This window comes from Mesoplodon mirus (assembly GCF_964341445.2).
Source record: "Mesoplodon mirus genome assembly, chromosome: 6".
Taxonomy (NCBI): Eukaryota; Metazoa; Chordata; class Mammalia; order Artiodactyla; family Ziphiidae; genus Mesoplodon; species Mesoplodon mirus.
This window is the reverse complement of record NC_138982.1, coordinates 128075466-128202652: the sequence shown is the minus strand read 5'-3', so window position 1 is coordinate 128202652 and position 127187 is coordinate 128075466. Positions and strand designations below refer to the sequence as shown.

Sequence of the window (127187 nt, the reverse complement as noted above, 5' to 3'; positions counted from 1 at the left end):
TTCATATGTTAAATGGTTTTATTATCCCAGTAACTCAGGTCCCTCTTCTTCCCTTGCAGTGTAATGATCACATTGTCTATTACGGGGCTATATGGATAGATCAGGAGGAGCTGGGAGCCGGGGAGGGGAGGGTTCTACAAAGGAATTTCCTTTAAAGTATTAAGCTGTATGGTGTTGTTTGCCCAGCTGATGGAAGATCCAGCAGATGTGATGTGCCAGAGAAGTGGCAGAGCAAGCACATCAAAATTTCAGAGAGTAGATGGTTCTGTTTTTAATTATTCTTTTTTAAAAACAGGAAAAACAGCTGTGCCTTTTTCTATCTGACAATCTCTCTGACTTGTGTCAGTAAATACCTGTCTTTAGTAAAGCTTTAGAGATTTTCTTTAAAAATGTGAAGTCAAAAATTCAGCCTTTCTTACGAGGTTAGCTCACTTCAAAAGAGAAATAGATTTTTACTATGGCATGCCATACTAGCTGAAGTCTCAGCCTGGTGAGGAATACCTTTTTCGAAAGATCCACAAATATTCCCTAATGGTATAGGTGTGATTAGTAAGAGGTGAAGAGATGGAATTGGGGAGGGTAAAGGAGTAGGAAGAAACTGCCCAATTTTCTTCAAATGAAGCTAAGCAATGACGGGTCAGTTGGACTACTTTTAAATAGTTGTAGACGTTGAAACAGAATGCGATGTTTCATTAGGGCACCATGAAAGGTAACCAAGGAAGCCTCATTGATCTGTTCCTTTGTCTAACCTCCCCTCCCCTGAAGTGGCTCTACTCCACGCTCCTGTGGCAGGCAAGCAGCCTGGGGTCAACAGCGACCCTGCCAGTCTAGGTGGAGATGGGGCTGACCCTTTCCGTTCCTGTTTCCCTCCCCCATTCAGAGTTCAGTTGAATTTTACCTTTTATAATCTCACACCTATTATCTTCATAAACTTTTTTTTGTTTGTCTCGCAACTACTTGGAGTTTGCTTGAACATCCCAATCTCTTCATTATGTAAACAGAAGGACTCTGTGGCTTTCTGCAAGAATACTGTGTTAAGCATCCTGCTCATGCCCTGCATCTTAGGGCTATGCATTTAGCTAAATTTTGACCAGAGAAATGCTCTTGTTTTTTCCAACTGAATGCTGTAGTGGTGCTTTGAGTCATGGATGTTAACCATTGCCCCATCTTCCTCATAGCCCCTTCAACTTTCTGGTAAGGCTTCCCCAAATTTGCACACTCCAGCCTTTATCTCTTACTTCAGCCTACAAGAAAGTGGTCCTGCACTTATTATTTGGGACCACCTTATATGTTATTACAAATGACCTCAACCTTCTAGGATTTTAGCTGTTTAAAATGGCATTTTTCTCCCTTGCCTGGTGGTGTGGGCTGAACCGGGTTCCCCTAAAACTCATATGTTGAAGCCCTAACTCTCAAAACCTCCCAATGTGACTGTATTTGGGGATTGGGACCCTTAAAGGGAATTAAGTTAAAATGAGGTTATTAGGGTGGGCTTGAATCTAGTCTGACTGGTGTCCTTGTAAGAAGACTGGTGTTCTTTTTCTTTTTTTTTTTTGCGGTACGCGGGCCTCTCACTGTTGTGGCCTCTCCCGTTGCGGAGCACAGGCTCCGGATGCGCAGGCCCAGTGGCCATGGCTCACGGGCCCAGCTGCTCCACGGCATGTGGAATCTTCCCGGACCGGGGCACGAACCCGTGTTCCCTGCATCGGCAGGCAGACTCTCAACCAGTGCGCCACCAGGGAAGCCCATGGACTGGTGTTCTTATAAGGGCATATTTGAGTTGAGGAAAGGTACAGGAACTGGAAATGGACATGTGCCTGCCTGTTACGTGTCTAGTACTCCCTTTAATAATAATAGCAATAACCAAAGAGGGCTTCCGTTCTAGGCAATTTTTACTTAAATCCATTTAGTGTAGAATTTTGTTTCTGATTGTTGCTACCCTTGGTGTGGCAGGCCTATAAATGCTTACTCTGGTTAGATTCTTAATGTATGAGTTCTTGGAAGGCTCTGTGGGCTAGAAAGTTTCCTCATTATGCAAATTACCTTAAATGGGAGGTCCGACCCATCCCTTCCAAACTCACCTCAGCTCCCACCTTAGTGGTACAGTTCACAGACTTGTTTCAGATGTTTGCTCTCAGACACTGGCAAGAAGGCTCAAGGCCAGCTCCTTTCAAAGATGCCTACTTGACCACAGGAAACTCACACATCCTTGCCCTGAGACACAATGGGAAGATAGGTGCTTCACCATTTCCCCTGCTCTCTACCTTGATATCTTTTTCCAACTCTCCTTTCACTCTGCTCAGATAGCTCTTTGCTTCTTGGCATGTGCCTTCAATTGTTGCAGGTGATTCTCTTTAAAATTCTCTTTACTTGCCTTGGGGGTGAGTTGGGAAATAGAACCCACAACTTTGACAAACTCACACGACTTGGACAACTCATTCTCTGTCTCTTTCCGTTGCTCCCCACCCCCAATCCATCCCTACACACTTCAGTTTATGGATTTTGTGTGGTGGGGTAAAGGAGAGAGGACCAGGGTAATAATTTCAGGGTAGCACAACTGTCTCTTCATGAACATCAAAGCAGGTATTTATACCCAAATTAGTTATGGGTTTCTTTAGAAAATGAGGTACTTGTCAGCCTTCAGGCAACGGGAAAAATCCCAGTTGACATTCTGTTACATGAATATGTCTTTACGTATAAAACTTCTTCTAATTCTTTTTGCTCTATGTTATCCTAAAATTTAGAAAACTAAGTTTCTTGACCTACAGCAACTTCAGTATAATTCATGGTAGTTAAATATTTGGAAGGAAAGGAGGCTTGAGAATGAAAAGTTAAATGGCAGGGGGCAACTTTAGGAATCTAACTACAGGTCATAAAAAAATCTCAATTTTTACACCATCTTTAAGAAGCACTTCTGTGTAGCACATTCAGTGTTGAAAACATCATAAAATGGAGCTTTAAAACCATCTGCCCTCAGTCTTAAAGAAGTTAAACAAGTCCTTTGTTGACATACTATTCATTTGTTTTGAGAACATTTTCTTAGTATAAAGACATACTCTAGTATGTCTTACTTGAAAGTAGAAAAATATTTTAAGATCTTTTTAAGAACTGTGTGGAAATGGATGCCTAATATCTAATAGGAGTAGACTAAAAGTCATGTCTGTCCAGCCTTAATTCATGGAACATTAATTTGTGTGACTGTATAACAAATGAACTGGATTATAATAACACTGCAAAATACACTGTTAATATTCTAAATCTATGGAGAAATTTTATCAATAAATACTCTTTAAATTGCCCTTTCACAAGTACTCTTTTGATCTTAAAAAATTCATTTAGCACTTACTGGATACTGACTACACATTAGATACAGTTAAATACTTTGGGGCTTATAAATATGTATGTAAAACGTGGCTCTTTTCTCAAAGGGCTTCTATTAATAGATTGGTGGTGATGCCAGAGATGTACATACATAACTGTATTAAGAAATATAAAACCAAGAAGTGCCATAAGAAAACCAAGTGCTATGGAAATTCAGAGAAGAAAGAAACTTCTTCCAGAAGGGAGAACGAGGGAAGGCTGCGTAGAGAAGTGGAATTTGAAAGATGTCCTGCTAGAATCTACATATCTTGTGATTAGGAGAATCAGCTTTCCAGGTAAAGGAGGAGAAAAAAGGGTCGTTGAGATACAGTGACCTTAGTTCAGTTTTATGGGTGCATGAGGCAACTAAAGAGGAACAGGGGAACATGTGGCTGAACAGGTAGGTGTGACAATATGACAACGTGTGTACGTGGGGGGAGGCCCTGAATTTCAGGCTAAAATGTTTAGACCTCGGTGAGAGACTATGTAAAGGAAAAGAGTGAAAGGTTTTCAGCAAGGGGATGGGAGAAAAGGGAGAAGGGAGTTGACCAAGAGAGTAATCTGGCAGTAACTGTTAGACTGATGGGGTGTGTGAGGGGGAGACTAGAGGGCAAAGGAGCCTTCAGGACAGGAGAGATTAAAAGTGCTACTAAGTGTATATATGTCCATGCCACGCTCTCACTTTGTCCCAGCTTACCCTTCCCCTCCCCATATCCTCAAGTCTATTCTCTAGTAGGTCTGTGTCTTTATTCCCGTCTTACCCCTAGGTTCTTCATGACTTTTTTTTTTCTTAGATTCCATATATATGTGTTAGCATATGGTATTTGTTTTTCTCTTTCTGACTTACTTCACTCTGTATGACAGACTCTAGGTCCATCCACCTCACTACAAATAACTCAATTTCGTTTCTTTTTATGGCTGAGTAATATTCCATTGTATATACGTGCCACATCTTCTTTATCCATTCATCTGTTGATGGACACTTAGGTTGCTTCCATGTCCTGGCTATTGTAAATAGAGCTGCAATGAACATTTTGGTACATGACTCTTTTTGAATTATGGTTTTCTCAGGGTATATGCCCAGTAGTGGGGTTACCACACGTAAAATAGCTAGTGGGAAGCAGCCGCATAGCACAGGGAGATCAGCTAGGTGGTTTGTGACCACCTAGAGGGGTGGGATAGGGAGGGTGGGAGGGAGGGAGACGCAAGAAGGAAGAGATATGGGAACATATGTATATGTATAACTGATTCACTTTGTTATAAGCAGAAAGTAACACACCATTGTAAAGCAATTATACTCCAATAAAGATGTTAAAAAAAGTAAAAACTAAAAAGTAAAACTAACACAAACATTTGTTATTATAAAAAAAAAAAATAAATGCTACTAAGAGAGGGGGTACTTGAGGGAGGAAGGTACCAGAAGACAAAAGGTGTGAGATAGTAGCCGAAGATAAAAAGTAGTGACAATCGTGCCAATGAATGATGGAGTCTGTGAATAAATGGGAGGTTGAAAACGGAGATAGGGAGGGTGGTAGTGGTAGAGAATATAATTTAAATGGTGGTTAAATTTAAATCGTGGTTAGTTTCAATCTTGAAAAAAATAAGATTAAAGATTTGGGTGTCTGGGGCGAGGGGATGAAATGATCCACCATGGCATTTACCTGGGGTAGGGGCAAAGGGAAGGCAGAAAGCATCACAGGCTGTGAGACTAGGCAGGGTGAAGGGAAGCTGTCCTAGGAGAGAAGAATTTGAGAATTTTAAAGGAAGGAATGTTGGAGGCAGAGAAAACACATCTTGTGTAAAACAGCGGGTAGACCTGGGTCACATAGACATGCCTCTTGTCAGCTTTGTAAACTTGGCAGTCAGACTCAGTTCATCTCAGTTTCCTCATCTGTAAAATGACGACATTGCCCTCTATACAATCGTTGAGGTGAATTTGAGATTTTATACAGCCTCAACTCCATCCCCCCCCCACTTCCACGACATATATAAAGTGTTCAATAAATAGTTGTGACATTTTACTTTCAGAGCACTTTTTCAGCATTGGAAAGGTTGGCAGGCACCCAGACTGAGGTGAGATTCTCATCTTAGGCAGCTAAAGCGTTAGCCTTCTAGCTACAGACTGTAAGAGGGACTAGTTTCCTGGGTTTCTTTGAATAACAATAGGTGAGTGACTCTTCCCCTGCACCATTAAATGGGGCTAAAAAATTGAACACGTTCAGCTATTTTTATTAATGTAGACTTTAATCAGACAAAACCACCTGTGAGATGAAGTTTTTTGCAAGGCTGTATTGAAAAACAGTTGTTCCAGATTTAGTTAGGTTAAACCCCCAAGTAAAAATAAATTAAATCTAGTTACAATGATAATAATTAAAACAAAACTTGCTATTAAAGATACTAACGCCCTAACCTTTATAAAACAATTTTACTTCACGAAAACAAAATCAAAATGCTCTAAGAATTATAATGATAGTTTTGTTTTTTTTCTTTTCATGCTTCATCACCAAGAGCTGGGAAACTATGCATGTGGGCCAGATCCTATCTGTGCCTGCTGTTTTAAGAACACAAACATGACCATTTTAAAAGTATTGTCTGTGGCTGCTTTCATCTACAATACAATGACATGAAAAATGGCAGAGTTGAGTACAGTACAGGCAGTTATGGCAGGGACCATATGGCCTACATGTCTTAAAATATCTACTACCTGGCCCTTTACGGAAACTGTTGGAAGGGGTCTGGTGAGAATCACTGAATGTCACAGACAAGTGGGGGCAGTGTGACAACAGGCATCTTCCCAGTGACCTGGTGTCCAGGCACATATTCGGCACTTGGTGAGTACTTAATCCAATTGTCTGTCCCGTGAATCCTGGCGATTTGCTCTGCCTATTGGGCAAAAAGAGTGGACTCCTTTAAAAGCAGTTTAACCATGTTCAAAGTTGTCAAAAGGTAGTGAGGGACCTTTTCGTCTAGATTTGCCTGGAACTGGAAATGCCCTAGCCATACTGTCTTTTCAATATGAAACGAATAATCAAAATAAGTTCTGGATGGGGCTTCCCTGGTGGCGCAGTGGTTGAGAGTCCGCCTGCCGATGCAGGGGACACGGGTTCGTGCCCCGGTCCGGGAAGATCCCACATGCCAAGGAGCGGCTGAGCCCGTGAGCCATGGCCGCCGAGCCTGCGCGTCCGGAGCCTGTGCTCTGCAACGGGAGAGGCCACAGCAGTGAGAGGCCCGCGTACCGCCAAAAAAAAAAAAAAAAAAAAAAAAAAAAAAATTCTGGATGATTATGCTTTTAACACAGTCTAATTACTCTCCCTATTACATGGATCATTGGAATTTTCACTTTGTAACACTAGCTGGAGGTCTTTGTCATCTATCAGTTTAGAAACCAGATGATCGGACCCATTTTTCATTTCATTTCTCCTGTGTTTTCTATGTATCAAGCGTAGCACCAGGTGCCAGGAGCCACACTGAGCTGTTTCATCTCATTTTACTTGTCAGGCAACCTCTCCTCCCCTCCATATCCCTGACTTTGCCCTAAGCAGGGTTGGAAAACCACTGGCCGTAACAGCAAGGGACTCGGCCCAATGCAAAATTTCACTGCACGAATTTTAGAGACAGAGAGATGTGATAGTCTCCATCACGCAGGGACAAGTATCTGTAGGGTTATGTGTGTTGGTTCCAATAGCGAGTTCTGATGTCAAAGTCACTGATCCTCTTCAAAGGGGTCTTAGGGGAAGGAAATAGCAACAAGCAGCTCTGGGGGTGAAATAAGACACTTGGGTTTGTGTTTAACTCTCAGACCGATGTTTAATGAAGAAATCAACGACACACACCAGGTGAGTGAGCTCTGGTCATTAGGCATTTTTCTTCATGTTGCTTTTGGTTCTCAGACATGAAAGTAAACAAAAAGTGCAAATCCTTGGGTATAAGACCCCTCCTGCCACTTCCCTGCTGTGAATATATTAGTGATAAATGAGCAACAGAATAAGGATTGTATTGGGGGAAAGGGAGGATTCTGGTAGAAATGAGACCAGAGGTTCCTTTTGCATCTGTCAGAGTATTTTCTGAACCCTCTAAATCAGACTCTTGCACAGAGGGTGCATACAGCTTATATTTTCATGCTCTGTGGATTAATTTCACAACCAGTATGATATATTTTTAGTAACTTACTCTAGAAGTTACGATATTTAACATTTCACAAGCCCCAGAATATTACAAAGTATTTTGACTCCTTTAACTTTGTCCAGACACAAGAAGCCAGACTGTATTTTAGCTGCTGACAAAACTATTTGTGTAAAATAAAAATTTCAAGTGATGTAGCAGTCATAAAGATTATAATGAAACACCAATTTCACCTCCTCATGTACCTCTTTGCAAATGTAAGACAAAGCAGAGTTTTATAATCTTTTAATAGTGCAACAACTGTGGTTTTGGTGCATCGCAAAGGTGGAATTCTTTTAAATTATAAAGGATTTTGTGTGCTTGAAATCCTAGGAAAAGAAAGAAAAACCAAGTTTAAATATGATGTATTACTTAACATTTAAAGAAATATAGAAATCTTATGAATACAAAGATACATCCACTATGAGAATCTTGCAGGTACAAACCAGCGTATATTTAATTAAATCTATTTTATGGGGAATTAAATAATTAAATACCAGGAGACAAATCCTTGAAACTTTGCCTAAAGAGTAAACAGGTAGGAGTGGGAATTAGAACAGGAGAAGTCCTGTTTGCTGGGGGGATGATACTGGCATCTAGCAGGTAGAAGTCAGGTGGTCCTAAGCATCCTACAACGTACAGGAGAACAAAGAATTATGTGAAATTATAAAAAATTCGTTATATAAGCCTTAGAAGAAATTGTCATTTCTTATATAAATTGTTATATAAGAATTAGAAGAACATGTCAGTAGTGCCAATGTTGAGAAACCCTGCTCTAGGGCAGAATTCAAATTGGACACTCTTGCTCTTGGCTGATGAGGGCAATGGAGCAGAAGACAGAAAAAGAGCGAAGGTTTTGTTCTTCCGACTCAGCCACAAAGTGTCTCTTCCTGTTTGGTCAGGTGAGATTATTTTACTCCGCACTCAAGGAATATTTTCTACAAATTATAGGAGCAAATATAAAGTTAACATGTTGCTTGTCTGCTAATTAATGAACAATATGCTTTGGTATTGTAAACCACAAAATAAAGTGATTTCCATGATAGATTCTGCAGTAGACAATTTTTAAAAATTTCGGCAGAAAAAGTCTATGGAACAGTATGTAGGTCTTAAAGGTCAGGGTCCATCAGAGTCACTTAAGTGTTTAAAATACACGCCTCACCCCAAGCTCTACTGAAAGGAAATCTAAGCAAATCCCTGCCACAGAGTACTAAGGAATTCAGGAAAGTAGCGCTCCATTTCTCAAGAAAGGGCTTGGACTTCTAAAAGCATCGGGAACCTCTCTTCCCTCACTGTATTGCTGAAAAATAGTCCAGAAGGCTGAATAACCATCCAAAGAGCTACAAAATCTGAGCAATGATGGTATTTACTGCTTCAATGTAGTTCTTACAAATGCAAAAGTACACAAGGGTCCAAGCATCTAAATTATGTTCCCTTAACCATCTGAATTAGATAATTCTTGCATCTTTTCAAGGATTTCTGAAATGTTCCTTTCTGCAAAAGCAGAGGATATTCCATATCCTCAAAATTTCCAAGTGCTTTGAATAACCACAGGAGAGTCTTGGAACCACAGATCTCTGGAAGTGATTGCTTGGTCAAGCTGACAAAGAATCAAGGTACCTGGGTCCCAGCTTGGCCATTGTAATACCGTGACAATGTGTGTCCTAATTTCTTCATCTATAAAATGGAGCCGATAATGCCAGATCTAAGGAGGCCGACTAATAATAGAAAACACCATGAGAGAAAATAATGGGATGGTAAAGCCCCACTGCTCTACAAAAGCTGCCTTCCCAGACAGGGGATAGGAGCTAACATTTATTTAGCTCCTTCTAAAGACCAGCGGTAGACACTAGTACAAGGTATATTAAAAGTGAAATATGCTTTAAAAATACTCACGTTTTCACTCATTGCAATGGCTTTAGATGCAGAACTACTCTTCCTGTTTGTGGAACATAAAAGACAGCATTTACTATATTATTGCTTCCAATTCTAAAACATATATCTTCTTTTAGTTAATGTTACTTCCACACATTTTCTCAACAGGAAGATGAACATTTATCTTAGTAAAAAAGGTACAAAAGCCCCCAGAAATCCTAACTGAATTTCTTATATTTATAGACAGTATTCATAGAGAAAACCATGCAACAAAATATCAATATGTGTGAAGCCCTGTGTGTCTACTTGTAGCCTAGGGCTAGATACTAACGACTTTTGCGGAATATGCAAACCAGAGACTTACTAACTTTTAACTCAACTCGTTGACATTTACTATTTTGAAAGTTTAGTCATTATAATCTCAAATTTCATTTTTTCCATGGAAAGGAAGTTTTATGTGGTGACTATGGTTCCAGTTACCTGTTATGGGCTGAACTGTGTCCCCACCAAACAGTCACAGGTTCAAGTCCCAATCTCCCAGTACCTCAGAATGTGACCGTGTTTAGAGACAGGGTCCTTAAAGAGGTAATTAAGTTAAAATGAAGTAATTAGGGTGGGTCCTAATCCAATATGACTGATATCCTTATAAGAACAGGAAATTCAACATAAAGAGGGATGTTTAATCATAAGATCCTGTGAAGACAGGGAGAACACCACCTTTAAGTCAAAGAAAGAGGCCTGGACTTCTAGCCTCCAGAACTATGAGAAAATAAATTTCTGTTGTTTAAGCCACCAGTTGATGGCACTTTTAAGGCAGCCCTAGCAGACTAATACAACATCCAATTCATTGTCCAACAAATTTTGAGGAGCATGGATTTGACAAATGGAAGATGTGTCTAGGAATAAAGATATCACCTCCCTGGGTTAATAGAGAGACAGTAATAGGGACTGAATGAAAGAATAATAACCTCCCTCACCCTAGCATTGCCAGCCTTTCTCCATATATAAGATGATGTCTCTCCTCTGTTCATAACCCTCCCTCCAATCACTTTCCATCTTACTCAATAAAAGTGGGAATCCTCACAATTGCCTGGAGCGCGATGGGGGATTGGCCATACCACCATCAGGCTACTCCGCTTTTCAGAACTCACTCCTGACCTGGCTACTGCTAGCCCTGTTAACTTGGACCTCATCCTGGACTTGCACTGGGATATTATGAAGACCATCTTCTTGGTCTTCAAAAGACTTAGGAGATGACAAAGTCTCCGAAGCATGGCATTTGAGAGTAGAGGGGAATGCCCATAGAGTCGAGGTTGGGTCTGCCATTTCCATCCATACAAGAAGGACAGGCACAGTTCAACTGCAAATACACTGGAGACTCTGGTGATCTTATCCAGATCTCATGTACCAATGACTCCTAAATTTCTAACTCTAGTTAAGATGTTTCCCCAAACTCCATCCAGATTCATATATTCAGTTACTCACTAAGTATCTCTACTTGGCAGTATAATAGGCATCTCAAATATTGAAATTTCAAAGCACTCCAGACAGACCTCTCTACCTACCTCCACCACCACTCTCAAACATGCTCCTCCTGAAACCTTTCGCACTTCAGTAAATAGTAACTTCATCTTTCCTAGAGCCTTGGAGCCGCCTTTGATTTCTCTCTTCTTCTCACAGCCCACATCCAACCAACCAGCAAACTTCAAAATATATCCAGAATCCTATCACTTCTCATCATTTCTGACACCATCACTTTGGGACCAAACGCCATCTTCTCGATTAGATTAGTTAGTAGTTTCCCAACTGTTCTCCCTGCTTCCCCCACCCTCTGTCACCTTACAGTTCATTCTCAACAGAGCAGTCAGTGTGAGCTTCTAAGAATTAAATAAGATGCTACCCCTCTGTTCAAGGTCCTCCAATGATGTCCCATCTTACTCATAACCAAAGCCAAACTCCTCACAACTGCCTGGAACAGACTCCATATAATCTGGCCCCCACTACACTACTTGTGTTCACTCATCTCCTCCCTGCATTGTTCTCACTCTGTTCCAACCAGCACTGGTCCCCTTGTTGTTCCTCAGATACTCCAGGCACCCCTAGCTTCCAGATCTTTCCCTTTGTTCTCTCCCCTCTGCTTATCTGCATATCTCACTCCCTCAGCTCCTTCAGGCCTTTCTCAGACGTCCCCTCATCAGTGAGGCCCTCTCTAACCACCTATTTACAAGGGCAATCTCCACTCCTCCCCTGCGCATTCTCTGTTCTCTTACCTGCTTTATCTTTCTCCATAATACTTATCACAATCTGACATACTGTTGCGCTCATGTAATTGTTTACTTTCTGCCTTACTCTACGAGAATGCAAGCTCCATGGGGCAGAGGGGTTTTTTGGTCTATTTTATTCACTGCTCTGTTATCAGTCCCTAGGACAGGGTTGGACAGATATTTGGTATTCAATTAAATGTAAAAATGACTGTTAGGGAAAAATTTATTTGAACATTTTAAATTTAGCAAAACACAGAAAAAAAGTTTTTCAAGTAGTACTATGGAAATGCATACAAAGTCAAATTAGTGACTATATTTCTTCACTAGGTAACTAAACATCGTTGACAAGTTGGCATGAGGCATGAGGTGGGATGTGTTCCTTGCTGAATTTGAGTCACCGCCCATAGAATTAAACACACACAAACAACCCAACTTCCCACTTTTGACTTTAAACGGATGATGAACAAAAAAGTAGTTGATATGGGGGAAGGCATGCATTAAGAAAGTATACTTACTGGAAGGAGGTTTCTTCTGCAAAAGAACAAGTATATATTGTTAATGCAAGAATTAATAGGGTATGATACAGATTCATATAAAAATGAGTTTGAGCTTAATTCCTTTTTCTCAGTTTTGATTCTCACTTGCTGACATTGTATACCTTCTAAATCAAACATTGGCAAACTTTTTCTGTAAAGGTCCACATGGCAAATATTTTAGGCTTTGTGGGCAAAGAGGTAAAATCGAGGATATTAAGTAAGTACTTACATAACAAAAGAGAAAACAAATTTTCAAAAAATTTTTATCAATGAATTAAAAATATAATAATAATAAAGTCTTGTAATACAGGTCTACTAATTAGAAGAATGGAATTCTTTGGAAGGATAACATTTCTCTTATTTGGGGGTTCAATGTTAGGGTTCCCTATTATCAAATAGACTGCAATGTTTATATGTAAAAACCATTCGTAGCTCGTGGGTCATAGAAAATCAAGTGGCAGACCAGATTTGGTCCATGGGTCATAGTTTGCCAACCCCTGTCTGAAATGCAAGTTCAAGAAAGTGGTTCTCTTAGATAGATTTTCTGCTAGATGAAAACGGGAGTAACATTCTTAGCTAATGAACTAATAATATTCACGTAAAATCTTTAATTAATTCAGCATTTTAAGAAAAACCGTTTACCAAGTCTTTAATAAAAACACTCAGACAGGTATTCTTCGCAGGTAGAGAGAAAAGACAAGAATTTGGAATGAGCAACCTTATCTGTCTGTACTTCCACTGTTGACCAGCAGGGGGACTCAGCCGGATTACATTACACTGGACTGGATAGGAGCACCACACAACAGCTACTATTAATTCACAGAGCAGTTATTCTTAATTATAGGGAATATCCTTGAAACCACATTCATGGAAACATTTTACAATACCTATTTATAAGTATTATTAGAAACCCCCTTTAAATTTAAGTTTTATTTTGGTATAAGATATTTTTTAAACCTAAATTTCAAAATTAATGCTCACTATAAAACAGCAGGTCTAAAATTTGTTCATGCTATAAATTTATTATCCTTAAAAATTCTACTTTATACACTATTTTTAGTGGACTTGATGGAGCTGTGCAACTTTGAAGGTCTCAGATAATTTTAAAGACTGGGAGTAAAGAAACGCATTAAGAGAATAAAACATTTAAAAATCTCATCCATTTACATCAAACCTATTGTATCACCAAACGGGAGTTCCAACAGACCTAAACTTGAAGAATTAAAAACCTCAGAAGCAACTATAATACAATAAGTTTCTAGTTTTTAATTGAACAATTGTCTTCTAAATACAGTTGTGCTAAATTTGACATTCAACATTCCACTATTCTATACTGATAAAACATTTCATAGATTTATTCCAATGAAATTTCTTATCATAAAACTAGAAATTAATTTTCATATTGAGATATACAATCCCTTACTTAAAATAAAAGGATCTTAAATACATGTACATGCACTATAAATATCCATCCACATGGCACATCTCTCGGTATCGCTGCACAGTGCCCCTCCCCGGTGCCTCTCACATATTCTGTGATGATTCCTGGAATGTTGCGATGAGACACCTTTGCCTTTCCTCCCTATATTCGCCGGGGTGCTTCATGAATCACCTTCATGTCATCTTGGACATTTTCTAATTAACAAAAAATATTCTCCAGAGTCTGTTAGAACATCTTAGGAGAAACAGGGTCTCAGAAGCAAACTCTATATCCATAGGAAGTTGTCTGGCAAAGAGTGAAATTCACTTACTTGAAAAGTAGCCTTTCCTCTGAGCGTAGCACACGCCAAGGCCACAGACAGAAATCACTAAGGCCACAACTACTACAGCTGCTATGATGCCACTTATGTTGAGATCATCTGGAATGCAAAATAAACCATGCGTGAATTCATGGCAGAAAGATGGACCGATGTAGTCGTTAAATTGCAAAAGCTCAAAAAACTCCCCTCGGACTTCCCTGGTGGCGCAGTGGTTAAGAATCTGCCTACCAATGCAGGGGACACAGGTTCGAGCCCTGGTCCGGGAAGATCCCACATGCCACGGAGCAACTAAGCCCGTGCGCCACTACTACTGAGCCCACGTGCCACAACTACTGAAGCCCGTGCTCCTAGAGCCCGTGCTCCACAACAAGAGAAGCCACCGCAATAACAAGCCTGCACACTGCGTTGAAGAGTAGCTTCTGCTCGCTGCAACTACAGAAAGCCCACGCGCAGCAACGAAGACCCACACAGCCAAAAATAAATAAATAAATAAAAACAAAACAAAACAAAAGCCCCCCTTTGTAGCTATACCATAAACACAGATAGTTTCATGCTGTTTAAGCCTGTTCCACTAACTCACTTTCACGGATATGGTTCAAAATTGATTGAAAATATTAACAGAGCTAAGTCTTGCAAGAATCTTAAATTTTAAAAAGTTCTATGATCCAGAAATAAAATGTATGGTATTCTCTTGCATGCATTTTGGAGATGCAATAATCCATATGATTAAATATCAGATTGGAAGTGAGCTTTGAAATTCAGTGAGTTCAAGTATTCTACTACAACACTCCCCTCAAATTTTCCTTAAAATTCCTCTATATAGTCATCTGTGTCAATTTCACAAATACGGAAAATTCATTCAGCCCCAAAGAAAGCCCATGCCACTGTTGTTCTATAAAACTAAGTATCAGAAACATCTTCTTTCTTGAATTTATATGGGCTTGTGCGTGGGTGTGTGTACACATGCACACATACACACCCACATACATATATGCCATTAAACTGTTATCCCATTAAGTTAAACATGAATTAAACTTCTCAAGGCTTTCTCCTGTTACTACTAAGTCATCTTTCCTCTAACCCAATATAACTGCATTTTTTGGACCTAACTTTGAAAAATCACTACCATGTTACCAACTTGTGAGGTTTTTCCAGTTACTGATTCTGTTGCCCAAGAATTAGATTATTGATCTTCTGAGGTTAATATTTCTGCAACTGGGAACTGCACCAAAAATACATTCAAGGGCTTCCCTGGTGGCGTAGTGGTTGGGAGTCCTCCTGCCGATGCAGGGGACATGGGTTCGTGCCCCGGTCCGGGAAGATCCCACATGCCAAGGAGTGGCTGGGTCCGTGAGCCATGGCCGCTGGGCCTGCACGTCCGGAGCCTGTGCTCCACAACGGGAGAGGCCGCAGCGGTGGGAGGCCCGCGTACCGCAAAAAAAAAAAAAAAAAAAGTACATTCAAGTCATTAATAAAATGATAAACATGACTTCGGGGAAGAACTATTCAACAGGTTATTAACATATATCTTCATATAACAAAATTTACTAGCATGATTTACAATCCATCTACACATTCAATTTGGGTCACATCTTTCCATCTTGTCCAAGAGGATTTCATGAGCCATACTCTTCTGTCATTTAGACACTTCTTATGTATTGATTAATATGCAAATTCCTACACTTTTTAAAGGAACAAAGGGTTCTTTTTTTTAAAGCAAGTATTAATTAACATATGGTTAAATAACTTGGAGAAAATACTAGGTACCAGTTTCTCACTAGTAATTTTAGATATTTTAAAGCAGTGCACATTTTGGGAATGATTTTTTAAGAAATATTATTTGAATGAGTCTGCTTATCATAAAACTTCCTGGTCTTAAATTTTTTTCTTAATGCCAAGTGTTATTAATTTTTCCAGATGCCTCTGAGATATTAACTGATTTTTTTTTAAAAAAGGAAACTGGGTCAATCTTTTGAAAGGCTGAGTAATTTGACTAGGGTAGGAAACCTTAATTATTGCTTGATATAAACTCAGTTCATATTTGCTTGGGTATTGGGAGGTGGAGATTCATCTATTTGTTCACTTGGACAAAAAATAGCAGAGAGAAAAAAAGAACTACACAATAATCATAATCTAAGGCAAAATTAAATTAATAACTAAATAAAACTCCTGAGAACCAAACTGCCTACAATTTTCTTTGTAATAGTCAATGATTTGACACCTACAAAGGGTTTAACCTAAGGGCTATAATCACCTTTAGATTGAAATTTTCATTGACAAAAAACTGTCCTGTAGTTTGTCAATGAATCTGACATCCATGAAGGATTCAAGCTAAAGGCAAATTCTAAACAAAAAAACTGTCTTATCCTGTAAGTACTAAGTCATGGTATAAATGTTATTTTATTTTCTTCAAAAAAATAGAAGATAGAAGACTTGTAAGTTAGAGGTAAGTTGTGTTCATCCCATTTGTCATTACTGTGAGATTCTGAGTAAGTAATATGCCCGCCTTATTATGCCTCACTAAAGAGAAAATGTAATAACACGTATGAAAATACTGTGTGTTCTTTCTTAAAAAAGCCACAATAAAAGGAGGGTATCATTATTCTAAAATAAAAGGAAAGGAACCAAATGCTAAAATGCTAAGTGTGAGCAGAATTTTCTGGAGTTGTACAATGAAGCAGCCTGGGAATAATCAGCAAACTCATGATTTACTTTCTTTCTGTACTTCAGAAAGGATTTATTTAGAACAGTAAACAGATCTGGTTTTGGTTACAAGTTGTTGGTGATAATTCACAAAGAACACTGGAAATGAGACTTCATGAATTATGTATTTCCAAAGATCTGAATTCCAAACCAAGGATGTAAAACATTGAGGATCAATGGATGAGCTTTAAACAAAGCAATTCTAACTTTTAAGTCAACTTATACCAGAAAGAATAGATATGTGGAAATCATGTTCAAATTAAAGTGATACTACTAGCAAAACACAGAACTCTAAAGTTTGGTATGTATTTATTCACTTCATGCTAGGAAAAATTTAACTAGTATGTCAAAATCATGACTTCACCTATATTATTTCTTAAGATAAAACTAAATTAGGCACTGAAATTAAACATGATCATTTAAAGAAAAAATAAAATGTGATAGTGAATTTTCTAATAACTCCAAAGCAGCATTGAGAGGGATATTTTCTGATAATTTAAGCAAATGCTTATGTTTGACTTTAAATGTCAACACTTGAGTGAGTTGGGTAGATAATATGTATCCCCGAATTTTAAAAAAAAAACCTGAAATTCAAACTTACTTGTGGAAATTAGAGTATACTATTGAATATCTTATACTTTAGGATATCGTGAAGTCTAATAAGATTATATTTTCTTTAAAATATCATGCCAAGAGTTAACTGTACACAGACAATATAAATTACTGCCCACGTATCTGCATAGCTCAAGACGCGTTGAAAAAATGAATTTCTGACCCCACAAAGCTGAGGACAAGCTCCTGAAACCTAGGGTGCAGCCCCCTCCGGAGTGACTTTTAACCCCTCAGGTGCCATCTCCAGCTCATTCCTCTCTATTACACAACCATTTTCAAAACATGGCTTTCATACGAGAACGAATTTAACCAAATTGTTAAAAGTAAAATGAAAAACAATGTTTGCTCTGAAACTCATGTAATCTGAAAAGATAATTGAGCCTGAATTTTACTCGACTCTAAGACGCTTATTTTGTGTAATATAATATATGGCAGCTATGTTTTATAGCAAATTAGATCCATAACTATATTCAATATGCCTTGGGAGTTCCCTGGTGGCCTAGGACTTGGCGCTTTCACTGCCAGACCCGGGTTCAGCTCCTGGTTGGGGAACTGAGATCCTGCAAGCCGTGAAGCATGGCCAAAAAAAAAAAAAAAAGTCTTTTTGGACAGCCTACTCTGCAATAAGTATAAATAAGTATAAACATAGTATTTCAGGGGTTTGAAACAAATTACCAACAATTAAAATAGTCAGTACCTATACAGTGCTCAAAATACACCAGTACCATTCTAACACTTTTGAATATTAATTATTTTAATCTTCCTAACAACTCTATGAGGAAAGTGTATTATAACTTCAATTTTGGGGAGACTGAGGCACGGAGGTTAATTAACTTGCCCAAGAGCCTGTAGTTAATAAGTGGCAGAGCTGGAATTCGAACCCCCATTCTGAATTCTTGACTCCGAGCAACTTATAGGACTCTTAGCTTTTGTTTGAAAGAGGATTGCTCAGATGAGCATATTTTAAAATTAATTATTTGAAAAATTCAAAAATCTGTAAAATACAATGATAAATATTCCTGTGTTGCTTGGAAGCTAGATTAAAACAGCATCTTTGGTTTTTGTAACATTATGTCAAACTGATTTTAAACATTCCCTTACATTTATCCTTCAAATCACTCAGCTCTTACTTACTCCTTGCTTCTTCCACCCCCAAATATTTGCACTTACTAATTGCAAACCATTTGTTCCTCCCAATATTTCGTGCTTACCTACTTGCATTCGTTTCCCAGGACACCTGCGATGTCCAACAGAATTACGGGCTTCGCAGAAATATTCTCCACTGTCCAGTTTTGAAACAGTATTAAATTGCTATTTGTAGAAGAAAAAAATACATATTTATTTAAGCAATAAATCTATCAGTAGACTCCCAAAAGAACTGTGTTCCTTAAATTTATCATTAAGTTGATCTTTCCTTTTCAGTGACTTAGGACTTTATAAATTTTTTTTAAATTTTATTTTATTTTTGGCTGGAGTGGGTCTTTGTTACTGCACGCAGGCTTTCTCCAGTTGAGGCAAGCGGGAGCTACTCTTCTCTGCAGTGCGCAGGCTTCTCATTAAGGTGGCTTCTCTTGCTGCGGAGCATGGGCTCTAGTTGAGTGGGCTTAGTTGTGGCTTGCGGGCTCTAGAGTGCAGGCTCAGTAGTTGTGGCGCACGGGCTTCGTTGCTCTGCGGCACGTGGGATCTGCCCGGACCAGGGATCAAACCCGTGACCCCTGCACTGGCAGGCAGATTCCCAACCACTGTGCCACAGGGAAGTCCCTAGGACTTTATATCTTTACAGTGAATTCAGAAATCTGCCATGCCTTCAAGGAGTAATTAGCTAGGCCTCTGTTTAATTTGACAAAGACTTAAATATATACAGAAAGTGTCTTTTTTAGTGTGTCATACTGAAAAAGTAGTACAGTTAGGAAGAGAGTGGGCATTTTAAAAAGTTTACAGCACATGGTAGTATTAAGTATTGTAGGTAGTTCTAAGTCCTAGGAAACACCATTTATAAATAAAGGCCTCCTTGGCCTTAAAGGCAGTTTTCTAAGTCACAAGTGAGTTCACTGCAGCAGCAAACAATGAACAATTCCTCTAAAGAGTCAGAGTTACTACCAGGAAGTAGCATAGGGCCTAGGAAAGTCTTACTGTCATTTTTAGGATTACAAATTCTATCGGTTGTAGAATTTGTGAAAATTATGAAAAGATAAAGTCCAACCAACGCTTGTTCTGTCTACTCTGTGCCAAAGCAACTGAAAGGCAAGACGTTGATGTAACAGGCTTCACAGTAGTTTAGCACCTTGGAGAATTTCAGGAAGGAAGGAAGGAAAGAGGGAAGGAAGGGAGGAAGGAAAGAAGGAAGGGAGGCAGGCGGGCAGACAGGAGGAAAGAAACAATGGGTAGATAGATGGATAGAAGGAGAGAAGTTGGTTAGGTAGTTAGTAAGAGGGGGGGAATTCAGTGTGTTCTGGAAACTTTCAAGGATCCTGCCAGGACCTAAGGAGGGTGAGAGGGGCGCTCAGACTCATTCTTTCAGTATCCTCCTGTCACACCCTCAGTACCACAGTGGTCACTGCTGACCGCATCCAAGAGAGGCCATGAACCTCTAAAGAGCACCTCCTTATTGTCTTGTATCCTCATGTAATACAAGTGCCTAAAAACAGCCAGGGTTTTGATCTATTTAAGGCCTTTTCCTCTCTTTTCCCTACCCACTTACCCATATACCTCTTCTTTCTGTATCCTTCAACATGGTGGGATAGAAAGCTTTCCCTTGTGTATTCTCACTTTATGGACTCGTCAGTCCCAAGAGCCAGACTCCTTTAAAGATATTCACCATGAACTCAAAGCCAAGGTTATGTATAAACAATAAGTTAGACTAAAACCGAAAATGATCTTCCAGGATATTCTAACTGGTGATTAAAAGGAAGCCGTTGTCTTCCATACACTGGAGTCTTTGTTTTGCTCATTTTTCAGAAAATAACCCAGCCTGGTTCTGCCCTGGTGCACCCCTTTGACATCACAGATATTTCAAAGGTGGAGCTGAGGAAAGTGAATCTATATCTTTTCAGACTTGGCTTGGGGCTTTTCATTACCTGCTCTGAGAAAAAACAAATTTGAAAAGTAAATATAGCCAAGTGTGACAGCAGGTTTTCTGCCCAATTTCTCAGTGTAAAATGACTCAGACCTGCTGACTGAGCCTGCTGACACTGAAAGGGCCAGAGTGTCCCTTCCTTAGGGAGTAGCCACATCAATCCACCGATAGGTTTATCTTTCAGTCACTTTATCAATATGCTTTATTACTTACCAGAGAATCTAGTTTTTAAATGTTATCATGCACTTGTAGACTGAGGGATGAAAGGAAATATTATACCTCCTCTAAAAATTTATTAAAATTTTTATTACCATACTTTTAAGATTCTTTTGATAATGGTTGTGAGAGTGATTCTGCCTTGCTGGAAATGCAGCATTTTTAAACTGACATACTACTTTGAATTAAAAAAAAAAAGCTTCAAATGTAATGGTCTTTTTTTACTCCCACCTCTACCCTAAAAAGTCAGAGACAAAAACAGGAAAAATACTTTTATTTGTAAGTGTCATTAACTTTAAAGATCTTATTTACAGATTTCCAACAGGATTCCTTAGAAAGGCTTTTCAATCGATCAGACAATGTGGACTAAATCTAAAGTAATAGATACTCAAGTCACAAAGTCAGTTGTTGACGAGCTAGTCATGGAAGAGTTTAATGACACAGACATCCTATCATAGGTTGGCAAGAGTCACTATTCTCACATGGCTGGTACTGAGGTCAGGGCATCCCCAAGAGAGTTTTCTATTTTTTAAAAAATTTTTATTAAAATATAGTTGACTTACAATGTTGTGTTAGTTTCTGGTGTTCAGTTATACATACATGTATATCTATATTCTTTTTCAGAATCTTTTCCCTTATGGTTGATTACAAGATATTGAATATAGTTCCCTGCACTATACAGTAGGACCTTCTTGTTTACCTTTTTAAAAAAAAATTTATTTGTTAATTTTTGGCTGCGTTGAGTCTTCATTGCTGCGCGCAGGCTTTCTCTTGTTTCGGCGAGTGGGGGCTACTCTTCGTTGCAGTGTGTGGGCTTCTCATTGTGGTGGCTTCCCTTGCTGCGGAGCACTGGCTCTAGGCGCGCGGGCTTCAGTAGTTGTGGCACGCGGGCTTCAGTAGTTGTGGCTTGCGGGCTCTAGAGTACAGGCTCAGTAGTTGCAGTGTATGGGCTTAGTTCCTCTGCAGCATGTGGGATCTTCCTGGACCAGGGCTCGAACCCGTGTCTCCTGCACTGGCAAGTGGATTCTTACCCACTGTGCCACCAGGGAAGCCCTGTGTCACATTTTAGAATCCACAGATAAATGATGTCATATGATATTTGTCTTTCTCTGTCTGACTTACTTCACTTATTATGATGATCTCTCGGTCCATACATGTTGCTGCAAATGGCATTATTTCATTCTTTTATATATAAATATAAAAGAATGAAATATATGCGATATATATGTGTGTGTATATATATGTATGTATGTGTGTATATATATATATATATATATATATATACAGCACATCTTTTTTATCCTTTCATCTGTCAATGGATATTTTGGTTGCTTCTATGTTTTGGTATTGTAAATAGTGCTGCTATGAACACTGAGGTGCATGTATCTTTTCAAATTAGTTTTCTCTGGATATATGCCCAGGAGTGGGACTGCAGGATCATATGGTAATTCTATTTTTAGTTTTATAAGGAACCTCCATACTGTTTTCCATAGTGGCTGCATCAGTTTACACTCCCACCAACAGTATAGGAGGGTCCCCTTCCCAAGGGAGTTTTCATGCATTTCCCTGATATTATAAATATGAGACTGCACCTGGTACCTTTCCAGGCCTGATCCATCATCATGACTCCATCTTGGCCTGCGTCAGGCCCCTGGTGCAGACCTTTTTGTGTCCAACTCCCTAGTTCTCTGCTTTGTCTTCTCCTCTCCTGTGGCAGCCTTTTCCATCACTTCTCTGTATGAGTGCCGCCATCTTTCCTGCTATCCTTTCCTCTCTCTACTTAACAAGCAATGGTATCAGCCCTCTACTCTCCATTATTTTAGTTCTAATATTTTTTTTTCCAAATGCAATACAGTTATGAGGCCAATGCTTGAAATGACCTTACCAGAGTTCCAGATTTTGTATTCATTGTGTATGAGCTGTTGGCACTTGGGGAGCCAAGTTTTGGATTCTCTAGCAAACGGATGCCATCCTTAAACCACGTGTATTCAGGAGCCGGGTTGCCTTCTTTGTCTTGACATCGCAACTCCACCACAGTTCCACGCAGTGCAGAGCTGGGTACTTCACATGATGGAACTGCCGGAGCCACTGGAGGATGGAAGTCAAATGGCATTGGTTATTTACAAGCTAAATGAGGATTTTAACAGCCAGCTAAAGATGGATTTATTGGACACCTGTGACAGAGACTGGCTACTTGTTCAAGAAACTTCCTTTCTTCACAGGCACACAGCTAGACCACATTTGCCAGCCCCCTTGTAGCCAGATGGGATCACATGCATGAGTTCTGACCAATGGAATCTGGGGAAAAGTCATATATGCTATTCCCATGCCTGATCCATAAAAGCTTCCTGTATGATTCTCCATCCATTCCCTCCCCCTCCCCCTCCCACTACCAAGGAGGTGTCAATACCCATGGTGAACTCAGAAAGCTATGTATCAAAGATGTCATGCTTACATTAGCTTGGGTCCCTACTGATTTCATTAAGTAGGGCAATATAGTTCCACCACTGCTATCTCTGTCTCCAATTATTTAAACTTTACTTACATAAGAAAGGAACTTCTATTATGTAAGCCACTCACTGAGAGTTCAGGGCTTACCTGTTACACTTGCAAACACTACATTAGCTACTACAACAGCTATTCTTTTCTAGATAAACAATCTCTACTTTTCCCCTCATCAATGATTTTAATGTATTATTATCAACTACATTCAAACAAAGTCAAACCTGAGTATATTTTCAGGATCAGTACTCAAACTAAAATCCCATTCAGGCCAAGATAGAGAATATCTGAATTAAGGTTATTCTGGTCCCAGGGATTTGTAAAGTAAACCAGACTTTACTTAAATCCAGGAAAACCCAGAACTGTCTGTGTAGGCAGAGTTCTAACACGGTCCCCCAAGTTCCCCGGCCCTGGTGTATGTACACGTTCTCTCAGTTATTCAATCAAACACGAATGTAGGTACTACTCTGAAGGGATTTTAGAGATGTAATTAAGGTCCCAAGTCTCTTGTCTTTAAGGTAGGGGAGATTACTTAGATGGGTCTGCCCTAATGACATGACCTCTTTTTTAAAAAAAATATTCTATTTATTTATTTAGGCTGCACCAGGTCTTGTGGCATGCAGGATCTTCGTTGCAGCCTGAAGACTTCTTAGTTGTGGGCATGCCTGTGGGATCTAGTTTGCCGACCAGGGATCAAACCCATGCTCCCTGCATTGGAAGCGTGGAGCCTTACCCACTGGACCACCAGGGAAGTCCCCACATGACCTCTTTGGAAGTAGTTTTCTCCGGCTGGTCACAGAAGGGAAATTCAGAGATTCAAAACACAAGAAGGATTCAACATGCTTTTGTTGGGTTGTAGATAGAGAGGCCCCATGGCAAGGAATGTAGTGGCTCTGGGAACTGAGCGTGGCCTCCAGCTTATAGCCAACATGGAAAGGGGACCTCAGTTCTACAACTGTAAGGAACTGAAATCTGCCAACAAGAATAAATGAGCTTGACGGCAGATTTACTTCCAGAGCCTCCAGTCAAGAACTGAGCCCAGCTGACTCCTCGATCTCAGCCTTGTGATATTCTGGGCAGAGAACCCAGCCACATTGTGCTGAGCTTCTGATCTACAGAACCGTGAGCTAATAAATGGGTGGTTGTTTTAAGCTGCTAAGTTTGTGGTCATTTGGTATGTAGCAGAAGACTAATACACCAGCTGAATCTCCTGCAAGGTTTTCTGAATGAAATTTCTTCTATAACAGTAAGTACGTCATTAGAATTTTAGAAAGAGCCTGGACTATTTAGAAAAAGGAAGAGGAGTTGTTTTGTTCTCTTTGCTTAGTAGTTTATAGTAACATCTATGGAGAAGAACTGATCATTTCCTCCACTAGTTGTCATCATGGGCAGTTACTATCTATCAGTGAGTCTTAGAGTAACTAAATATATTGGCTTTGAAGTTAACCCCATCTGGATCCAAATCCTGGCCCAGATACTTACTAGCTCTGCAGGCTTAGGAAAATCACTTAGCATCTATCTCCTCATCTGTAAAAATCAAGTTGTCAGTGAAGATTAAGTAAAATTACACATGTGAAAGAGCCTAATGCATACTAGCTGCATAATAAATGCTAATTTCCTTTCTTTACCAAAACAACTTCTATACTTCCCCAGCCTACATTTTAAAAAAAAATTATTTTATTGAAGTATAGCTGATTTATAATGTTGTGTTAGTTTCTGCTGTACAGCAAAGTGATTCAGTTATACATATATATACATTGGTTTTCATATTCTTTTCCATTATGGTTTATCACAGGATATTGAATATAGCTCCCTGTGCTATACAGTAGGACTTTGTTGTTTATTCATTCTCTCTATATAATAGCTTGCATCTGCTAATCCCAATACTTTTTTTGTTTTATTGCTTTTCTATCATCTCATTTGAGGCTATTTTATATGGTAAGAGAATTACTACCTATGCTGAAAGTGATTGAAAAATAAACTCTTGATAAAGCAGAAACTAACACATCATTGTAAAGCAATTATACTCCAATAAAGATGTTAAAAAATAAATAAACTCTTGGGGAAAGAGTTTATTTACTTCTATGTAGAGTGGAGGACCATTAAGGTTTACCTCAATCTTAATTGAAAAGAGATTTTGTCATAATAAGTTAGTAACAGTAAAATTTCAGCAGCCAACGAGGTGAAAAGGAGTAATAGCTAAGATTTTGCAGGAACAGTGGTGCTGGTGGTCCACCTTTATAACTTTACTCGCTGGGGCCCTGAGTTGCCTCATTGCTCCAGGGCTGGATGATGGGGATGAGGGTGGGAACAGTGATCACACAGATACAAGTACATCACCTAATACTTCTAGAGTGAGTGTATCCTCTTCCAGGTTTTGACCTTGTTCAGATGGGGCACTAACTTCACAACGATATTTCCCGGCATCATTTCTCGTAACATTTTTGATCCGTATGCTGAAATCTATCATCTCAGCTCGATCTTTAAAATCTCCTTTTAGAAAAAGAGGACAATGATGTTAATAATGATATAATAACTTTCTATATACTACCTTTCTCTAGTCACTTCATTCAGTAACCACTGCATTTATTTTCCTATTAATAAATTCAATTTAAAAATTTAAAAATTGTATATGAGTGCTGCTCTTTCAAATTTCTATTTCTTTTTTAGAACGTCATACTGTTCACAAAAGAACACTCAGTTCTGTATTCCCATATTTTATTTTAAAGAATTCAACCCTCATTCCTGCCTCATCCCGTTTCTAGTATGCTAGAATAAATAGATTCACATCTTCAAAAGATACTGGAGAGACTAGTTTAACTAACTGGAACAGTAACTTTATGTGTGGTGGCTTGCATGATGCTGCCACAAAAAAGAAGGTGAGGGGGTCTTTAAAAACATTATTTGGATTAGTTTTTGATAGTAATTTGTGCGGAATTAAAATGATGTTTTGTATCACGTTAGATTAGCATTACAGAAAATTCAAGTAAAGACAGCTGTGCTACTAGGCCTCTGCTGCCCGTAATCCTATCTTAACAGGTAAGAACCAGAGGGATATTTTAAATTTTCTATGAACTTTAAATATTTGCTCACTTGTTTAATTCTTTAAAATTAAAGTAAAACGTATTTTAAAATAATAACCTGTTTATTATCCTTAAGTTATATTTCCAACTTTTAAAATAATTATAATGGAAAATTTCAAGCACACACAAAATTAGAGAGTATAGTAAAATGAACCTCAACAAACCATCACCCAACTGTAATTTTAATCAATGCTACGCCTGTCTTACTACATCTGTACCTTTAACCACTGGATTATTTTTAACTAAATCCCAGACACTGAATTTTATCTATCATTACCAATACTTTAAATTAAAAGCTCACTATATATTCAACAAGAAGGATAGGGAATATGAAGAAATGTATAACAATAAAAAATGTAAAAAAGAAAGCACTGGATAAGGGTAGCTGTATTTACCATCCCCTAAGTCTTAACTCCCTAAACTTCTCAGTGATGGCCTTGCTTTCTCAATGGTGATATGGAAATAGGGTAAAGTTACTACAATTGAGCAGTGACCCTCCATCCCAACCCCACACCATCTTTTCTTCCTTTCCCTCAAGAGTTTAATCTACTAGGCCAGCAAGAACAATTGCATCTTACATCCTCTAGAAGTGAGGTGAGAAATGAGGGGTCCAGGGCCTCCATGAAGTTCATGCATGGAGGTGAACTTCTTCTGTTCCCTGTCCTCTGTTTTTGTGGTTGTTGTGTTTTGGGTCTCAGCCTCTATTGGTTTCATCTCACACTTACAGAAACACATTCTCAGTCATCAGCCATGTCCTGCCCTCATTGGTTAATTAAAGGACCTGGGGTATTTGGTGCTCTCTTGCTCTCACCTTATCGAATCCCAGCATCTTACCTTGAAGAGCCTGTTGATAGTAGACAAAGGAGACACTGCGCCCCAGTTTCTTCCACTCCAATCTGGAGGAAATGGTCTTCTTTGGGTATTTACAGGCTAAAATAACCTCTAGGAACAAAACCAAAAATACTTTAAAAAAATTGTCCCTCTGAAATAATATTTTACTTAATTAATAAATTTTCAACATCCTTAAATTATTCTTTTATTCATTCATTCATTCATTTTTTCATAAATTTCCTCAACAGGTACCATGTTGGCTTAAATTAAAGATGAATTGAAAGCATTATGATTATTTCGGAAAATAATTTTGTGACACTATGCTACTTTCCCTAGTTCTTGAGCCTCAGTTATCATCTGTAAAATAAGATAGTATCTCATAGAATTGTTGAGTCTTCATATACAATAATATATGCAAAGCACACATGCCTGGACATAGTAAGTATTTAAAAATGGCAGCTATGATTAATTATTTATCTTTTTCTTCCCCATCTCAGTCTTCAAGGAGTTTACAGTTTGGTAGAAGAGACAAATAAGACAGTGTAATTTCAGTCCAAGGTGATGAGTGCCAGGATGGAGGTAAATAGTGGATACTTCACACCTACTGCCTAAGAAAGGCACTTAGCCCAGCCCAGGCCATGCTATGGAACCCCAAATGGTCCCTCAACACACTACATTCTCACTCAGATCCCTATTTTGATAACCTTCTCTGAAAATACATTAATACACACCCAATATGGTCTCCTAATAAATCATTGACTCCTACCCCTCACCTCAATCCAGAAAAATTATTCAGAGATTTCATCTTGGCATCAGGTTTAACCGCCTCAGTGTAGCTCACTAAGGTTACTTTACCACGGGCAATTTACTGCACTTATGTCATTAAAGAATTCCTGGAACTATCCAAGGAGCCCCCTCTTTTAACTGTCCAAACAAGATGGTGGACGGAATAAAAACCCAGGGCTTGCCTGCCAACTGCTTCAAGTTGCCAAATGGAAACCTCTAGTTCTAACTATTTTTAAAGTATGTTTCAGCCAGCTCTCCAGAGTGTCAACTTCATATTTTTTTAAGTTTTTATTTTATATTGGAATATAGTTGATTTACAATGTTGTGTTAGTTTCAGGTGTACTGCAAAGTGATTCAGTTATACATATACATATATCCATTCTTTTTCAGATTCTTTTCCCATATAGGTTATTTCAGAGTACTGAGCAGAGTTCCCTCAACTTCATATTTCTGAAACTTTTTTTCCTCCACAATGCATACAGTTTGACCTAAAAAACACAGTATCTTTGACTAGAAGAGAAACTATGTTAAAATCCTTCTCATACCTCTGATTTTGATGTTAAGCAGACTTAATGCCGTTAAAAAAAATAATTCAGGATATTACATGACATGGTAGATTAGAAAGCAATACTTATAATATTTATCCCAGGTTTTATTAAAAGTATACACATAGATATGGATAAAAAGCCTGTATGAATATGTATGAAAATATTAACCCAGTGATGATTTCTGTGTGACAGAATTATGACTTTTCTGTTAAAATGTAGTTTCTAATTTTTTTTAGTTCCACACACATTGCTAGAAATATAGAAATAGAATAACAGGTAATGGAAGATAGAAAGTAGGATAGAGAAAAGAAAGACAAGAAAAAAAAATCCAAAAGTTGTTTTTAAGGATGCCTAGTTTTAAAAGCAGGTTTTATGTTACAAACAGACATCATTTTACAGACATGTTTACAACTATGCTACACAGACAAACGTGTGCCAAGGGACTTGTCTGAGGAAACATGGCTCTGTTCTGTTGATTAAGGAGAATGGGTGGTGGCCTTCCGGAGTCTTGAGCTTTAGATAGGTTTCCTTCCCGTATTTTGTTGAGTTTCCAGCAATTAAACACACACCCACACTCATTTTTAGCTCACACTCCTAGGTCTTAGGAATAAATTTACACTCAAATAATCATATTGTTTCACATATTTAACTGGACACACACACACACACACACACACACACTCCTTTTGGTGAATTCTTCTTGATTTCTATGCTCATTACTCTATGGAAAACCGCTGCAGAAATTATGTTAAAAATGTAACCAATGGTTTTCTTAAGTGAAGTGACTCCACTCCAGCCTCAATCTCATTGACCATATAAAATGTAGAGAAATGGTCTATGCAATTTGTCCAAAATATATTAAGTATTTACTGTGTGTCCGGGATTGTTCTTGAGCTATAGCAGTGAGCAAAACAAAGATCCCTCCCCTTTGGGATCTTACAATTTGCAGGGGGTCAGACACACAAGAAACATCACGAAGTGACTTATATAGTACGTTAAGAGGTCATGAGTGCTATGAAAATAAGAGTAGATCAGAGTACAGGAAGTTTGGGAATCTGGGGAATGGGGGTGCAGTTTTTAAAAATAGAGTAGTCAGAGTTCACCTCATTTAGAAGGTGATAATTAACCAAAGACTTAAAAGAGGGAATTTGAATTTTTGAATTTCCTGGAATCCGAATTTCGCCTTGTGGTTCTTTGGGAGTGTTCCAAGCAGGGGAACACCTTGACCTCCAAAACTGTGAGAAACAGTAAATCTACTGAATCATGGGGCCAACATCTGAGGATAAAGAACTAAGTGAACTGGGAAGCTAACTACCATGGACTCTCCTCTCTCTTTTCAGCCCAAATTCAACATTTATGGCCAGCATAATTTTCTGTGTCTAGCCCTCGGTGTTATTATACCATAATATAGTAGTTTAAGGCACAGGCTTTGAAGTTAGACCTCTGCCATAAACCAGATGTGTGATATTGAGCAAATTATTTAACTTTTTAAAAAAAGATGTGATTGTGTTCACATCTGTAAAATTACAAGAACAACATTACTCATCTTGCAAAGTTGTGGTAAAGATTAAATGAGATAATATATTTACATACTTGGGTGCACATGGTACTCTGCATATAGTCCATGTTCCATAAATGATTATTATTACTTTTACCCATGAGGCACTTCTCTTACTTGTAGTTGTAAGCTTGCCTTGGCATGGTAGAAATTCATACTCAATACCATCATAAATCTACCCTCAAATTACTCAGATTTGAGCTAAAGTGTTTCCTGTGTTTGAGACAGCAAAGAAAATAATACAGACATAAATCATACTTTCTCAAAGCAAGGCATATTAGAACAGAAAAATGCACCAAGTTTTTCTATTAAGATGATTATTACATTGCCAAAAATATCTGTTCCAGTTTGGATTGAGAAAAGATAATTCTTTGTTTGGAAAAAGCATTTGTTCAACATGTAGCAAAATAATCACTTTAAGGAATCACACAGCTAGAATCACTGTGAACTTTAATTTTTCTAAGATTCTGTATTGTTGACTCTTGTTTGATTTCATTCTCTGTGCTCAAGTTAAAAACCATCAAAATCTTACATAATGCAAGAAGAGAATGGATACTACCAAAGTAGTTCAGGAGAATTACCATAAATTATTACTTCTGTGGAGAAAAGCATGCTATTAAATTCTGAGTTATTGCTCTCAGGGTTGTGCTCTCTGCATAAGACTGCTCATGTAACTTACAAACCTGGCAGAGCAGCCCTCGCTTTACTCTCATTCTGCTTTTGGCATCACTATGGGAAGTGATACAGAAAAGCAGTACTGAAAAGAAGGAATTAATTAATTCATGATTTATTGACATCATAGAGGCAAGAGACAAAAAAACTGAATGAATTGGGGGGAACACACATATACATATACACAAAGCATAAAATATTTTAGTACAACTCAACAACAAAAAAACAAACCACCCAATCAAAAAATAAGCAGAAGACCTAAATAGACACTTCTCCAAAGAAGACATACAGATGGCCAATAGGCACATGAAAGATGCTCAATATTGTTAATCATTAGAGAAATGCAAATCAGAACTACAATGAGGTATCGCCTCATACCAGTCAGAATGGCCATCATTAAAAAGTCTACAAATAACAAGTGCTGGAGAGGGTGTGGAGAAAAGGGAACCCTCTTGCACTGTTGGTGGGAATGTAAGCTCGTGCAGCCATTACAGAAAACAGTATGGAGGTCCCTCAGAAAACTAAAAATAGAATTACCATATGATCCAGCAATCCCATTCCTGGGCATATATCCGGACAAAACTATAATTCAAAAAGATACATGCACCCCTATGTTCATAGCAGCACTATTCACAATAGCCAAGACATGGAAACAACCTAAATGTCCATCGACAGATGAATGGATAAAGAAGAGGTGGTACATATATACAGTGGAATACTAACTACTCAGCCATTAAAAAAAAAAAAAAAAGCCATTTACAGGGGGCTTCCCTGGTAGCGCACTGGTTAAGAATCTGTCCACCAACGCAGGAGACACAGGTTCAAGCCCTGGTCTGGGAAGATGCCACATGCTGCGGAGCAACTAAGCCTATGTGCCACAACTACTGAGTCTGCACTCTGAAGCCCGTGAGCCACAACTACCGAACCCAAGTGCCAAAACTACTGAAGCCCGCGTGCTCTGAAACAAGAGAAGCCACTGCAATGAGAAGCCTGCGCACTGCAACGAAGAGTAGTCCCCGCTCGCTGCAACCAGAGAAAAGCCTGTGCACAGCAACAAAGACCCGACACAGCCAAAAATAAAATAAATAAATTACAAAAAAGAAAAAGCCATTTGCAGCAACATGGATGCCGCTAGAGATTATAATACTAAGTGAAGTAAGTCAGAAAGAGAAGACAAATACCCTATATCACTTATATGTGGAATCTAAAATATGACACAAATGAACCTATCTAAAAAACAGAAACAGACCCACAGACATAGAGAACAGACTTGTGGTTGCCAAGGGGGAGGGAAGGTGGGGGAGGATAGACTGGGAGATTAGCGTTAGTAGATACAAATTATTACATATAGAATGGATGGACAACAAGGTCCTACTGTATAGCACAAGGAACTATATTCAGTGTCCTGGGATAAACTGTAATGGAAAAGAATATAAAAAAGAATGTATAACGTATACATGCATAACCAACCGAGTCACTTTGCTGTGCAGCAGAAATTAACACAACATTGTAAATCAACTATACTTCAATTTAAAAAAGTAAAAACAAAAAAAATATTTTAGACTTTAAGTAAAATTAAGTTACTGCATAAAATATCCTAAAAGTGAAATGTTGAAGAAGATAGATAGAAATTTATTTTTGCTTTATGGAAAGCCAAGTTGGAACGATTGGAGCACATATAAAATAGAATCAAAATGTAATTTTTAATTAAAAGGAGAAGAGGCGAGATTAAAAAAATAGAAAATACTTACTTGGGAGTAAATAAGACTAACATTTGATTGCAATAAACATAGAAGGATTTATTTTAAAAATAAAACATACATTTTAAAGTGATATAAAAATGGTACAGGGTTTTAGTTTAGAGTGTTGGAAATGCTTTGAAACTAGATAGAGGTGGTGGTCACACAACATTGTGGATCTAATAAATGACACTTAATTGTTCACTTTAACATCGTGAATTTTATGTTATGTGAATTTCGCCTTAATACATTTTTTTAAAGTAAGACTAAAGAATATACTTTTGGCATCCTAATTCAGATATCATGGCGTAGGGCCTGGGGAGGCAAGGATGAATATCCACGGTATCCAGTTGGACCCAACAGTAAGATCCTCCAGAAAAGTAAAAAGTGAGAGAAATTAACTTTGTTTCCTTTGTCTCACATGGATATCCTGCTCCATCTTTTCCTCTCACTGTGCTCACTCATTGGCTTTTCCAGTCTCCTTTTTGGCATCTCACTCAGCCGTGTTTGTCTTCCCTATAAGTACTCCATAGTCCCAAATTACTACCAATCATTAATTTCTTTTTCCCACCTCTCCCCATTTAAAACTACGTCATGGGCTTCCCTGGTGGCGCAGTGGCTGAGAGTCTGCCTGCCGATGCTGGGGACAGGGGTTCATGCCCCGGTCCGGGAAGATCCCACATGCCGAGGAGCGGCTGGGCCGCCTGCGCGTCCGGAGCCTGTGCTCCGCAATGGGAGAGGCCACAATAGTGAGAGGCCCGCGTACCGCAAAAAAAAAACTACGTCACGATAAAGAGTGTTTTATTAGCTTAATCATGTAAAATATTAGGACTTCAAAGAACCTGAATAACCTAAACAATTATTTAAGTGAATGACTGATTCACTGATTCTTATTATAGCATATTATTATTTAACAAGCACATATAACTTACTCTATGCCAGGCATGACTGTAAGCACTGGTTAAATACTAGATCATTTAATTCTTCTCATGTCAGGCCCCTTTTTAAAATCTTTTTCTCTTTACTCCAAACCTATCTCTCTCCAACTGCAGGAAACTAAGACATGCCTAAAGAAAAGGGATCAGACATTTGAAATCAGTTTCTTAAATGTTTATGGTCTAAAGAAGCATCACATTTAAGAAACAGTAATTTTTCAGGTTGCCCAGTATTATTAATGTGTTCTAGGTAAAAAACCTTCAGAGAAGTAGTAGATAGTCAACATTTGAAGTAAATTTATAAAGGCTCAGAATTCTTTTTGGTTATTAGATCCTTAAAAATTTTTTTAAATTGTGATAAGATATACATAACTTAAAATTTACCTTCTTAATGATTTTTACTGTACAGTTCAGTAGTGTTAAATATATTCACCTTGTTGTGCAAGCAACCTCCAGAACTTTTTCATCTTGCAAAACTGAAACTTTACACCTGTTAAATACCAACTCCTCCCTTATAAATATTTTAAGAGGCTAAAATAAATAGCAAAATGATACCCCAACAATAGGCTATATTAACGTTCTCTTAAATACATAGAGTGGGGTTTGCAGTGTTAATTCCCATTTATCAAATTTAGCTGACTGGAAACTTTGCAAGATCGCCTTCTCCCAGTTTTACAAATTAGATTTGCTTTGTTGCAGATACTTTATGTAATGAGACATTCTTTGTACATCAGGTCTCTCGTAAAATGTCCAAAATTTCTACTGAGGAGATGGAGAAAGAGTTCTCAAGGGGGTAACAGCAGGGAGCAGGATTTCAGCAGGGGAGTTAACGTGAAGTGAGACAGAGGTTCCTGACAAACAGAAAGGCACTAACGGGTGTCATCTCTGTGAGTTATTTCAACAATACAGACCGTGAATATCAGTAAGGTACGCTACCTTGATACTCTATTGCTGTAACTACTTGATGATCTTTCGAGGCAGAGAATCCATAGGCCTTATGATCTGAAAGATTAAAACAGATAGGATAATTAAAATAGTGCAAAAGGCCATTTTCAAATGTTTGAATGGGACGCCATATTAAAGAAAACTAGCCTGAAGTTTGGTGACAGTTTCACACAGTTCATAACACATAAGCTTTAAAGTATCAAAATAGGAAAAGCTAAGGCAAACTATATGTTTTTCCCATTTTCTCTATTGTGGTTTTGCTCTTTAAGCATTTCCCAAAGCAGAACTCATGCATCTATTTGCGCCCCTCCCCCTGCTGCCCCCCCCCCAGACAACACACTCTCACAAGCTCAACTGTTAAACAAGTTGAGCCTAATGTGTGATCTAGTACTGTCACAGGTATTGCCCCCTGCAAATAAAAGCTAATTATTTTTAGTGCTTTATGTAAGGACATAAATTGCTTTATGAACTTATCCCTGACTATACCTATATCATATAGAAATGAGTCATTCAACGTATTTACTATGAAATGTACATAGTACGTACATAGTATGTACATGATATATACATAATACATATGTACATAGTATATACATAATATATAATAATTATAAACTTTGTATAATAAAGATCTGATAAAAAATGCAAACAGAACACCTTTGTTATCCCCCTAAACAGTTCCATGATTTTCTAATCCTGGAAAAATCACTGATCTATAAGACTGAAATCCCTAATGGGATCTGATATGATGATGATGATGTTGTTGATGATGATTGATGGTGGCGATATTATCAGTTTCCCCATCTGATGAAATCCACATTTTTTTCAGGTGGGGAAACTGAGGCACTGAGGGGGTAAGAAACTTGACCAAGGTTATATTAGTAGTAAGTGGTGGATCTGGGATTTTAACTTACCTGAATTATACCCAAAGCCCACACTGTTTGCTGCTGTTCTATACTGGGCCTCACATCACATTCCTCCCAAGCTGAACTATGAGGAAGGACTGCAGATTAACAAAGACGTCTGGTGGAAAAGTCCACTGGTCTAATGAAGATGGCATAGGTTGAGAAACTGGTGGTAATAAGCAAGGCAAGGACTGGCTCAGAAGAATAACAGGAAGGTGGAAGCTAAGAGGCTATGACTGGAGAAGTAGGACACTAAGGTAATCTCAGAGGAAAGCTCTAGATAAAGCTTTCTCAATGTTGACACTATTGACGTTTGAGACTAGATCATTCTTTGTTTTGGGAGGCTGTCCTGTGCATTGCAGGATGCTTTGCAGTATTACTTGCTTCTACCCACCAGATGCCAGTAGCATCCCTACCCACCTACCCCAAGTCATGACAACCAAAAATGTTCCTAGATATTGCCAAATGTCCCCTGAGTGTAGGATGGGAAGTCCTACCTGGTTGAGAACCACAACCACTGCTCTAGACTTACAACTAGACTGTTTTGACAACCTAGGAATAGACTTATTCTATGGAGGGCAAGAAACCATGAGTTCAAGGATTTTGAAAGTTCCTATAAGATCAGAATTTCTTAACTATGAAATAATTTATTACACTTTTGTGAGGGAGAGAAAAATCCTTCATATGACATGGCATCTTGTCTTTCAATCATTTATCTATAAGTACATTGACATGTAAATGAATCTTCCACTGTGCCAGATTTTATCACTCCTGAAGAATACATGCTATTCTGGATAATTTTTTTTCCCTTTTTCTCTTCTCTTGGAAGCCTGGACAGCAAATCAAATTGTGAAATTAAAAATCTCAAAAAAATATAAACCTCAAATGTCTAGCTCAACTGTTAACATTGTTTAACTATTCAGGTTCTACATATCTCTAAATTGCAAACATCTTCACTAAGGAAACTGGCAAGTCTATGTGAAGAATGTAGGCCTGAACTGATCCTTTTTACTGCCCTTGTAAATATATTTGTATAAAGCAATAACCCACTTGGCTCAGTCTTAGAGAGGTATTGGAGCCACCAAAGAGTCATTTCAAAATAACTTTTTTGCTTGCATATTTCAAAAACCATGAAGGAGTCCAAGAAATCTTTTAAAATACTCTATTCTCCCTTTTCCATGTACTTTTGTCACATACTAGAAGATGTCCCATAGTCCTCTGAACCGCCCCCCCAGCCCCTCATGCCTTTCTTTTCCAGCTTCTCCTCTCCTGCCTCAATTTTATTTTGTAGAGTCCAAAAGGAGGGTTTGGATTTTCAGAGAGCAGAGGAAGGGAAGAGACTAAGCTGGCCAAGCCAGAATCCTCTTAAGTGAGGTGGAGAAAAGTTAGGGTCTCATGGGTCCTTGTGCATTACACCTATGTTTAAATGACATGATCGCTGAACGTTTTTCCTGTGATTCTGATTCTAAACCACTATTCTGTGAAACTTTCGAAGTACACTTTGAAAGAGTCTCTTTTCTCCTTTAGAAATGTGTAAATTAGTGTGCTCAGAGAAGTTCCAGTTATGACTGGCATTTCTCGTGACTTTTGAACTATTTTAGTATACTTTTTAGACAAAACAATGAAGATTCATATTCCCCAGAAACCAGATGAGGGGACAATGTTGGCAAAATAGGAAAAGATAATCTTTGTTCCCCTCACATCATATCTTTGAACTTTTCAAACACCACACTGCCTACTGAGAATGTTTATTTTCTTTAGGAGACTTGGGCCTTCTTTCATTTGAGTCAAACATTATTCCAATCTGAGACTGGAAGATTTAGGACCAGATTGAATCATCTTTCCCTTTTCCTTTTTTTTTTTTTTTTTTTTTTTGGTATGCGGGCCTCTCACTGTTGTGGCCTCTCCCGTTGTGGAGCACAGGCTCCGGATGCGCAGGCTCAGCGGCCATGGCTCACGGGCCCAGCCGCTCCGCGGCATGTGGGACCTTCCCGGACCGGGGCACGAACCCGTGTCCCCTGCATCGGCAGGCAGACTCTCAACCACTGCGCCACCAGGGAAGCCCTCCCTTTTCCTTTTTAAAAATTAATTAATTAATTAATTAATATTTGGCTGCGTTGGGTCTTTGTTGCTGCGTGCGGGCTTTCTCTAGTTGTGGCAAGTGGGGTCTACTCTTCGTTGCGGTGCACAGGCTTCTCATTGTGGTGTCTTCTCTTGTTGCAGTTGCAGAGCACGGGCTCTAGGCGTGCAGGCTTCAGTAGTTGTGGTACACAGGCTCAGTAGTTGTGGCGCACGGGCTTAGTTGCTCCGTGGCATGTGGGATCTTCCTGGACCAGGGATCAAACCCATGTCCCCTGCATTGGCAGGCAGACTCTTAACCACTGTGCCATCAGGGAAGTTCCTCTTCCCTTTTCTCAGTTCCAGTTTTCTACTTGCTAAAACTTCCTTTGAGAATTATTTCTTCAATTTTCAAAAATCACTTCTAAAGTTCTATGGAAAATAACAGCTGTTAACTTCAGGAATTTTATTAATTCCCTCATAACTTTTGTATGTATATATTTGAATAGAAAAAAATGTGTCTCAGACAAGGAAAAAGAAAGCATTGGTTGAATTGCAAAAGCTATGAAGGCAAAAAAATTATAACGGGGTTTAGTACTATTACATTAATGAATAGATGGCATTTCTTGGTAGGCTGAATATTTCCTTCAGTGATTTTAACCATCTTCTCCTAGCTTCCTCTAATTCCATTTACTTCAAGGTTTGCCTTTAATTAAGTAAAAATATTTTTTAAAGTGTAGTCACTTATGTTGAACTTATTTAAACAGAAAGCTCTAAATCTTAAAAAAAAAATTATAAGATTTCTACTGTTTTCCAGCCTAAGTCTTCGAATTCAGTTTTATTTTTCTAACTTGAACCCAATAACTCTATTTATGAAAACCAAATGTTTTGTATCAATATTTCACTAGCAGATGTTAGGAATAGGATCTGTTGGCGGTATTCTTTTTTAAAAAAATACATTTATTTATTAATTTATTTAATTAATTTATTTTTGGCTGTGTTGAGTCTTTGTTGCTGCACACAGGCTTTCTCTAGTTGCGGCGAGCAGGGGCTACTCTTCGTTGCTATGTGCAGGCTTCTCACTGCGGTGGCTTCTCTTGTTGCGGAGCATGGGCCCTAGGTGCGTGGGCTTCAGTAGTTGTGGCACGTGGGCTCAGTAGTTGTGGCGCACGGGTTCAGTTGCTCCGTGGCATGTGGGATCTTCCCAGACCAGGGCTCGACCTGTGTCCCCTGCATTGTCAGGCTGCTGGCTGGTTTCTTGAACTGATATTTTTCCTTCACTTTTCTTGAGTAAGTTAAGTAGAAAAATAAACAAAAACTTGTCATGTAGGGCCGCTGGTTAAGGTCAAAAATTGTTTTAAACCTAGCTACAAAACGTCTTTCATAGCTATGGATGTGTTCCAAAATCACTGGCAGTTCATAAAATGAGATTAAGAGATGATTATTTCCATAACTTCTAAATCTCCAAGTCAAGTAATTCCTAGTCAAATAAAACCTTTGTGATTCTTTTCTTCTCCCACTGTAAGAATGAAAGTCCTTATATGTCTATCACCCATCTAAAATAATTTGGTTTGACTAAGACTAAATATGTATTCACAGTATCACAACTTAAAAATTTACTATAAAAGTATTATTTAAGTGAATACTTTTCATTAAAAACATGATTAGGAAAAACTGAGATGTTACAGAAGTTTTCTGTTTGTTTTAAAAATACATTATAGAGGACTTCCCTGGTGGTGCAGTGGTTAAGAATCTGCCTGCCAATGCAGGGGACACAGCTTCGAGCCCTGGTCCGGGAAGATCCCACATGCCGTGGAGCAACTAAGCCCGTGAGCCACAACTACTGAAGCCTGAGTGCCTAGAGCCTGTGCTCCACAAGAGAAGCCACCACAGTGAGAAGCCCGCGCACCACAACAAAGAGTAGCCCCTGCTCGCCACAACTAGAGAAAGCCCACGTCCAGCAACAAAGACCCAATGCAGCCAAAAATAAATAAGGACTAATAACTAACTAATAAGGACCTACTGTATACCACAGGGAACTCTACTCAATACTCTGTAATGACCTATATGGGAAAAGAATCTAAAAAAGAGTGTATATATGTATATGTATAACTGATTCACTTTGCCGTACTCCTGAAACTAACACAATATTGTAAATCAACTATACCCTAATAAAAAAGTTTTAAGTACATTAGAGAGAACACCGTGCATAAAAGCAAGTCATAAAAACTGTGGGTATAAATTATTTCATAAGTTTTCAAAAATAAAAATTAATAGCCATACATTTTCTTTTCTAAAATTTATTTATATTATTATTTTTTTGGCTGTATTGGATCTTCATTGCTGCATGTGGGCTTTCTCTAGTTGAGGTGAGCGGGGGCTACTCTTCATTGCGGTGCGCGGGCTTCTCATTGCGGTCGCTTCTCTTGTTGTGGAACATGGGCTCTAGGTGTGCGGGCTTCAGTAGTTGGGGCACACAGTCTCAGCAATTGTGCCACTTGGGCTCAGTAGTTGTGGCTCACGGGCTCTAGAGCACAGGCTCAGTAGTTGTGGTGCAAGGACTTAGTTGCTCCACAGCATGTGGGATCTTCCTGGACCAGGGCTTGAACCCATGTCCCCTGCATTGGCAGGTGGATTCTTAACCACTGCGCCACCAGGGAAGCCCTTAGCCATGTGGTTTAATCACTTACATACAATTATTAGAGTAACAAATATTAAAAAAATCCATAGGGCTAGCAGTAACAATAATACCATCCAGTATTTATTACAGATAAATATTTATATGGATAGAAAGCAAACTAATGAGGTAGGAATTAGGATATATTAGATAATATCTCTCTCACTATCTGTCATTCAACCATAATAGGTCATAGAAGGGGAGGGAGAGGGCTTCCCTGGTGGCGCAGTGGTTGAGAGTCCGCCTGCCAATGCAGGAGACACGGGTTCGTGCCCCGGTCCGCGAATATCCCACATGCTGTGGAGCGGCTGGGCCTGTGAGCCATGGCCGCTGAGCCTGTGCGTCCGGAGCCTGTGCTCCACAACGGGAGAGGCCACAACAGTGAGAGGCCCGTGTACCACAAAAAAAATAAAAATTAAAAAAAAAATAAGGGGAGGGAGAGGAGAGGGTGGAGGTGGGAGAGGAAGGAAGTAAGGGAAAGGGAGAAAGAGACAGACACACAGACAGACACATTCTTCTAGTCTCGGGCCATTCTGGCCCGTCTTCTTAATGAGACACTGGCATCCTATGTTCAGAGAAAGGGGAGCCACACCAAAGCGCAAGGAGGAATGAAAGATGTGTTTGACTTTGGAGCTACTCATGGCTGATGTCCTGGTGAGTTAGTGATGACCTGAAGAATTTAAGGGTGATTTTGACAATGAATAAATTTTCCCCTTAAGAACCTAGCATCTAACAAAGATGTGACTCCACTCTGTTAATATCCTTATTTGACAGATGTGACAATTGAGAGAGGTTAAGTACCTTGCTCAAGGTCACAACACTAGAAAGCAGGGAAGCCAAGATGTGCATCTACCTACAGATAAGTTTAGTCTGGCTCCACAGACCTCCTCCCACCCCACCCCCTCATCCCCCATTCTCAAATCTGTGCAAAGCACTGGGAGAAATCAGTATCAAACAACGCTACTCTCAGGCACTCTGCAGACAACTTCATATCCACTATCAATCTTTAGGGTTGTAAAAATATTATTCAGGGAGTTTATAACAAATTGCCATTTTAACAGAGAAAGTGTTAACGGACAGATGTTTATGGTGAATGAATTAATTTGAACAAACTTTGTATATTTGTTATATATTGCACAAAAATTTTATGCTCCCTCCCTTTTTCTGATTTTTTTAATCATTTGAATACAAGAAGGACTAATGATGCTTTGGAACTAAGTATAAGTTGTTTTCATAAAACTATATGCGTTAGGAAATTTAGGGAAACTTTCACAGTTTTCCGTTACCCAAACCACTGGACGATTAAATTTTTCATGTGATGTTTGCAATGAAGTAAATAAATTAACTTCTTACAGTAAAATAAATTCTCAAAAATTTCAAAGAAATGTTCTTCAAGCACATCTTCAAATGTTTAATGGTGGCCAACAGCATCAGAAAGCCATCAGTAGCTGAATTTCTCACCAGATGCTCATACTAGGACATGAAAGAAGCCCTTTGAGCATTCTGAGATCTTTCTTTGACACTCCCCAAGTGACAACCTCAGCCAACCACAATTTGTTCATCAGTGGTATTGACTATAGATTTTAGATAAACAACAGTCAACTCAAATCCAGCAGACTCTCAGACAAGATGAGGAAATGCTATCTTCCAACACTGATCCTAATAGGAAGCACATACTCAATGTAAGGCATGGATATTAACCATTCTATGTCCTAATTCGTTCTCCCTAAGATTAAGGTGCCAGAAAACAATGGCCTTAACACTCTGTTAGTGTAAAATACGAAATCATTACTAAAGATGTCAAATATCAAAATAGACAATGGCCAAGATACTAAAATGGGAGGTAAACCTGAGTGTCTCTCTTCACTAATTGATTTGTACTCTGGGTTGTGTCTCAGGAACATCCTTAAGATATAGATGGTACATCAGTCTTTGAGAACTTGATGATACTTTAAGATTATTCATTGCCCTTTAACATAAAATTATAGTTGCTAATTCTTAAACTTCAATATAGATTTTTAAGATTTAAAGTCCAGAACCACCACCGACATTCGATAGTTACATTTCTCAGCAGCAATAAACATACTAATATAATTGTCAAATAAACAAGTTTTGAGAAGACGTATTGTTAGTCACTTCTCCAGAATTTTGATCAGCTCTGAGCAAAGAGCTAAAACCAAGCCTCTGAATCTGGATTCTGAAGTCTGGTTCTGAATCTCTATGATATGCAAATCTGCACAGAAAGTCCTAACAACTGACAACACAGATTATTCAGTGGCTTTTTGGGCCAGGAGACAATGAAATGGTTATTCTACAGTCATTTGATATCTATAAATCCACTTAGGCAACATATGTGAGAAGACAGCTCTTTACCATCTGTTAAGCTCTCTCTATCCCCTACTCTATATAGATGTTTGTTTTAAACTTTCTTTACACTTCAGGAGTTTTATTTCTCCACCTTACTGACTGAATTTCAGGAATCAATAGCAACCGTTTAATGCAGCAAAAGTTATGTTTTGAAAGAGTGAACATGCAGCTATGAATACAAATTGTGTTTTACAGAGACTAGCATAAAAAGTATCAAAAAGATCTCTAATATCACCAGTCTGTTAAGTTTATAATCTGCAAATGAAGTTATCTTTGCATTTCTCAAATAAAGATAGTGCACAGCTAATGTTTTCAATCTTTTTCTGAATTAGAAGATTTATAGAATACAATGAATAGACACATAACAGGAGACAGACTGACTGAGTTTAATAAGGCTTAAGCTTCGGGGTCCTCCCTTGCCTGGACACCTCCTAAGGGCCTGGGGGTGAAGTGAAGAGGGCCTAGTAATTTGTGCACATTTTGTAAAATTTTCAAGGACAAGTTTTTTTGTATAATTTTTCTTAGTGAGAACTCTAATAATCCATCCCAGCACACACTTATGGGCTGCTCCTTATTAATGAGTTTATTTAGCTTTCTAAATTTGACCACCCACAGTAAAGTGGTCTCCAGGGTCCACTGTCTGATAGTTCAACCTTTAAAATAGTAAGATTTTTTTTAAAAAATTTTAAATTAATTTATCTCATTTTTGGCTGTGTTGGGTCTTTGTTGCTGTGCGTGGGCTTTTCTCTAGTTGAGGTGAGTAGGGTTACTCTTCGTTGCGGTGTACGGGTTTCTCATTTCAGTGGCTTCTCTTGTTGCAGAGCATGGGCTCTAGGTGAGTGGACTTCAGTAGTTGTGGCACGCGGGGTCAGTAGTTGTGTCTCGTGGGCTCTAGAGCACAGGCTCAGTAGTTGTGGCACACAGGCTTAGTTGCTCCGCAGCATGTGGGAGCTTCCTGGACCAGGGCTCAAACCCGTGTCCCCTGCATTGGCAGGCAGATTCTTAGCCACTGCGCCACCAGGGAAGCCCCTAAAATACTAAGATTTTATATGACCAAGTAAATTGTATTCTCTTTCTCAAATTTCAATTCTTAAAATATGAGAGTTGAATAAATTTTAGTTTTTAACTCTCCTGCTGGATGATGATTCATAAAAGCTTTAGCCCTTACATTTCATACATGTGGTATTAATTAAATTCTATTACCATAAATGCTTCCAGAAGAGATCTGAAAACTAAGGGAAAGCTTCCCAGTTTATTGTTGCTTCATGTTTCCCTTGATTAATCTTCAGGAAGCCAAAGGAACAAGAACCATTTATTTTGAAGTGCAGAACATGGAAACAATGGCTTGGCGTTGCTTAACTGTCATATTTTACTACTGTCAGGCAAGATTGCTCAGGGTTAGTTACCCTGATTTCTAGGGTGCTCAAATCCAAGAACTATAATTTCCCCTTCCTTTTATTAAAGACAGTCCTCTGACTCATTCTTTTATTTCAAAACTGGTCCTACACATCCAACTGTGAGCTAACACCAGAATGCATTATTTAGGGCCAGTCAACTAAGCCAATTGAAAGAAATGATTTAATGAACATCTGTGTTATGGACTGAATGTTTGTGTCTCCCCAAAATTAATATGTTGAAATCCTAACCCCCAATGTGATGGTATTAGGAGGTAGGGTTCTGGGGAGGTGATTAGGTCTTGAGGATGCCGTGCCCTCATGAATGGGATTAGTGTCCTTATAAAAGGGACCCCAGAGAGCACTCTCTTTCTCTCCACCATGTGAGGATATGAGGAGTTGGCAGTCTGTATTATTAATAAAATCCAAAAAGTCTAAACAAACCAAATGTCCATCAACTGATGAATGGATAAATAAAATGAGATCTAGCCATACAATGGCATATTATTTGGCAATGAAAAGGAATGAAGTTCAGATAACATGATATAACATGGATAAACTTTGAAAATATTATAAGTGAAAGAAGCCAGTCACAAAGGCCATATATTATGACTCCACTTTTATGAAATTTCCAGCATAGGCAAATCCACAGAGACAGAAAACAGTACATAGCTGCCAAGGGCTGGGGAGAGTGACTGTTACAGGTATGGGGTTTCTTTTGGGTGTAATGAAAATCTTTTGGAATTGGATAGTGGTGACAGTTGCACAAATCTGTGAATATGTTAAAATAAAACACTGAATTATCTACTTTAAAAGGGTGAATTGTATGGTATGTGAATTATATCTCAATAAAGCTGTTTAAAAAACAAAACAAACAGGGGCTTCTCTGGTGGGGCAGTGGTTGAGAGTCCGCCTGCCGATGCAGGGGACACGGGTTCGTGTCCCGGTCCGGGAAGATCCCACATGCCGCGGAGCAGCTGGGCCCGTGAGCCATGGCCACTGAGCTTGCGCGTCCGGAGCCTGTGCTCCGCAACGGGAGAGGCCACAACAGTGAGAGGCCCGTGTACTGCAAAACAAAAAACAAACAAAACAAAACAAAACAAAACAAAAAAAGTATCAGTCTGCAAAAAGGAAGCAGGCTCTCACAGACACCGCATCTTCAAACACATTGATCTTGGACTTTTAGCCTCCAGAACCATGAGAAATAAATGTCTGTTGCTACCCAGTCTGTGGTATTTTTGTGATAGCAGCTCAGCATAACTAAGACAATCTGCATGCATTCAAATCAGTGGGGCCTACAGAGCTACATCCTGGAATGGTCATAAAATGAGTATTAGAGATCCAATTTTTGATCTTTATTAAGATCAAGTATTAAAAAGGTGGACAAAGGTATTTGTGTCCAAATATGACATGCAAAAGTCTAATTGCTGGAACTTCCCTGGTGGTGCAGTGGTTAAAGAATCTGCCTGCCAATTCAGGGGACACAGGTTCGAGCCCTGGTCTGGGAAGATCCTACATGCCGCGGAGCAACTAAGCCTGTGCGCCATAACTACTGAGCCTGTGCTCTAGAGCCCACGAGCCACAACTACTGAGCCCGAGAGCCACAGTTACTGAGCCCGCATGCCACAACTACTGAAGCCCACATACCTGGAGCCCGTGCTCTGCAACAAGAGAAGCCACCGCAATGAGAAGCCCGTACACCGCAATGAAGAGTAACCCCGCTCTCCTCAACTAGAGAAAGCCCACGTGCAGCAATAAAGACCCAGCACAGCCAAAAAAAAAAAAAAGAGTCTAATTGCCATAACACAATTCAAGCGAAATGGCTTTGACATCCTGTACAGCATGAGGGAGACTGAATTTGTGGCAGAATCAGCGAGATATTTTGAATTATGTAGAGTCAGTCTCAGCATTTCAAGTTCCTGATGAGGAGATATTAGAACTGACTTCTCACGCATGGGGATAAAGAGTTAAATAGTATTGCGCCACCACCACCACCACCTTCCACAGGTTGGCTTTTTGGCCGAATATCATCCAAAGGCAAACAAAAAGCAACATTAAAGTCCAGAAAGGTGCAGAAAGGGTAGTCTGATAGAAATGTGACCTAAGTCTTTATTCCAGATGAAAACAGAATCATTCTTTGTCTTCAAGAAGTCAGAACTGACAGAGAGGAAATGAGATCTATCTAGGTTTGAAACCCTTTGCTATGAATGATTAGTCACTTCGCCTTGGGCAAGCTACAGCCTCAATCTTCTAACCCTTAGTTTCCACTTAGGTAAAATGAAGCCACCAATGCCTTCCTTATAGGTTGTAAAGATTAAATTAAAGTATGTAATTGCTTAGCCTCGATCCTGGCAAGGATCCAATCTCTACAAACATTTGTTTCTCCTCTCCCTCTCCTCACTCCACATTGTTTTTTATCCAATGTGTTGATGCAAATTTAGTGTTTCATAAATGACTCCATAGTAATCATGTATTAGGATGGACTATAAAAATAGAGAATTAATTTTTAGAGTTATTACTTTTTTCCCTTTTAATTAATTAATTAATTAATTAGGCTGTGCAGCTTGCCTTGTGGGATCTCAGTTCCCCCACCAGGGACTGAACCCAGGCCATGGCAGTGGAAGCGTCAAATCCTAACCACTAGACTACCAAGAAACATCTATTTTTCTTCCTTTTTAAAATGACTAGCTTGACTTCTTCATTACAGTGGCTGCCTAGAGAAGGGAAGGCCTAGGTTTAAATTCTTGCTTTGACATATTCGGGACAGTTATAGCCTCTTTGGATTGTGTTTTGTCATTTGTAAAACATGATTTATGATGACACCTTCCCTAACTACCTTAATCTCACAGAATTCATCATACCCTTCTCCTTTATATGCTTTTTGCACTTAACGTCCAGGACAACACACTTGTCTGGGTTTCCTTCTCATGGATCTTATCCTGGGACATCTCCTCTTCTCTGTCTATACTTCCTTCCTTAATGATGTGAACCAAACTCAGGGCATTAAACACTCCCAGATGTTAACAACTCCCAAATACATAGCTTCAGTCTAGGTATCTCTGCTGAACTCTGGACTCAGATCCAAACGCCTATTCAACCTTGAAGGTTTAAGAGACATTTCAAACACTACATCCAAACCTCATCTTTATTTCTGAACCTGCTCCACTTTCCCCACCTCAGATGATTATTCTGGTTTCTCTGGCCAAAAATCTTGCAGTTATCTTTAATGATTCCACTTCCCAAAGCCCATGCCATATCCAGTTCATCAGCAAACCCTATTAGCTCTACCTTCAAAAGGCATCCAGAAACTGTCCATTCTCACTAATTCCATTGCTACCACCTGATCTGAGCACCACTGTCTCTTGCCTGGATCACTGCAATAAATTCCTGACTGGCCTTCTACTCTATCCTGCTCCTGCAGAATTTAATCTCAACACATACACTAAGGTGATCCTTTGAAATGCTAAATCAGATCGTGGCACCTTGGATTAGTTCTTTATTTCACCAGAGTAAGGGTAAAAGTCCTTCATTGGCCGAGATGGCTCTATACAATTTGGCCTCATTGCCTTTCAGACCTTCTTGCCTTAACTCTTCCCTCTGAGCTCTGCTCCAGGGACAATGGCCTTCTTCTTCTTCCTCAAAACAGGCCAGGCTCTGTCTATTTCCTCTTCCTGAAAGCCTCTTCGTTCAGAGGTCTACAAAGTCCTTCACTTCTTCAAGTTTATTCTCAAAAGATACCTCCTTGATGAAGTCTACTCTGATGACCCTGTTTAATATCACAATCTCACCTGAACCTGACCTTTTCCCTTTCAAACTCCTGCTTCCCTTAATCCTGCTTTGATTTCTCTTTTTTCCATTGAACCTGTCATTCTAACATAGTATATAAAATACTTACGTATTGAGGGCAGGGCCCTTTATTTCTTTATCAATAGCCCAAGGGCTAAGAATAATGCTTGGTGTGTAGTAGATACTCAATAAATATTTTCCAAATGAATGGAAATGAATTTAATTATGGAGAAAATGAAAATGGAATATAAAGAGCTATGCTTAATTTTTTAAATTAAGGGATGAGATGCACAAGATTAAACAATGAAAAATTTTGAAGCAGCCAATTTGAAACTAAAAATACTTAGTGCATCACTGTGGAGAATCAATTTTCATATTATGCTGCAACAAAAAATTAAACATATTTGATGCTAAAAATGATGAGTCAACTCCTAAAATATCTTTCTGAGTAGTTACCTTAAATGTGATTTTAAATGCCATAAATCACCATTCTTGTTTTAAAAACATCTTTGTCACCTAAAAGTAAAAATTAATTTAATAAAAAATTCTAATTTTAATAACCACAAAGGTGAGAAGTTTTATCTTTTAAAACAAAATTACTTGCTTTTTTAAAAGTTTTGATGTATGATTTAAAATAGCATTGTGATGGTTAATTTTGTGTTGACTTGGCTGCGCCACATTGTCCAGATATGCGGTCAAACATTTTTTCTGGATGTTTCCATGAGGCTGTTTTTGGATGAGATTAACATTTAAATTGGTAGACTTTGAGTGAAGCAGATTGCCCTCTATAGTGTGGGTGGGCCTCATCTAATCAGTAGATGTTCTGAATAGAACAAAAGACTGAGCTCCCTCAAGCAAGAAGGCATTATGCCAGCAGATACCCTTGGAACTTGAACTGCAGCGTTGGCTCTTCCTTGGTCTCCAGCCTGCTGGCCCACTCTGCAGATTTTGGACTTGCCTGTCTTTTTACTCGCATGAGACAATTCCTTAAAATAAATCTATATATCTATATATTTATATCTATGTACATGCACATATCCTATTGGTTCTGTTTCTTTGGAGAATTCTGACTAATACAAGCATCATAATGAATTACAGTAATAAATTAATTTTGGAGTGTCTAATTTAATACAAGTGTTCTTTGTATCTTAGGAGTTCCTTCTGGAGGTTCAGCAATACACTGTAATTTTAAGAAATGTTCCATAATCATTTATGTTCTGAGAAAGCTCATCTAGAATAAACTTACAAAGTCAATCACTCCTCTTTAAACTTTAACAAACACCCTTCTCAGAGCCATGTCTATATCTTGAAGAATATGTTTAATTTAATCTTCCTTATTATTTTCACATAAGTCTTCACTTGGAGGGGAGGTGTGGGCATTAAAATTCTCCACTAAAATTCTTTCCAATCTTCAAGGTCCCTCTTAAGTCTCACCACCTCTAGGAAGTTCTCCTGTGAAAGCTCTGAATGACATTTTGACTACCCATGGAACTTTCCTTTCCAATCTACTTTGATAAAATTAAATAGCATTTTATGATTTGGCTCATTTGGTAGCTTTTGTGACACCATTTCCCTCCTGGTTCTGTTTGCTGATGCTCCTTTTCTGTCTCCCATCCCTCAGATTGACCATTGACTTTTAGCATTTCATAGAAAATGAAGGTTCCATGGTCATAAAGATTTGACAAACATTGGGTTAGCAAGTTAAATCAAAGTTATCTATTGTAGAGCTTTACAGAGCTCTTAATATGCTAAGGATTATTGTGACTTTCCAAGGGGGGGTATGATTTATAGTAGAATAAGAGAGAAAAAGTCCAAGAGAAAAGCATGTAGAAGATTGAGAAGAGGCAATCAGAGAAATAAGAAAAACCAGGAAAGAATGATGTCATGGAAATCAAAGATGGGCAGACTTGCAAGAAGGGAGTATCAACAACGTCTGAAGTCCCAGAGGTCAAGTAAGGTTTTGATGAAAGTAAGCTGTGAATGTAAGAACTAGTAAGTTACTGGTGATACAATGATAGCAATTTCAATAGTGTGGGAAGGGCAGTTTGATGCAGGTTGAATGGTCAGTAAAAAATGGAGAAAACAAATATAGAGCATCAATTCAAGATGTTTGACTATAGAATCATGGTGGATCTTTTTCTCTCTCAAAATTGCAGAGACTTGAACATGTCTATAGCCTGTGATAAAAGAGTTAATAATGAAGATAAGTTGAAGATATATGAGATAGGGAATAACTGCTGAAGAAAAGGACCCAATGAGACTAGAAGAATAGCATCATGAGCACAAGTAAGGAATTAGCTTTCGACAGGAGACACTCCACTTCCTTTGATTCAGGAGGGAAATAGCCAAGAATGAATACAGATGTGGACAAGTTCACAATTCATCTGCCTCCCTCCTACACGAGTTAGATTCTGAAAACACAATCTGATCATATTTAGCTTCCTTCAGAGGCTTCCCCTTTGCCTTCAGGATGAATTCCAAATTCCTTCAAATGGCCTTTCAGAACTAGCTCCTGTCTTTCAATCTCCCCCTCAATCACTGCCCCCCTCCATACCCTATGCTCAAGTCACCCACCATGGGGCTCCCACTCACGTGGGCTCTTTTCACTCCAAAAGCCTTTGCAGTCTCAAAGGCTCTCTGCCTCAAATCCCCACTCCCCAGCACTCTCCTGAGAAATGCTGAACTTCTCTGTATAATTCAACACCCTGCTGAAATATCAGGAAAGGTAAAGGCTTCACCAGCCCCTTCTGTCCTTCTATACATACTCATCCATTCTCCTATCCGGCACAGCACTTTTTATGAGCCCTTATTTGTTTATTTTTACAAACTGTCTCTTACATATCTGATTCTTCCATTGGGTAGTGTTGGCACATGGTGATATTAGGAACTGTACCTATATTGTGCTTAACACACAAAAGGAGATAATTAAATGTCTGTTGTAAAGAAGACTGAACATGTTTTGTCTTCAAATTAGATGTATTGTAAATTCTTTTGCAGTATTTTATATGTAGTATAAACTACCTAAAGTAAAACATATTTTAAATATACTATAAACTATATATATATACACATATATTTTTACATTTTATTTACTTATTTATTTATTTTTGGCTGCTTTTGGTCTTCATTGCTGAGTGCGGGCTTTCTCTAGTTGCGGCGAGCAGGGGCTACTCTTCGTTGTGGTGCACAGGCTTCTCCTTCTGGTGGCTTCTCTTGTTGAAGAGCATGGGCTCTAGGTGCATGGGCTTCAGTAGTTGTGGTACGTAGGCTTCAGTAGTTGTGGCTTCCAGGCTGTAGAGCGCAGGCTCAGTAGTTGTGGTGCACAGGCTTAGTTGCTCTGCAGCATGTGGGCTTTTCCCAGACCAGGGCTCGAACCCGTGTCCCTTGCATTGGCAGGCTGATTCTTAACCACTGTGCCACCAGGGAAGTCCCTAAACTATATATATTTTTAATCTAGCACAATACCTGACATACTAGACCAATGAATGAAACTAGCTGAATTAAAATAAAGTATTAAGCTTTAGTTATATTTTAACATTTCTTTGATTGTATTAAAGGTTTATAGCCTCTTTGTACAAAAATCTAAAATATTGACACTGCATAACTCTAAACTAGCAATACCTTCAGTACATATAAAAGGGAAAAACTACTTTAGCATATTTTAGTGAAATGTGCATATATGCACACATGGTTTTCCTGCAGTGCATTCTATAGTGTCATTATTTTTAAAATTTTTCTCCCATTTCACTTTCTTTTCTCATGTCAGCTAAAAATGGACCTTGGAAAGGGAAAAGTTGGTTCCCTAAAAATAGAATATACAATAAATTTCCTACCTTCAACTGCCACAAACTGAAGAATTTAGTGCAATATGAAATACATGTAATTTACGTTTATTTATTTTAACTCATTTGTTCTCAGCACTATCAGAATCTCTTTTCATAATAAATTTTTGATGCCTCTTTTATTATCCTGAAACAAAAGTTATAGATAATTAACATTATATATTTATATTATATATACAGAATTTGGAAAACTAAATATAAATATATTTGTAATAAATATAAATATATATTATATATTTATAATATATAATAAATATATTTATATATTATATAAATATAATATTTATATAAACTAAATATACATATAATATTCCTTTAATATTAAGGAGAAGGAAAACAATTTATAGTAACATAATATGTATTTCAATTTATAAATGCTTGTACATGAGTACACTAGAAGACACAGTGAAGAAGTCAGATATTAATCTACACTTATTGACAATAGCCAAGATATGGAAACTACTATCGATGGGCAAATGCATAAAGAAGCTGAATAAATATTATTCAGCCATTAAAAAAGAGTGAAATTTTGCCATTTGCAGCAACATGAATGGACCTTATGCTATGTGAAATAAGTCAGAAAGAGAAAGACAAATACCATATGACCTATCTTATCTGTAGAATATTTTAAAAAATAAAACTTCTTAAAAAGCTCATAAAACAGACTTCCCTTGTGTTCCAGTGGTTAAGACTCCATACTTCCACTGCAGGGGGTGCAGGTTTGATCCCTGGTCGGAGAACTAAGATCCCGCATGCCATGGTGTGCGGCCAAAAAAAAAAAAAAAGCTCATAAAAATAATAATAACATTAAATTGGATTTACGAGAAGTAAGAAAACCAGAAGCCATTCCAAATTGTACTGAAAAATAAAGAACCGGGTTACTGTGGACATTAGAATAGAAAATTGTATATTTAGATATATATTAAGGCTGTGCAACAACAAAAAAACTGTGTTCATAGGTAAAAAGTTTGCACTTATATGAACATGCAATGGAATCTGAGAAAGTCATGGAGGATGAAAGGTGAGGGACACAGGGAAATTATTTTGCAGCATGGCTTGGCACACAGATGTTTATCAGCCTGGTCCCTGCCCCGCAAACCACCCATCACTGTGACAATTAAATAGGTCCTACAGAACTCCATGACACCCCCTGGGGCAGGAACACCCCTCCTGGGGGTAGTTCCCAGTTGAATTCCTTGAACACACTCTGAGCTAACGGAAATTTGGAAGCTTTGTTTAATAAACTGAAAGTGTTCTCCACTTATACAGCTGATGTAACATAACCATAAAGTTAATTTTTCAAGAGTGAAACTTATGATCAGTATCATGATACACTGGTGGTACCAACAAAACTGCAAATGGGGTACCGGAGAGGATACAGGATATATTCAAGACCTATTTTATACACTTTGGAGGCTTTTCAATTCAGTTATTTTCTATCTTACCTCTTTCAACTTTGAATTACTCACTGCTCCAAATTGAATCCCAATATAATTCTTCCTACTCACAATATGCTGTATTTCAAAGGACAACATTTTCAGCTAAGAAAACCTTAACTAATTTTGATGAATTTAACTGGGATAATTGATGTCTCTTAAGTCTTCTTATCTCTCAATAACAGTATGCCTAAAACTATTTTATTCTTTTTCAGGCATGTACTATCACCCTTTTAAATGATCTTTAAGATCTCTGATCCACATCTTCAATAAAAATCTTTGAAAAGGTAAGCATATTGTGAAATCATAACCCAGTTTTCTCCACCTTCAAAGGTATAACACAGGGCTTCCCTGGTGGCACAGTGGTTAAGAATCTGCCTGCCAATGCAGGGGACATGGGTTCGAGCCCTGGTCCGGGAAGATCCCACGTGCCGCGGAGCAACTAAGTCTGTGCGCCACAACTACTGAGCCTGCGCTCTAGATCCCGTGAGCCACACCTACTGAAGCCTGCGTGCTGCAACTACTGAAGCCTGCCTGCCTAGAGCCCGTGCTCTGCAACAAGAGAAGCCACCGCAATGAGAAGCCCATGCACCACAACGAAGAGTAGCCCCCTGCTCCCCGCAACTAGATAAAGCCCGTGCGCAGCAACAAAGACCCAACACAACCAAAAATAAATAAAAATAAAAATAAATTTATTAAAAAAATAAGATATAATACAGAGACATATTAATTTAGCTATAAGTGTCTGAAGCCTAATTAGAAATCCTGGACTCAACATTCTGAAAGATCTTATAATATTAACTTTTAGAAAAAAGGCTAGAAATTAGGGGGACTTTTTCCATTTCCCTTTTAAATGATCTGTGATGCTCTTAGGTTGACTAAATTCGATAATAAATCCCTGATGATATTGAATATGCTCAGTTTTGGATATTTTTCCCATTTACTTAAATAAGATTTTCAGATCATGAAATATTTATTGCAGGCTTATGGGTTACCCTTCAGGTTAATATTGCTCTGAATTCAATTTGAGTTGTGAACATGGAAGGCATTTATATATGTTGAGACAACCACAGTGCAAATATACGAAATATCAAAAAGTATTTAATAACTCATTAAGATATTTAAACCATGAACCACATTCCAAATAGAATATTCAAATTATTTTCTTATTAAGATAGAAACAATTAGTCATTTTTGCCCTGCGCCTGCAGGGCATTGTGTGCTGATTCTAAATCTGTACATAACAAGACGGAGGGAAGCTCTCTCTCTCCCTGCCTCATGCATCATGTTGCTGAAGTGAACACCAGGAAAGAGCATCTTCATTTCCCCCCGAATCTCCTCAGCCTTCTACTTTTCCTGATACTTTGTCACCCACAAAGGGAAAAAAAAATGAGATTTGGAGTCAGCAGTTCTAACTTCAAGTCCTGCCTCTAAGTACTGTATCCCTAAAGACATTCTAAGCCTCTGTTTCTCATTTATGAAACCATGATAAAAATAGTTCTAGGTACCACAAAGGGATGTTAACATGAGAATTAAATACCATAATTCCGGTGAAAGTATTTTTTTTTAATCCTAGAGTTCTATTCAAATGATAATTTTGTTATTTCTTTACTTTTTAATCTCTCAGGTTGCCCGTTACTTCACTCTGATCTTTCCCCTTCTTCATCCTTCTTAGACTCCAGATAACAACTGACTTGGCAAAATTCCTCCCCTCATCCATGACACTGTTCTGTTGCTTGCCTATTATTTCCCTGGGCACTTTTTCTTCATTGTCTCTGCTCCTTTACATTCCTTTTTTTGTTTTTTTTTTAACATCTTTATTGGAGTATAATTGCTTTAAAATGGTGTGTTAGTTTCTGCTTTATAACAAAGTGAATCAGTTATACATATACATATGTTCTCATATCTCTTCCCTCTTGCGTCTCCCTCCTTCCCACCCTCCCTATCCCACCTCTCTAGGTGGTCAAGCACGAGCTGATCTCCCTGTGCTCTGTGGCTGCTTCCCACAAGCTATCTATTTTACATTTGGTAGTGTATATATGTCCATGCCTCTCTCTCGCTTTGTCACAGCTTACCCTTCCCCCTCCCCATATCCTCAAGTCCATTCTCTAGTAGGTCTGTGTCTTTATTCCCATCTTGCCCCTAGGTTCTTCATGACCTTTTTTTTCTTAGATTCCATATATATGTGTTAGCATACAGTATTTGTTTTTCTCTTTCTGACTGACTTCACTCTGTATGACAGACTCTAGGTCCATCCACCTCACTACAAATAACTCAATTTTGTTTCTTTTTATGGCTGAGTAATATTCCATTGTATATATGTGCCACATCTTCTTTATCCATTCATCCGATGATGGACACTTAGGTTGCTTCCATGTCCTGACTATTGTAAATAGTGCTGCAATGAACGTTGTGGTACATGACTCTTTTTGAATTATGGTTTTCTCAGGGTATATGCCCAGTAGTGGGATTGCTGGGTCGTATGGTAGTTCTATTTGTAGTCACTTCTCACCCTCTTTCCAATAGACTATACAGACATTTTTAGTTGGCTATTTTGTTGCCTCCTGAACTATAGACAATAATCACTCCTTTTCCATTTAAATACTATGATTTCTCTGGTTCTTCATCTTTACAATACTTGTAAGTATTGTTCTGATTTCTTTGATGTCCCCTATATTTAATCAAGCACTAAGACTTACCAATTTCTATTTTATATGTCTTCTGGATTTAACTCTTTTTATACAATTTTTTTGACAGCTACCACTTTAATCTTGGACTCTATTACATAATACCTGGGCTAAAGTTACCTTTTTCCTCCTGTTTATCCTACATGTAGGGGTCAAAATTATTGTTTACTTCAAATACCAATTTTCTGGCATATTGTTTCACTCATCAAAACTTCCAGCAACTTCCTGTTGCCTACTGCATCAAATAGAAACTAAACTTAATGTACATGAAGATATGAGCTCCATGAATACCAAGCCACTTTTGGAGCCCATGTCTTGCTTCTTTTCAAAACAAACTCTGTGTTTTAACCAATAAGAACTCTGAAAAAGGCAGTTTAGAATTAAAACATGTTCACAACTCCACATAATTTTATCATCACAGGCTAAGTGTGGTACATTTCCCCCATTAAAAAATATAAAACTTTAATTTATAAAGAACATTATCATCATTAAATCAAACCTCCTCCCTCATTTTACAAATAAGGAAAATAAGACCGGAATAAAATTAAGCCGTTTTCTAAAGCCATATCATTACTAAGAGCAGAACTGACACAATCTTAGTTCCTTGGATCCCAAGCTCCATTTTATTTACATCATACTTTTGCTTCTTTGTGAACAAATGTGACATTTATGGTTTAAAATATAAGGAGGTTCTTTGAACCATCCAGTAGAGACATTTCACATGCATATTTAACCTATAAATTCGATAATGTATCACTGTCAAATATACATTAGAAATATAATTCATGAAATTAATTTAAAAAGTGAAGGTGATTCTGCCCATCATCCCAGTCAGTTTGAACATGCCCCAGAGTCACCCTGTCAGGGAAAATGTAATGGATATTCCTTCAGGTAAAAGATGGGAATCCACTGTCCTCTGGGAAAAAACATTACTATTCTACACACTCATTGGTGAGGTAACTTAGCTTTATAAAAAAAGTACCTCTGTGTCCCACTTCCAAACTTACTTTTCCTTTTTCTTCCTAATAATTAGAAAAATACATTTCTTCAGCTATTCTAGCCCATGTAATACAAAAGGCTAGTTTTGACTGGTCTCATCATTCCTCAGCAGATTTGGGTGTCTCACCGCTAAACATATAAATAGTTGAACGTGTAAAATGGTACAGGCTAGAGAGATACGACTTGTTTGTTCAAATAATTAGGACTCTAAATATAAATTCTATTAGAGGGTTGTGATGCAACCTTGTTTTCACTCTAGAACCAGGAAATAATAGAATGGAAGGTGAAGTGAAACTCTTTCCTCTATTAACATCTACATTCTCTTGCTCATGAATTCATGGCGCATTGGGGGAAAGTGTTGAAAATAGCTTCTGACATAAATGACTACATTGCTAGTGTGCATAAGCTGCTGACACAGGCTCTGGGTTGTTTCCAAACACCTCTATTTCTTCCATTCTCTAGAGAATCTTTAGAGCTTTGGAGTCTTCAGGGTTCAAGGAACTATGGGAAATTAAATCATATAAAGAACTCATTTTGGGGACTTCCTTGGTGGCGCAGTGGTTAAGAATCCTCCTGCCAATGCAGGGGACACGGGTTCGATCCCTGGTCCTGGAAGATCCCACATGCCACGGAGCAACTAACCCTGTACACCACAACTACTGAGCCCACGTGCCAGAACTAGAGAAAGCCTGCTCGCAGCAACAAAGACCCAATGCAGCCATAAATAAATAAATAAATAAAAGAACTCATTTGGAACTTGACATTAAGTTATTAGTGACATGAGTTTGAACATTAAATATTTTAGAAAGTATGAGCAATTTTGTAAGAGTTGATAATGTCAAATGCTGGATATGCCCTTACCCTATAAGAAGGCTGCAAGTGTTCTCTTTTGTTGTTTAGAAGAGCCAGATGCTTGATAAAAAGGCCTGATTGAGTCAGCCTCCATTAAATAAATGCAGGAGAAAAAAATTTAAATATTTAGGAATTTAATCAACTCACTTTTTTACATTCATCTTTTCTTGCCATCTGTCTATGAATATGACATGCACTCATCTAATGGGTCCTTTCACATTTTAGGGAATAAAATATTAAAGTTCCTTTCAAAATAAATGAACCGAAAGATCCACACTACATCATGAAGAAAAACGGCTGTTATGCAGTGGATTTACTAACAGATTTTGCAGTGTAACCCAGGATCGTGGAGTTCCAGTTAGTGGCAGGGTGTTCATTTGTTTGTCTGAAGGCATTTTATTAGTGTGAAAGAGACAAACTAGATTTAAAAGGGGGCTATTTAAACAGAATGTGGGTTTCTTATATTGACTACCCTGGCTAAGGTGTGGAGTTTAAGAAAACAGATAATTCAGATATCTTATGCAGACTCACTTTGGTCTTTTTATTTTCTCTTTAAACCAGTAGACTCTAAGGTAGAATGTATAAGAAAACCCAGAGGGCTGAATAAAAATATTAGAATTTCTATATATCTGTCACATTCTTCTCTTTATTTGTATTTACGGGTTTAAGTAGTTTTTTACTATGAAAAATTTCCAAATAGACATAAAAAAAAGTGGAGAGAACAGAACAATAACCCCCATATTTCATTATTTGGATTCAACAGTTATAAAGACTTTGCCACATTTACTTCATCTACCCCTTTTTGTTGTTGAGGAATTTTCAAGCAAATCATATATATTAAAATTTTTTTCTTTATTAAATATTTAAGTAGGTATCAACTCAAATTGAAGACATATGTCTACAACTCCATTAGAACAACTAACAAAATTTAAAATAATTCCTTGGTATAATCTAATATCCAGCCCTAGTCCAATTTCCTTGATGTTTTATTTGAATCAGGATCCAAACCATGTCTCGACATTACATTTGCTTTGTAGGCTTTTTGTCTTGGTTTGTTCTAATCTAGAGCTAACCTGCTCTTTCCTCCCTTTTATTTTTTCCTTTCATGCTATTGACTTGTTGCAGAAACCTGGTCAGTTATTCTGTAGAAAAGCCCAGTTTCTGAGTTTGTGTGTGGCCTTGTGGGGTCATTTAATTTATGTATCTACTCTCCTTCAAGAAGAAGTTAGCTTGTCTAGAGGGTTGATTCAAGGAAAGGTCACTTTTTTTGAGGAATGGTCAAGAATACTACATAGGTAATGTTATATGCTTCCTATTGTATCACTGAATGTTTGGTTGTCCCACTTGTAATGATGTTAAGACTAAATAGTTGCTTCAGGTGATAAACAGACTGATCCCTCCATTGTAAAGTTTCCCATCAACACTTTTTCTGTTTCTTACCCATTAATAATCATATCCTAAGCCAATTACAAGTTGCAGGATAATGATAATTAGATTTTATTTTTTTCTATTATCTTTGCACATTTATCAGCTTGAATTCTATAAAGAAGAACTTTTCCTTGTCAATTAAGGATGTGGTTACATATGCAAACATAAAGGAAAGCAGGACAAAGCCTTATTATTGACTGCCAAATATCAGAGTAAGAAGAAACTGACTTAGTTCAGATGGTGACCAAAGGGTGGTAACTGTGTCTTTTTTTTTTTTAATTGACTTTCTCTCTCTTTTTGGTATCTGCATAATTAACACATTAAAAAATATATTCAACATCTTTAAATCAATTACATTCAATATTAAAAAATTGTTTTTGATTCTCAAATTGCCTCTAATTTGGCCAAAGGGAGCCCTTTTATGTTGATTCCTGTGTCTTTTAGACACAACCTCAGTAGCTCTGAGAGCTCTAACTTGCTTTCTGGTACAACAAAATGTCCCACACTCATATATGCCCAACTCTAAACACGGAATCAGATGTTCCTCCAAAGATCCTAAGTCACTGCTAGTGTGTAATGGTATCTAGATCACAGTCTGTTTGTGATCATTTTATGGGGTTGTAGAATAGATTATATTATTATTCCCAACTACTCATTCCATTCCCACTTATTATTGCATGATTTCCAGGGCATCCTGGCAGGCAGAATACACTCCCCTACCCCAGTTCCAGGTCTGGCCATGTGATGTGCTTTGACCAGTGGACATCCATCATGTTAAGTGAATGCTTTCAGAGCTGTTGCATGATTTAGCTTTGCCTCCTGCCTTTGCCCTTGGCCACAAGGACTATCTCTCCCAAATAGGGGCAGCTCTTTCAGCCTGGGGCCTGGAATGAGACATGTAGAGCAGAGATTTTGCAGCTGACCTGGAGCCACCAAAACTGAAAAGCAGCAAAAATGATGCATATAGTTGCAAACAACTGAGATTTGGGGAGTGTTTGTTACTTCATAAAAGCTGACTGATACAGGTTGTGATTTCACCTAGGGCTTTTTAGTGGACAGACACAGAAAATGTGTTGTTCTTTTTTTTTTTGTATTTTTCTTTTTCTTTCATTTTTTAAAATTTAAGTATAGTTGATTTATAATGTTAGTTAGTTTCAGGTATACAGCAAGGTGATTCAGTTACTGTATATATATATACATGTATATGTTTATGTATATATATATTCTTTTTCAGATTCTTGCTTCTGAAAAAAGCATCATGAGTTCATAGTGATTTTTCAAATCAAATATAACATTATAGGGCTTTAACTTACCTTTTTAAAAAACATTATACATGTATCTCTTTTTTCCTACAATGAAAATCTTTATCTTTCTATATCAATATAATTACTGATTTGAATTGTCCTGTAATACAAAGTAGTTTCAAAAGAACAAAACCACTATTTTAAATTACTTTAGTTTACAAAGTATTTGTAGCTTTATTCATCCCTAAAGTATATTGTACTATTCAGGGGAATATTATTTTCTAAGCTCAGACTGGAGCTTCTTTCCTCTATGTGGTTATATCACTGATTTGATATACAGTAGGTTCATCTCTTTCCATCTGTTTTCAATTTTCACAGATGGATGCTTTAATGAATTTTATCTTTTAAATACAACCTTTAAGTTTTCAAGATCAAATCTATGTAATAAGTTATTAAGAGAAATCTGTTCTATTCCTGTCTCTTCTACCCATTGTGAATAGTTTTCTTGTAACTTCCCAGCATTCCTTTCTTAGGAAAAATGTAGCATGTGAAGCTATACAGTTCTGTACCTTGCTTTTTTCACTTACTATATCCATACATGGAGACTGCCCTCATTCCTTTTCATGACTACATTGCACACCATTTTATTTATTCAGCCAACCCCTTACTGATGGGTATTTGATTGTTTTCAGTCTTTTTTTAATAAATAATTTTGAAATAAATAATATTATGCATGAATCATGTCCTGTTTTATATGGCTCTGGAACAGGCTCCCAGTAGTGGGGTGGATGAGTCAGAGGGTAGATATGTAATTCTTCTACACATTGCTGAATTCCACTCCAGAGCAGACACCTCATTACACTGCCCATCAAGAGTGTGTGAAAGAGCCTATTTCCATACAACCTCAGTAAAGGAACATGCAAATGAGTTATATGTTTTTGCTAATCTGGTAGGCAAGAGATGCCGACTTTGTGAAGGTTTAATAATTTACATTTCAAGTTATGTTGAGCAGAGCTTCATACTTATCAGTTGTTTTTTTTTGTTTTGTTTTTTTTTTTGGCTGCGCAGCTGTGGGATCTTAGTTCCCTGACCAGGGATTGAACCCGGGAGCCTTGGCAGTGAAAGCAAGGAGTCCTATCACTAGATGGCCAGTGAATTCCCAAGAGCTTCATACTTGAAGAATCATTTGAATTTTTCTTCTGGGAACTCTCTGGGGTTTGCTTGTGTGTGTGTGTGCGTGTGTGTTGGCATGCCCATGTGCCATTTTTCTATTTTGTTCTTTATATTTTTATTCTCTTTCCATTTTTATGGGCTCTTTGTTATATCAGTGATAATACTCTTTGGTTGAGGATTAAACTGCAAATATATTTTCCCAATTAGACATTTATCTTTTGATTTGTGTACAGTGTTTTATTTTTTTCATGCAGATGCTCTTTGGATATATAGTCCAATTCATAGAAGAACATACCATGCTTTGTTCTGTTTTGTTTTGTTTGTTTTGTTTTGTTTGTGGGCAATGGTCTTACTTATTTGCTTACTTACTTACATTTTGATCTCTGATTCATTTGGACTTTATCCCTATGTACACTATCAGGTTCAGATCCAATTTACCTTAAATCACTGCACAACTGTTGTAACAATATTTAATAAGAATTCTCAATGGTTTGAGACGCTACCATTTTATATATAGATAAATAAACAGATAGATAAATACAGACATATAGAAAGGTAGGTTTAGATAGATAGATCTCTATTTTTATCCCTATCTATCCTAAATTTATAAATGAACTTGAACCAATTTCTGGACTTTATATTCTGTTCCATCGGTCTGTCAGTCTCTTCATGTACCAGTCCCACAGTGTTTTAATTACAGAGGCTTTATCAAATTCTGTAATATAGGGCTACCACCACTTCATTTCTGCCCAAAGATATTAGTGTTTGCATCTAGTATAATATTTATTTTATGTATATTTTATAATTAATGTAATATATTGATACAAAAATACATGTATATAATTTATAACCAAAAACTTATGTTGGAGCATATGCTCTTTAAAAAAAAAAAAAGTAGAATATGGAAGCAGAAAAAAGTTTGAGGACCAGTGCTCCAGACAGTGATTTTTTTTAATATTCCAGCATCCTCAGACAGACTTTTGGGGGGAGTAGCACAACAGAGCTGAGATTCTTAAGATGTATCTAATCTTGGCATTTGCCTAATGCTGAACTATGTGATGGTACCCTTGGACTGAGATGATGAGTCACCGGGATTCTGAGGAAATTTTTTCAGTGCTAATGAAGAGATCCCACAAGAAAATGTTACTGGACAAGAATGCCTAGGAAAACCATCTTTGGTTTGGAAATAAAGATCACTTTATCAGGCCCTGTCCCCTCATCTTTCTTAATACACTTTTGACTATTGTGGGACATGAATTGCTATAATATCAACTGAGTGGCAAAGGGATTGAAACTTGAGGGGAAAATCTGGAGTCCCTTGTTCCAGAGAGTACTTTTAAAACTCTGTGGGAATTCCCTAGCAGTCCAGTGGTTAGGACTCTACGGTCTCATTGCAAAGGGCCTGAGTTCAATCCCTGGTCGGGGAACTAAAAAATTCCACAAGCTGCAAGGTGCAGAAAACAAAACCAACCAACCAAATAAACAAACAAAAAAACCTTGGTAACATCCTATGTTGTGTTTTATCTCAGGCAATTTGTGAGGAGGTATTGTTTAATTCATCTGAGTTTATAATCAATGTTTGTCAATTCAAGAGAAGCTTATGTGTTTTTATGATGCAAGGAGGCATCCAGCCATCGGCACCTGTTTAAGGCAGATCTGTCTTTATACTTCCTAGTAACTCAAACGAAGTCTCAGTTAACAAGCAAGGAGGGAGTTCGAGGAGGAGTAAAATCATACATTCATTAAAAACCATGAATTTTACATGTCTCCTGGGATTTTTATTACTAAAAAGTTATGTAATTTTATGAAGCTAAGAGGCAAATAAACAAACATTTAAACTCTGAGTTACTTACTTTTATTTAACTAATTATTGAAGACCCACTATGTGCCAAGCACCACGCTAGGTGCTGGGGACACAAAGATGTGTCGTCTCTGCCCTCAGCGAACTCATAATCCAGATGCATGTGTAAAATGATAACTGTACAGCCCAATTAAGTGCCGTAAGAGAACCAGGAACATGCCAAGAGCACCAGGATTATAATAAGCAGTAGACTTTAGCTTTGAAAAATGGATGACTTGGAAAGACTTAAAAGAAGAGGTAAGGGATTTTGGACTTAGACCTTCAGAGAGGATTTGAGTTTGGCAACACGGAGAACATTTGAACAAGGACAGCAACAGTAGAAGAGATGGAAGCTGGGAGGAGAAACATTGTGTCTAGATAAAATGGCATAGAGGTTCACTCCCTTACACACACACACACACACACACAGAGGGCACAAACACAAAAGAACCTGAATTCTTCTGGTACCAAAAGCATTATATGGGGTCATAGTACCATGATACCATAGCTCCAATCAGTTTATGTAAAACTTTTTATATTTTATGGCAGAGCTCACTGTGTTTAGATTATTGGATTAAATAATAATAACCAGTAATTAAATTATTGGATTGAATAGATCAGTGTTTATTTACATTTGAGTCATTGTTTATTTCATTATATCCATTCTACTTCTGATTAGAATCCATCTATTTTAAAGTGACTCTAGAGCATTTTTTTAAAACATAAACACAATTCTCTCTTTTCAAATTTAGCACTTTCCCAGTAGCTCAACGTGTTCCAATTTTATTCATGGTCATTATTTCTTTCCTCTCCTTTAAAAATAGCAGCAGCTTGCACTTGTCTGTAAATCCTAGCTGGTGCTGCTGTCTCTGTCCTCTCTGGCCCTTACTCTCTTCTCCTTTGGATTTTTTCACTGGGTCTAGGTTGGAATTTTTCTCTTTCTAGTTTTGATCACTGGTTTGGGAGTTTATTTCCCTCTGTTTTGTTATAGCACTTGGTTTCACTACTTATATTTAGTGGTTTTAACTAGAAGATAGTCCCTACTGCATCTTGGCATAGGGTTTTAAAAAGGCATCTTCAGGATGTTATCATGAGTCCTGTTTGGCGACCCAGCTTTGGGTTGTGGCTTTAGTTACTGGTAAAAATAGATACTTTGTAGGAAAGCACAGAATATTATACACAATATGATTTGATCTGTTGGAAGGTGCAGAACATTAAGCACAGTAATTTTGATTTTTATTTTTAAAGAAACTATACAGGTACGTTCATATATGCTGGAACTACATTCCCCACCCCCCACAATTTTTCTGGAATCACATGCAAGAAACTTAAGAGCGGGCTACTTCATTGATGAGGAAGTGGAGAAAAGGGAACCCTTATACACTATTGGTAGGAATGTAAATTGGTGCAACCACTGTGAAAAACAGCATGGGGGTTCCTCAAAAACTTAAAATCAGAGCTACCATATGACGCAGCAATTTCAGGGCATATATCTGAAGAAAACAAAAACACTAATTCAAAAATATACATGCACCCCAATGTTCATAGCAGCATTATTTACAGTAGCCAAGATATCGAAGCAACCTGTGTCTATCAACAGATGAATGGATAAAGAAGATGTCTCATACACACACACACACACACACAAACACAAACACAATGCAATATTACTCAGCCATAAGAAGAGAATGAAAATTTGTTATTTGCAACAACATGGGTGGACTTGGAGGGTATTATGCTTAGTGAAATAAATCAGAGAAAGACAAATACTGTATAATATCATTTATATGTGGAATCTAAAAAATAAAACAAACTAGTGAATATAACAAAAAAGAAACAGACTCAGAGGTATAGAGAACAAACTAGTGGCTATGAGTGGAGGGAGTGAGGGAAAGGGACAACATAGGGGTAGGAGATTAAGAGGTACAACCTACTATGCATAAGGTAAACAAGCTACAAGTATTGTACAGCTCAGGGAATATAACCAATATTGTATAATAATTATAAACGGAGTATAACCTTTAAAAATTGTGAATGTTGTATATCTGAAACTTATATAATATTGTACATTAACTATACCTCAACTAAACAATCAGATTAAAAGGGTGGGAGTGGAATAAAAACCAGGAGGACTGTAAAGGAGACAGTTTTCACTTGATAACTTTTCTGTGATGTTTGAATTCACCATATACATAAATTATGCTAGTTGAACATGTAAGTAGATGCATTTAACAGTGATCTATTTTTGTCTTTGATCATGTCCATCGTAAAGTATTGAGCAAGTTTTCATAGTGTGAGAAAAGCTAAAACTGAAAACAGCAGGTGACTGTTTTGACAAGATGTGAGCCAGCAAACCGGAAACACCTTGCATAAAGAAGAGAGACTAGCTAGGCTTCTTCACTCTGTACAAATATAAAGACAAATTTGTCCCAAAATGTCCCTGTGAGGCACTTTGAAAACTAAAACAAAATAGAAAATCCAACGAAACAAATAAAATCTTGAGTCCAATGACATGAGAGAGAGAGAAAACAAGACTCTTTAGTTAAGGACTAAAACTCATGTCAGTTATACTCACGTGGATGCTTGCTCAGGGCTTTTGGAGCCCAGACAGTGGAAAGCTAAGAGAGTAGCTCTTTTTCTTTTTTAAATCATTCAAGAGCACTTTATTTACTCACATAGAGTCCCCTCTTGTACGTTTCCCCACTTCCAGTTCCTAGAAGGAAATATTTGACATTTTTCTCCACAAAGTTTCTTTCCCAGTGGGCTGTTAGCAATGTCAACAACAGCAGTAGGAGATCCTCTGAAGATCTGGAGAACGCAGTTGAACAGGCATGAATGACCCATTTACTTAGAGTAAAATGAAGTGTTTACCTCTATTTTCAGCAGTTTTAGAGAATTTCTGGGAGGAAAATTATGGTTTAAGCAGTACTCGGCGAATTCTGTCCCTTAGAACATTATACAGTTCTGTGGTTGTACTTCGGGAACCGTTCAAAATTGTTTCCGAAAAATATATTTTTTAAATTATTATTTTTTTATTGAAGTATAGTTGACTTACAATGTTGTGTTAGTTTCAGGTATACAACAAAGTATATATATATATATATATATATATATATATTCTTTTTCAGATTCTTTTCCATTATAGGTTATTATAAGATATTGAATATAGTTCCCTGTGCTACATGGTAGGTCCTTGTTGTTTATCTATTTTATATATAGTAGTGTGAATCTATTAATCCCAAACTCCTAATTTATCCCTCCCCGCCTTTCCTTTTTAGTAACCATAAGTTTGTTTTCTATGTCTGTAAGTCTATTTCTGTTTTGGAAATAAGTTCATTTTAGAGTCCACATATAAGTGATATTATATGTTATATATATTTCTCTGTCTGACTTACTGCATTATTTCATTCTTTTTATGGCTGAGTAATGTTCCACTGTATATATTTACCACATCTTCTTTATCCATTCATCTATCAATGGACATTTAGGTTGCTTCCATGTCTTGGCTATTGTAAACAGAGCTGCAATGAACACTGGGGTCCCTGTATCTTTTCAAATTAGAGTTTTTGTCTTTTCCGGATCTGTGCCCAGGAATGGGATTGCTGGATCATATGGTAAGTCTATGTTTCGTTTTTTAAGGAACCTCCATACTGTTTCCATAGTGACTGCACCAATTTACATTCCCATCAACAGTGTAGGAGGGCTCCCTTTAAGAGAGCAGCTCTTGACCTACTTCACAGGACTAGGTCCAGGACAGCATTTTGCTTCTCTCCTCATAAAACACAAGAACAATTCAAACTGCAGAACACTGCTGACCCGCTCATTGGTTTGAAGATCCTGAGTAGGGTTCTGTGGGCCTGTCAGCAGGCATTCATTTGTGCACACACATCCTCTCTCTCTCTCTCTCTCTCTCTCTCATGCACACACTCATACCCTTAGTAACATAGAAGGCCACTCTTCTTCCCATCACAACTAATCACTAATCAAATCACCCTCCAAAGGGTGGCAACTTGGTGAAACTCTAAAAACAGTTAAAACAATACTGATGGAAGACAAACTCAGGTACTGGAAAAGAGAACAACACTAAAAGAAGAGAAATAGTAACCCAAAGAGCTACTGTTTCATGTTTATATGCTGGGAGCTGAACAGAAGTTGGAAACACCTGCAGTATACATGATTTTTTAAAGAATTCCTTAAAAATCAAAGAACAACTTTTCTTAAATACCTGATTAATTAACTACATTTCAAATAATAAAACAATTTTCTGTGGGTATATGTATATGTTTAATGATATATGTTTGTGTATGTATATATTTCAGTAAACTATATAAAAGACATACTTAGGAAGTAATTGCCTGGACCACTCCAATCGCTGGTCTCCCCACTTCCAACTTCCCACCTACCCATTCTGCCCATTCTCTATCCTACAGTGTTCTCTCTCTCTCTCTTTTTTTTTTTTTTTTTTGTGGTACGCAGGCCTCTCACTGTTGTGGCCTCTCCCGTTGCGGAGCACAGGCTCCGGACGCGCAGGCTCAGTGGCCATGGCTCACGGGCCCAGCCGCTCCACGGCATGTGGGATCTTCCCGGACCGGGGCACGAACCCGTGTCCCCCGCATCGGCAGGCGGACTCTCAACCACTGTGCCACCAGGGAAGCCCCTGTGTTCTCTTTTTGAAATGCAAATCTGACTGATATTCAGTGTTTAAAAGTCTTCAATGGCTTCTCCTTACTTTAGGATAAAATCAAAATCCTAATTGTGTCTCACAAAGCCCTCCACCGCCTGGCTGCTGCCTCTCACCCTCCCCTGCTCTCCATACTCTGGCCTTAAAGAACTTATTTTATTCCTTCACCCTCTTCCTGAACGCTCTCCCCCAAGGACATCTGTGCATGCTGTTGGCACCATCAGAAATGGTCTCCCTCATCTTCTTTACCTGGTTACGAGTATAATCTTTTCATAGATAGATAGATAGAGATGTATGTGTGTGTATTCTGTGGTAAAACTTTAAAAAACACATTCTAAAAAAATTCTTTTTTTAACATTTTAAAGTTTTTAATCTAACATTTTAGTTATTTTATTTTATTTTACTTTTTGGCCATGCTGCGTGGCTTGTGGGATCTTAATTCCAGACCAGGGATTGAACCAGTGCCCACTGCAATGGAAGCGTGGAGTCCTAACCATTTGACCGCCAGGGAATTCCCTAAAATAAGCTCTTAAAATAATAAAAGTAAGTAAAACAGGCTGTTTAAACTAGTACAGTACTTATGAAACAGCCTATTCTTCGTCTATGACTCTCAAAAATGTCAGAAATCCATTATAAGTGATAATATGAATGTTTAACTTCATTGCCCCCAAATTTTAACAACAATAACACAACAGTTTTTTAAGTGCTTTATACATGTGAACACATTTCTTTCTCCCTAAACCTCTATGAGGTAAGTACTGTTATTGGGATTATCACCATTACAGATGGGTCAACTAACCCACACAAAAGTCAAATAACTTGTACAAGGTCACAGAGCTAGTAAGTGAGCAGAGTTCAGCATCAGAGTACGTGCTCTTTACCACTACACTATGCCATCAGAGATACAGCTCAAAAAATGCAAATCTATAACACTATGAAGTATAATTTAAAGGGAAGAGTTATGGTTGCTCCATAGGCTCTAGAATGTTCTTGGCCACAACACTGATTACACACATCCTAATTTTGGTTGCTGTGGTAGGCAAAATAATGCCCCCCCACCAAGGTGTCCACATCCTAATTCCAGGAACCTATAAATATGTTACCTTACAGGGTAAATAGGAAATAAGGTTGTAGATGGAATTAAAGTCGCTAACCAGCTGATCTTGAAATGAGTAGATTATTCTGGATTACCCAGGTGAGCCTGATGTAATTTTAAGGGTCCTTATAAGTGGAAGACAGAGGCAGAAGAGAGAGAATCAGAGATATGGCAGCCTGGCATCGCTGGCTTTGCATCTGGAGGAATGGGGCCATGGCTGGCCTCCAGAAGCTGGAAAACACATGGAGACAGATTCTCTCCTTGACCCTCCAGAAGGAACACTGCCCTTCCCATACCTCGATTTTAGCCCAGTGAGACCTATTTCACACTTCTGACCTCTAGAAATTTAAGATAATAAATTTGTGCTGCATTAAATTTATCGTAATTTTTTACCGCGACAATAGGAAACTAATACAGTTGGGCTTTTTTTTCTGAATTCTGACCTCAGTAACACCTTCCAAGAAAGTAGTGCCTAGTGTTAAGTTTTCTTTTTCTTCTTTTGCCAAAGAAAGCACTTGACCCAGGTTCTGACTCACTCTCATCTTCCTCGAAACATCAATCTGGGGGGCTTCCCTGGTGGCGCAGTGGTTAAGAATCCGCCTGCCAGTGCAGGGGACAGGGATTTGAGCCCTGGTCCGGGAAAATCCCACATGCCGCGGAGCAACTAAGCCCGTGAGACACAACTACTGAGCCTGCTCTCTAGAGCCCACGAGCCACAAGTACTGAAGTCCGCGCTCCTAGAGCCCGTGCTCCGCAACAAGAGAAGCCACTGCACTGAGAAGCCCACGCACCACAACGAAGAGTAGCCCCTGCTCAACGCAACTAGAGAAAGCCCGCGCCCAGCATTAAAGACCCACCCAAAAATAAAATAAATAAATTTATTTTAAAAAAAACATCAGTCTGGCAATACAGATAGCCTGGAGTATCGGCTCAGCAGTGGTATCACTACATTGTTATGGGATGTAAAGAAATGTTATTTTAAACAATGGCTTTTACAGATTTCTGCTGGTCTGACTTTAACAAACACAGTGGCTCTTGCCTCTATGGTCTAATACATCTTCTCCACCCACTGGAGGCCCACTGGAGGAAGAAGGTGTGATAGAAACCATGGGCAGAGCAAATGTGTGTAAATTCACATGGGCTTCTCTCACTGAACTGCTCACGTGGAGGGGTAAATGAGTGTCCTCAGCCATAGGGAACTCACTGTTCTCTTTATGCTGATATTTTTGCTTTTGACATCTTCCTTTTTAATGTCATGTCTGTTACTGTCTTAAAATGATTATCAGGTCTACCAGCAAGCACAATTTGACCTTTGCATTCATCTTGACTCTGTCAAGATGGAACCAGTTCTCTTCAGCAAGTTGATGATGATGCTTTGCTCTTAACAGTGTTGACAGAGGGCAGAATTTTCCTGGCATCGGTTTCCTGGAGTGCTGTTTTGGGTCAATTCCATCATAGAGGCAGAATCTTGTAATTTTGCAGAAGATCCAAACCTCTCTCCCCCTCCACGGTCCTTGTCAGTTGATGAGAGGTGACAAACTCAGGCCAAGTTGCCTGGCTAGGGTTCCAGTCTAGATCTGAGGACCGGCTGCCACCAGCTGTGTATTGACAAGAACAGCACGCTGCTCTCGTTCACATTCAACTCCTTTTCTTAGGTGTTACCTCAGAGAAATCTGACATCTCACCTACATAGAATAAGTTAGGGCTTCATGATTTATAATACAATCATTAACTCTATCCATACATTTCTTCCACCCACTCCACCTTATCCCCTTCCCCTTCGACAGGGGTATATTTACCCGTACTATTAACCAAGCACTTTGCTCAGCACTGGACATACAGTAGTGAGCAAACATCAAGAAATTTCTTCCCACATGGAGCTTCTATTTTAGTGGGAAAGAAAAATATAATTCAACTAAACACACAAATAAATGTCCATCTATCAACAGGTACACTGAAATCATAATTTAAATAACAACAACAAAAAGCAATCCTCCTGACTACCAAAAAGAAACAAAGAATATTGACAGATAGAAGTAAAAGGAAAGAATGGGAATGAGCATGATATTATACATATTAGGATTGAGACAAAAGAGTGGTACAGTCGTATTTGAGATGAATATCAAGAAGATGAGTATCTAATTAGAGCATAACGAATCCACTGTCTTTTCTTGAATGAAGATGGCAAAAAGAGTTAAGTGCTCAGAAAAATGAGAGGAGTGAAGGCCAGCTATCTATGCAACAAAGTCTCTGATCTTCAAATCCCAGTTCCACCTCTTTCCAGCCTAGATAAGTGAGCTTAGACAAGTAACTTAGCTTTTCTGAGCCTTAGGGTCCCTACCTGTAAGTTGAAGATATGTTCTATCTCATGCATTTGTTGAGAACTTAAAAAGAGAAAACATACAGGAAAGTCCTAGGAGCAGTGTGATACATAGGTAAGCCTTCCGTACAGTTTTTGGATCTGAACGTGAAACCTGAGTGGATAAATAAAAAATAGGACGGTGGGGTGAAACTTAGCCTCGAAGAACATTCTTGTTTTTTCAACAATACCCTAAAAGCAATGAATGTACCTAGTGCCCAGATCTTGGTTTCTAATACCATTCTCCAATCAAAGGAACCAGGGCTCCTTGGAGCAGTGGCTGATTCTGGAACTGGACCAGAAAATATACAGGATCAGCCTAGAGCATTTTGTGGGACCAGAAAGTAAGGAAGTGTTAAAAACAAACAAACAAACAAACACACATATATACACAATGATGGGGGGATGTCAAAGGGACACAGGAACCAATTTTAAGAACTCCCAATGGCCAAAGCTGGACAATATAAAATAAATAAAATAGTACTGGACTGTAATCCAAAGTGCAAAATAAATATTGATGAGCTTATACTGATATAAAAAAATAGATGAATGAATGAATGGAGTGTGGGGAGAGACATCTCTCAAGCAGAGAAATTCCAAGTAATTTATGGAGCTACTCCACTCTCAAGGAGGTGGAGTATAACTCTTCTTCCTTAAGTGTGGGTTGTACATAGTGATTTCCTTCCAAAAAATACAGTATGGAAAGTGGGGGAGAAGGTAACCCATGGAGATACCTGGCATACACTACCCAACCAGGTGATAAAGATTAACATCAACAGTGATAAGTCATGGTCACAGTATGTACCCTTGATATGATGTGATGAAAATGATACTTCACCTCGGAGATCTCCCTCCAGAAAAACCATAAACCCAGTCCAGTCATGAGAAAAATATCAGAGAAATACCAACTGAGGGACATTCTACAAAATCTTTCGCCAATACACCTCAAACCTGTCAAGGTAATAACAAAACAAGGGAAGTCTGAGAAACTGTCACAGCTAAGAGGAGCCTAAGGATACATACAGGATTACTAAATGTACTGTGGTGTCCCGGATGGGATCCTGGAGCAGAAAAGAACATCAGGGAAGAATGAAGGAAATCTGAATAAAGTATGGACTTCAGTTAATAATAATGTATTGGTATTAGTTCCTTAATTGTGACAAATGTATCACACTAATGTAAAATATTAATAATAGGGGAAAGTGGGTGAGGTGTATATGGGAACTCTCTATGCCATCTTTGCAATTTTTCTTTAAGTCTAAACTGTTATAAAATTTTTAAAAAGCAAATAAAACATTCCTGCAATACCAGGCCTTTTGGCATCCCAGGAACAATACAGAAAAGATCCCTGCACACTTCCAAATTAATCCCCTGTAGGAGTCAGGGTTAGGAGGACCAAAGTGTTAGCTTTACCCAAAGCTTGAAAAAGCGCTTATTCTGCTTATTCATCTAAGCCTGTGTTTGCCTCTGGGTTATTCTTGGCTACAGTTTCAAACTTAGGGTGTATTGTTTCTATTTTGATTACTGTATAGGAATACCAGAGTAAAATAATTTTCTCTGTTTTTACTTAGTGATAATTCTACACTAAAGTCAGTCCTTTTTATTTCAAATTTAAGACTGTCAGTGAAATACATAATTTTCCCAGTAGTTTTGTTACAATTCCTCCAGTCTGCCTCTTTGTTGCCTTTTGGCATTAGTGATTTTGTCTGTGTGTTCAACATGATACCAATTGATATGTCAAAATTGCATAATGTTTTTTTATTGTGAAGCCTTGACTTCTTGGTTTGATTTCCTATAATATAGGTCAGCACATGCCCCCTTCACTGAGACAACTTGCACCTTCTTTCCCCACTCAGGGACAAAAACTCACACGACGTTGAGCTGAGCAATACTCACTCAGGCAATGAGAGCTCGAGAAAGAGTCATTGTTTTATGCTATTAGACACGCAACCTGCAGGTTATTTTAAGTATTATATTGCCAGAACTTGAATAGCAACAACAATAATGCATTCTATTAAAAACAAATAAAAGGAAAGTAAAAAGAAAAAAAGGAAAAACGAAAGAAAAACTTCGTTTCTTAAGTGTGCTAAAGATCTATTGTAATCTCCTCCATTTTTTCTAAAGCGTTAACGCGAGGAAAACAAAATAACAGGAAACATTCCCAAGATTTTAAATCTTATGAGCCCAGAAGCCGTGAAAATCCTGTTTAGAACCATCCCGTGAAGTTGGCTTTGGGACGTCTCCCGCTACTGCATCAGAGCTTCTGTATCTTTCTAACAATCATCCCGTTGCATCAGAGCTTCTGTATCTTTCTAACAATCATCCCGTTGGACGTCCCCTGAGGACACAGCAGCTGGCTGGAGCGCCCAGACTAGACTCCTCGAACTGAATGTAGATGTGCAGGTGGAGAGGATACAAGTAATTCTGGCTCAGCAGCCAGGAATTCCCTCCCACCCCGCGTCTCAAAAGTGCACTGCATAGTAGCGGCACAATTGGGACCCTCAAAAGCCAAGACAATTCTAATGGTGCCCCCGCTCTAGTGCTAAGAGTGCGGCCGGCGCCTGCCTCCGGGTGATGCCATCTTGGGATCTTAGCATCTTCTAAGGAGTTAGTGAGTTTTGCATGCTATTCACGTCTCCGTGTCTTTGAAAACTCAACCCAACTTTGCAAGAAGATGAGAACCTGCTGGCGTGGACCCTTAACTTTCTCTAACTAGAACTGACAAAATCAGATGCGATTTACACGAAACCGAAGACCTCCGGCCCCCCGCCGCAGACGGCACCCCCGAATTCTGGGCTCGCTGGGTGTCAAGTCAGCTGCCCCACGGCAGACCCTCCGTCCGGGGCCCCAGAGAAAGCCCTCCGCCAGCGCCGAGCGTAGTAGGGGCTGGAGGTTTGGGGGAGCTGGTCTCAGCAGGAGTGGGTGGGAGGGTGGCGGTACCCCAGCAACTTACAGTCCACGGCGACCACCAGGTAGCGCAGCAGCAACAGGAGGAGGCGGTGGCGGCTCCTCCTCGCCATCTTCGCGGGGTCGGGAGCTGCCGGCTCCTCGGACGCCGAGGGTCCCGGCGGCGGGAGCGCGGGAGCGCGGGAGGCAGCCCGGGGCGGGGGGCACTGAACTTCTCGGGGCGGGAGAGGAGAGACTCGTGCAGGGGAGGGGAGGGGCGGGGCCTGATGGCTTGTCAGTTTCCCCCTTCCAGGGGCGTCTTCTTAGCCGGCTGCCTAGAGGCGGGTCTGGCCTAACCGAGGGTCTGGGGGGGTCTGGACAGTTCTTTTTGGGGGGGGGAGCGTGTGGGGAGGTTGGGACGGGGCGGGCCGAGGAAGCCGGACGAGGTGTCGGCTGGGTCCTAATGAGGGGCCGGAGGAGGCGACGGGCGGAAGGGAAGCCCTGGCGGGGCGGGCGGCCCCCGCCCCCGCGCCGCCGGGATTGATCGGCTTTGTGTCTGGTCCGGCGCGGGGCTGCCAGCTGTCCCCCAGGGCGAGGAGCCCGGGCGCGGGAGGCGCTGGCCACAGGGCTTGGGGGTGGGGCTCGGAGGAGGGGAGACTGCGCCTGCCTTGCTCCGACTCCTCTCTTACCCTCCTCGGCACAAAACTTCTTTGGGGGTTTTCAGCCTAAGGGTGGAGATCTTTGGAAATTTTCTGGCCAACCCGCGAACCTGCGGGGGAGGCGCTCCGGGGAGATGGGGTTTGCCGGCTCCGCCTTGGAGGCGAAGGGGGGAAAAAAAAGCAATCAAGACTCGAGCTGGAAGGCAGGACTCAGATTTTAGCAATCGCCTTGGCCTCTTCTCGGTGTAAGCTTTCTGCTTCTTTGGAGAGTTGAGGTGTGTTTTGTGTTCTTTGCTTTTCACGTGTCAGAGTTAGAAGTTCATCTAACGGTGTGAAATATTTATCATGTTTCTTTCCAGTTATATAACTGCCGCCTGTGGAGTTTTCCACATGTTAAAACTCTACAGCTGCCCTTTGTCAGGTTTATTTTTTGTCTACAGTGCTTTTAAAAGCGAAACCCATTATGAATGCTCTGTTGCGTGCTTTAAAATTGACCCGCACTTACAGTGTACACAGTGCAAGGGCTAAACAGGCAATTTCTATATTTACTCCTAGGGACCGAAAATGTCTGCTGCATTCAACAGTACTGACAGGTCTGGAAAAAGACCACTCCCAAAAGAAGAAATAGTTATACGTTTGGTTTTTTTTTTTAACGTAGAATAATGGTTAAAGTTCTGTGTAGAAGACAGTTGATTTAGTGGTGTGCACACGAAGAATTTAGTTAGCTCAGTGGACAAAGGCAACCAGAGTTCAGATATGCAGAGCTGTGAGGAATGAGCATCCCTGCTGTTTCCTTGGTGACAGTGATGGAAGCTTAATATCCATGGCGGCAGAGGGGCAGAGGACCCAGGAAGGAAAGTCAAAATGGCAAAACTGTGAGAGCTATGCTCCAGTCAAGCAAGGAGAAAGGATACAGATTCAACAACAGGCTTAACGCCAGTTTTTCTGGGCGGTAACAAGAAAGATTTAATGCTTTACAAGAAAAGTTGTTGGCACCCTCTTTTCTCAGTCTTGCCCCAACTATCTGCCTCTTTTGCTCCTTGCTAAAGATACACACACACAAAAAGGGTACTTTTAAAAAAAATTCTGTGACACCCTATGTGAATAATTGATTCACTCAGCTAACTGTCCCCCAGTCAAGGCATTTGTCAAATAGCTACAACATGCCGGCTGCTGGAGGACAATGATGAACAAGATCAAGTCTTTGCTGCTAAGGAGCTCACAGTCTTGAGGAAAGAGAGAATGAGTCCCCTCTGGAAAGACCTCTAATACCACGTCATAATACGGTTTTTATTGAGTGCTTTCTCAGCAGTGGAGTCTGAACAGGGCAATATCTAATCCTCCAACAACTCAGAGAGAAAATATTATCATTCCCACTCTACAGATGAGATAACCAGGCGGAGAGATGCTAAACAGCTTGTTCAAGGTCAAGGGTCAAGGCTAAGGGGAGGTTCCTATGTTGCGGATGCATGCAGGACATATAACCTACACACATCCTCCCCTACACTCTTTATCGGCATGGAAAGTTGGGGCAACTTTTGAAAGGAAGGAAATAAGGGAAGGACATTCTAGGCAGAGCAAAGAGCAGGCTCAAAAGCTGAGAGATCTAAAAATTATGGCTTGTTTAGGAAAAGCAAGTTTCTACAGTGCTAGAGTAGAACATGTGGAATGGGGGCAGGGGAGGTGGCAGAAACTGAAAAGACGATTGGATTATGAGTGTCATTCAATGTCATACTATAGACTCTAGACCTTATCCTGTAGGTAAAGAGGTTTTTGAAAGCACTAGGGTAGGATATAAAATAATCCACAGTAGAACTGCTCTGTCCATTATGGTAGCCTCTAGATTCATGTGGCTATATAAATGTGAATTCCATTAAATTTAAAATCCAATTCTCCGGTCATACTTGTCACGTTTGAAGTTCTCAATAGCCCCATCGAGTAGTGTTTGTCCTCCTGGACAATGCAGATATGTAGCATTGCCATCATACCAGAAAGTTCTATAAGACATTGTTGCCTTAGAATTATGATTCATATGGAAATGTAGAGAATGGTTTAGAGATAAGAGAATCAGAATGATAGGCAAGTCTGAAAACCATTGCAGTGTTCTGAGAAAGAGGTGAGGCATGAAGTAAATGGTCACAGTAAGTGAAGAGGCAGGTAGATTCCAATGGTATTCCACAGCAGGATTGTGTCATCTATCTAGATGATTGTGTCAGCTATAGAGGTGAGAAAGCGGGGGAGTTGTAGTAACGGAGATTTCTAGCCTGGGTGGCTATATGTGGTTATAGATAGCATCATTACCTGAAAAAGAAACATAGGCAGCATACATAGTTCCAACAGGATTGGGATGGGTTAACTAAAGGTTATCTAGTGAGATGACCAGCAACTATTAGAAAAATTGGGCTAGAATTCAGGAAGCCCTCAGAATTGATAAAGAAATAAATGTAGGGCTTCCCTGGTGGTAGAGTGGTTAAGAATCCACCTACCAGTGCAGGGGACACGGGTTGGAGCCCTGGTCCAGGAAGATCCCACATGCCGTAGAGTAACAAAGCCAGAGCTCCACTACTGAGCCTGCGCTCTAGAGCCTGCAAGCCATAACTACTGAACCCACGTGCCACAACTACTGAAGCCTATGCGCCTAGAGCCCGTGCTCTGCAACGAGAGAAGCCACTGCAATGAGAAGCCTGCGTACCACAACGAAGAGTAGGCCCCGCTCACCACAACTAGAGAAAGCCTGCATGCAGCAACGAAGACTCAACACAGCCAAAAATAAATAAATAAAATAAATAAATTTATTTAAAAAAAAGAAGTAGATGTAAATATCATCAGCTTCCCCTAGAACAGTGATCGCTAAGATTGCTCTTTGGAATGTCCTAGAGATCCTTAAATATGATTCTCTGCTTAAAATTATGTTAAAAATTCAGAGTCCCAGAAGTTTCAATCTCAGGGGCACCTGGGAAGCTGTACAGTCTCGTCCTTGGTGTCTGAGGGGGATTGGTTTTGGGACTCCCCGTGGATACCAAAATCTGAGGATGCTCAAGTCACTTATATAAAATGGCATTAGTATTTGCATATAACCTATGCAATCCTCCCATATACTTTAAGTCATCTCTAGATTATTTATAATACCTAATACAATGGAAATGCTATGTAAACAGTTGCCAGCATACATCAAAATCAAATTTTGCTTTTTGGAATTTTCTGGAATTTTTTTTCGAATATTTTTGATCTGTGGTTGGTTGAATCTGAGGATGCAGAACCTGTGGATACAGAGGGCTGACTGCATTACTGATAAGCACCCTGGTTGACTCTGATGAAACTATTCAATTGACTGGTATTTGAGAACCTTTCTAGAAGATGGGAGAAGCCATGAGAGAGAATGAATGAGATCAATCAGAAAAAGAAGTGAATATTCATCTAGAGGTAAATCTAAGGGAATAAATCCAATAAGAGGTAGGAAGAAGATCTATGTTAAAAAATAAAAAAGAAATCTTATATTTTTCACAAAAAATGAACTCAAAATGGATCACAGACCTAAATGTAAAATGCAAAACTACAAAACTCCTAGAAGATAATGTGGGGAAGGAAAAATAATTTTTCCTCTCCCCTTTTAGGTTCTTGGCTGAGATCCCTCCGTGATGAAAAGACAGGTTAATGGGAGAAAAACAAACACATTTAGTAACTTGTATACCTTCTATATTCAAGGGAGATATCCAAGAACACTGGGTAACTCTCGAAAATGGCCCAAGTCACTACCTTAGATGCCGTCTGTAGTTAAGGACAAAAGGTGTTGCGGTCTCCCCCGACCCCCTCGCCCCAGGCCAGTTATGGGAGGTGACCAGCAAAAGCACAGTAAACAACGGTAAATTAATCTGCAGATTTAATTCACTGCCTTCTCCATTAATAAGTGTTTCCAGAGATTTAGGATCACCCTTCTCTTCCAGGTACAGAGAGGGAGATACCCATACAAATAGAGATTTCCCTTAGAAATATAAATGTCTCCTACAAAAGGAGCTTTTGTACTTCTACTCAGTTTTCAGGGCTTTTCCTATGTTTGCTGTTTCTTAAAAGTATCAGCCTAAAATAATTCTCCTGCCAAAGAGGCATATTTTGGGGTGACAGCTGCGTGGCAGCAAAGAAGACCCAACACAGCCAAAGATAAAATAAATAAATTAAAAACAAAAACAGAACCTTCAATTAAATAGAGTCGGGGGACCAGAATGAGAAGCTCTCATGCCCTGTGACAATAGCAGAGCCCAAGAGGCATAAGAAAGACTCCTTCCCTGGCAAGGACTCAACCAATGAAAAGCCATGGACTCTGTTTATTTTAGCCCCTCCCAACTTCCTTTTACCCTCTATAAAAGTGTTCTCCTTCCCTTGCATTTCACAGTCTCTGCTCCTACATGACTTAACAGCTCCAGGGTGGTTCTACCTGACAATTAAGTGAAGTTCACCAGTGATCAGTAAATTAGTTATTAATGCTTTCTTTCCTTTTTTAAAAGCACATTTATTATCAACTCAGTGGATGGTGTTTTAAAATTGAAGGATAATTAGCAACTTCATAGGGAATTAAGTAATACGAAAATGACTTTTTAAATGGAATTTTCTTGGGGAAGAGACAGCATTTAACAAACACTTGCCAGGGTCAAACAAAGGTTGGACAGGCATCAGTTAGTCTATAAGGATGGAGTCATAACAACTCAAACTTGGGGAAAAAGGTACTTCCCAACTCCATCCCTTCCCCACATTTCCGCTTCCTCATTTCACAGTTAAGAATGATGAGAAGCAAAGGAATGATATAATTTACCCAAGGTCACACAGCAAGATAAGAAAAGAGCCAGTCCTGGAATGAATGCTAGCTATGTCTTTCCTCTGCAGTCCCCCAAAGAGTGTAGATCCCTCAGCACTGGCTGGGAATGGATTTGCCTTTTTGCATATAACTTGACCCACATTATATCTAATTTTCTCCTGAGACCCCTTGCCTAGGACAGCTACACTTAATATATGTCCTCAATTGAAGAGTGAGTGGGGGAAGTAAAACTCCGCTGGGTTGAGGGAGCTTTGCAGTCTAACTCACCATCTTGGATCTATAGCAATACAGCCCAGATGAGAGGACACTAAAAAGATTTAAGAAAGATGCAGTGATTCTTCCATTTGGTTGCTGTTCTCCAGAACACTTCTAAAGACGATGATGATATTAATTGTTACCATGTATTAAGTACTATTTTCTGGCACTGTGCAGAGCATTTTATAGGCATTATCTGATAAACAACTTTGTGAAGAGGTACTATTATCATCTTACAGATGAGAACAAAGGCTTAGGAAAGTTAAGTCCCTGACCCAGGACTAGGCAACTAGGAAATAACTGAGCCAGCTTTAAACCCAAATTTGTCTGACTTCCAAGACCCATGTTCTTAATGACTGAGATATCCGAGAAGATGGACTCCAGTGGAATGCATTTCTCTCTTCTCCTAGGGAGAAGAAAAAGCCATCCTGAATGTTGTGACTTGTTCTCTGTCATGATAATGTCATCTTCATTTGTTTGACACGATATTTTGCAGGTCCTTTCATACGCATTTTCTCTTTGGATCTCTGCAACAACCCAATGAGGGAGCTGGGGAAAGGTATGATTATGCATTTTTAAACAGCCCTATCTATAACTGCTGGGTATCAGTAAGTACCTGATCAACTCCAGAGGCTAAACAAATAGAAGATCAAAATCTGTATGATTTCTGTATGATGAATGTTCAGGGTAATCTGAATAACCAGCTGGGTGTGAGGCAGCCTGGGGACGTGGGAAACACACTATTGGGAGTCTGGCTGGCTGTGATAGGGACCTATCTCTCTATATCTGTCTGGTGACTTAGAGACTTACTAACCGGCCTACATTCACACAGGTAATGAACCCAAACCAGCTGTCTCTAAAGACCCTGCTATTCCCCATTCCCTTACTTATCTTTACTTATCTTTCATGTTCTAATAACTCTGTAGTCTATATCTCTCTAGCTCAGATCTTTCTCTTGAACTCCAAATCAGTTTTCCCTGTTTTTAGAATATCTAGATGTTCCACTCAAAATCAGTTAAAATTGATATTTAAATATTTAAATTAAAATCAAGTCTAAAATTGAGTTGATTTTATCACCGCTTCACTCAATTTTCTTCACCTTTTTACCTTCCTCCTTCTCTTCCATCCTTTCTCTCTTTCATTACCCAACATACAATAAGCACCTACTATAGGCCAACCACTATGCTGATGGCTTGGGACACAATTATGTGCAATAACAGACAATATTTCATCTCGTGGATGAGATAGACATCAATCAGGCAAAGCAAGCATGGATACTAGGGGGGCTAATTAATTAAGGGTTTGCATATTTGGGAAGTCAGGGAAGGCTAGTCTGAGGGAGGGACGCTTAGTCTGAAAGTTGAAGGGAGTAGGAGAAAACAGGTGGGAAAAACAGTCTCTGAAAAGGGAACACCAGGTGCACAGACCTTGTGACAAGTACACAGAGTGAGAGTTGGCAGGTGGGACTGTGGCACAAAGGTTGAGAGGGAGAGCGATGGGGGCCATGGAGAGCCTGGCTGAAAACCTTCAAGGATTCCAGCAGCTTTTAGAATAAAAGGAGAATATACAGCACCACTTCATTCCCTTTTTCTCATCATGCTACCACAGGGCCTTTGCATATACTCTTCCCTCTTTGCACTTGGATCTTCATTCTTTGTTCTTTCTTTAGTATTATCTAGCATGTATTGAATATTTGCTATATATATATTAGGCACTATGCTAAATTCTTTTCATATTATCTACTTTAATCCTCATAATCATATAAATGAGAAAATCTATTATTTCCGTTTTACAGGTGAGGTCATTGGGACAGAGAGATTGAGTGACAAGCCCAGAATCACAACAACTTGTGGGGGGTAGAGTAAGGTTTGCAATGGCACTGGGCTTAGTCCAGATTCAACGTGCTGAACTGTTATGTGCACTGCTGTCAGTTCACCTCCATCTCAGCTGGTCACCACCTCTTCATCCTTCTGTCTCTGCTAAACTTCAATTTCCTTAGGACATTTTCCTGCCCTCCCTGACTAGATCAAATCCTACTATTGCAAGCTCTCGTTACCCTCTTCCTCTCTGGTATCAAAGCTGGGATTTTAAACTCAGTTGGTCACAATCAGTCACCAGTAGTAGACTGTGAATTCCATGAAGACAGGGTCTAAGTTTTAATCTCATTATTGTAGTCTCTTTTCCTAACAAAGTGCTTGTCAGTTATTAAATGCTCAATAGATATATAGCTACTGGTTGGATATATGGATCCATGTATCTTTGACAAGAGTGTGATTGTACTGTAAGTTTTTTTTAACCTAACAACTTAGTTCAGGCTGCTCTAACAAAGCACCAGAGTCTGAGTGGCTTATAAATAACAAAAATTTATTTCTCAAGTTCTGGAGGATAGGAAGTTCAAGATCAGGGTGTTGGGACAATCAGGTTCCAGCAAGGGCCCCCTTCCAGGTTGCAGACAGCCAATGTCTTGTTGTGTCCTCACATGGAGGACAGAGAACTCTGGCATCTTCTTATAAGGAGACTTATCCCATTCATGAGGGCTCCACCCTCATGACCTAATCACCTCGCAAAGGTCCTACTTCCAAATACCATCACATTAGGATTAGGGTCTCAACATATGATTTTTGAGGGAACACAAACATTCAGTCCATAACATCTAACAATGTCTTTTTGTTGTTGTTGTTGCAGTACGCGGGCCTCTCACTGTTGTGGCCTCTCCCGTTGCGGAGCACAGGCTCGGGACGCGCAGGCTCAGCGGCCATGGCTCTCGGGCCCAGCCGCTCTGCGGCATGTGGGATCTTCCCGGACCAGGGCATGAACCCGCGTCCCCTTCATCGGCAGGCGTCCAATGTGCCACCAGGGAAGCCCTAACAATGTCTTTTTAAAGTCAGTAGTACTGCTTTTAAGCTTCAGTATCTCTACATGCCAATCTCATTGCTAAGTGCTCTGTGTTCGTGATCTCCTTTGATTCTACATATGAAGGAACTGAGGGTCTGAGTGAGGTCCAATAAATTGCCCCAGGACACCCAGTTGGTCAGTGGTACAACAAGACATGGTTCCAGGTCTGTCTATATATATAAAGCCTTTACTCTATAGCACTGCCATGTTACCTCCACTCTTATAACCATTTTTCCAAGTCAGCCAATCTACTGCAGTATCAGTGCTGATGGCACCATTGTATTCACTCTAGGGATATAATAACTGTTTAACAGATCCATATTTATTTACTTTTAGGTTGTTCTGATTTTTTAACATCATAAAGAAAGCTGTGATGCACATTCTTGTATGTTTGTACTCGTGTGATTATTTCCTCAGGATAGTTGGTGGTAAAAAAAGTCAGAAGTTTTGATTCATATGGCCAATTGGCAGCAGTAGAATTTGAGGTTTTAGTAGTGGATTCTATTACCTGCCTATTTGCCAAGAGGGTATGTTTTGCCTTTGACCAACAAAGAAAAACATGACATAAAAATATTCTTTGCATTTTCATTAATTTATCCTGGAGTACAGAAAAAAAGATAAAATCCACTGCAGCCCTTTTTCTTTGGACCTAGTTCTCAAGGCATTTTTTTATTTTTATTTTTTGCGGTACACGGGCCTCTCACTGTTGTGGCCTCTCCCGTTGTGGAGCATGGGCTCCGGTCCCGCAGGCTCAGAGACCATGGCTCACGGGCCTAGCCGCTCCGTGGCATGTGGGATCTTCCCAGACCGGGGCACAAACCCGTGTCCCCTGAATCGGCAGGCAGACTCTCAACCACTGTGCCACCAGGGAAGCCCACAAGGCATATTTCTGAAGTACAGAATTTGGTATGTACTCCAACTTAAGACAGATAAATAGGAGTACTTGTAGCAAAAACAGGCTGCTTTTGATTTGTTTAGTGTTTACTATGTATCCTGAACACATTTTTTCTCTAATGTATCTGTATAAACGTTTAATTTGTCTGCGTAATCAAATTCTTAATGCTGATGAAATTCTATACCTAAAATAACTTTTATTACCAGCAACTCAACTGCATTTTTCATCTTTAAGACCTTTGGGAAGGGGTTAGAGAACATGAATAAACTTGCTACAGAAAATATTAGATGGATAGACAAGAAACAGAATGATGCCTTTTTACTCCCAAATATTTAGGAATCTGCTATGTTCTTGGATCTGTCCCCTTTAAAGCAGGTGGATAGTTTTAATCTTTCTGGAATGCTCTTTTTGACCCTGATGAAAAGTAGCTGACTGGAAGAGCAGCACAAGGTTAACATTTGGTTTCACGTCCGATATAACGCTCTAAGTGACAAGATTCTGTCTACCAAACAAGCCAAGATTTGTGTTTCTCTGGAGAGGTCAAGAAAGGGCATGTTTTCTCATATGACAACCTTTAAAACTCTCTTGCTTTTCACTGAATTTTAAGGTTTGCCTTGTGCCTTATAGATGTGAGTGCTCCTAGGAATTGGAAGAGTTTTCAAAAATATTTTTTTCCTGGAAGTGTGATATTCTAACAAAGGCCAGGCTGTTGATTCCCTGAAGTGCTAGGAATCCTCGCAGGGACAGAAGTTCAAATGTTTGTCTGCTGGCTTGGAGCCAGTGAACACAATGGCAGGGAACTTTGATGGAGACCTTGAAAATGCTTGATGGGGTGGATGCAGTTTAAGAAGCAGGATATGGAGGTTAGAGCCTATGGCGGAAATGGCCATCCTTGTCATTCCTCCCTAGGATAGGGCCTAAACATCCTGGAGCACTGAAAATCAAAAGTGGAGATATATTGGCCATTCCAGAAACTACATCTTTTTTCCCTAGAGACACTTTTAGATAAGCCATCTAAAACCTCTGGAACTTTGGTTCCTCATATATAGAAAATGCGACTGAGGTATGTGATTTTAAAGGCATTTTCAACTATAAAATTAGGCTACTCTTCAAATTCAGAAACAGAGAATAAGCAAGTCTTCTAGTAACAATACCATATTTTATTGCTGCTGGAAAGTTGTCAGTATGATAAGCAACCTCTACTCAACTACTACAGATTTTTCCTTTTCCCTCCTGCCCCAACCACTGAAAACACACACACACACACACACACACACACACACACACAGTCTCTCTCTCATAAACTGTTTAAAGCATATTTAATTTTATCCTAGTAAGTCAAGAATCTTAGAACAGGACTTCCCTGGTGGGGCAGTGGTTAAGAATCCGCCTGCCAATGCAGGGGACATGGGTTCAATCCCTGGTCCAGAAAGATCCCACATGCTGCGGAGCAACTAAGCCCATGCACCACAACTACTGAGCCTGCGTTCTGGAGCCCACGAGCCACAACTACTGAGCCCACGTGCTACAACTACTGAAGCCCATGCACCTAGAGCCCGTGCTCCGCAACAAGAGAAGCCACTGCAGTGAGAAGCCTGCGCACCACAACAAAGAGTAGCCCCTGCTCGCCGCAACTAGAGAAAGCCCGCGCCCAGCAAGGAAGACCCAACGCAGACAAAAATAAATAAATAAATAAATAAATTAAAAAAAAAAGAATCTTAGAACAGAAAGCGATATAGGGAGATTATAGAAGAAAGAGATGCCTTGATTGTGGTATCTGAATTGGGGTTTATAAGACTGTTTCCTTTCTTCTCTCTTCTGATCTTCCTCTTATCATCACTTTTCTCTATTCTATACTCCCTTCCCTTCTTTCTGCATTCAAAACCTCCAAAATGTTGACTGAGATTCTTAATTTAAAAAAAGCTACTGGTATTTAGCCAAATCTTTCCACTGCATTTTCCAATGAGGAGCGCTTTGGCTTTTGGCCTTAGTTGACCACAGTCTTTGTCAATAGTTTAGAATTAAAGAGATTTTTGCTTTCTGATGTCAGGGCCTTTCTGGAAACACCAAAAAATAAAGTCTCAGCTGGTACTTGGACCAATTCTAACAGGTCCAAGTTTTTCCCTCCTCTCCTGCTAGTAAGGGAAAGAGTGATGGGAATAATAATGAAAGCTTTGTGGTACTGGAAATCTCTCCAGTTTTAACCTCAAAAGTTTTAGTCAAGTGTAACTTGCTTTTATGTAAGAAAATGTCATTATTATTAAAAACATACACACTGAAAAATTAGAAGTGAAATGTCATAACATCTGTAATTTATATTAAAATGGTCAATAATATTATAATAGCTTTGTACAGGGACAGATGGTTACTAGACTTACTGTGGTGATCATTTCATAATGTGTGCAAACGTCAAATTGCTGTATAGTACACCTGAAAGTAACATAATATTGTATATCAACTCCACTTCAATTTTAAAAATGAATAAAAGAAAATATTTCATAAAAACATGGAAGAAGCAAAATGTGGCAAATTGTTAATCTAGACAGTGGGTATATGGCATTTGTTATACTATTTTTTCTTCTTTTCTGTACAGCTGAAATGTTTCACACATATTTCACACACATTTCAAAATTTCATACACATAACAAAAAGTGAATGAAAAAGTAACCTCATCTTCATAAATAAGAAACCAAAGACTTAATTTGGTATCCTCTCCTCCTATGCAAACTTGCTGGATCTTCAAAATCTCTCTGCTATGTTACTGGCTCCACTTAGCTGATCCAAGAGAAGTAATCACTATCAAAACAAGTTTAATTTTACAGTGGCCTTGACTGCAAGTTGGAAGGCCAATTCACTGGGGGAGAGAAACAGAAACTTCTCTTCACTGTTTTTATCTTGGTCTCTCCAACTGATTCTAGCACTCCTGCTGTTCTTTGGGGGAGAAGAGCAAAGGAAAGAAAGGGGAGGCAAGGGAGCATGATGACGCCTCACCAGGATTTTCACTTGCCTAGGAGAAGTAAATAAAATAAACTTTTCTGAAGAGAAACAAAACACACCCAACCTAATTAAGCTTAAAAGCTTTTGTACATCAAAGAAAGCCATAAACAAAATGAAAAGACAACCTAGAGAATGGGAGAAAATATTTGCAAATGATGTGACTGACAAGGGATTAATTTCCAAAATATATAAACAGCTATACAACTCAATAACAAACAAAAACCAAACGACCCAATCAAAAAATGGGCAGAAGACCTAAATAGTCATTTCTCTAGACGAGATTGGGCATGTTCAGGATGGTATGGCCATAGACAGACATTTCTCCAAAGAAGACATACAAATGGCCAACAGGCATATGAAAAGATGCTCAACATTGTTAATTATTAGAGAAATGCAAATCAGAACTACAATGAGGTATCACTTCACACCAGTCAGAATGGCCATCATCAAAAAGTCTACAAATAACAAATGCTGGAGAGGGTGCAGAGAAAAGGAAACCCTCCTACACCGTAGGTGGAAATGTAAATTGGTACAGTTATTATGGAGAACAGTATGGAGTTTTCTTAAAAAACTAAAAATAGAACTACCATATGATCCAGCAATCCCACTCCTGGGCACATATCTGGGGAAAACTATGGTTTGAAAGGATACATGCAACCCAATGTTCATTGCAGCACTATTTATAATAGCCAGGACATGGAAGCAACCTAAATATCCATCAACAGGAGAAGATGTGGTATATATATATATATATATATATATATATATATACACACACACACACACACACACACACACACACACACACACACATAATGGAATATTACTGAGCCATAAAAAGGAATGAAATAATGCCATTTTCAGCAACATGGATGGACCTAGAAATTATCATACTAAATAAAGTAAGGCAGAGAAAGACAAATATCATGCAATTTCACTTATATGCAGAATCTAAAAAAATGATAGAAGTGAACTTGTTTACAAAACAGAAATAGACTGACAGACATACAAAACAAACTTATGGTTACCAATGGGGAGAGCGAAGGTGGTGGTGGGAGGTTGGGGAGAGAGATAAATTAGGAGTTTGGGATTAACATACACACACTACTATATATAAAATAGGTAAACAACAAGGACCTACTGTATGGCACAGGGAACTATACTCAATATCTTGTAGTAACCTATAATGGAAAAGAATCTGGAAAAGAACATATATATATATATATATATATATATATATATAATGTTATATATATATAATATTATATATATACAATTTATGTATGAATCACTTTGCTGTACACTTGAAATGAACACATTTGTAAATCAATAGAAAAAAAAGAAAGGGTGTTGGATTTTTCAAATGTCTTTTCTTTTTTTAAAATTAATTTATTAATTTATTATTTATTTTTGGTTGCATTGGGTCTTTGTTGCTGTGCATAGGCTTTCTCTAGTTGATGCGAGCAGGGGCTACTCTACATTGCGGTGCGTGGGCTTCTCATTGCGGTGGCTTCTCTTGTTGTGTAGCACGGGCTCTAGGGGCGCGCGGGCTTCAGTAGTTGTAGCACGTGGGCTCAGTAGTTGTGGCTCACGGGCTCTAGAGCGCAGGCTCAGTAGTTGTGGTGCATGGGCTTAGTTGCTCCACAGCATGTGGGATCTTCCCAGACCAGGGATCGAACCCGTGTCCCCTGCATTGGCAGGCGGATTCTTAACCACTGTGCCATCAGGGAAGTCCTCAAATGTCTTTTCTTCATCTACTGAGATTATTGTTTCTTTGTCCTTTATTCTATTTTATAGTGTATTATACTGATTGATATTCATGTATTAAACCACCCTGGAATTCCTGGGATAAATCCCATTTGGTCATGGTATATAATATTTTTGTAGATTACTGAATTCAGTTTGCTAGTATTTTGTTGGGAATTTTTTTTGCACAGATAATCGTAAGGGATATTGGTCTGTATATTTTTCTTTCGATATCTTTTTCTGGTTTTCAGAGTAATTCTGGCCTCATAAAATGAGTTGGAAAGTTTTCCTGCCTCTCCTATCTTTTGGAAGAGTTTGTAAAAAATTAATATAAATTTTCCTTGAAATGTTTAGCTGACTTCACCAGTAATATCATCTGAACCTGGTCTTTTATTGGTGGGAAGGTTTTAAATTACTAATGTGACCTCTTTTCTCCTTATAGGCTTGTTTTCTACTTTTTCTTGAGTCAGTTTTGGTAGTTTGTGCCTTTCTAGGAATTTGTCCATTTCCTCTAAGTTATCTAATTTTCTGGTATACAGTTGTCCATAGCTTTCCTTATAATCCATTTTATTACATTAAGGTTGGTAGTAATGTGCCCTCTTTCACTCCTGATTTTAGTAATTTTCTTTTTCTCTCTTTTTTTCTTGGTCAATCTAGCTAAAGGTGTGTCAATTTTGTTTATTTTGTCAAAGAACCAACTTTTGGTTTCACTGATTATCTCTATCGTTTTTCTGTTCTCTATTTCTATTTCTCTATTTCTGCTTAAATCCTTATTACTTCCTTTTTTTCTGCTAGCTTTGGGCTTAGTATGCTCTTCTGATTCTACTTCTTCAAGGTATAAAGTTAGCTATTGATTTGACATCTTTTTTTAATGTAGGCATTCACAGTTATATTTTTAGGGAAGGAATGTGGACTATTTTTGGCCTGAAGAAGATGTAATAGTTTGACAGAAACCTACCAGTAAAACTGAATTATAATTTTACTTGGATGTTTTTGCTTAGCCTCTGATTCCATGGCAGACAATCATCCAATATGCACAGGTTACATACATACACCAGTGAGCTTCTGTTTTAGCAGTTACAATTATTGAAAGAGTACATATAATTTTTAATTTTGAAGGGTGATTTACTTGATGACAATTGTGAAACGTTCTCAAACCTGTCACATGTAGTAATTCTGCAATCTGAGAAATTGTTACTGGCTTTTGCAAGCATGGCAGAAATTTAATAAACTGTCGCCAAACCATTTGCTTGTTTGAATGCCAAGGTTTCCTTCCCCACATCACATGCAGTGTCCTGCTGCCAACAGTTATCAAAATACTCCCACAGTTGTCACAGAAAGAAATGTTCAGGGAGTTACTATTTCTTTATTCTTGTTGTCCCTGTATTTCATTGCTTTGGCCACTTCTACTTGGAGAGTTATTTGAATAACTCGAATAATGTCAGTATAGAGAAGTTAGACACTAAATAATGGATTGAAAAAATAAGAATATCTGAGACATAGCTATAGATATATAGATACACAGTGCAGCAAGATCTGGAAGGATGTCATTCATACTTTACTCTCTATATGTTCTTAATGTTTGGATTTTCATAGAGAGACTATTGTTTGTGTAATGTAAAAGAGCAATAAAAAATGTAAAAATAGTTCAGAGGGAGTACAGAGGAAAACACTAAGAAAAGTCTAATTAGATCAACTCATTCTAATCAAAGATATGCAATTATTTGGCACAAGCCTTTATAATAGGATTTAAAGATACAATCCAGCTCTCTGAACTACAGATTGACAGAAGCTGAAATTATTGGTTCTGAGTTTGCATTTTCTTTGATGACTCCAGCAAATAAATGCCAGACTCGAACAGGCAAATGCCTGGCCAGGTTAAGTAAGCTCTTGCATCTGAAACACGAAAGGTGCAAGACTGGAGGGTGTGACCTTGGACCTCAGTTGCAAATTCAAAGATTCGGGGAAAGTGTAGCCTTTTACCACTATGATAATATTCGAAACTATCATCTGGAAGAAACGTATCTCTGCTTTGTCTTGTATGTTAATGACTTTGGTGGACACTTTGGAAGCACTTATCAATATTTCAAATGATATACATTTGACCAAGCAATTCCACTGCTAGGAAGCTCTTCTACAGGAATACTTATACCTGTGTGCAGATTTTTAGATACATAGATACTCATTGCTGCAAAATATTTCAAATATTCTAAGTGTATCTCAAAGAAAGTATGGTTATGTAAGTTATGGTCCAACTGGCCCAAGGCCACAGGGCTAAGAAGTAGAGATCTGGGATCTAACTGATGCTTTTACTCCTCACAATACTGTATTTCCTGAGTTAGTCTGTGGGTGAAGGTGGCTTTGGGTGATCAGGACTCAGCTTGTGTGTTCTTCCCAGGGCAGGTCAAGATTGGATGGTGGGGGCTTCCCTGGTGGCGCAGTGGTTGAGAGTCCGCCTGCCGATGCAGGGGACACGGGTTCGTGCCCCGGCCTGGGAAGATCCCACATGCCACGGAGCGGCTGGGCCCGTGAGCCATGGCCGCTGAGCCTGCGCGTCCGGAGCCTGTGCTCCGCAACGGGAGAGGCCACAACAGTGAGAGGCCCGCGTACCGCAAAAAAAAAAAAAAAGAAAGATTGGCTGGTGGGCAGAGGAGAAAGGACAGGCAGATGTCATAGCCAAGGGATAAGGAATAAGACGGGGGGAGTCAAGAGTTTCAAACAACAATAAAGAGTGGAAAAAAAGGCTATGTATAATTAAGGGAGAGCGATGCTGGAGGAAAGTATTCCGTTTCATCAAAAGAGCATTGTCGGGCCTCCCTGGTGGCGCAGTGGTTGAGAGCCCGCCTGCCGATGCAAGGGACACGGGTTCGTGCCCCGGTCCGGGAAGATCCCACATGCCACGGAGCGGCTGGGCCCGTGAGCCATGGCCGCTGAGCCTGCGCGTCCGGAGCCTGTGCTCCGCAACGGGAGAGGCCACAACAGTGAGAGGCCCACGTACCGCAAAAAAAAAAAAAAAAAAAAGAGCACTGCCTTAGTTAATTTTCACCCCACCACCCCAAGAGCATGAACCCCTCACTCTGAAAAGCTCTGAATTTGTAGGTGATCTTTCTCACTCTGAAATAGGATGGATGGGTGGTGCTGAAAAAGGAGCTTACTTCTGGAGACGCAAGCAAGCTTATATCTGTCCCTCTTCATCAAAGAAAACACATTTATTAACATGTGTTTGAGGGATTAGTACATCTTTGAAACCCTAAGCAAATGGGAGAATTCTTGCAGTGTCCACAACACTATGCAATGAAGGATTTGGTGTGGCTTCCGCAGGGTGGGATGATCCAGAGCATTCTAAAGAACACATGCCAATTTCAGGAGTCCTGGCATTTTTCACATGCCCTGGTGTTTCCTGTCATCCCAGATGCTACACTAGCATTCTGTGTGAACTTGAGCCAAACACTAGCCTTTCTGTAACTTCTTTTCTCTATTAAACGAGTTGGGGGTGAGTCGAGTAAATGATCCTTACTATCTCTTCAACTTGTGATTTAATTTATAGTTTTCAAGACTTACTGAATCATTAGTATTTTAAATAAACATTATCTGGTATCTATTAATAAGTCAGAAACAAAAAATTGTGTTACTTTCTTAACACAATTTATATACACACATGCACATACATACATGCATATTTTTTAGAAATGAAAAAGAAAATAATATTATGTACAAGAAACTCTATGCCTTGATGATCTGTATCCTTGGTTCTCTCTTTACTATTAGGAAAAGCACTGATAAGATTTTCTTGTGGTATAAAGAAGAAAGGGATGGTTTAAGGAGGAATGGTAGTGGAAATAGTGGACTATATGTACATCTTTATATTCAGCTGCATTTCATTTCTCCAGATACCCAGCAACACATACAGGCACCCAGTCACCCCCCACACACACCCTCCGCTGCCAACTCAGCCCATTAGAGAGTTGGTAAGGACGGATGTTGAAGTTTAGCTATGGGTTGCACCTGCTTTTTCTCTCTCGTTATTTCTTAGCGGTAGCTTGTCTGTCCTCACCTGCCAGGCCAGGTGCAAGCGGAGGGTATTGTGCCCTGATGTGAGATGACTGTTAGAAATGTGCATGTGTGCGTGTGTGTGTGTGTATGTGTTTAACACGTAGGAAATGTAAAATGCATAGCAAGTGCTTCTTTAACTTCTTAAACACAGCTTATTTTGTGTGCTTCACAGAGCTCCAAGTACAGGGAGCCTCACTGACCGAGAGCCCCAGCTGCTGACTCTGAAATCCATGGCCATGTTTGCAGCCACACCCCCAAAGGCTGCTCCCAGCCAAAGACTGGGTGTGGCCAGGACAATAAGGCAGGTCCACTCCTGCGAGACTGGGACCCCTCTGGTGGTGGACTTTGGCTCAAGGACACCCCTCAAAGCCTTGATGACCCTTCTTTAGCCTCCTCTCTACCTTCCTTCCTTCTCTATTTTATGAGGGGTCAGCTTTACCAGGCTCCTCCCCCTTTTCTCTCATAGGTGTTTCCCCTAATAAAACCCTTGCTTGATTAACTCTGTCTTGGTGGCTCTTAGGGGAAACAGATGAACACAAACTGATAAAAAGTACAGCTTTTCAAGGCAAAGAACCACATGTTTGCTTGCTTGCATTTTGGGTCAAAAAGGGTGGAAAATAAGATTATCTGTTTGGGTTAGCAGACTGAGGCCTCAAGAACTCTCAAGGATACATAAGAAATTAACAACAGTGGTAACCCCTGTCAGGTTTTGGTTAAGAACTTATGAATGGGGAAAGAAGCTGGGAGGAAATTTTCCACGGTATGATATACTTTTTTTGATTTTCCAAGCGAGTAAATGTATAATAATTTGAGGATGTAAAATCAACTATTTGGATTTAAAAAAACATGTAAATTTGAGAAAAAAGAAAGTGTCGGCTTTGGAGGTCGATCTGCATTTAAGTCTCAGCTCATCTTGTGATTGTCGGAGAATAACTGTGTTACTGGATTCTAGATTTCAGTGTTCTGTTTCTCAATGGAGAGTTTTATAACCTCATTTACTGGCTCCCTGCAGAAGGCAGACACCTCCTGCAGGACTCCACTGGGCTTGGCTGTGGGACTTGCTGGGGTTAGGGGACTCAGAGGCTGAGAACCAGCTGGATCTGAGCAGAAGCTCTGAAGGGTCCTGATGAGTCCTTGCTCTCTTTTCTCTTTGCCACAGAATCGCAAGTCCCAAGCAGGGGCTGCTTTTACAGCGTGTATTCTGGGATAATATTGCAGAACCCCAGCGGGCCTTTAGCTGCTGCCCCTGACAGGCAGTGTGTGCAAAACCGACTTTTGTGGTTGAAAACTACTGTGGTTATTCCCCCAACTTTTATTTGGAAAAATTTGAGAATAAAGTTGAAAGAGTGGGACCATCAGCAGCTCACTTAGCTTCACCAATTGGTAACATTTTGCCACACTTGCTTCCTTTCTCTTGCTCCCTCTCTATGTTTACTGGACTGTTTGAGAGTTACTTACGGGTGTGAAGATACCGCATCCCTAAATATTTCAACATTATATCCTAAGAACAAAGCCTTTCTCCTATATCAATACAATGATCATATCCAAGAAATATAACATTGATACAATAATATTAATTAGCATACAGTTTATATTCAAATTCCTTTCATAATAATACAACCCCCCCCAAAAAAAACTGCATGGAATACACAGGGCTGCTTTTCTGAGCCTTGATTCTTTTGCTAGTTCCGAGAACCAGGGATGATACTTTGGTTACTATTCTGCTGACATGAACTTTTCAAATACATAAGGATTATGTACTTGAGAAGTAAAAGTTAAGAACATGCAACAACCACAGCAGAGCAGCACAGGCCTTGCATACCTGTTTTCATTCCTGGCCTCCAGGGGCTGTGCAGGGCCCCGTGACTGACCGAGGGGGTCGAACGCAGAGCCTGAGACACAGTCAAGAGGTCACTTTTAGTGCTCAATCCAGCACAAGAAACTGCGCACATGCTATTTAATTTACCTATTTATTAAATGGAGTGAACATTTTTTATGCTTACATAAATATTTTGCACATTAAGAAACTGGTAAGATTTTTAACATACATAAAACCATGTAAATAAAACTGTGTGTTACCATGTAAAAACAAAAATAAATATCTCTCAGTAAAAAAAAAAATCCTTTGTACATTTTTTTCTTTCTGATCCATGATCCAAGCAAGGATCATACACAGGTACTAGTTGTATGTTTCTTTAATCTCCTTTAATTTAGAGCAGGTCCCTGACCTTTTTTGGTCCATCTTTCACGAAACTGATATTTTTGAAGAGTACAGGCTGGTTGCTTTATAGAATGTATCATTTTCTGGATATATCTCATTTTTCTTCCTCATAATTCTTTAGATTCAGGGTCAACATTTATGGTAGGAATACTACATGGATTATTTGTTTATATCACAACAAGGAGGCACAAATAATGTCAAACTGTCCCATTTTGGGTGATGACAAGTTTGACCACGATGTTAAGGTGGTATCCACCAGATTTTGCCATTGAAAAGTTTCCTTTATCCCTTTATATTTTGTCCGTAATCTGTGGGGTGATATTTGTGAATATCTTGACCCTCAACAAACTTTCCCCATTGGTTTTAGTATCCACAGATGATCCCTTCCTGAATTAAACATTACATTGGTAGTTGCAGAATGGTTGACTTTTCCCCATTCTGTTATTCCTACTCTATGTGTGACCTGGAATTCTTTTGTAAAGAAAACGTCCTATCCACTCTCTACTCCCATTTATTTTTGAGTATCACTATGGGCTCATGGATTTTTAGCATACATAACGTCATAATCCTTCATCATTATTCTTTTTGTAATTCAAACTAAATTTGTACAGTGGGAGCCCCCTTTAAGCTGGATCCTATGTCCTTTTAACAGGTTTCTTCCTGTCTTTGAGTATTTTCTTGCCTTCTGGCACAATAAGATGCTCCAAGTTCACCTTTGATATTTACTGTCACAGACCTGATTCTTTTTATTTGGGAGGGAAATTGAGAGAGTGAGACTAAGATTTGGGGAGGGGGGTGATAAAGAAGGGGGCAGGATAGGAGATTTAGGGTAAGGAAATATTTTGGGGGATTCTTGGCCAAATATCCAACTCACGTAGGTCTCTCAAGCTCTCCCAAGCTGAATTTCCTCTCCTAGAAAATGAAGATTAATATGCTTATTGCATGAGTAGGTTGTGAGAAAACCTGACTGACTGGCATGTTCAACATGACTGGCCATACGTTCAGTATTTGTTGGACATGATAATTTCTAACATCTTTCCAGCCAAGTTAATTTCTGTGATACTTGTGACTTCCAATCACTGCTTCCTGTGCAATTCATGATTAAACTTGCTTAAATTTATGTTCTGAGGCTTTAAGTATCACTCTAAAATGTTCTGAAGGCAACTATATGAGGTTAAATGGGGACAGACTCTAAAAGGCTAGCGAAACAAAGATCACCAAGGGATCAAATTTAAGGAGGAAGCAAAAAATACACATTTTTTGCTGATACATACACATCACACATATATATTGATGTATGCAAATTTCGTGTTTTGAAATAGTATCTTAATTGAGAGGTGATCCGGTAAAACGCAAACTGGGTTTAAATCCAAGTTCGGACACTTACTTACATTCCTCATTTAAAAAGTGAAGATAATTATACTTTCCCTGTGCAGTTATTGCGAATGTACAATTTGGGCCAAGGTGACAGATCTAACAAGCACAGAGTCTTTTTTTCTTGCAGTTTTATAAATAATGTACAACTCTGTTTAAGGTGTACAGCATAATGATTTGACATATGTATATATTGCAAAATGATTACCACAATAAGTTTAGTTAACATCCATCACCTCATAAAGTTACGAAAACAAAATACTTTTTCCTTGTGATGAGAACTTTGAGAATTTCCTCTTTTAGCAACTTTTTAATACACCATATAGCATTGTTGATTATAGTCATCATGTTGTACGTTACATCCCCAGAACTTATAACTAAGTTTGTGCCTTATGATCACCGTTCCCCAATTTCCCTGCAGGAGGGAGTCTTATGGTGCCCATCTGTTCCTTAGCCAGTATCACCACCTGGTGGAGGTGTATTTCAATTGCAAGTCAAGGAGCAGAGTGAGGAAAGGCCTTGGGCTGAATTTGTCAATTTACATGATTGATTTAAATAAAGCTATAGCAGTAAACAACTTTGAATAAGAGCATTTCCATACTTAACCTCTGGGATGCTTACTTCAATAGCAGCAACATCCTAGTCGGACAAAGGAATCAGACACTGCGCTGAATGCAAAGGCATTCAGTCATTCAACAAATACATATTGAGCACCTACTGTGTGCCACGCTGCGTTCTGGTTGCTTGGGATCCATCAGTGAACAAGAGACAAAAATTCCACCCTTTAACATGGGATCCTTTTAACGTGCTCTCTATATAGTATATAAATTAATCTAGATAATTTGTAAAACGCTCTACGGATTACAAAGTTCCCTCCAACGTCAACAGGACACGTTTTGAGGTCCATATTACTACAGCTAAACAAATGGAGAAGCCGGACGCAGACCCACTCCAGCTACCCTAAGAACTCACCCTTGCAAAAAGGAGAGTTAAGCCAAGAGCTTGAAGATGCCATCGACGTGGCCGGCCGGGCTGACCACGAAAGTAAGAGTAAACAGAAGTCATCTTTTCTCAGTTTTTCTCCCCAGAAACATACTTTGAGAGAAACAAGGGTTTCGCCCAGCAGGCGGGGATCGAACCTGCGGAGGGCGGAGGGTGACGACGCGTGTCGGGCTCTGCGGCTCCAAAGGAGACGCTTGTCCCCTGCAGAGGCCACCGGGTGGCCGACCGGCCGCCGTGGGTCCCAGGACCTCCGGGTCATCCTCCGCGCGCCAGCAACAAGCCGGGCTCTGGACTCCAGACCTCCAGCGACTGACTCTCAGCGAGGAGCGAGCGCGCCCCCTGGTGGCGGACGCAGCCCTTCAGCCCGGCCCGGAACAAAACTCTCCGACGGAACCTGGGGTGCGCGCTCGGAGTTTCCGGGGAAGAAGACGGAAAAGGACCTGCGCGCGGCGGTTCCTAGCGCCGCGGAAGAGGCAATGGCCGTGGGAACCTGGGGCTTGCGGCTCTGGCGGGCCGCCCCCGGCGGCGGGGCTGGCTGGAGTGAGTTTTAGCGGCCATAGGGTCAGGGAGGGAGGCTTAGAGGATGGTGTCTGCCCAGATTGGGCCCGAGGCGGGTCCTGGGGGGTCCCGCGGGGTTGGGGGCCGAGGAGGGTCTTTTGAGTCCCTGCTGTGTTGGTCGCCCCTTCCCGGCCTTGGGGTACATATCTCGGGACGCGAGAGGGACGGGGAGGGCAGGGGCGGGGCCGCGGGAGGAGCTTGGGGCGCCCCTGGGAGGGAGACCACGTCCCGGTGCAAACATGTCCTTATTTTTCCGCTGGACTCGTACATGCCTTGCCAAATCCTCTGATTTGGGGTTTGGAAAATAAGCTTAGCATTTCTCGCTCTACATATGGAGAGTTTTGGCGTGGGACCTGCAGTCTCGTGGAGCTTTCTTGTCCCCAAGACCTTTTCAAAGAGACAGTTTTGCTCACCTTTCCAATGACTGGTCTGGTTTTGACTCCACTTCCTGGTTACTTTTTGCCCTTTATTGTAAAGCACAGATTGGAATACGACCGAGGAAAGTGGTGGGAAGTGGCGATCTGATGGTGAAAGAGCAAAGTTGAAGTGAAGGCGCGGATCAGGGCAGGCTGCAGTTCTTTTCCGTGGGTGTTTTAATTATCAATATTAGAAAGGGGTTTAAGTTTACTTCTGAACTCATTTTGGTGAACAGCGTTTAAAATTCCCTTGCCTCCTATTCTTTCCTTGTTGGAGGATGGTGATACGGGAGGGGAACAGGGTGGGGCAATATATTATTTTTTTGGTCAGTATTCACATTTATTGTAACTTCTGCACAGGATTTATAGCAACATCACCTGCTTCTCAGCTGTCACCGACCGAACGGACAGACATGCAGAATGATCTCTTTAACAAAGAGAAAAACAGGCAGCTATCATTAACTCCCCGAACTGAGAAGATTGAAGTGAAGCACGTTGGGAAAGCTGACCCTGGCACTGTCTTCGTCATGAATAAAAACATTTCAACTCCTTATAGCTGTGCCATGCGTAAGTAACGAATCAGGGTACCATTTTGAAGATTTTGCATAAATCAGGAGAAGAACCGGTGCAGAGGAGACAAGATGCTGTAATTGCTCCCTGAACTTCCCGGAAGTTCTCCTTTATCTAGCATCTTACTGTGTGTTCACTGCGGGCTTAGCAGTTGAGGGCACTGTGGGTCTTGAAAGGTTGGTGCTGTAACGCATAGGTTGTCCTGGGACTTGCTGGAATCTGGCTGCGTTTAGAGAGCTGTCATTGTTTCCTGCAGGAGGCAGACCTGAAAGCATTGCTACTAGTGTGCTTGCCCCTTTTAGACACACTGTGGTGTAATGGGAGCAGTCACCATGTGAGTCTCATTAAAGGATTTTGGGGTGGAGGGACTGCCCTGGCCTCAGATGATCAGCTGTTTTTGGCCTTCTTTTCCTTTCCTGCTCTTTATAGCCTAACTTAAGTCTTTTATCTGCTCACCACTTGCCTCTCTGTGTGTTGTGTCTTTGTTTACATTTACTGTACATGTAGTAAATGTGTGAGTGCATGGGGTGAATGTGATTGGGGTAAAAATATTTGTTGTGTTCATATCTTAAGGGAGAAAACAAGGCCCTGTGTGTGATTTGGTGTGGAAATGAAGGGAACAAGGCCTCTATGTTATTTTCGATCAAAATGCTTTTGTAGTAGCTTTGATAGAACTGGTAACGTTTAAATTCCGAAAGAACGAAACGTAGATATGTACACCTACATACTCGCTCATATATGACTGGCTGCATCGTTCAGATGTTTGGAAAACTCAGTAATGATTCCATTTAAGGAGTTAACTTTAGTTAAAAGCTTAAGCTGACCTGCCGAGTGTGTACTCTCAATCTTCCTTTACTTTGGCACTTGAATTAGTACTTACAATTGCTTACTTGTTTGGCAAGCATTTATTGAACCTCTGCTGTAGGATAGACATTAGGAATGCAGAGGAGGCTAAGACAAAGCTCAGGCCCTTAAGGAGTTTTACACACATCACACGTAGAGATGAAGCCTCTGAACCACTCTTAGCGTAACCGCTGACCTCAGACTTGCTTGTCACTCATACCGTCAGTCATTCAATAAATTTTATTGAGTACCTAGTGTATTTCAGGCCTGATGCTAGTCTCTAGCTATACTGGCGAGTGAGCAAAAATAGGCATGATCCCCGCCTTATGGAACTTATTTAGACCTGTGGTTTGACCACTTCTGTGAATAGCTCGGTACTCAAAAAACATCTAATCAGAGTTGGAGTTGCATTCTGGAGTCATATAACAGACCAGAGCTGATTGGTTTATGTGTGAATTCATACTGATAATTGTTGAATAAAAACTGGTAACTGTGGTATTTAACTTGAAGAGTCCATGTTAGGGAAGTAAAGATGGTTTGGGAGCAAGACCCCAAACCATGTAGAACAGACTTGCTGGGATGTATATTTATATATTCTCCCTTCTAAGTCGTGTGTGCATATAGCCAAATATATCCACGATGCTGCTCTCTGAATATTTAAGGGTAGCTCTTGGAAAACTATTTTATTACTTAACAATTGACAGATTAATTTCAAGTTAGACTTAGCCTTAATGATTTTTGTTTGGGTAATTTCATTAATAATTAGCAATACATTGGATGTGTTGGGAATTATGTTTTTATTGGCTACAAATCATTTTTTTCTCCCCAAAAAAGACAGCTTGCAGAATCTTGCCTTTCTATTGTTTTATTTCTTAACGTAGCACTTAATCATGTAATTTTTCACTTGGGTTTTGTTAGAGTTAGATCTTCAATCTGTTTTAAATTCCTAGATTTAAGTGAGTGGTACTGCAGGAAGTCCATTCTGGCTCTTGTGGACGGACAGCCTTGGGACATGTATAAGCCTTTGACCAAGTCATGTGAAATTAAATTTCTTACTTTCAAAGATGATGATCCAGGAGAAGTCAATAAGGTATTTCTGCCTCTATGTTCTTTTGTACCCCTCCCCCCAGTTTTTTTTCTAGTCTTTTTTTTAAATTAAAATCTGTTTCCTATGGAGTTTGAAATGTACAAATCTGGCCAAGGTCAAATGTTGTACTGTACTAGATAATCAGGGTTTTACTTGGTAGATTAGGCATGTTCATAGTTCAGAAATCCTCAGTGGCATTAATGGCTCTGTATTTTGGTTTGAGAAAACTAAAAGACATTCATATCTTTGTTCAGCTTACTTTTATTAATCACCCTGTATATTGCAGTAGTTTCATTCTTGTCTTTCACCATCTTTTCTGGATTATTTCAATAACTTTTTAACTCCCCCACCCCCCCACCCCCCACCCCCTTTTTTTTTTTTTTTTTTTGCGGTACGCGGGCCTCTCACTGTTGTGGCCTCTCCCGTTGCGGAGCACAGGCTCCGGACGTGCAGTGGCCATGGCTCACGGGCCCAGCCGCTCTGCGGCATGTGGGATCTTCCCAGACCGGGGCACGAACCCGTGTCCCCTGCATCAGCAGGTGGACTCTCAAACCACTGCGCCACCAGGGAAGCCCTCGCCTGCCTTTTGAGCTTCACCTTCCATGGCATCTTTCCACTTCCTCTTTGCTCCAGCCACGCTGGAGGACTTGGTCACTAATGGTTTCTGTTGTTATCCTCCTTGCTTTTGTTGATGCTCTTCGAGTATTTTCTTTCCTCCCTATTAAAATCCTGTTTATCTGTTATAGTTCAATTAAAATGCCATATGCTCTGTGGAACCTTCTCAGTTTCTTCTTGTCAGAATGAATCGCTCTTTTCTTCTGGGTCTCAGAACACGTGGCTAGTGTCTAGATACAGTAGTTTGATTTTCCCTTGTAATACGAACTGTTGAATGTCCTGGATTCCTGGCTCTGTGAAGACAGGGATCATGTTCCTTATTAGATCTTGTCCTTGACTTACACAGTAGGTATTTAATAAATATTTGTTGAAATGAAATACTTAAAGAAGGAAATGGTAGACATGATAACAGTAGTAGCTAACATTGAACATTTATTGTATATCAGGCACTGTTTTAGTGATTCACAAGTATTTACTCATTTAATCCTCATTAAAAAAATTCCATAAAAGGTGCTATTATCTCCTTTTTACAGATAAATAAACTGAGGCAAAGAGAGGTGTCTTACCCTGACCAAGGTTACCAGATTGCTAAGTGGCTGAGCCTGGATTTGAACCTAGGCATTGACTCTGGAGTTCATCAGACATTAAAAACAATCAAGTCAGATAGGTGAAGAAGTGCATTTTGCTACCAGCCTTCAAGGCCTGGGTTTGCATTTATTTTTAGTGTATTTGTGTGGTTGTGTAGAACACATTCTGGAGCAGTCTCTGCCATGTGCAACCACATGAACCCACTCTTGTCGTCCTCAGATATGGACAAGAGCTTAGGAAAGTTAAGTGCCTAGTTATAGTAGTGCCAGTACAGAGCTTAAGATGGTGTAGGACTTATGTTTCTCTTTATGACTCTGGGAAGGTCATTGCATGGATACCCATATTGGGCATGTCCATGGATCAAAATGCTAGTGAGGTGAAAGCCCAGTTAATAGTGAGATTGCTTTGTTATAAATATGAATAACCTAAGTGATATGTGATGTTAGGTATAGGATAGGAGTCATAAATAATTCTTTTAAAAAAATTTATTATTATTTTTATTTATTTATTTTTGGCTGCATTGGGTCTTTGTTGCCGTGTGTTGTGTGGGCTTTCTCTAGCTGCAGCAAGCGGGGGCTACTCTTTGTTGCGGTGCGTCGGCTTCTCATTGCGATGGCTTCTCTTGTTGCGGAGCACAGGCTCTAGGCGCATGGGCTTCAGTAGTTGTGGCACGTGGGCTCAGTAGTTGTGGCTCGTGGGCTCTAGAGCGCAGGCTCAGTAGTTGTGGCGCACAGGCTTAGTTGCTCTGTGGCATGTGGGATCTTTCTGGACCAGGGCTTGAACCCATGTCCCCTGCATTGGCAGAGGGATTCTTAACCACTGTGCCATCAGGGAAGCCCATAAATAATTCTTAAAAGTTGGCTTCCATTGTAAAGCAATTATACTCCAATAAAGATGTTAAAAAAAAAAAAGTTGGGTTATCCCTCCATATTTATGTATGTTATAAACAGGTACATTTTAATATATTTGTTTTACTTCAGCACAAGTTTGTTAACAAGTTAACTTTATCCTGGGTTAAAAATAAAATTACTACCGATGGTAAAACTATTTATTGGTTGATAAACATTATAGTGTCTGATATCTTATACAAACATTGCCAACCACATGAAGTTGGTGCTTCATTCTTTTGTGGGTTTTGCTTGGTGGTGGTCATGTCATGGTCTGATGGTAACCATTGCTAATTGCGGAGGATGGACAGATAATTGAGAAATGGTTCCTAAGTCAAAAGTCAACCTAAATTTTAATATTAAAGAAATGTTAGTAAATCTTGTGTTTATTATGTTTGTGTGTATTTTATTTTTCTAGGCTTATTGGCGTTCTTGTGCCATGATGATGGGCTGTGTGATAGAGAGGGCATTCAAAGATGAATATGTGGTCAGTTTGGTCAGAGCTCCAGAAGTTCCAGGTGATGTACACATATAAAGAAATAAATAAACATATATATATATGTGTGTGTGTGTGTTTATATATATATATATATATATATGTATATAGACACACACACACTTTCTGTAATCTTTGAATATTTTGGTACCTATTTTTGTTGTTGTATAGAGTTCACTTCTAATTTAGTCTAATATAAATTACCATCCTACATACGTTCCATTTATTATGGGTAACAAAATCCATCCTATTACTGTCATATATACCTTCTATTTATAATGGTAAAAGAATCCATTTTATTTAATTATTGGCGGTCAATTTTTATTAACATAATAAAATTAGAGGAGAATGTTTCTTTTGAATGTGAATTTCATGTAATTATATTGTATCAGTATTTATTTCTTACCATTTTAAGTACTTATTTCCAAACAGACTGTGAGGACAAGGAGATATGAGTATAAATAGACTTCTGTAGAAAACTGTGTTTAGGTGGTACCATTTCACCAGAAATGACCCTGACACTGGAGAGGAATACCATTTTGGGGAGGTGGAAGAGTTCACATTTTTTGTAATTTTCCTAAAACTAGGATTTTGCAACTGTATGTGTAGTAGGATCACAATGGTATTTTTTTAAAAAAGGTGGAAGTTTATATACCAAAAAATATTTGATTTGGCAATAAATGATTCTAAGCAAAACAAAACAACAAAAAATGAAGAAATTTAGAAGATATTAAAAAAGAAATTAAACATTTCATGTCCATTTAGTTACTCATCTACTTATTAAATATCTTACTCTTTAGGAATTTTTATATCTAGTAACTAATATTTGAGATCTCTGTGGTGGTAATATTCCTGAAGAAAAAGTGAATGGTTAAAAAATACTGGTGATGTTGGGTTAACAAAAAGTGAGTTAGTTTTATGATGGGGGGAAAGTTGGTACAGCTCTGACAAGCAGCTGGAATACTGGTGACAATTTTATAATTTGTAGTGTTGGGAGAGATTGTTGACCCTTCATTTTATGGTCTAAATATTCATTTGTTGCAAATTAGTAACTTTCTACCCTAACAGATTTGACTTTGCTTTTTATTTTGGTTGGATTTACAGTAATCACTGGAGCCTTCTGCTATGATGTAGTTTTGGATAAGAGACTTGATGAGTGGATGCCATCAAAAGTAAGTCTACTCTTTGGAGTATTAATTTTACAGTCTCTGCCTTTCTTTGTTAGAACGAGTCCTGTGTTAGTATTGTTGAATGGTACTGCATGTCGAGGATATTTAAAAGAATCAGTCAATCTTTATTGTTGCTTTTTAGTGTATTTAAGACAGATGTATATGATTGAGGATATTCACAACAGCGTGGTACCCAGAATAAAATATAGAAGCTTAACTATCTTGGTTGATGTGGGGGCGAGGGGCCTGGAGCCTTACCTCCTTGGATCTTCAGAGCACAATTTGAAAACCACTGCCCTAAGCCATTTTAAGCCTATTGCATCCTGAGATCTTCCTATCAACAAGGGTTACATTGAGAGTGGGGGAGGGGTGAATTAAAATATCAGGCTTTGACAAGGGTAACTGAAATAGCAGCAAACTAACCTCTTCTGGAATGGTCTGCCTTCATAAGGAGGGTGCTCCTTGTTGGTCTGGGACTGGGGTAGCAGCAGGAGCCTGGCTAACAGAGTGAATCTAGACCAGGTGCTGTGTAGGTAGAGGATGCTGATGGCTTGCAAAAGTCAAGCCTAGAGGCTTAGTTATGACTGGGGAGAACAGACAAATGCCTAATTCTTAATTAAGCAAAACTGTATGTCCTACAGATTGGAAGTCTGGAGATCAGAAGAGGGGAGGCAGTGTAGGATACCATTTTATCAATTCCACTATGTACATTTTTTTCACATTTTAATATCTCTGAAAACAAATGTGTCTTTTGTTTGTTTATATAACTTTTTAAAATTAAACTGTTTTTAGTTGAAGAAAATTATAGATACACATGGAGTTGTAAGGAATAATACATAGAGATTCCATGTTCCTTTTACTCCGTTTCCCCAATGGTATTATCTTGCAAAATCATAGTACCATATCACAACCAGGATATTGACACTGATACAGCCAAGAACATTTCTATCACTGCCAAAATTACCCACATTTCTCTTTAGTCTCCATCTGCCCCCCATCCTTAAACTGTGGCAACCACTAATCTGTTCTCTATTTGTATAGTTTTGTCATTTCAAGAATGTTATGTAAATGAAATCATTCAGTATGTAATCTTTTGGGATTGACTTTTTTCACTCAGTGCAATTCTCTGGAGCAAATGTGACTTACAGTAGATAGCATCTTATGATTATAACTGGTAATGTTTTTTCTTAGTGGTGCATCTTGGATTTAGTGAAATATTGTAGTTTCTAAAAGCAAAAATTTTGGAGTCAGCCAGCAAATGCATGGAAAGATGCTCAACATCACCAATCTTTAGAGAAATGCAAATCAAAACCACAATGAGGTATCACCTCACACCAGTCAGAATGGCCATCATCAAAAAATCTAGAAACAATAAATGCTGGAGAGGCTGCAGAGAAAAGGGAACCCTCCTGCACTGTTGGTGGAAATGTAAATTGATACAGCCCCTATGGAGAACAGTATGGAGGTTCCTTAAAAAACTAAAAATAGAATTACCATATGATCCAGCAATCCCACTACTGGTCATATACCCTGAGAAAACCATAATTTAAACAGGCACATGTACCACAATGTTCATTGCAGCACTATTTACAATAGCCAGGACATGGAAGCAACCTAACTGTCCATCATCAGATGAATGGATAAAGAAGATGTGGCACATATAGACAATGGAATATTACTCAGCCATAAAAAGGAATGAAATTGAGTTATTTGTAGTGAGGTGGATGGAACTGGAATCTGTCACACACAGTGAAGTAAGTCAGAAAGAAAAACAAATACTGTATGCTAATGCATATATATGGAATTTTAAAAAGCTGTACTGATGAACCTAGTGGCAGGGCAGGAATAAAGATGCAGATGTAGAGAACAGACTTGAGGGCATGGGGTGTTGGGAGCGGGGAGGGGAAGCTGGGATGAAGTGAGAGAGTGGCATGGACATATATACACTACCAAATGTAAAATAGCTAGCTAGTGGGAAGCAGCCACATAGCACAGGGAGATCAGCTCGGGGCTTTGTGACCACCTAGAGGGGTGGGATAGGGAGGGTGGCAGGGAGGCTCAAGAGGGAGGAGATATGGGGATATATGTATATGTATAGCTGATTCACTTTGTTATACAGCAGAAACTAACACACCATTGTAAAGCATTTATACTCCAATAAAGATGTGAGGAAAAAAAAAAAAAGGAAATCACAAATGACACCTGAAAAAAAAAATTTTGGAGTCAGGGAAGATCCAGGTTTAAATGCTGGCTTTGACAGTTATTTCTTATGTAATCCTGCCGTTACTGCTTAATATCAGAGAGAGGAGGGAAACAGGAAGGAAAAAAGAGAGAAAAAGGGAGAGAGGGAAGAGAGGTATTGGGAGAAATGGGGGGGTGAGGGGAGAGGTTGGAATGGTTTCTTCATGATCTGTGGACTTGTGGCAATATAATTTCTTTTTTTATTCAAGTCTGTCAAGATTCTTAATTCATTGGGGGAGTTAAGTAAAAACTAAGGAGATGAAAATTTAAGTCTCATTATGTATGCAACTTGCTGCCTCCTTTTCCTTTTTTTAAAGATAAAACTTTAAAAAAGAAATGTACTAGTTAATTGCAGGCACCATGGAGTTTAGAAAGTGGGGGAAAGTTACAGTCAAGTAACAGCTATATTAAACTATTAATGTGCATTGGTTATACAGAAAATTATCCATTTAAGAATGGAGAAGAGTCATTTCATTCAAAAGAGTCTATTAGGAAGTTTATGGAAATAATTTTCTTACAAAAATTATTTGTATAATAGTGCTTGATCTTTTCTATATTAGTTATGATTTATAGTGTGAAAACTCAACTATAGTTTTTATTAAACTCATAAACATTGTTAATGTGTATTATTAATCATTTTAATTGTGTGAAATTGACATTTTCATTAAACAGAAATTTCTAATATTGGATTTATGCTATATTTTGGACATGGCCAATGATGACATTACATTTCCTAGTGAAAGTTTCTGAATCACATAAATAATAATTTTTTCCTCATGCATTTATTTAAAAAGCTTAGTTTTACTCAGTGTAAACAAATTTTTGTATCTTACCATTTACTTATTAGTATTTCTACTTGTTGCACCATCATTGTAATAAACATTTACAGGGTTGTATAATTTGAATGAAATGTTTATTAAAATGTCTTTGTAGAATCATCCATAATAATTATTTCTAATACAGGAGGCTATTTAATTACAAGTTAATTACAAGTTTTATAGTTTGTAGAATTGGGAGAAATTGCTAATTGTACATTTTATGGTTCCAGTATTTAATTGTTGTAAATTAATGCTTTCTTTCCTAGAAAATTTGCTTTTTGCTTTTTGTTGTAGTTGGACTTACAATATTAAGCATACAGTTTTATCAGCCTTATAGGGAAATGTTTTTAAGTAAATTGTTACGAAAGGTTAATACTTTCATTTTTAAGGAGAACCTACGTTCCTTCACAAAAGATGCTCGTGCTTTAATTTATAAAGATCTTCCATTTGAAACTCTGGAAGTTGAAGCAAAAGTGGCGTTAGAAATATTTCAACACAATAAGTAAGTGTTGGCTTCCTTTTAAACAAAATTAAACCTCCCAAAGTTGTATGTAATGAAGAAAATTCAGCTCTTAATAACTTTCATACTTGATGTATTTATGTAGCACACTTTTTACTTTTTAGCTCTGGGATCTCTTTTCTGCACCAGCCTATTTGTTTTTGTTCATCTCATTATTTCACTGAGAAGAAGTGCCCCTGCCACACCTTTGATAATTTTCTTACTTTGTCTTACTTCTCTTTTTCTTTGGCTAGTCCTTTTCTTTATATCACCATAGCAATATGTTTCCCTTTTTTCCTTCCATTGTGAAGTGGTAGCCTACGTTAAGAAACTGCATTATTTTGAATTTAAACTTAAATTTATTTAAACTGTTGCATTTGGCAACCTTTCCTTCCCATCTTTCCACTCTTCAGATGAAAAGGGTAAGACAGAAAATGAAGGCAGCTAACAGCTGAAGTAAAACGTTCACACAGATCTTAGTCTTCTGTATGGGAATTAACCATTTGATAGATTTTCTTTGCCAACATGTTAAATTCTGCCTGCCTTCTCAATTCCCTTTTTCACTCAGAAAACTTCCAGTTTATCTTCTACTAATTGTGAGAACATAAACTAAATTTTAATGTTAAACTAATTAAAATTAGAATTAATTAGAAAGGAATATCTGCATTGCAAAAAATCATATAGATACTAGAGTCTAAAGCCAAAATGTGCACCTACAAATTGTTAAAGGTAATGGATTGGAATTTCTTTAGCTATTTATAAAATGAGGCACAGATTCTCATGGGGCTAGTTTATAATATTTAGCATATTTTGGAACCAGTATACTTAGAAAGCAGTAGGAATATACTGAACTGGAGTACAAATAATTCTTTACAACTAAATTACCATTAATTCTATAAGAAAATTCCTTAAATTATCAGAATTTATCAAGTCACCACCCCTACCAAAATTCTAGGGCTGTGTTGTCTAATAGAAATATAATGTGAGTCATCTATATAACTAAATTTCCTAGTTAGCTACATTAAAAAAAATTCAAAATAAAGGTGAAGTTAATTTTAATAAAACAATTTTATTTAAACAATGTATCTGAAACATTTCAACATGTGATTGATATTAAAAACTTAATATTTTATAATTCTCTTTTTCATACTAAGTCTTCAGAATCTGGTGTGTATTTTACACTTAAGGCACATTTCAATTAGGACTAATTACATTTAAGTGCTTCATAGCTACCATATTGGGCAGCGGTACTCTAGACTTTCATTTCATGTTACACTGAGATTTCCCTTTCCTCTCACTCAACTGTCAAAGTCTAGGAGAGGCTTGTAGGACTTTGGTAACTTTAGGTGAAGGTGTAAAGGGAGGTGGGAGATCATTTAGGGGCAAGTTTGAGGAGACAGAGTTTTGGAGGTTGAAGGTGGATCAGTGATGGGGCCTTTCTCCTGTAGGGGGAACTTTCAGTGGCTTTGCCTCCCAGGGGACAGGAGTTTCTCTTAGAAGTGGGTCAAGAGGAACAAGTATTCAAGGGAGTTGGCTCCCTCAGTAATCATCAAGGCTCTGGAAGAAGGGGTGTGGCAGTAAGTGGATGTTTTTGCACAAACTGACGCTTCCCAACCTTGCCACACATGTGTAATGTTTATTTAGCATTCTGAGGTAAATAGGCAAGGCTCTTAATAGTAAGTGGTAAGGTCATGATTTGAACCTGGGCTGTGCAGTTCCATCTGTACTATTCATTATACTGACAGACCCTAGTGGATTTGGGAGACATTTAGGCTGTAGAATTGATGTGACTTGGTAATGAATTGGATGGAGGGAATGTGGTGGGAGAAACAGGAATCAGGGGTATCTGAAGTTTTTCACTTGGAGATGTGGGTAGTTGGTGGTGTCATTTACTAAACTAGGGAATTCAGGAATAAGAATAAGTTTGGTGAGAAAAGAGAGGGTAAGTTTTTGTTCAGTTTGAGAACTTGGGAGTGTAAGATGCTTGTAGACACCCTGGTGGATGTCTGGAGTGTTTTGGATATACAGTTTGGAGCTCAGAAGAGGTATGTGGATTAGAAGCAGAGGTGTAGAAGATATAAACACATAAGTGATAATTAAAACTGCAAATCAAGGAGCTAGCCCAGAGAGGATGCTTAGAGTGAAAAGAGTTTATGGACAGAATCCTTGAAGGGCAGGGAAAGAGCAGGGTGACCAGAGAGTTAAAATAACAAGCAGTAGGGAATGCCACAGAAGCTGGTGGAAAAGAACACTTTGAGAAGTGGAGGTGAGCAGTGGAAGTAAGGACTAAAGAGTGTCCATTAGGTTGGCACCAAGGAGAACACTTCGGTGGAGTTGTGAAGCTGTGGCCAGAGTGAAGGAGGTGAGGTGTGAATGGGAGGTGAGGAAGGGGAGGTTCCGAGTGTAAACCCCTCTTGCAAAAATTATGGCTGAAGAGGAAGAGAAAGGGAAGTGGCTTTAAACACCTTTTTGTACATTTAGAATTAAAACATTTGTTTCTTTGCTGCTTTTTAGGTACAAATTAGATTTCATAGAAGAGAAGGCATCTCAGAACCCTGAGAGAATAGTCAAGCTACACAGGTAAGTAAAAATATAAAAATTGGCTGCTATGCTAATTTATAGGAAGGTTTAGTTTTATTGTTACCTGACTGGTGTATGACTGGAAAAGATTTGTACCTTAATTTGTTGTTCTGACTACCTTACTTTTTACTGCTTTGTTCAACTTTTTGCTATGGTGGTAATTGGAAGCTTTAAGTCATCTTCAGGAACAGTTGTGGTTTCTATTCCTCATTTTACTGTTTGTTATTTTTATTTCTGAAAGAGTTGGAAACCATTGTAAGAAAATGTAATTTTTAGAGTTAATTTTGAAATTCGGCAAAATGCTCATTGTTATGAATTGAACGTGATTCATATGTATATAGAAACATGAATACTGACTAATTAGTTACTACTTATGTTACATATAAGGAAGTTATATCACATTGTGCTTTCTGATGCTGGGATGAGAGAGGTAAGAATGCATTATGCAAAAATGGCTTCACGGCCTGTATCAATTTTCTCAACTTCATGTTTTCTTGACTCAGATTTAAATTTTTTCCTCTAGGAAGCTGTCTTACATGCTAAATTCTAAACTCTGTTGCAGTTAGTTGTTATAAGGTGATAGGATATCAGTTTTAGACATTGGATCCACTTGATAGCATGATGTGTTCAGTGATCTTAAAAATCTTTAAGGGACTTCCCTGGTGGTGCAGTGGTTAAGAATCTGCCTGCCAATGCAGGGGACACAGGTTCCAGCCCTGGTCCGGGAAGGTCCCACATGCTGCGGAGCAACTAAGCCTGTGTGCCACAACTACTGAGCCTGTGCTCTAGAGCCCACAAGCCACAACTACTGAAGCCTGTGCGCCTAGAGCCCGTGCTCTGCAGCAAGAGAAGCCACGGCAGTGAGAAGACTGCTCACTGCAACGAAGAGTAGCCCTGCTCGCCGCAACTAGATAAAGCCCGCGCTCAGCAACAAAGACCCAAAGCAGCCAAATAATTAATTAATTAAAAAATTATTTTAAAAATCTTTAAATTTATATCAATGCTAAGTAAGAAAAAGATTCATTGATTTTAATGTCTAAAGTTTTAGTCTCATCACTTGAGATTGTTGTGTCAGGGGCTATTAGAGATGGAATTGATCCACATGGATTGTTCTTGATTAGGGATGTAGTGGCAAAAAGAATGAATAGATTTTTTTTAACTGTTGTAAGTGATTTGATTTTGAGGTTTTATTTGTTTATTTTTTAAATCAAATCAGATGTGGTGACTTCATTGATGTGAGTGAGGGCCCTCTTATTCCAAGAACAAGTATTTGTTTCCAGTACGAAGTGTCAGCGGTTCATAATCTTCAAGCCACCCAGTCAAGTCTTGTACGAAGATTCCAGGGTCTCTCTTTACCTGTGCACTTAAGAGTAAGTAAAGCTTAAAGTTTCAGGTCATTTAGTTTGGGTGTGGGTGTGATTCTGGTCTTGATTTTATACCAATTTGAAGGACATACATTTTAATTTTCATTAAGTTGTGTAACACTAATAGTTTGTCAACTTGGTTTTATGATTAAAAATAATTTTACCCAGGATGTAAACAGATAATTTACAAAAGAAGTATTAGTTGAAAAAATTAAATCAAATTGAGATAGTTTTTCTTCTTATAATTAATTAATTAATTAATTAATTCTTGGCTGCATTGGGTCTTTGTTGCTGCGTGTGGGCTTTCTCTAGTTGTGGCAAGCGGGGGCTACTCTTTGTTGCGGTGTGTGGGCTTCTCATTATGGTGGCCTCTCTTGCTGTGGAGCACGGGCTCTAGGTGCACAGACTTCAGTAGTTGTGGCACGCGGGCTCAGTAGTTGTGGCTCATGGGCTCTAGAGCACAGGCTCCGTAGCTGTAGTGCATGGGCTTAGTTGCTCCGCGACATGTGGGACCTTCCTGGACCAGGTCTCGAACCCGTGTCCCCTGCATTAGCAGGCAGATTCTTAACCATTGCGCCACCAGGGAAGTCCGAGATAGTATTTTTAATACTTCAAATTAGTATGGAGGAGGGTGCAGTGAGGAGTGATGGAGCACATATTGATAGGACCTTCAGGGGTGCCTTTTGGCCTTAACGTTTGGCACGTTCTTCTCCCTATTCTATTTTGAGGATCTACTCCATATCATTTTCCATATTACTCCCACCCCTTGCTAATCCTTTTATTTTTTTAATTAAAGTTCTGATTTTGAGATAACTGTAGATTTATTTGCAGTCCTAAGAAATAATACAGAGAGATCCCAAGTACCTCTACCCAGTTTTTCCAGTGGTAACATCTTGCAAAACTGTAGCACACTATCACACCCAGAGTATGGACGTTGATACAGTGAAGATACAGAACAGTTCCTTCACAAGGATCCCTCATGTTGGCCTTTGATAGCCACAGCCACTCACACCCACTCCCCTCTGCCCCGCCTCCACCTCCTTGCTTCTGGTAACTTCTCACTTGTTCTCCATTTCTATAATTTTTTCATTTCAAGAATGTCATATGAATGGGATCATTCACTATTGTGATCTTCTGGGATTGGGTTTTTTCACTCAGCATAATTCTCTGGAGATTCATCTAAATTGTTGCATGTATCAGTATATCAATAGTTTGTTCCTTTTGGGCTTCCCTGGTGGCGCAGTGGTTAAGAATCCGCCTGCCATGGGTTTCCCTGGTGGCGCAGTGGTTGAGAGTCTGCCTGCCAATGCAGGGGACACGGGTTTGTGCCCTGGTCCGGGAAGATCTCACATGCTGCAGAGTGGCTGGGCCCGTGAGCCATGGCCGCTGAGCCTGCGCGTCCGGAGCCTGTGCTCCGCAACGGGAGAGGCCACAGCAGTGAGAGGCCCGCATACCGCAAAAAAAAAAAAACAAAAAAAAACAAAACAGAATCCGCCTGCCAGTGCAAGGGACACGGGTTCAATCCCTGGTCCGGGAAGATCCCACATGCCGTGGAGCAACTAAGCCCGTGCGCCAACTACTGAGCCTGTGCTCTAGATCCTGCGAGCCACAACTACGGAGCACGAGTGCCACAGCTACTGAAGCCTGCGTACCTAGAGCCTGTGCTGTGCAACAGGAGAAGCCACCCAATGAGAAGCACGCGCACTGCAACAAAGAGTGGCCCCTGCTCACCACAACTAGAGAAAGCCCACGTGCAGCAACAAAGACCCAAGGCAGCCAAAAATAAAAATAAATTAATTAATTAAAAACAAAACAAAAAAACACAGAAAAAAAATTGTTTATTCCTTTTAATTGCTGAGTAGTATTCCTTGGTGTGGATATACCACAGTTTGTTTAGCTGTTCACTTGTTAAAGGATATTTGGGTTGCTTCTGGCTACTTTGGATAAAGCTATTATGAATAAAGCTGCAGTAAACATTGGTATATAGGTTTTTGTGAATAAATGTTTTCATTTCTTTGGGATAAATGCCCAGGAGTGCAATTGCTGGGTCATATGGCAGGGACATGTTTAGTTTTTTAAGAAACTACCAAGCTAAGTTCCAGTTTCTGTTCCCACCAGCAGTGTGTGAATAATCAGTTTTTCTAATCCTTGCCAGCACTTGATGTTGTCAGTAATTTTTATTTTAGCTATTCTGATGGGTTTGTAGTGGTTTCTTATTTAATTTTAATTTACATTTCCCTACTGGCCAGTTATGTTGAACATCTTTTCATGGGCTTACTTGTCATCTGTATATCTTTTTTTGATGAAATGTCTATTTTTCTCTTTTGCCCACATTCTAATTGGATTGTTTGCTTTTTTACTGTTGTTTTGAGAGTTGTTTGTTTTTTGATATTCTGGATACTAGTTCTTTGCTAGATATGTAGTTTGCAAATATTTTCTTTCTGTCTGTAGCTTGTCTTTTCATCCTCTTAACAGGTTTTTACAGATAGCAGTTTTTAATTTTGATGAAGTCCGGTTATCAGTTTTTCCCTTTATGGATCATGCTTTTGGTGTCAATTCTAAGAATTAAAGACCCAGCACTAGATCCCAAAGATTCTCCCCTATTCTTTTTCCTAAAAGTTTTAGAGTTTTATATTTAAGTTTGTAGTTTATTTTGAGTTAAATTTTGTATGAGGTGTGAGATTGAGGATGAGGTTCATTGTTTTCTTTTTCCCTATACTTGTCAAATTGCTCCAGTACCATTTGTTGAAAAGGCCATCCTTCCTCTGTTGAGTTGCTTTTGTACTGTTGTTAAAAATCAGTGGTCATATATGTGTGGGTCTATTTCTGGTTTCTCAATTGTGTTCCATTGATTTATGTGTCTCTCTTTCAGATATCACACAATCTTGATTAGTATAGCTTTAATAGGTCTTAAAATGAGGTAGAATAATTCCTCCCATGTTATTATTTGTTATAAAAATTGTTTTAGGGGCTTCCCTGGTGGCGCAGTGGTTGAGAGTCCGCCTGCCAATGCAGGGGACGCGGGTTCGTGCCCCAGTCTGGGAAGATCCCACATGCCGCGGAGCGACTGGGCCCATGAGCCATGGCTGCTGAGCCTGCACATCTGGAGCCTGTGCTCCGCAACGGGAGAGGCCACAGCAGTGGGAGGCCCACGTACCGCAAAAAAAAAAAAAAAAAAAAAAAAAAGAAAAAAAAATTTGTTTTAGCTATTCTAGATCCATTGCCTTTCCATTTAACTTTAGGGTAATCTTTTTTCTATCAATAAATCTTGCTGGGATTTTCATTTTTCTTTTGCCCTACCTAGGTACATGGGGAGTTTCTTGCCTTTTGGGAAGTCTGAGGTCTTCTGCCAGCATTCAGTAGGTGTTCTGTAGGAGTTGTTCCACATGTAGATGTATTTCTGATGTATTTGTGGGGAGGAGGGTGATCTCCACATCTTACTTTTCCGCCATCTTCAATGGTTCTCCCTTGCTGGGTTTTTGATAGGAATTTTATTAAACCTGTATATCAGTTTGGGGAGAATTGATGTCTTTACTGCATTGAGCCTTCCAATCTATGAACACAATATATCTTTTCATTTATTTAAATCTTCTTTCATCCCTTTCATCAGCATTTTTTAGTTTTTACCATACGTGTCCTTTACATGTTCTCTCCACACACTTTCCTTTCCTAGCTTTTTCCATTTCAGTAAATGATACTGTTGTCTAGCCGGCTGTTTGAGGTAATCCTTGATTCTCTGTTTTCCTCATAGCCATGCCCCATCCCATCCATCAGCAAGTTCTTTCAACTCTTAACCCTAAAACATATTCCGAATGCATCCACGGCATAGCATCTCATCTACTACTGCTTCCCTCATCCCTGTCGCTCTTTCTCTTCACTCCCCTTCTTTGCTTTCATTCTTGCCCCCTACAGCACATTCTCTGCTGAGTAGCCAAAATGAAGCTTTTAATATACAAATCAGATCATGCAGTTCCTCTGCCCCAGACGTTCCAGTGGCTTCTCATGAACAAATGCCAGCCCTTCACTCTGTCTCACAAAGCCCTACGTTGTGTGGCTCCTGCCTCTCTCTCTCTGACTTCATCTTATACCGCTTTCTCCGTTACCCATTATATTCCACTCACACCTTAAAGTCTCCCACCCGCTGCCCATTCCGCCTGAGCCAGGTATGGTTTTCCCTTTAACATACCATGCTGCTCTTCCTCCAGAAGGTTTGCATGTACGTATTTACTAATTTTACCTTTTATTACAGATTTTACCAGCTCATCCAGTTTGAAATAGTCCCTGACCCTCCCATATCCCTCAGTATCACCTTCAACTGAGTTAGTAACATTGATGTGGTCGTTTTGCACTTTGCAGTTTTCATTTATGCATTCTGATAATCCTCTGCTACATAAGATTGTTAAGAATTAAGGAAATTGGTTCTATAACTTTACTGTTGTCTTCATTAGTTTTTACTTGTTCTTTACGGTAATTTACTAAATCCTCTAGGTCTGCTCTTTCAGTGTGAGATGTCACAGTTGATTTTTTTTTTTAACATCTTTATTGGAGTATAATTGCTTTACGATGGTGTGTTAGTTTCTGCTTTATAACAGTGAATCAGCTATACGTATACATATATCCCCATACCCCCTCCCTCTTGCGTCACAGTTGGTTGTTAATGAACCTTTCCTTGTGATTGCTTGTGATTTGAAGAGTGACCACTAGCGTGTTGGAATTGGCTATTTAAGAAAAGAACAGGTGGAAAAGTGGGGCAGATTTTTGCTTCCCATTAGAAGGAACGTGTTCTCCGGTGGTAATGATTAAGAAGGACAGAGACGAAGAATGGCATATTCAGTCCTAAGTCTTTTTTTCTTAAATGCTAAACAAAGCAGCTGCTCTGTATAGTACGTACCCTTTTTCCCTACTTGAACTCACTTTTGGAACCACTTAGCCTCATTAGTACTGCCTAACTTTTTATGTATTTGTTTTAAAACCTATGTAAAGACTCAGCCTCTTCTATTGTAACTTTTGTGCTTTATATAATTCATAGTAAATCTTTTCTTCTCAAGGCACATTTTACGATATGGAATAAACTATTGGAAAGGTCTCGGAAAATGGTGTTTTTGACAACATGTGAGTACATTTCTATGAAGAAATTTTCCTTGAAATTAAGCAACCACTACTACCACAACAACAAGATAATATATTAAGAAAAAAGAAAAGAGAAAGAAAGAAAAAAGTAATTAGTTGTCTAAATAGCTAAAGCGGTATTGTGCTTGTTGACCCTGTTAGTATATTGGCAAGAGAAAAGTTGTTATTTGGCAATTCTTTTCATTTTTATTTGTTAGCATCATGGGAATGATATTGTAGAACTTGAAGAAAAATAAGAATATTACTGTTAGTAGTTGTAGTTCTTAATGGTTGTAATGATGTTAATTAGGTCTTGATAATTTTTTGGTAAACTTAATGAACATTTAAAGATTCGCCAGATATGAGTTAAAGCTGCCTTGACAGTTGACATATTAAATATGCAAATGTCCTGAAGAACCAAATTTGAATACTTATGTTACTGTCGTTTATTCTGTGTCACCAGCATCTAGATTTCACAAATAGGAATGATTATATTTCTTGACCACGATTATCCCTGTTCACTCTTTCAGAGACTAAGTGTTAACTTTTTACTTACATTATCTGATAGCTATCCTGTGTAATCTGGCCTCATGAACCCTTCCTAGTTTCCCTAAGTTTCCACTCTAGTCAAGCTTACAAGTACACATCAAACTTACTTTCTTGTTTCTTTGTTTTAGTTTACCTTCTTCTGTCACTTCATTTTTTTCCAGCTTTATTGAAATACAGTTGCCATACAACATTGTGTAACTTTAAGGTATACTGTGTAATGATTTTGTTATATCTGTATATTGCAAAATGATTAACACAATAAGGTTAGTTAACACATCCATTATCTCAGAGAGTTAGTTTTTTTTTATGGTGAGAAGGTTTAAAATCTCCTCTCTTAGCAACTTTCAAATACGTATTGCATATTGTTAACTCAAACTTATGCTCAAATTATGTTTCTTTATGACAGTTATGTATGGACTCTGTTTCCCATCCTCCTCCTGTCTATTTACATCCTACTCATTCTGCAAGACCTTGTCCAAGTCTTACCTTCTCCATGTACCATTCTCAGAGTAATCTCTGAACAAATATCCATCCCTGCAATTTCTGCTTGATTGTATACCTCCTCATATTGTTTTCTGATTATTTTTGCTAGTGCATTTACATTGTGTTAACCCATTCAGGGTTTGTTGTATACTATGTGTAATGCCAAAGTTTGAACACAGCACTTGGCATATGGGGGATTACCCAATAAATTTTTATTGATTATTTTGCATGATGATGTGTAAACCTAGTCTTTATTAATGACTTTACAGATAGAATTCACTATTTAGGCACTTAGCTATAATGTTTTTGTGTAAAGGTGATGTAAATTTTCTTTATCTCATGAGAAGAAAGTGTTTTTGAATAGGAAGAATAACTTTGTCTCTTTGGTTGGTCACAATGTCCATTTTAGATTAAGAAACTAGAGAAAAAAATGAGTCTATAAGAAATGTAGAAAAATAGTAGAGACAGTAACCTAGAGTAGTGTCTAGTAGAAATCAGTGAATAGCTGTTTTCGCAACATTTATTTTGGTTCAGTTTCCTTCTTCCACTGTTTGTTTGCTCATCTAAAGGGAGTAGGTTAAACATATGGTTCATTGATTTAACTACACAGACTTATTGAATGTTTGTTATGTGCCAGCAACAGTGGGTACAGTAATGAACAAAATCTTCTTGCTGTCCTCAAGCAAATTACTTGAACAAGATAACTAGACTTAGAAGCAGACAATTCAGGTGTACATGTGGGGCTCTGGCATAAAGAAGAGAAGGACCCAAACCAAGCTGGGAGGGGTTGGTTAAGGAAGCTTTCCAGGAATTGGTGTTTCTTAAGCTGGTTTTAATGGGTGAATAAAAGTGGGCCAGGCAGTTAATTTGCTTGAGGATGGGTTTATCTCAGAGGAAGCTACTTGCCTAAGAGGTGTGGAGGAACGGAGTGCGTGGTGAATGTAAGATGAATCTGGATGTACATGTAGGGTGGGTGATGAGTCCAGATTAGTTTGTTGGAAATAGAACATGAGGGGCTTGTCTTCCATGATGTGGAATTTGTATTCCCCTCCTGAAGGTGTTTGGAGGTAACTGGAGAATTTGAATAAGGGAGTGACAGGTAACTGGAGAATTTGAATAAGGAAGTGACCTATTGATAAACTATTCCTGTGTAAAAGCTCATTCTGGGGGCAGCATGGAAGATAACTGTGACTTAAGCCATAGTAGATGATGAGATCCTGAAGTTCTGGCAGGGCAGTAAAAATGGCTGTGAGAGTTACTTAGGTGGAATTAATAGGACTGTTGATTAAATATGCAGGTAAGAGAACTGTGGATTCTCTCATGCCAGGCTTGGGCACCTGGGTAGAGCCCTTCACTGAAATAGATAATGCACGAAGTAGGGCAGGTTTTGGGGGTGATGAGGGATACAGTTTAGCTCTGTTTGTTTGCTATATCTGAGTGACATATAATAGAAATATTAACATACAGATATCTATTTCTACTAAACCTGTATTATACTATATTCAAAGTAGAATTATTGATTTTTTTCAACAAAATAGATTGATTTAAAATACCTTGTTGCAGCACTGCTGATAGTTTTCTTATACGAATGATTTCATTTTATAGATGAAAAATAAAATGACCATCTTGAGAAGCCTAGATACATGCCTCAGGTTGTATTTTTAATGGAATTGTTGTACTTGGTAATTTATATTGGGAACTTGGTCATGTAAGTTTTCTTCTCTTTCTACTTAACTTTCTATAGTAATTACTATTGAAGGAGAAAGAAAAAGACAGGGTCATTGTAAGAGAAAGGCTGTGCAGTGATTTTAAATGGTGGGTGAAGGGTAAAACTAAAAGTGTTTATTAGAAAAGTAAAGCTATTTATGTTTTTACAGGTACCTGAAGATCAAACTCAGCCTACAGAGGAAAGTGTATCTGCCTAGTAACTTCCTCAAATTTAGATATGTATAGTAAATTAAAATAAAAGTTTTCTATGTAATGTTTGTGTGTGCTTTTTGTCTTTTTCTCCCTAAGATGTATACTGATGTTTACTTTTTCCTTTTTCTAAAGGATAACACAACTTATGTTCACAGTAAAAATTTTACACAGAAACACCCCTGTCTCCTCCTCTCCCCGAATGTAACACTTTGGCATGTTTTCTCCTTTCAGTGCCTTTTCGTACATGTATAAACATATATGCACAAATACCAATGCCATCTTTTACAAACATAAATAGGACCATCCTAATTCCCATTTTTCACTGTTGTAAACAGTGATGCATAAACATCATTGTGGCAAGTGGCAAGTGTTTGTGGATGGATTAACTATTTACTGAGTAACTGAGTATTTCCTATATACTATATATATGGCCATTGTGCTGAGCTTTTCACATGGAGTCTCTTATTTAATCCTCACAACAACCTGTTGAGAAGGTGTTTCCATTTTATAAATGAGGAAACTGGGGAGCATAGAACTGGCAAGTAGCAAAGCTGGAATTTGGACCCAGGTGCTTTCACTGACATGCTCTTATGTACCACTCTCTTGTTCATGTTTAACAGTTATAGTATGTACTTGCGAATCTTTCTGAAGATACTGATAGAGTTATAGTCATTGATTTGTTCATTCATCTATTTCCTAGTCCCTGAATGATCTCTTTCCTCTAGAGTTGGATTTTTTGCTTATCTCAGTCTTTCATGTTTCAGGCTTTTTTTTTTTTTTTCAAATCTAGCGATTGTTGGTTGTTAGTTTTAGTTGATAATGCGGCTGTAGGGAGGTTGAGTGGTAGCTCTGTGGTACGGGCGAGGTTTGGCTTCTCAAGGTGAGTAGGTGAAGCTGGCTGTTATGATGGGGATTTTCTAAGGCTAGAATGAAGAGACTGTCAGTCTTGGTGACTGGTTTCTATAATGACTAATCTCGTTCTCCCCAGACTGTTCTTTTCTTTTATGAGATCCCTCCAGTATCTTACCTGTGGGCAAATATCTGGATTCAGGCCCTTCTGTATTTGGAGGTAGGGGGTATGGGGTAGAGATCAACTGGTTTGTATATAGACCTTCAGTTGATCCCATTCTCTTTAGCCCCTCTTCTGTCTTCTGTCTTCCACCATCTTTGAGCTTCTCCAGGCCAACTGGGCAGGTTGGCTCTCTTCTGCTGGACTCCCACATGTATTCTAAGCAGTGACATCCTCTACTGTTGCATTGGTCACTTCACTGTCTGTCTTTTAGCAACTGGGCGAAATTTCTTGTCTGCTGCTGTTTTCCTCTCCCATCCCCTTTGTTGTCTGTGGATTTATACTTTGAATTTCTTTTTCTTTTAAAAAATTGTGAAGTATTTTGAGCTTACAAAAAATAATTTAACAAACCCTTATTTGGATGGACATTTTTCATGCTTTTTGGGCACCTAGCCCTGCTTGAACATCCACTTTTTGTTGACTTCCCCCTTTATGTATCTTACCATGTGGAGAGTGAAACTTAATTTCCAAACCTTCCTTGCTGTCAGGGCCCAGACAGCAATCCTAGGCTCACTAGTTAGACACACCTGTGTGAAATTTGAAAGCGATGCTGTGGAGACCATGGCACATGGGATCCAGTTTGTCGAGGGGAACGGTGACATGTGGCTTTTAAGGTAGCAGCGGTGGAGGGTCCCGTGTCGTGGTACAAGATGTGGGGCTGTGCTCAGTGGTTTTCTCCCTGCAGCTGCTCTGTGCTGTAATAGTGGGCATTTCTTTGAGTCCTGTAACCTGATCTCTGAGCCTTGTGAGCCATTTGTTTTTTGCTTAAACTAGTAGAGCAGATCTTGTTTGCAACCAAGAATGTTGACATATAGCCACTATCCAAATTAACCACTGTTAACCTTTTTTCTTTCATTTTTAAATAAAGAAAAAGCTGCCTACCCATTGAAAGTTTTCCTCATGTCATTTCCAAGAACTACTGTCCTTTTTTTGTGCATATCCTTACCATTCATGATTTGCAATGTATATTATTCTCTGTATTCTATACTAAACATAATTGGTTTCATGATATGCATATCCTTTTGAAATTTGCTTCTGTTGCTCAGTATTGTGTGTTCACATTTAACATGTTGATACATGTAGAGCTAGTACATGTGCTGAGCTGGTTAATACCTGTAGGAGTATATACTATCCCATTTGTATGATTAATCCCACAATTAGTTCATTCTCTTATTGACCATTGAGGATGGTCTTGACTTTTTAGTGTTATAAACAGTACTGCAGAAAATACTCTTGTTTATGTTTCTTTGTGTACGCATTTGACAGTATCTCTAGGGTACATACCTAGAAGTAGAACATGCATCTTCAACTCTACTAAATATTGTTAGTCAGTCGCCACAATAGTTGTACCAGTTTACTCCCTATCAGCAGTCTGATAGTTCCTGTTTCCCTACTCCCTCACAAATACTTGTCATTGTCAGACATTCAAATATTTGGTCGGTTGGATATGCATGATCCTATCTAATTAAATTAATTTGTTTAATACTGAGCATATAGTGACAATGAGCATTTCTCCCTTTGTTTAGTATCCAATAAGATTTCCTCTTCTGTGAGTTACCAGTTTAAGGCTTTGCCCCATTTATTTATTTTTTTATTGGATCTTTGGTCCTTTTATTTTTTATTATTTCTTTTAATAAAATTATTTATTTATTGGCTGCGTTGGGTCATCATTGCTGGGCGCGGGCTTTCTCTAGTTGCGGCGAGCGGGGGCTACTCTTGGTGGCAGTGTGCGGGCTTCTCATTGCTGTGGCTTCTCTTTGTTGAGGGGCACAGGCTCTAGGCAAGCAAGCTGTAGTAGTTCTGGCACGTGGGCTCAGTAGTTGTGGCTTGTGGGCTCTAGAGTGCAGGCTCAGTAGTTGTGGCACACAGGCTTAGTTGCTCTGCGACATGTGGGATCTTTCCCGGCCAGGGCTCGAACCCATGTCCCTGCATTGGCAGGCAGATTCTTAACGACTGCACCACCAGGGAAGTCCCCTCTTTGGTCCTTTTCATATGAGTTCTTTATATGTTCAGAAAAACCTTTGTCACTGCAAATATCTTTAGTCTGGCTTACCTTTTAACTTCGTTGATGCTTTCTCTGTGTGGTCAGAATTACTCATCTTTTCCTTTATGATTTATATGTGTTTAGGAAATTTTAAAAAGCCTTCCCTAACTTGAAGTTATAAGGTATTTTGTATTTTTTAATATTTTAAAGTCTTTTCATTTTTAATTGTGTCATTTATTTGACATTTAATTTTGCATATAGAGTGAGGGAAGGGATCTAATTTTGAATACTTTCCACGCCCACATGGATAGTCAGTTATTCTGTACCGTTTATTTTCTTCCTACTCTTAGAGGTTATATCACACATGTATCAGATTCCTTTAAATGCCTGGGTGCACCTCGTTTGTCCATTCGCCTATCCCTGCACCACTGTCACACAGTTTTAATTATTTACAGCTTTATAACACATTTTAATTTATGGTATGGTGAGTTCTTATTCCTTTTTTTTCAAAATTATGATGGTTGTTGGCTCAGCATGTCAACTTCTGAGTGCTAGTCTGAAAATCTGTTTTTCTGATACCAATGCTTCTTTTTTTTGAATTTTATTTTATTTTTTTATATAGCAGGTTCTTATTAGTTATCCGTTTTATACATATTAGTGTATACATGTCAATCGCAATCTCCCAATTCATCCCACCACCACTGCCACCCGCCACTTTCCCCCCTTGGTGTCCATATGTTTGTTCTCTACATCTGTGTCTGTATTTCTGCCTTGCAAACTGGTTCATTTGTACCATTTTTATAGGTTCCACATATATGTGTTAATATATGATATTTGTTATTCTCTTTCTGAGTTACTTCACTGTATGACAGTCTCTAGATCCATCCACGTCTCTACAAATGACCCAATTTTGTTCCTTTTTATGGCTGAGCAATATTCCATTGTCTATATGTACCACATCTTCTTTATCCATTCATATGTCAATGGACATTTAGGTTGCTTCCACGACCTGGCTATTATAAATAGTGCTGCAGTGAACATTGGGGTGCATGCGTCTTTTTGAATTAAGGTTTTCTCTGGGTATATGCCCAATAGTGTGACTGCTGGGTCATATGGTAATTCTATTTTTAGCTTTTTAAGGAACCTCCATACTGTTCTCCGCAGTGGCTGTATCAATTTACATTCCCACCAACAGTGCAAGAGGGTTCCCTTTTCTCCACACCCTCTCCAGCATTTAATGTTTGTAGATTTTCTGATGATGCCCATTCTAACTGGTGTGAGGTGATACCTCATTGTAGTTTTGACTTGCATTTCTCTAATAGTTAGTGATGTTGAGCAGCTTTTCATGTGCTTCTTGGCCATCTGTATGTCTTCTTTGGAGAAATGTCTATTTAGGTCTTCTGCCCATTTTTGGATTGGGTTTGTTTTTCTGATATTGAGCTGCATGAGCTGTTTATATATTTTGGAGATTAATCCTTTGTCCATTGATTCGTTTGCAAATATTTTCTCCCATTGTGAGGGTTGTCTTTTCGTCTTGTTTGTAGTTTCCTTTGCTTTGCAGAAGCTTTTAAGTTTCATTAGGTCCCATTCGTTTCTTTTTGTTTTTATTTCCATTACTCTAGGAGGTGGATCAAAAAAGATCTTGCTGTGATTTTTGTCAAAAGAGGGTTCTTCCTATGTTTTCCTCTAAGAGTTTTATAGTGTCTGGTCTTAATTTAGGTCTCTAATCCATTTTGAGTTTATTTTTGTGTATGGTGTTAGAGAGTGTTCTAAATTCATTCTTTTAAATGTTGCTGTCCAGTTTTCCCAGCACCACTTACTGAAGAGACTGTCTTTTCTCCATTGTATATCCTTGCCTCCTTTGTCATAGATTAGTTCACCATAGGTCAGTGGGTTTATCTCTGGGCTTTCTATCCTGTTCCATTGATCTATATCTCTGTTTTTATGCCAATACCACATTGTCTTGATTACTGTAGCTTTGTAGTATAGTCTGAAGTCAGGAAGTCTGATTCCTTCAGCTCCATTTTTTCCCCTCAAGACTGCTTTGGCTATTCGGGGTCTTTTGTGTCTCTGTACAAATTTTAAGATTTTTTGTTCTAGTTCTGTAAAAAATGCCGTTGGTAATTTGATAGGGATTGCATTGAATCTGTAGATTGCTTTGGGTAGTATAGTCATTTTCACAATGTTGATTCTTCCAATCCAAGAACATGGCATATCTCTCCATCTGTTTGTATCATCTTTAATTTCTTTAATCAGTGGCTTATTGTTTTCTGCATACAGGTCTTTTGTCTCCTTAGATAGGTTTATTCCTAGGTATTTTATTCTTTTTGTTGCAGTGGTAAATGGGAGTGTTTTCTTAATTTCTCTTTCAGATTTTTCATCATTAGTGTATAGGAATGCAAGAGATTTCTGTGCATTAATTTTGTGTCTGGCAGCTTTACCAAATTCATTGATTAGCTCTAGTAATTCTCTGGTGACATCTTTAGGATGCTGTATGCATAGTATCATGTCATCTGCAAACAGTGACAGTTTTACTTCTTTTCCAATTTGTATTCCTTTTATTTCTTTTTCTGCTCTGATTGCTGTGGCTAGGACTTCCAAAACTGTGTTGAATAATAGTGGTGAGAGTGGACATCCTTGTCTTGTTCCTGATCTTAGAGGAAATGGTTTAAGTTTTTTTACCATTGAGAATGATGTTTGCTGTGGGTTTGTCGTATATGGCCTTTATTATGTTGAGGTAGTTTCCCTCTATGCCTACCTCTGGAGAGTTTTTATCATAAATCGGTGTTGAATTTTGTCAAAAACTTTTTCTGCATCTATTGAGATGATCATATGGTTTTTATTTTTCAGTTTGTTAATATGGTGTATCACATTGATTGATTTGTATATATTGAAGAATTCTTGCATCCCTGGGATAAATCCCACTTGATCATGGTGTATGACCCTTTTAATTTGTTGTTGGATTCAGTTTGCTAGTATATTGTTGAGGATTTTTGCATCTATATTCATGAATGATATTGGTCTGTAATTTTCTTTTTTTGTAGTATCTTTGTCTGGTTTTGGTATCAGGGTGACAGTGGCCTCATAGAATGAGTTTGGGAGTGTTCCTTCCTCTGCAGTGTTTTGGAAGAGTTTGAGAAGGATGGATGTTAGTTCTTCTCTAAATATTTGATAGAATTCACCTGTGAAGACTCTGGGCCTGGACTTTTGTTTGTTGGGAGATTTTTAATCACAGCTTCAATTTCATTACTTATGATTGGTCTGTTCATATTTTCTATTTCTTCCTGGTTCAGTCTTGGAAGGTTATAGCTTTCTAAGAATTTGTCCATTTCTTCCAGGTTGTCCGTTTTATTGGCATAGAGTAGCTTGTAGTAGTCTCTTAGGATGCTTTGTATTTCTGCAGTGTCTGTTGTGACTTCTCCTTTTTCATTTCTGTTTGAGTTCTGTCCCTCTTTTTCTTGATGAGTCTGGCTAATGGTTTTTCAATTTTGTTTATCTTCTCAAAGAACCAGCTTTTAGTTTTATTGATCTTTGCTATTGTTTTCTTTGTTTCTCTTTCATTTATCTCTGCTCTGATCTTTATGATTTCTTTCCTTCTACTAACTTTTGGTTTTGCTTGTTCTTCTTTCTCTAGTTCCTTTAGGTGTAAGGTTAGATTGTTTATTTGAGATTTTTCTTGTTTCTTGAGGTAGGCTTGTATTGTTATAAACTTCCGTCTTAGAACTGCTTTTGCTGCATCCCATAGGTTTTGGATCGTTGTGTTTTCATTGTCATTTGTCTCTAGGTATTTTTTGATTTCCTCTTTGATTTCTTCAGTGATCTCTTGGTTATTTAGTAACGTATTGTTTAGCCTCCATGTGTTTGTGTTTTTTGCATTTTTTTCCCTGTAATTGATTCCTAATCTCATAGCATTGTGGTCAGAAAAGATGCTTGATATGATTTCAATTTTCTTAAATTTACTGAGGCTTGATTTGTGACCCAAGATGTGATCTATCCTGGAGAATGTTCTGTGCGAACTTGAGAAGAAAGTGTAATCTGGTTTTGGATTGAATGTCCTATAAATATCAATTAACTCTATCTGGTCTATTGTGTCATTTAAAGCTTGTGTTTCCTTATTAATTTTCTGTTTGGATGATCTGTCCTTTGGTGTAAGTGAGGTGTTAAAGTCCCCCACTACTATTGTGTTACTGTCGATTTCCTCTTTTATAGTTGTTAGCAGTTGCCTTATGTATTGAGGTGCTCCTATGTTGGGTGCATATATGTTTATAATTGTTAGATCTTCTTGGTGGTTGATCCTTTGGTCATTATATAGTGTCCTTCCTTGTCTCTTGTAACATTCTTTATTTTAAAGTCTATTTTGTCAGATGTGAATATTGCTACTCCCACTTTCTTTTGATTTCTGTTTGCATGGAATATCTTTTTCCATCCCCTCACTTTCAGCCTGTATGTGTCCCTAGGTCCTAAGTGGGTCTCTTGTAGACAGCATATATATGGGTCTTTTTTTTTTTTTTTTTTTTTTTTTTTGAAGTACACGGACCTCTCACTGTTGTGGCCTCTCCCACT

The 127187-nt window shown here is 38.9% G+C and overlaps 2 protein-coding genes across 3 annotated transcripts; one reads left to right on the top strand and one right to left on the bottom strand.

The window, feature by feature from the left end:
* Window positions 1-5620: 5620 nt before the first annotated feature.
* JAM2 (junctional adhesion molecule 2) lies at window positions 5621-74312 on the bottom strand. Its single transcript, XM_082625316.1, has 10 exons — window positions 73940-74312; window positions 34154-34219; window positions 26983-27090; window positions 25406-25558; window positions 22449-22651; window positions 18483-18582; window positions 13948-14055; window positions 12176-12191; window positions 9418-9460; window positions 5621-7850 (listed from the first exon to the last, which is right to left on the bottom strand). The coding sequence occupies exons 1-10, from the start codon at window positions 74004-74006 to the stop codon at window positions 7818-7820; spliced, it is 897 nt and encodes a 298-aa protein (XP_082481442.1). The 5' UTR covers window positions 74007-74312; the 3' UTR covers window positions 5621-7817.
* A 22895-nt stretch (window positions 74313-97207) lies between these two features.
* On the top strand, window positions 97208-119632 carry MRPL39 (mitochondrial ribosomal protein L39). 2 transcript variants are annotated; one of them, XM_082625054.1, is made up of 10 exons: window positions 97209-97319; window positions 98114-98320; window positions 100117-100256; window positions 102762-102861; window positions 103944-104011; window positions 107457-107569; window positions 110081-110146; window positions 111363-111516; window positions 116559-116622; window positions 119529-119632. In XM_082625054.1, the coding sequence occupies exons 1-10, from the start codon at window positions 97256-97258 to the stop codon at window positions 119534-119536; spliced, it is 984 nt and encodes a 327-aa protein (XP_082481180.1). In that variant the 5' UTR covers window positions 97209-97255; the 3' UTR covers window positions 119537-119632. The 2 variants fall into 2 exon arrangements, with proteins under 2 accessions (XP_082481179.1, XP_082481180.1); XM_082625053.1 differs by lacking the exon at window positions 119529-119632 and having other exon boundaries at window positions 97208-97319; window positions 116559-119510.
* The last annotated feature ends 7555 nt before the right edge of the window (window positions 119633-127187 follow it).

What these genes read in the sequence shown, in the direction of transcription:
- MRPL39 (XM_082625053.1), top strand. Translation starts at nt 97,256, where the DNA reads ATGGCCGTGGGAACCTGGGGCTTGCGGCTCTGGCGGGCCGCCCCCGGC. An exon ending in CGGCGGCGGGGCTGGCTGGA is followed by an intron (nt 97,320 to 98,113) that starts GTGAGTTTTAGC and finishes ACTTCTGCACAG; the next exon opens with GATTTATAGCAACATCACCT. An exon ending in CAGAGCTCCAGAAGTTCCAG is followed by an intron (nt 102,862 to 103,943) that starts GTGATGTACACA and finishes TTGGATTTACAG; the next exon opens with TAATCACTGGAGCCTTCTGC.
- JAM2 (XM_082625316.1), bottom strand. Translation starts at nt 74,006, where the DNA reads ATGGCGAGGAGGAGCCGCCACCGCCTCCTCCTGTTGCTGCTGCGCTAC. An exon ending in TACAGCAATAGAGTATCAAG is followed by an intron (nt 27,091 to 34,153) that starts GTAGCGTACCTT and finishes TTTTGTTCCTAG; the next exon opens with AGGTTATTTTAGCCTGTAAA. An exon ending in TGGGAAACGAATGCAAGTAG is followed by an intron (nt 14,056 to 18,482) that starts GTAAGCACGAAA and finishes TTTGCATTCCAG; the next exon opens with ATGATCTCAACATAAGTGGC.